Genomic DNA, 144,179 nt, shown 5'->3' with positions numbered 1-144,179 from the left:
GATATAACTAAGTCAACTTGGGCCTTATTGTTATCTCCATGTGCTATAATCGGGGATTGTTTAGGCATGCTCAAACTTGTGAAGCTAGGTGGAGTCGATGCTTGGTACCTGCATCAACCAAAACACAAAACACCTGTACAACACATATATCCATATATACATTTGAAAAATAACATTAGTAATCATAAAAGAAACCTCAAATAGAATCACTTGATCATAGGTTAGTACATCATAATCTTTTAGAAACATAATACTTTAACTCACATATAATCATTAACAAATCCTAAGCATAAACCCTAATATCATCATAAGTCCTCATGAGCATAAAACATCATAAACATCAAATGTCCTGAAACATAGAAATATCATGAATTGTCCATAAAAATGAATCAAATAAGTACATCCACACACATCCATCCAAAAGAGTGCCACACACACAAAGGTCAACCATGAGTCCAATAGAAGCAAAATAGGAAGAAACATGGAGGGGTATTTAGTGCAGTCATGGTAGGAAAGTCCTCAAATAAAATAGTTTGAACCATGTAGCAAGAGTTAACACAAGAGAAGCAATACAATGTGATGGAGGAAATGCAAAAATAGACTATATTATATTATGAAAATCAATTACAAACTATCAGCAACATGCGGGATTACAAGAATCGAAATGTTGGCCTAACTGCTTACATGCTCAAATACAATATCTGGGCTCGAGCAAGAATGCTAGACAACTCCAGACCTACTAATATTTAGATTTATCTTCTATGTTTTAATGACTGAGTTATAAATGCTTAATTATATTGATTTATATGATCAAGAATGATCTGCGTCGACCCAAGATGAAGCAAATATCAAAGAACAAGATGTAACGTGTAAAACAAGGTTGGCCTCCACCAAACAGATCCTTCTAAAAAATCCATAGAATGAAGTGCAGACCTAAGGGAAGGTCAGCCACAAGCCAAGGAACATTGGAAACAATGAATTGAAGCTCTGCAAGCTATGGAAACGATCCACGAGATTCGCCAAAAGCAAATAGGTCCAAGTGGTTCTGGTGCTCCAAGCTAGAAAATTGTTTCATATTTCGAAAGTGATAACTTGACGGAAAAAGATCCAAACATCCTATAGATGTAGGATAAGGTAGATGAACATGTCCACAAACAAAATCTAGCTTCGCAAGATTCGATGATCAAATGTAAAGAAATGGAAAAAGAAATGTTGAAACTGCAAAACGGGAAACAAACTGAAAAAAAAAAAAAAAATGGTTGATGCAAGATTGCCATAAATCAGAGATTCTCCCACATCAGACATCCAGGGTTGTTGAAAAAGTGAGGCCCTCACTTTGTTGGGGTCAAAGGAAAACCAAGACGGTCTACCTCCACCTGAGAAATCCATGATGAATCTTCAACTGGTCTTTCTTTCCATTTCACAAGATACTCTCTGTACTAGTTGCTTCGGGTGCTATGCCCAATCCTAATATCCAAAATCTCTTCAATTTGGTCTAGCTCCCTTTGAAGTATCTACTTCTCCAATTCTACTACACTATCTTCATTGAATTCTGCCTCATGATACTGATGTAGGTCTACAATGTTGAATATAGGTGAAATTTCCAAAGTGTCAGGTAACTCCACTTCATATGCATTTTTAGAACTGAATTTCTTCAAGATCTTACAAGGTCCAAACTTCCTCATCTCAACTTGTTGTAGGTTCCAACTAGAAATCTCTCTTTTCTCAAATACACCATCACTTCATCACCAACTACGAATTTATTATGTCTCCTTTTCTCATCTGCTTTCTTCTTATACTTGTTGTTTGTGTCCTCATAATAATGTTTAACCAGAGTATGCACAGTCTTCATATGGTCTGCAAGTGCTTCCGCTTCTACACTCATTTTATCTTCATTACTAATATCCCTCAACTTTGATATGCCTCTATGATGTGCTCTGATAACAATCTCAAAAGATGTTCTTCTGGTACTCCCGTTCACTGAATTATTGTAAGTGAACTCTGCTTGTGCAAGGATCAAGTCCCAAATTCCGGTTTTCTCTCCAACTAAACATCTCAACAAATTTCCCAAACTCCTATTCACTACCTTTGTCTATACATCAGTTTGTGGGTGAAAAGTAGAAATGAATTTCAAGTTTGTCTTCATCTTCTTCCAAAGTGTTCTCCAAAAATATCCAACAAACTTAGTGTCTCTGTTTGAAACTATTCTCTTAGGTAATCCATGTAATCTCACCACCTCCTTAAAAATAGGTCTACTATATGCACTGCATCTTTTATCATCTTACAAGGTATGAAATGTGTCATCTTTGAGAACCTATCTACCACCACAAATATAGAATCATTTCCTCTTCGTGTCTTAGAAAATCCAAGTATAAAATTCATGCTTATGTTCTCCCAAGGTCTCTCTGGAACTGTCAAAGGCTTATACAATGCAACATTCTGACTACTACCATTTCCAAGTTGACAAATCCTACAGCTTTGAACAAATTTCTTGACATCCTTATTAATCTAAGGCCAAAAGTAATTCTCACTAATCAATGCCACTGCCTTGTCAACACCAAAGTGTTCAACTAATCCTCCACTATGCTTCTCCTTTATTAGATTCTCTCTCATAGAACTCCTAGGTATACACAATTGAACTCCTCTGAACAATATTTCATCTTGAAAGAAATAATCTAACCACTTACTTTTGTCCACCATAACCTATTCCTTACAAGCTTTCCAAGGTTCTACAAAATTCGGGTCTTCCTCATACAAGTTCTTCAATTCCTCAAAACCTAATACCTCCACTCTCATATCTATCAACAGATTCCTCCTTCTACTCAATGCATCAACAACTCTATTTGGCTTTCCACTTCTATTCTTCAAAACAAAGGTATAACTCTGCAATAACTCTACCCATCTCATGTGTCTCTGATTCAACTTACTCTGACTGTTCAAATATTTTAAAGCTTGATGATCAGTATACAACACAAACTCCTTAGGCAACAAATAATGTCTCCATTTATTTAATTCTTGAATGATGGCATAAAACTCCTTATCATACAAAAAAAATCTCCTCCTTGCATCATTCAACTTCTCACTAAAATAAGCTACCAGTCTTCCTTCCTGACTTAACACTGCTCCAATCACATTCCCACTTGCATCACAGTCCACTTGAACTACTTTTCTCAAATTCGGTAAAGCTAGCATAGGCTGCTCTGTTACCTTCCGCTTTAGCAATTCAAAACTTCTATTGGATCCGGTTGTCTACTTGAAATCATTCCTATCTCCTCTCATTTCTTCTATCATAGGGCTACAAACTGAACTAAAATTTCTAATAAACTTCTGGTAGAAACTAGCCAATCCATGAAATGATCTTACCTCTCTAATGCTTTCTGATATAGGCCATACAACAATTTCTCTTAATTTCTCAAGATCCATCTTCAATCCATCCGCAGATATCACAAATCCCAAATAAACTAATTCTTCCTTCATGAAACTGCACTTCTTAATGTTTATCAATAACTTCTCTTCTCTCAACCTCTGCAAAACTTGTCTCAAATGCAACATATGTTCTTCCTTTGTCTTATTGAAAATCAAGATGTCATCCAAATGCACAATCACAAACTTACCCAAGAATTTCTTCAATACCTCATTCATCAATCTCATGAAAGTACTTGGTGCATTAGTCAGTCTAAAAGGCATTGCCAATCATTCATACAGTCCTTCATTTGTCTTGAATGTTGTCTTCCATTCATCTCCTTCTCTGATTATGATCTGATGGTTTCCACTCTTCAAGTCTATCTTTGTGTAGTATCTAGCTCAACTTAAACAATCCATTATGCCATCCATCCTAGGTAAGGGAAATCTATAATTCACTGCGATCTTGTTTATTGCTCTAGAGTCAGTACACATTCTCCATTCTCCATTCTTTTTAGGTGCTAACACTATTGGCACTGCACAAGGGCTCAATCTTTCCCTGATCAAACCTTTCCTCAACAAATCTTGCACTTGTCTATTTATCTCCTCATTATTTGTTGGTATCATCCAATGTGCTACTTTATTAGGCAAACTAGCTTCATGAATCAAGTCCATGCAATGATTGATACTCCTCATAGGGGGTAATCCATCAGGTACATTATCTGAAATGATGTCTCCATACTCTTTCAGCAACTCCTTTATTTCTTTTGGTTGTTCTCCTTCATGTCATGGATTGTCAGTCTTCTTAGGAACTAAGGTAAAACATGCAATCTCATGTCTCATCCCATCCAAGAATTTCCTTCCATCTGATAGGACCTTTGAATTTGTCTTGCAAAAAAAATTTGTCGCCTCGTAAAACTTGTTAATCTCTAGCTAAATCAAGTCTCTGTTATACCTTTTTATGGCTTAGGGTTTAGGGTTCATCTTCATTTGTCAAGCTTTTGTCTGGAATCCCTGAGTATGTTCTAATTTGTCGTTACCTTTTTGGGCTTTTAAAATGACTTTATATCATCAACTCATTGGCAGGACCATGTTATGTCCCTAGGTCCTTTGTTATGTACCCTAGTCCCTTTTAAATTTTTTTTTTTCCTGTCTTTGTTCCTGACTTAGGTTTCCTGCAGTCGAGCCCTTTGCATATTATAACCTGAGTATTTTATGTTCTCCGCTAATTGTCCCTGCAATGTCGTGAAGACCTTTGTTGACTATCCCATTCATTGTGGAATCGCAGAGAGCTGTCATCTGTCCCAGATCTATGATGTGTCACAAACATGGTGGCCGAAGCAAATGATAAAAAGGTTTTTAATATTTTATTTTGTCAAAGGTCAGTGGGAATGAGTTAAAACTCAGCCAACTAAACGGTAAATCTTTTTGCACGTGCTGAAAATGGACGGAGATGTTTTAAAAGTTGATCAAAAGGTGCTCGAGCATTAGTGGCCTAAGCTAAATAGTCACCAAGGTGGATAGATTAAATATTGCCCTGATCATACGGTCCTCACGATCCCATGATCAGAAAGTGTTAGGGCGTTAACCACCATGACATCACGGGATGATGCCACATGTCCTCGTTGAAAGGTCATAGCTGAAGGTGGGGCCACAGGGATCAGTTGTAAGGTAGATTGATGCGGAGTTTTCTTACTGAATGAAAATGGCATCTTATGCCAGCACAGATGTCAATGTCAGATTGACTAATAAAGTCTGTTCAATTCACCAGCATGGAGGAAGATCTACGGTGAAGATTCAAACTCATTTCAAAAAATATTTAGAGTCGTTTCATTGCTTGCACGAGTAGTAATGGCAGACGAGACGTAGGTCTGCCAACACAGGGATATTAAAAGTGCAATTCTGCCCATTTCCAATTACCAAAGACTTTCAAACAAGAGTGGAGAGTGTTTTAAGAGCTACAGGAGATTGTTGCAAGCTATTGAAACCCATAATTAGGGTTTGCGGTGTGAAAAAATTATAAGTCTAAGACATAGTTTTCTCTAGTGAATTTCAAATTTCTGAGCATAGGGATTATTTTCAATTTATAGGGAAAGTGTTTTGATATTGAACTAGGTTGGGGAATTTGAAGTAGAATTATAAAATCCTAGTTATATAATAGTAGCTGCAAGATTTCAAAAAGCCTTAGATCCCTACATAATTTAAATCAGGAACCCTAGGTTTTCATAATGGCACCCCAAAGACCACACTCTGGTAATATTGAATATCAAAGGAGGAATCTATATGACTTATTAGATCAATTGAAGTCATCAACAAATGATAAGTACCAAGGGCAGAGGTTTGCACATGGACGGACCCTAGGTGAGGGTTTTGTCGACAAAGCTTGCAAGATATCAGATGCAAGGGTGCCTATGTTAGGGCTAAACATGTTCAAGTTATGGTTCGGTCAAAGAAATTTACCAACCCCATTTTCACACACATGACAATATTATTTGGGGAAGTTATTTTTACTTGTTGTATTCATGGATGTGGATTTATTGAAAGCAGTGGCAGATAAGTATGACCCAATCTCAAGAGTTGTGAGGGGAAGAAAAGGAGAAGTTTTGTTGAGCATCTGGAGGGAGGAATTTTAGGATTTTTTTTACTTATATGAACCTTCTGCATCCCTGGAACCTATTGGTTTGGAGCAACTGAAGAAAGAATATGAGAAGACAGGGTATTTAATCAAAGAAAGATTGCTCCCATATCATTTGGCTAAGGCGACAAATACCCAGTATTATATTGTCCCAATTGTTGAAGAGCCTTTTCCAGTTGATGCCTTTGCACATTATTTCAGGGCCACCTTTTTCACACTATGTCAGATTTTAGGTTTCCACCCAGGCACAATAATCACAAAAGCATATATGCACATGGGGATTTAGATTCAACACCCCCAATTTGTAGTGATTTATGACTTTTATCCATACCTTCCAGATAAGATACATGAGGGGTTGCTATAGATTAAAAAGGGTGACATTAGTACCTCATTCTATTGGTATTCCATGCTTATAAACATGATCTTGTACAAAAATGCAGATTTCTTTGCAAAAGAAATGGAGTTGAGAAGGGTGGTGGATGGAGAAAAAATGCCAGTACACGTTTTGAGCATGGATATGTCATGGGACAGAAAGGATGCAAGCTATATAAGATTTGAAAATTGCTTTGCATCCAGGCTTAGGGCTCGGTTGATAATAAATCCACCAAGGATTCCAGTAGAATTGCATGATTTTTTGAGGCCAATGGAAAGGAAGCCAGAATTGAAACTTGAGCATAATTGGGGGGATATAATTCCCTATTCTGTGAGCACAATTATAAGAGTGTATGGTTTTCATGGACAACCACATATATTACCTTTGAATGTTCCTCTTAGATTAGGATTTAAAGAAGTTATGTGGCAATTGGGTTGCATACATGAAGATGAGATGACAAAGAGAGGTAAAGGCACCTTTTTCCATGATTACATTATAGTCCCATATTTTTTTATTCTTAAAGGAGGATGGGTCCATTTTGAAAAGGTTCTTTCTCCTTATTGCTTGAGAGTCAGCACAAAGAGGCACAGTGGCCTAGAGGGTTTTTATGCAATGTTTAGAAAAAGAATCAAAGGAACCCAACTGCCTCATTATTTTGATTTTCTGGAAGACTTCATCAGGAATGAATTTGATTTGGATAAAAAAGAGGTCAGAAAAGAAATATGGGTGGCTTATATGAAGTTGCTTGATAAAGTCCATAGATTGGATCCAAAGTATAATCCGTTGATAAAATTCAGACCATTTTATAAGAAAATGGATTATTTGATGGGAAATTTTGATGAAGTTATGTATGACTTAATGGATGAGTTGGAGCAATTGGAAATAACAAGCGACCAAGAAATGAGAGAAGAATCTCAAAAATTGGTTGCCCAACAAAGACCAATGTCAAAGCCTGCACAACAAAAGCCCCAGTACAAAGATCAACATCACCAAAAGAAGGGGAATCAGAGGAGGTGAGACCTATTCACATGCCTTTAAGAGGAAGGGTTATTTATAGAAGAGTAAGAGATGAAAGTGATAGTGAAAAGGAACAAGAGATAAAAAGGAAGGGGAAGAGGATAATGGAACAAGAAAAACCCCTTGAACCTCATCATGGGCCTCTTAAGGGGGTAGTGATTATAGATGTTGAATCTCCACCTGAAAGAAGCCTTTCACCTCTTCCTTCACCTCCTCCGTCTAAGAGGCAGAAAATTGACAAGCCTGAAGAACAACCTGCACAAGAACCAGAGGAGGAAAATGTGATCATTCTTACTAATGAAGAGTTGCAGGTTGGAATTCCATCTCCACCAAGGTCATTATATTGGGACCTTACTCCACTAGACATACAAGGAATAACAGTTTCAGATACACAGAAAGAGGCATGTGACAAATTCCTGGAAGATGAGACATTTGTTCACATCCAAACATTTTTACAGTTGGTTTGGACAACTAAAGTTGAAGAGTATAAAAGTCAATGTGCTAAGAAGAAGGACCAAAATCCTGATAGAAGTGATAAGGAAATTGAAGAAGAGGTTAAAAGTGAAATGATGAAAGAGTTTAAGGCAATCACTCCTACAAAGGGAAGAAGAATTGTTGACCAAGCAGGGGTATCGATCCTTCCAGAATGGGACATTGTAGATGTTGTAGCTTTTGATGCAATAAGGAAATCTCAGTAGCCTTTGTATAATTCAAAGGAACAAGTTAGATTGGCATTGCAAGGGTCTACATACAACCAAGAATATGCCACATTGGCAATATGGTTATTAACTAAAGGGGATAGAAAGCCTGACATAGCAAACATAAACCCCAATTTGAGGGGAAGTCTGATTATAAAAAGAGCTTCAGAGACTTTGGTGGTGGAAGCAACTGACCTAACAGTAAATGTGGCAAGGTTGTCACAAGAAACAACTAAGAGGGAAAAGGCAGATAGAGAGGAATACCAAAGAAAATATGAACATGTATTTGCATATACAGAAAAGTTCAACAGAAGAATACTGAATTAGAAACTACAGTTCAATTATTGCAGCAAAGGAAATTAAAATCCCCTTATGATTTGCCCTCAACATCTATAATACCTCCAACCACCCCCACCGAGTCAACTTCTAAGTTTCCAGTTGGAATTGGACCCTCTATTTTCATATTGGAACCAATTATTGAGGAGCCTACATATTCAGTTGACCCGACCAAGGCTCAAATGCTTGAGAAAATAAAGGAATTGGAGCATCACATAAAAGACATAGAGGAAAGAGTTGTCTCTGAAAAGAAGGAGATAGTGAATATAGTTTTGAGTTATTTAAATGAGAATATTGATAGTAGGTTACACAGTATTCATTCATTATATTCTTTATTGTTTGAAGCCATAAAGAATTTTGATAGGGATCAAGAGGTAGCTGCGCCATTATTTGGTAAGTGGGTGCATAGAGCCAATGAACTAAAAATGATGTTCATGGCTTCCAAGTTTCATGTTGATAAACCTTAAGCACTTCAACCAACTTATTTGTTGGTAAAGTCATTGCAAGAATTTCATACTCTTCCAGAGAATCTAGAGAAGAAAATCAAAGAATTGATGAAAGGTTTTAATGAACTGCAAGACACGTTGTTGTTTGGGATTGCGGAAGAGATTGGAGATGTTAAACAATTGTAGTCATGGAAGGAGTAGGCATATAAGGTAATTAATTCTCAAGTAGAATTAATATGTGATATCCTTGATACAGAGATGCTTGAGGATAGTATGGATAAGATCATCAGTATATGCACATGTTTTGAAACTTTTGAGAGGGAAGCCAACCAAATAGCCATTAAATATACTCCATATAGGATGAAGGCAGATGAGGTTATGAATTTTGAATGCCCATCAGAAGAGGAGTATAATAATTAGGTGAAAATGTACTTAAATGAAGAGTAAGGTAAAAATAAACAGTTAGCTACCTACCGTCAGGAATAACTACTTGGTTCCTAGTTTTGGCATTTTGCAGCGGTTATTACCTCGAGAAGTGAATCCAAAGCATCATGAGCCAGCACTAATATCATCTACGATAGTTTCTAAGAAGGCCAAGCATAAAGATTATTTCCAGAGACAACTAGGATATTTTTGCCACTAAGAAATTTTGTTTTAACAAGAATCACAAGCGGTCCAATCAGCTTGTGACATGTATTTTCTCAGGCCTGACGCTTGTTGTCTCCCTTGTTTTATAAAAGGAAATTCAGAGCCATATAGATGGATCTTTTTCTGGTTTCTATAATATTTGGTTCCAAAGAGAGTCCCAGTAAAGAGTCATAGGTGAAGTTTAGGGAATTTTGTTAAATCTAATACAGAGCAAATAGATAGATAGTTCGGTGTCAAATTCTGTGAAGTTGTTGAATCCTTGCAATGTATATTGTTTTTTGGCAGAGATAGTAATTGAATTTAAAAGCACAAAAGTCAGATCTATTTCTCTCCAATGTACAATTCTATTTTGAATGAAATAAATCAAGGGTTTCATTTCATTCAGCTCATTGTTGTGGTGTGTGTAGTTTCTATTTCATGCTTTAATCTAATGGATTAATTAAATGATTGAATATAATTACAGATTGATAGGACTTGTGCAGGGATTTCGATAAGAAGTTTTAGGTTTGGTTACAGATGAGATTTATTGTAAGGCAATAATATCTTAGATCTATATACTAGGGAAATATTTTGTCATATATCAATATGCACTTTGTGAATCCAATCTCCCAATGGAATAAGACATTGATCTAGGCTAAATACTGCTCTTATTATCAATATTTTGTCTGAGTCATCTTTGGCTTGATATTTTTGTTAAGTAACGAATATATTTTCATTTTTTATGTATGTTTGTTGTCATCTCATGCTCCAATTGGTTGAGGATCACTGTGGAATTAGCCATTCCTGCAACATTCTCCTTTTGTGTTGAGCCTTTTATATGAGATTATCTTCTTTGTTGTAGTTTTATTTGCAATTGTAGTGCAGAAGTTGTAAATTCACTAAGGGATCACCCTCTCAGGTTTTGCAGAGCCCAAAGTGCAAAAGGATTTGTCAAGATCCTTGTCAGTTGGTCCAAGTCCTGGAGATTATTGAGTACTAAAGTTGGCTCCTCCATAGATAATTGAAAGAGTAACTTGATTTCTACATAAGATTGCATAAATCCTTTTTGGAAACGAACACCATCCACCAAACAAATTCTAACACTTCTACAAACTTCAATTTTCAAAGGCTCCTCCAAGGGTAGAAGGGTCTGCTTCATCCCATTTGCAACAATAGTGTATATGTTCCTCCTCCCATAATGTATTTCCTATCTATAAAATTTCCAAGGTCTACCCAACAAGATATAACAAATATATATAGGCATAATATCACACAAAACTTCATCATGATAAGCTTCAATTTTCAATTTTACCACAAATTGTTCACTTACTAGTATCTTATGATCATCCTGAATCCATGCTCTATGGTAAGGCTTAGGGTGCTTCAATATTTACAAATTCAACTTATTCACCATCTCCTCCAAAACAAGATTATCTAAACTACCACTATCAATTATAACTTGACAACACTTACCAAATACTTTACATCTGGTCTTGAACAAATTCCTCCTTTGCAAGGGCTCTTCATCCTCTCCACTGTGACACAAAGCTCTCCTCATCATCAATAAATTTTCCATCTTCCAGCTGGTCTGGTATGGTCTTCTTCTAGAAATGCTACTCTCCCACTACTTTCTACCTTCCTACATTCAAAAGAACGATATCCTTCTCCTCCGCACTTAAAGCAGGTTCCTCTACACACTTTTTTATCTTGTCTTTTGTCTTCTTTTCCATAACCCTCATTATGGTAACCATCAGGTTTTCTTCTCTGGTAAAAATGTCTATCATCCTTCCGATAAGGACTACCATCTCTACTAACTTCCTTGTCTTTGTTCTGATCTATACAAGGTCCTCTTTCTATGGAACAACTTCTTGCTCCTTGAAATCTTCCACCTCTACCTCTTTTCTTCTACTCATTTCTTTTGTTCAACTTCTCCTTTGCTTTCAGGGCATATTGATAGGCTTCCTCAACACTCTACAACTTAATTAGACTGAGTTCATCTTGTGTAGACATTCACAACCCATTCAGGTACTTAGCAACTTATTCAATGTCATCATCAATATGTTCGGATCTAATATTCAACTTGTAGAATGCTTTGGTATACTCCTTCACACTAGACTCTTTCTGCTTCAGATTTTGTAACTTTCGAAATAGATTCCCTTGAAAATTGACAGGCATGAACTTTGATTTCAACTTGTTGACCATCCTCTCCTAAGATTTGATCTTCTATTTACCTCTTTTTTGTCTATCAACCTGCAAATGTTCCCACCAAAGAGATGCATGTCCTTTCAACTTAGTGCAAACATATCTTACCTCCCTATCTTTAGCAGTGCCTTCAAAATCAAAATACTTTTCCATCTCAGTGATCCAATCTAGCAATTCATCTGAATCAAGATTGCCATCATAATCTGGTGGGTTGAAATGTGGTCTCGTATTCGCTCTAGACAATGCTATTATAAACCTCTCTTCATCCAAATCATTCATCGATGGATTTTCTCCTTGTGCTCTAGTTACTTCTTCTTCCTCATATTCACTCACATCTTCAACGTGTCAACCTCTTCTTTAGGCCATTTCAATAGCTTCCAATCAGGCTTCAATTCCTCTCAATATTCCATCACAGCAGGGTCTGCATTTCTATGCACTCCACCAACTCTAACATCTCCTCTTTGCAACATCTTTACACCAGTCCTTTGCAACTACAAGCCAGATCCTCAATCCACCACCCCACAACAAAATATTTGAGGACTCTACAATCTCTGGAATGAAAACTCGCTTTGATACCACTTGGTGCAGTCACGATAGGAAAGTGCTCAAAGAGAACAGTCCAAACCGTGCAAAAAGAATTAACACAACAGAAGAAACATAATGTGGAGGCAATGGAAAATAGACTGTATTATATCATGAAAATCAATTATAAACTATCGACAACATGCAGGATTACAAGATTCGACACACTGGCCTGACTGCTTACATGCTCAAATACAATATTTGGGCTTGAGCGAGAATGCGAGCCAACTCTGCACCCCCTAACCTTCGGATTTACCTTCTATATTTTAATGACCAATTTCTAAATGCTTAATTATATTAATTTATATGATCAAGAATGATCTGTGTTGGCTCAAGATGAAGCAAATGTTGATGAACAAGATGTAACATGTAAAATAACAAGGTCGGCCTACGCCAAAGAGATCGTTCTAGAAAATCCATAGAATGAAGTGCGAACCTAAGGGAAGGTTGGCCACAGGCCAAGGAACATTAGAAATGACAAATTGAAGCTTCACAAGCTACGAAAATGATCTGTAAGATTTGCCAAAAGCGAATAGGTCCAATCAATTTTGGTGCTCCAAGCCAGAAACATGTCTCAGATTTTGGAAGCGATAACTTGACGAAAAAAGATCCAAATGTCCCAGAGACTTAGGATAAAGTAGATGAACATGTCCATGAACAAAATCTATCTTCACAAGATCCGGTGATCAAATGCAAAGAAACATAGAAATAAATGTTGAAACTGCAAAACAGGAAATAAACTGAAAAGAAAATATTTTGGTTGATGCCAGATTGCCATGAACCAGGGATGCTCCTGCATTAGTACTACATCCTCCCCCTATAACTAGGCTTACTCTTGGAAGCCTACAAACAAATAGGGGTACAACTCTTTCAATCTCAAAGCATCCTCCCATGTGGCTAAAGCCTCATCATTCAAGTCCTATTGGATCCTTGCCTTCTCAATGTTTTGACCCTTGAGGGTTAGCCTCCGATGTTGTGGAATGCATATGACCACCAAAGAAATTTGACTGTCATCAACCTAGAAAGCTTTTCAATCAATAGCATGGGTCACATCAGGAATATAATGTCTAACATAAAAACATGAAAAACATCGTGGATGTGAGATAGGCTTGGCAACAAAGCTAGACTATAGGCAACATGACCAATATTCTCCAAAATCTCAAAATTTTTAACAAACCAAGGTGCAAACTTAGAATTCTTTCCATAATGGATTTGACTCTTTTGTGGGTGCACCCTCAGAAACACACAATCACCGATTGAGAATTGGTGATCTACTCTATGAGCATATGCATACTTCTTCTGTCAATCTTGAGCTGCAACAAAATGCTCTTGAATGCAATCCACCTACTACTCCATATCTTGAAACATCTCAAGACACAAAAGAATTTGGTAATCTAGACAATCCCAACTCAAAGGAGTATGACATGAACAACCATACAAATCTTTCAATGGAGACATACCAATTGAACTATGGTACCCATTGTTATAAGAAAACTCAACTAGGTACACATAGTCCTCCCAACGAGACTGTTGATCCATAAAATACATGTGAAGCATATCCTCCAAAACTTGATTTACCCTCTTTGTTTACCCACTAGTCTCAGAGTAGTATGCCTAACTAAATTTCAACTAATCTAAAAAAAACATATTGAAGAGAAGTGATGAGCCTAAATAATGGCCCTATTTTGATAGATTTTTTATATAATACTTCTGCCTAGGTCCTATGATTAGATGACATTTGGATTATAATACTCTTTTAAGTTGATACCTTTTAAGTGTTTTTGAAACTGGTTTAACTTATACCTAAGGATGTCATATAATGATTTTAAATTATCTATCTATGCAAATATCTGAAAATAATTATAAATATGGTTTGCATTATATCATGTTAGCATTAGTATATACACATGTTTGTTGTGCATTAATATCATGATGTAGGGTCAGCAAAGGTGAAGTAAAGACAAATGGTGGTTCAAAAGATCATCAAATATATAACCGCAATGCAGACCCAGTCAGAGAAATGCAGTAATGATCGAAACCACTTGATCGATTCTTCAGTAGATTGATTTATGAAACATTTATAACTGTTCTTAGTGGAGCTTAGATCTAGGAGGCTAGTCATGCTATATTTTCTTAGCTGTAGGAAAGATGTTGCTCTGTTGTCCTACGCTAAATTCTTCTCTTGTTAATAAAACCTGTTCACCTATTCCGTAGGAATGTGGTCGATCAGTTAGAAGTTTGTTATAAGTTTTCCTATAAATAAAGGGATCTCTCTCCTCTCAGGGATAGCAGAGAACAACCATAGTATTTTGTAATACACAGTCTTTTGTTATTATTTATGTATTTTCTAGTAAAGATGAAATAAAGAGATCAATGTGACTTTGAATGATAAGTTAATTGTAATCTGAAGTTCTAAAGATACTCACTCAAGGGGGCCCACTTGGTGACTAATCCTTTGTATGTTCCAGTTAGTTTTATACTTCTGTAGTAGTTGTTTCTGCAATTGTCTGTTCTTGCAGCCATAGGAAACAGATCTTGTGTCCGTTCCTGCAACCACAATAGCAAAGTAGTTCTTGCTGCCCGCCAAAACTTTACCATTTAACAGTAGTTGTTTAAAGTAATTTCCAGTTGTAAGATTAAAGTATTAGTTCATTTGAGATTCTGTGTGCTTACTTTAAGAAGAATTCCCTTTCCTACAGTAATATAGGATGGTTTCAATATGAACTTGGTGCACATACAGTGCTGGCCCATTTCAAGTTTACGTCCCTGGTTGATAACTAAATGAGCCTTTTCCATAGGAAAAATTAGCTATTTAAGGATATTCAATCTCTGAATTGTGTTTTATTACCTAGTTACCATTCTAGTTGTGAGGACCAACAAGAAGTCCATAATGCAGAAGTGAAAATAGGATCCCAATCCAAAATAATCTTGCGGGGAATACCATGCAAGCATACAATGACCTCCATAAACACTTGAGCTACCAAGATCACAATATATGATGATCAAACTAGTGATAAATGTGCCACCTTGTTCAACCTATCCATAGTAACCATGATAGCATCATTTCGACACAAAGAGATCGATAATCCCACTATGAAATCCATCGATATGATGTCCCATTTCCATTCTAGAACAAGATTCAGGTGCAAAAGACTTACAAGATGTTGATGCTCCACCTTCACCCTCTAACACTCCAAACATCTAGAATTTGTAATGGCGTGCCTCTTCCCTGACCAATGATACAATTGACTAAGATTTGCATGCATCTTCTTGACACCATGATGTGTTGAATAGGGTGCATGATGGGCCTCCGATAAAATCAAAGTACGAAGATCCTCACTGGCCAAAACATAGATATGACCAAGATGTCTCAATAAACCATGTACCTCCAATGAATAACCTAAGAAATTGCCCTCCAAATCTCTCCCTAACTCTATCTCTACTTTCATCTCTTGATACCAAGTATCAATAGGAAGTTATCCAAGGATTCAACTCTGCAAATCAACTCCAAGAGTCAACACCAAAATATCATGACTCCTCCTACTGAGAGCATCTGCAACCACATTCTCCTTACTCTAAATATAGTGAACCTCAAAATCATACTGATAAAGGAACTCCATCCAATGACATTGCCTAGAATTGAGGTTTGGCTAAGTAAAAATATATTGCAGAATGTGATGATCACTATGCAAATCAAGCCAATGACCCCAAAAAAAGTGTCACCAATGCACATAAGCTTGAACGATAGTTGCTAAATCCAAATCATGGGTAGGGTAGTTCATCTTGTGATCCTTGATTTCACAAGACTCATAGGCAGTCACACATCCATCTTGCATAAGAACTGCCCCTAAACACTCTAAAGAAGCATCAGTACACACCACAAAGTCACCTGCTAGATTAAGTATTGCCAAAATAGGTGAACTGATCAAACACTACTTAAGAGCTTGAAAAGATACCTCACACTACTATGTCCAAAAAAAATGATTCCCTTTCCACTGAAGAGAAGTGATAGAATGAGCTATCCTCGAAAAACCATGAACAAAGCATCAATAATAACCTACCAATATTATGAAACTGCGAACCTTTGAGACTTTGGCTGGTTGGTGTAGGGCACCCCAGAAATATCTCAGATCCTTGAAGATCACTAGGTTATAGTAGGAGGTTAAAAGGATGTAATCATGGTGTTGATCCTTTGGATCCACCTAATAATGTTTTTGGTCCAACTTATAAGGCTAAGAGTCCCAAAGGTACCTTAAAAAAATCTTGGGTCTCATTAGACCAATAAGGCCTTAGAATAGGATGTCATAGGTGCTCTGATCTTGTTTTAGAGAATAAACAACTTTAGAATAGATCCTAAAACATGTTTGAATCTTGTAGGATGCAAATTGCCAAAAGTTGCAAAATGGGTGAACTATCCTGCATACTCTCTCAATATAAGTGATATTCATTTGAGGTCAGGGAAAACATTGGCTACTCCATCTCCTCCAGTCATAACAAAGTTACCAATAGAGGATACTACTCAAGAAAGCATACCTGATAAATCTGGAAACCTTGAATAGGTTCAGCAGTTTGAAACTTCAGATATACCTATAAGAACTCCCCCATTTCCTCAAAGATTGCAGGTAGAAGTATCTAGGCAGCAGGATGATATAGCTTTTGATCTTATTGATTAGCTAAAACATATATTTGTTAAAATCCCATTGTTTCAAGCTATTAAAGGCATTCCCATAAATGGAAAAGCTATTAAAGAGGCATGTCTGAAGAAACACGGGAGGAAGAAAAAAGATCCAAAAATAGTGCATGTAGTAGGACAGTTGGCTGACATTATGTTAGGAAAAAGTGTTGTCCCTAAATATTCTGACTCAGGTAGCCCTATTGTCAAGGTAGTTATTAATGGAACTCAAATAAAAAATGCCTTGATAGACTTAGGAGCAGCAATAAATGTGATGACTAAAGATGTCATGCAACAACTCAGCATTACTAGTCTCAAATCAACTCCAACGGTCCTGCAGCTTGTTGATAGCTACATTGTTCGGCCTGAAGGAATGGTTGAAGATTTGTTGTCACATTAGATTCTTGGGAATATCATGTTGATTTCATAATCCTCTCTCCCAAGGCAACATTAGGTGGATATCCAATTATTTTGGGAAGACCTTGGCTGGCAATAACTGATGCATATATAGGTTTCAGATCTAGAGATATGACAATTTCAGATGGTATTACTACCAAAACACTTGCACTCTATTCTCCATCACAACCACAAGTTGATCAAGAATGAGTAGTATGGCTAGACATAGGAGAAGAAGTAGAGGAAATTAATTATGTTCAACAACTAATGATGTTATCAAGGGACCCATTCATACCACTTCAAGAGGATGATACAATACTCTCTAACATCATAAGAAATCATTATGGAGTAGCTCAATAGTCATTGGGTATACCAGTAAGTCCTCTGCATACCCTTCTCCCATCTGCAATTTTTTTAAATTCTCCTGCAGCCACAGATATGTTTCACACATTCCTACCATAGGAGATTCAAACCTCTTGTCTATCTGAAATATCTAATGCAGAATCAGTAATTCAAATAGAAGTTGTTGCAGGGAGAAATATGAATATAAATAGTCAATTAGCAGCAGATCAAAGCTTCTCATTAACAGAATTACTCAAAGCCGAACAACAAGCTCTTCCATGGGACTATCAGGACATGAAAGGATTAAATTCTACATTGTGTACCCATAGATTTTATATCAAAGAAGATTTTAAACCAATTAGATAGCCTCAGCGAAGGATTAATCCTGCTTTCAAAGAAATAGTTAAAGAGGAACTACAAAAGTTGCTTCATGCAAGATTCATCTACCATTTTTTAGATTGTCAATGGGTTTCTCCTCTAGTTATAGCTCCAAATAAAGGAGGAAAATGGAGAGTTTGTGTGGACTATAGGGAGCTCAACATTGCTACCAAAAAGGATCACTTCCCACTTCCATTTATAGATCAAGTGTTAGACTCTCTAGAAGGTAAGCAATACTTTTCATTTTTGGATGGGTTTAGTGGTTATAATCAAATTAGAATAGCTCCACAAGATCAAGAAAAGACTACCTTTACCTACCCTTGGGGCACATATGCCTATTCAATCCTTCCTTTTGGTTTATGTAATGCTCTTGCAACCTTTCAAAGGGTTGTCCTTTGTATATTTTAAGACATATCCCATGATTGTATGGAAATCTACATGGACGACTTTACTACTTATGGAACTATATTTAAAGAGGCATTACAAAATCTGACCAAAGTATTGTAGCATTGTGAAGATCACAATTTATCCCTAAATAGTGAAAAATATTTTATGATGATGCAAGAAGATATAGTGTTGGGGCATCAAATCTCTCAATTAGGTATTCAAGTGGGTCCAACTAAAATAGAAGTAATACTTGATCTTCCTGCCCCTATTAAACAAAAGGATGTGAGAAGTTTTCTAGGCCATGTAGGGTACTATAGGAGATTTGTTAAGGACTTTAGTCAAAAAGCAGGGCCATTATATTCTTTATTGACAAAGGAAGTTGAGTTTGAATGGACAGTTGCATGTGAAAAATCATTTTCTCAGCTAAAAGAAGCCTTAACCCAAGCCCCTATGCTTAAAGGACCTGATTGGTCAATTCCTTTTCACATTCATAGAGATGCATCCGATTTTGCAATAGGAGCAGTTCTGGGGCAAAAGCAAGGAAATTTAGAAAATGCAATTTATTACATCAATAAAAATTTGCAAGGACCAGAACTGAATTACACTGTTATTGAAAAGGAGATGTTAGCTTTCATCTATGCCCTTAATAAGTTCAGACACTATATAACTAGATATCAAATATTTGAACATACTAATCATGCAGCCATCAAGTACCTCATGAACAAAAGCTCCATTACAGGTATATTGACAAGATGGTTATTATTAATGCAAGAATTTGATATTACTATCATTGATAAACTAGGCAAAGCAAATGTAGTGGTAGATTTTTTGTCAAGGATTCACACACCAGACAATAAGGAGGTCATTAATGATTCCTTTCCAGATGAGCATTTTTTTTCCATCATTTTACATAGTCCATGGTATATTGACATAGCCAACTACCTAGCAGCTAACAAGACACCCCCACATTTCTCACCCAAAGAGAAAAGACTGCTAGTAGAAAAGAGTTTCAACTTCTCATGGATAGCAGATTGCTTATTTTATATAGGACTAGATCAAGTTATGAGACATTGTGTAAGGGAAATGAGACATATAATATACCTCATGCCTATCATGATGAACCTTGTGGAGATCATTTTGCAGCCAAAAGAACAACTCTCAAGATATTAACTACAGGGTACTATTGGCCAACATTGCACAAGGATGTATTTAAATACACCAGGAAATGTGATAGATGTCAAAGAATGGGCAGACCAACTCGGTTTGATGAAATGCCTCTACACCCTCAGGTGGTTGTTACACCATTTGACAAATGGGGCCTAGACTTTGTTGGGCCAATTGATCCACCATCTAATGGTCGCTCCTACATTCTTGTTTGTACTGACTATGTTACTAAATGGGTAGAGGTCAAAGCCTTCAAGCATGCCAGAGACAATAAGCTGGCATAATTCTTATATGAAGAAATTTCTTCACTTGGTATGGAGTTCCTAGAGAAATAGTGACAAATCAAAGGGCACAGTTCACTTCCACTCTGATCACAACCCTAGTTAATGAATACAATGTCAGGCATAGGAAATCCACTCCTTATCATCCACAGGATAATGGCCAAGCAGAGATTACAAATAGGGAGCTTGAATCAATATTGACCAAAATAGTAGCACTCAGCAAAAAAGATTTGTCTAGCAAATTATTTGAAGTTGTATGGGCTTATAGAACCACCTGGAAAACTACAACAGGTTTTACACCATTTGAAATAGTATATGGGACAAAAGCAATGATGCTTATAAAGTTTGAACATAAAACTCTGAGAACAGCTATTTCCTTAGATATGACTCTGTCTGCAGCACAAGAAGAAAGGCTTCTGCAACTTAATGCGTTAGATGAGATAAGCAAGTCCGCCCTGCAGCATACTAAATCTGTTCAAAACCAGCACATAAAGTGACATGATCGCTATATCAAGGACAAATCATTCTAGCCAGGAGATTGGGCTCTACTCTATGATTCCAGGTATAAAGATAATTTGGAAAAATTACAGACGTGATGGTTAGGACCTTATGAAATTATTGAAACATTTTCTAATGGTGTTGTAATATTATCTACAATAGATCTTGTTAAGTTAAAAATTGTTAGTCAACGGTCATCGATTGCGCCTATACCAGAAACCTCTGAGCAAAATTGACTTCCTATGACAGTTTTCCACTGCCAAGCATGTCAAGATTCCTACAGCCACTGCTGACGGCTTTGTCGTCACCACTCCATCTTAATATCTTTGTTGCACGATCATAATAAATACTTCCACATCTGGCGGGAGTACTTGTCTGCATAATATAAATTTCATTCCATATTCACTCATTTCCTTCCTTTCACTCCATCCATTTCTGCATCATTTCCATGTATGGCGGCTCAAATATCTTCAAGTTGCAGCCATTCTTGCATGATGTCAGGTATGCTTGTGTGTATTTATTTTTGTTGCATGTATATAATTAAATCATATTAACTCTAATTATGATATTTTGCATACTGTCCTTTCTCGATCTTCCTCCGCATGTGTGGACACCTGTCAAGCCTTAGGTTGGGGGGGGGAGTACACTGATAATTACTCTAGTAGATAATTTTGATGTCCTCTCGGATTGCATTTTCTTTTTTCAAATTTCTAGTTTGAGGTGATATCTTGCATTCTACTTGTCTATTTGCTTAGAGTTATTTTTAGATTGCAAATAGCATCCGACCAATTAAAGGAACATTGAGTATGCTATAGTGTAGAACATCATGCAGAAATAGGGCAGATTTACGCCATTATAGAGTTGAAAGTGTTATTGTTGTAATGGGTGGTCCACCTATTCGCCATGAGCTGACAATCCATGAAGCTCTTCTTCAGGACTAGGATTGTGAACCAGTATTCAAGAATAGTGGATGGTTGGATTATTTCTTAAAGCTGATGGAGTTTAATGAAGAAATTGCAAGGGAATTTACCCGCACACTTTCAAATGGAGAAGCTCAGGTAAAAGGTTTGAGAGTGGTGGTTATAGAGGAACAGATAGCAGAGGTAACTGGGTTACCAACAAATGGGGAGAAGTACTTAGAGTCCAAGGATGTACGCAGTGCAAGAGCAGAATTTACATGTCCAGGAGTCCCCCCATTAGTAGTAGATAGAGAAGGAACTAGGCAAGAATCCCTTCCGCCTGAATGGAAAGCAGTAGCATTGTATGTTTTAAAATATTTAACCTGTGAAGGAAGGTTTTCATTTTTGCATTCTCATCACTTCAAGCTTCTAAATCATCTATGTCATGGAAGAAGGATGAATGTTCCAAGCCTATTGTACAACCTTCTTTCCATAAGTGCAATAGAGACCCAAAAAGGTAGGCCTCACTCTATTTCTCATCATTGCCTAATTAAGCTTTTATTTGAAAAATATTTGAGAGATGTTTCTCCAATGCTTTGGAATGAATTTGATGAAACTAGAATGTTTAGGGTAGAGAACATAGTTATAGAGGAGCCACTTCCATCTCAGGAATAAGAAAACTTTGAAGAACCTGGTTCCCCTCTTGAACCCTCATCCTCATTGATATCCTCATAACAAAATCTTCCTGTAGCAGAGGAACCCTTGCAAAAAGAAGTTACAGTAGGGGTTCCTTCTCAAGGTCTAAGAAAAACTAAGGCTGCCACATGAAAGGAAAAGGGAAAAGAAAAACAAGTTGATATAGAGCATAAGGAGAAGAAAAGTAAAAATTTACCCCCTCTCATGGCCAAGAAGAGAAAATTTGTAAAACCAAAAGTAACTTTTGAAGTAGTTGAAGAATTGGCTACAGGAAGTAGTCCTGCAGTCGAAAAAGGAAAATCTCAAAGAATTAGTGGTAGGCTTCGTAAAAAGTTTAAAAGCCAAGACAAACCCACAGAGCCAAATATTACAATCATGATTGACTCCCCAAAACAAGAACAACACAATTCACTCCATGATGATATCCCTCCTTATCCACCAAATGAACCTTAGAGAGAACATGAAGAAGAGGAAGAACTGCAAAATATTGAGGAAGAACAGGAATTACAGCTTCACAAAGAAGGGGAACTCCAGGATATTGAGTAGCCTCATAAGGAAGTAGGTTTTGAAAGACTGGACAACTTAGCATCTATTGTAGAGTAGGTTATTCAAGCAGGGGGCAAAGTAGAAAGGAAGAAACCTAAAGCACCTATTCATAGGCCACCTACTTCCCTTGCTAGTTATGCAGTAGGACTTGCTCTTTATGAGGATTGGGAACTTGAAAAGGTAGAAAATGATAATTGATTACCAGAAGAAAGTTATTGAGAAAAAGGATGAGGAAATAGCCCAGCTTAAAGCTAAGGTGGAAACAGTAGCCACCATGGTACCACAACTGATGCAATGTCGAGTTCCTCCTCGTGTTTACTCTCTATACACTTAAGAGAACAAAACATTAGTTTCCAAATGATGAGGATTGTTAGAGATTTAAGTCCCTCATTGCAAACACCAAAAGAATTTTACAGCACTTATCAGACATCTCCTACAGCAATAAAAAATCTACTCTATGAACTATATGTACATAACTATGTTGTTCCTGATGATGTTGATTGGAACCCTCTCCTTTACATTGGAGATATCCAATTGAGGGCTCTTATGTCATAGATGTAGAATGAAATATCAAGGGGAGAGCAGTTTCAGGTGCATCACAAGGAATAACTTGAGCTTTCATTTCCCTTAAGGGCTGAATCAAGGGAACCTAGGCGACTTTACTTTGATTGGCAGAAGATTGTATACGAGCTAGATTATGCAAAGGAAATCCTACCCTTAAGGGAAGAAGTGCATAAATAATATGAACAAATGGCTCCAAGGAAAGGATGAGGGGCAATAGGAAATGCAGTCCAGTGCTGGAATAGCCTAATAGATGAGTTGAAACAATCTGAGCCACACTCTGCACAAAATTACCATGCAACATTAAACAGAGCACCCAAGTATATGCACTTGGGAAGAACAAAGGGACGACATTGGCTACCTCTTAGTTTTTAGCCTCCAATCCTCCTATGGCCATTGATGGGATGCAAGGATAGTGATCAACCATAAAGTGAAGCAACAGAATGTACCAGGTGGTAGAGATTGGAGAAAATGAAAGGATTCTACTGGAGCTTATCTACAGGCAGTTTTGCATGGGTTACCCCAGGCAATTTTTGAATCAATGCCAGAATCCAAATTTTTCCTATTTCTAGAGGATCAGCAAGAAGTTAGGTTAGGGGGAGATGATGAGCCTAAATAATGGCTCTATTTTGATAGATTTTTGATATAATACTCATGCCTAGGTCTTATGATTAGATGACATTTGGATTATAATACTCTTTTAAGTTGATACCTTTTAAGTGTTTTTGAAACTGGTTTAACTTATACCTAAGGATGCCATATTATAATTTTAAATCATCTATCTATGCAAATATCTGAAAACAATTATAAATATGGTTTGCATTATATCATGTTACCACTAGTATATACACATGTTTGTTGTGCATTAATATCATGATGCAGGGTCAACTAAGGTGAAGTAAAGACAAATGGTGGTTCAAAAGATCATCAAATATATAACCGCAATGCAGACCCAGTCAGAGAAATGTAGTAATGATCAAAACCACTTGACTAGTTCTTCAGCATATTGATTTATGAAACATTTACAATTGTTCTTAGTGGAGCTTAGATCTAGGAGGCTAGTCATGCTATATTTTCTCCACTGCAGGACAGATGTTGTTTAGTTGTCTTGTACTGACTTCTTCTCTTGTTAATAAAACCTGTTCACCTATTCCGTAGGAATGTGGTTGATTAATTAGAAGTTTTTTATAAGTTTTCCTATAAATAAAGGGATCTCTCTCCTCTCAAGGATAGCAAAGAACAACCATAGTATTTTGTAATACACAGTCTTCTGTTATTATTTATGTATTTTTCAGTAAAGATGAAATAAAGAGATCAATGTGATTTTGAATGATTAGAAAATTGTAATCTGAAGTTTTGAAGATACTCACTCAAGGGGGCCCACTTGGTGACTAATCCTTTGTATGTTCCAGTTAGTTTTATACTTCTGTAGTAGTTGTTTCTGCAGTTGTCTGTTCCCGCAGCCATAGGAAATAGTTCATTTGTTTGTTCCTGCGGCCACATCAATAAAGTAGTTCCTGCTACATGCCAGGACTTTATCATTTAATAGTAGTTGTTTAAAGTAATTTCTAGTTGTAAGATTAAATTATTAGTTCATTTGAGATTCCATGTGTTTACTTTAAGAAGAATCCCCTTTCCTGCAGTAATATAGGATGGTTGCAATATGAACTTGATGCACATACAATGCTGGCCCATTTCAAGTTCACATCCATGGTTGATAACTAAATGAGCCTTTGCCATAGGAAAAGTTAGTTATTTAAAGATATTCAATCTTTGAATTGTGTTTTATTACCTAGTTACCATTCCAGTTATGATGACTAACAAGAAGTCCATAATGCAAAAGTGAAAATAGGATCCCAATCCAAAATAATCTTGTGGGGAATACCATGCAAGCATACAATGACCTCCATAAACACTTGAGCTACCAAGATCACAATATATGATGATCAAATGAGTGATAAATATGCCACCTTGTTCAACCTATCCATAGTAACCATGATAGCATCATTTCAACACAAAGAGATCGACAATCCCACTATGAAATCCATCGATATGATGTCCTATTTCCATTCTAGAACAAGATTCAGGTGCAAAAGACTTGCAGGATTATGATGCTCCACCTTCACCCTCTAACACTCCAACCATCTAGAAACAAAGTTTGTAATGTCATCCCTCATCCTTGACCAATGATACAATTTCCTGAGGTTTGCATGCATCTTCTTGACACCATGATGTGTTGAATAGGGTGCATGATGGGCCTCCGATAAAATCAAAGTACGAAGACCCTCACTGGCCAGAACATAGACATGACCAAGATGTCTCAATAAACCATGTACCTCCAATGAATAACCTCAGAACTTTCCCTCCAAATCTCTCCCTAACTCTATCTCTACTTTCACCTCCTGATACAAAGTATCAATAGGAAGTTATCCAAGGATCCAACTCTGCAAATCAACTCCAGGAGTCAACACCAAAATATCATGACTCCTCCTACTGAGATAATCTTCCACCACATTCTCCTTACTCTAAATATAGTGAGCCTCAAAATCATACGGATAAAGGAACTCCATCCAATGACATTGCCTAGCATTCACGTTTGGCTAAGTAAAAATATATTGCAGAATGTGATGATCACTATGCAACTCAAGCCAATGACCCCAAAAAAAGTGTCACCAATGCACATAAGCTTGAACAATAGATGCTAAATCCAAATCATGGGTAGGGTATTTCATCTTGTGATCCTTGATTTTGCAAGACTCATAGGCAATCACACATCCATCTTGCATGAGAACTACCCCTAAAGACTCAATAGAAGCATCAGTACACACCACAAAGTCACCTGCTAGACTAAGTATTGCCAAAATAGGTGAACTGGTCAAAAACTACTTAAGAGCTTGAAAAGATACCTCACACTACTATGTCCAAAAAATCTTCTTCCCTTTCCACTTAAGAGAAGTGATAGAATGAGCTATCCTCGAAAAACCCTGAACAAAGCATCGATAATAACCTACCAATATTATGAAACTGCGAACCTTTGAGACTTTGGTTGGTTGGTGCAGGGCACCCCAGACATATCTCAAAACCTTTAAGATCACTAGGTTATAGTAGGAGGTTAAAAGGATGTAATCATTGTGTTGATCCTTTGGATCCACCGAATAATGTTTTTGGTCGAACTTGTAAGGCTAAGAGTCCCAAACGTACCATAAAAAACCTTGGGTCTCATTAGACCAATAAGGCCTTAGAATACGATGTCATAGGTTCTCTGATGTTTTTTTAGTGAATGAATTACTTTAGAATAGATCCTAAAACATGTTTTAATCTTGTAGGATGCAAATTGCCAAAAGTTGCAAAATTGTCAAAATGTTCTCAATAACTTTTGTAATATTGCTCCGAGAAGTTGCATTTTGGTTTCCAACAGTCATAACATTAAAAAATGTGGTTATATTCATTGGAAATGGTCTATGTAAGCATGTGAATCCTTCATGTGAAGGTTAGAGAGATTGTATGACATTTTTGGTGGAAAAGTGAATGAAAAAGCACTGAATTTCTTGAGCAATTTTCTCTTTTCAGAGATAGTTCGGTTCGGTACGGATTGCCAGATCAAAAACCTAGGCCTGGAATGTTAGTAAATTTAATTATCTATCATCTCCCTTTGATTGGAGTTCACTTGGTGCCCAGAGCAGGGATTTTGATTGCATTCTGTTTAGACTGGTCTAGAAACCCTTAATTTCAGGCTTGGTGCAAAGAAGGAGCCCTAACTTGTCTTTTCTATAGTGAAGTCTCATGGCCACTTGGAAAATGAAATTTAGGGGAGTGTATAATAATACCCTAAAGGATCAGGACTGGAGGAGTTTGTTTGTTGCCTCAACCACCAAACCCTAGGCTAAATATCTCTATGTATTTAGCCTAAGCGATGATGCCATTGTGTGGACAGTCAACCAAATAAGAAAAGTGACCAGTTAGGTAGTGGATTCTATTCATTTGAAGTTAGGATAACACAACCAAAGTTCTATATTGGTTCTATACACCCATTCCTTGATACTTGCTTTGTTAACCAAGCCTAATTAGGCCTATTAGGTCTGTGAACATAGTAAGGGTTGGGGTATGCTGGAGTAGATTCAGTTCCTACACCTATGGGATATTTTGTAATCCCAAAAAGGGTATCCAAAATAGTGATTTTTTGCCTAGTCCTTTGGGATATTTGCAAGTTGTTACCCATAAACTGGTTAAGGAGACCTACTAGGATCCACTAGCCCAATAAGGGTTCATAGCCTTGTGGAAGTCTCAGAATCCAATTGGTGGTTTATTGTCCTTATATTAGGCATAAGTAAGCTATCCCAATCATCATATTGAGGATTTGTAGACTGGAGACCATATTTCCTAATTTTGGTCAAATTTAGGGAAAGTATCCTCAAAACCCAATTTTGGTTGAACTTGTATAAGGTTCCTAGAATCTAAGGGAGTAGTGTGGGGTGTGAAACACACTTAGGAGATTAGATCAAACATCTAAGAATCCATCAAATTACCTAGGAGTGAGTAATCAACCTTTGGGTGTCTAAACCAAGAAGTGGCCCATTGAGTATATTCTTGTTGTGTACTCTACATCATTGGTACTGGCTAATCCACAATAGCCTAACTCTTAGAGGGATCCGCTACAATACCCTCTCCTAAAATTACATGGCCCGAATATTTCACCTCTGTCTGGAAAACTCACACTTGGACAAGTTTCCATAAAGTTGATTATTGTGAAGTCATTGCAAAACTTGACGCAAGTGGTCCTCATGCTTCCTCAAATATATCAATATTTCATCAATAAAAAAAAGGAAAAATTGATCAAGATAGGTAGAGAACACCCCATTTATTAAACTCATAAAAATTGAAGGTGCATTAGTTAACTCGAATGGGACAACTGTGAACTCATAGTTTCCATAACGAGTATAGAAAGTAGTTTGATGAATGTCAACCTCATGAATGTGAAGTTGATGGTATCTTGATTTGAGGTTGATCTTAGAAAACACCTTGGCCCCTTTTAATTAATCAAAGAGCTCATAAATCCTTGACGACTGATACCGGTTCTTCACTGCCACCTTATTTAACTATTGGTAGTTGATACATAGGCGAAGGGAATCATCCTTCTTCTTCACAAAAATGACAGGTGCTCCCCATGGGGATACACTAGGACAAATGAAACCCATAGCCAACAACTCCTGTAACTGAAACTAAATCTCACTCAACTCTTGACTAATCATACAATAGGGTGCTCTAAAACTGGGTTCTACTGCAGGTACAACATCAATGCAGAAATCAATGTCACACTTAGGTGGCATGGCTATAATATCACTAGGAAAAACATCTGAAAACTCTCGAAGGATAGGGTGACTATCAAGAGAAACTTACCAACACTCGCCCTCATCAAGATCATTAACTGAGATTGCAAACAACTCACAACCCTGATGCATATACCACTTCAATTGCATGGATGAAATCATATGAAGGGATATGGGTCTCTGGACCCGTACCAACTCTATTCTCTTACCATAATCATCCAAACACTAAATTGTCTTACATCAATAATCAATGTAAGCCCAGTGCACATCCAAACAATCCATTCCCAATACTATGCCATAGGATCCCAAGGGAAGAATACAAAGGTCCAGACTCATTACACTTGGTACAAAACCAACTACAATCCTTTCCTGACTAACAACCACCACCATAGGAATTCTAATGGCCCTGATTATTCTTTTGCCTCTGATTTTGTTGTTGTCCACCCTTAGAGGGTGCACAGTGATTCTTGCAAGAACCTACCACTTGAGATTGATTACCTCTAGCAACTAATCTCAAGGGAGGGGCACTACCAATCTAAACACCTGTTTGGCCTCCAAAAACCATGACCATATTCTCCTCAACCAATCAAGCCTTCTCAACCACAAACTCCATGGTCTTGGACTCAAAGACTCAAACTCCACCACTAATGTGAGCATTGAGCCCCCTAACAAAATGCTAAACCAACATGGCCACATCATCTGTGATACTAGCATTCTGCTTAAGTTCAAAGAATCTATGCTCATTCACTTTTACACTTTTAGCAATATGGCCTATATAATGCTAAACCAACATGGCCTATACAATGCCTTGAAGATCTAATACACTTTTACACTCAAACATTAAGATTAATAGCAGATAACTCCTAATGAAAAATACAAAGGAAATTCTAATTAACCTTAGATCTTGCTATAATCTTGGTTATTCAACACTAATTCAACAATTAGGAACAAAACCTAATCTAAATCTACACCTAACAACAATAACTTAAAAGGATTTATCAATTTGAATGTTGTTGAACCAAATCTAGGAAGTGTCATAGATCAATGCCTAATCCTTGGGTGTGGAGTCAAATCTTAGATCTTGAATGCATTTTAATATAAAATTACTTCAAGTTAGTGGCCCCTTTGATACTAATGCTTGACATTAATGCAACCCATTATTCTATTAAAAAATCATACTTAGTGATCCTTATTATGTTCTTGAACCCACTATAATTTATATAAAGAATTTAATTCCTTCATTGAAGGAAGCCTATACACAAATCACACAACTACAAAAAATTTGCAATGATGAATCTGAATACCATAGGTATTATAAATTCATATGAAATTCAAGGATACAACATAGAGACAATTTATGCAATACTCTTATTATTTTCTCAAAACTAAGTGGCACTGCTACAAGAATTACACATTCATTTTCTACTGAAGAAATTCTAGCCCTAAGGTAAACATTATTCTATTCTACTTCTTAGAATCTAAATTCTAGAATCTATACAAGAGAGAAAGAAGAAGAATTAATACAAGGAGAAAAATCCCTAAAATAAATATGGAAATGAAAATTGGCCTCTTCATTTGCATTATATTTGCGGCTAGAATTTGGAATCCTTCTTTTTCTTCTTTCTTAATCTCTACCCTTGATTTTCTCTCTTTCTAGCTACAATTGAATTACTTTGTATTATGTAACACTTGTCATCTTGTTCTAAATTTTATTTGTAAGAAAATATTATTTTCTCTCCTATTTGCCTTCATTTTCCCTTTGTCTTTAATATGCCTCTGAATTTTGTGTACAACTGAACTTTTGTCTTTCTTTGTTTCACTTGCATTCCCATGGATACATTTTGACTTTGTGAGAAATATTTGTCTCACCATACTTTTACATTTAGGGAAACAAAATTTTCACCTCTTACTTGCCCTTTCAAATGACTTAACATCTTTAATGAAAATATTTTATGCTTGGTTAAATATTGTCTCTTATGTTGCATTTTACTTTCTTTGACTGGCTTTAAAATCTCTACTAACTTGGGTTATTACTTTGTCTCCTTTGTCAAGGTATTTTCACCAGAGTGAAAATAAAATGTCTTTAGTTGCATTTTCCCTTCATAATGCATATGTGAGGATATTTCACCTTCTTGTAAAAATATTTATTAGGTTGCAACATCATTATCTCTTTCCATATGTGAAACTAATTTTGACTTTTGATGAAAAGTATTTAATTAGATAATTTAACCTCTTCCAGATGTGTAAATATTACACTCATAGTGAAATATTCAACTAATGTGTCCCACCTATAGATCAACTCCATTTTCATTTAGTGCATGCTCCATAATTTGTATCATTTTAAATTCTAAATCCACATTTTGCACTAAGAATTATTTTAACTAATCACATGGGTAAACTCTTCTCTTGATGAGAAAATAATAAATTCGTGTAAAAGTAACATCTCTATTGTGTAATTTACCCATTCTACCTTCCATCCTTAATCATGTGAAATTCATCAAAATGAATGTACAAATCCACTTTATAAAGTTGCATTAATATCCCCCAAAAATACAACAACATACAACAACAAAAGCTTCTCATTTAGCACTGGTTAACCTTAACACAATTCACTCCCAGAGGAATCACCAAATTCGAACATATAACACCCACTAAGTTGAATTGCAAAAAAAAGCATGCCAAAGAGAACACAATGCATATGAAATATTTCTTATCCCATCAAACTACCTCTAATGCCTTCTTCACTTCATTCTTTGAAAATTCCAAATCTGTTGCTTAGATGTATGCCTATGCCCTTCTATATAAAGCATTGACATTTTAAGATTCAACTTTTAAGAACCTTCATATATATGAGTATTGCTTACTTATAGTCCTTCAATTTAAGCTACAAGAGCTGTTATTTAGAGACATCTTTACAATTGGTCAAGAGAAAGAAAAAAAACTTTGAAACGTAGTCATCACTTCTAGTGGGAGAGCTTCATAAGTGAACAACAATAGCATCATTCATACCAAATAGGTGTGCATAATGCACAAGTGGGTTCTTTGTTATGCTAAAATATTTTACATCATTTGAAAAATATGATTGATTTGATTCAAATGCTTTTCTAGGGACTCCTTGCTCTTTCTCTAAATGATATTTTGAGCATACATCCTTATAGCCAGTCATAATAGAATTATTTGCATAACACGCATGATCATGAAGTGACAAGAAAATCTTACTTAGGTTGCCATTTTGAGTATCACAGAGCTCTATACCTTCATCTATTTGTAGATTGAAATGCCTGCATGGAAGCCAAGTATGTGCTAGTGTAAAATTGTGTGTCTAATAGACAACTATTAAAACTTCTAGTATCTCAGCTAAAGTAGCCTCATGTTATTCAAAGTGGCACTCTAGTTTAGAATGATTTGACCCTTCTTCAAATATGTAGTGAATTGGCCCAACAAATTGTTGATTACAATATTGAAATAACTAAGACTTTTATCAAACTTGGTTTATGTTGATGGATGAGCACACAAATTCTCTTCAATTGTAACATATCATGAAAATAAGCTAGAATCAAAACACCCCATACTCATATCTGCAATCATCTTAGTCTGCCAAGTGCGCAGGTTAATAATTGAGTTTCGTATATGTGCACTTGTTGTAATAACTCACTTGACCAAATAAAGGTTAGAACACAAAACAAGATAAAAATAGAAATTATAGAACATGACTTCTCTTTTTTGAAATTAACCTCTCCAAATCTCCATTTCAAACTTTTGCATCATCACCCAGAAACTGTGTCAAAACCCCCATCAATCCAAGGCATGTCATGGATGTTGTTGTCCAGAACAATGGGAAAGAAGAGGCCAAATGCCACACCCAAATATTTTTTCCATCAAACAAATCTAGGGTTTGTCTCATTCATGTCATTAGAGATTTAGTAGGTTGGTGGGACACATAATAAATCCCATTGACTCAACGATGGAGCTTCCATCCTTTCCATCGATGAAGCCTTGATATATTGTTGGAGCGCTTATATGCTCCTAGTGATCCATATATACATCTTTCTTACTTCCCTTTGCAATATCATTAAAACAACTTATCATCGTTGGAATTTAAATATTTCCATTGATTCATCACTATGCTTTGTTACCACATTAATATTGAAAAAGTTCCCACCACTTATTTTCGAATATCATTTTGGATTAACATTAGAGATCAATGTGATTATATATCTAACTCATTTTAAAAATTTAAATGATTTCATCCCCCACTTTCAAATAATGTCACTCATGAGTGATTATGAAACCAATAAAATGCCAATGTATCCTTCTTTGTGACATTGATTATTAATTAAATCATGAAAGGATTAATCAATAAACCTTTTGAAATCAAGTTCAAATTGATCTTAAAAATCACGATGCATGTTGGCCCCCCTTGTGGACTCATCCTAGGAAATTTTCATTCTTGAACAACTGACCTCAAAATATCATCAAATTGATTCTGTATGTATTTGGCACCAAACCATTTAATGGGTTACTTTCAGATTTTGATTTTTTAACACCCTTTTTTTGGAGGCAAAAATTGGCCATGTGACATTTAGAATTACCTTGGAAAACTCATCAAACATGATCAGGAGACCTCATGACTGAACCAACACACTAACACATATAATAAGAATTGTTATTATTGTACGGTTTTGTATAAGTCATTTTGAGTTGCAAAATTTTAAAGGTCAAGTGTGGACTTTGGGGCTGATTTGATAGAATGCATATATCAAACCTATTCTAACCCTGAAAACTTTGGGCTTTGGAAAAATACCAAATCAAGTCATGGGGTCATGTCACTAAACATGTGAACTCATGACTATGAAGAGATTAATATTATCAAGGGGCACTTCTTAAATATACACAGGCTACAATATATTCACTGTCAAAGTGAGCAACTCATGTGTATTAGCAACGTGTAAACTGCAAAACCTTCTCAGAAGTCACAAACTAAGGACATCGAAAGCATATCAAAACTAATCACGTGGGGTTGTAACTTGGAAAATGCATTTACTTATGTCATGCAAGCATGAGGAACAAGCTATTTAGCATGGAAATCTACTGATTCCAAACTATGACCTTCCAAAGTAGGCTACTTAAGCATATTTGACAATGTGTATACAACAGATTTTTTCAGAACCCTTTAACTTAGTGCTCAGAAAACTTATCAAAACGGATTCTGGGAATTTAAGATTGAACAGACACACTTACTTATGTCATATGAGTAGGAACGTGAAGTGATTCTACATGAAATTCAATTGTCTTTAAGATACTACCCTTCAAAGTAGGCCATTCATGAAGATTTTGAAGGGGTGTTTTTGAGTGCTACAAGTAAAACGCACACCATGGGCACTTCAAGTTTTTTCCAAAATTTGAAGGTTACAACATGATCAACTAATTGAGATACAAATATATGAATCTTCTAAATCTTCCCTTGCAAAATACGAATTTGTGAGATGTTTTTAGGTGGAGCCGTGTTAACAACTGCATCGATCTTATTTGTATCAACTTCAATTCTATGATGAGAGACAATAAATCCTAAACATTTGTTGGCTTCAATGCTAAAAACATACTTAAGAGGATTCAAACTCATCTTATAGTGTCGAAGCATTTTGAACATAAGATGAAAATTCTTAATGTGATCTTGACAAGTTACAAATTTTTCCATGATGTCATCAACATAATCTTCTAGAATCTTGTGAATAAAGTCATGAAAGATAAGTCATTGCATGTTTATAGGTTGCTCTAGCATTCTTCAATCAAAACAACATGAATAAATAATAGAAATTACCCTAATAGATTGTAAAGGATGTCTTATATTGATCTTTTGGATTAATATGGATTTGATTGTAACTTGAGAAGCCATCCATGAAGGAAAGTAAGGCATGGCCTGCAATCGAATCAATAGTCATATCAATATTGGGAAAGGGAAAATAATCTTTAAGAGAAACCTTATTAAGATCATGGAAATTAATACAAACATGAATATGGTCATCAAGTTTACTAACAACAACAATATTCAATATCCAAGGTGAATAGTCAATAGGATGGATAAAATCAACTTTTAAAATCTTTCATATCTCATTCTTGACTAACAAAAAACCTTGTGGTTCATCTCTTGAATCTTTTATTTATCAAGCTTGGTGTCAAGACAAGGAAACAATATTATGAACTACCACATATTCATTAATACTAGACATGCCCTTATATGACCAGACAAAAATATCAAAAAAATGATGCAAGAGGTAAAGATGTGATTTAGACTCTTTCAAGGAAAGATATATTCCAATATTAATTGCTTTCTTAGAAGATTTAGGGTCTATGATAATGTCAGAAATATCCTCTTTAATTCGAGTACCACAATCTCCAGGAAGAGGTATAGATGTGTTTTCACTATCATGAGATAAAGAGTCCTCCTTATAGGCACCCATAAAGGATTCACCAATGTATGCTTGACTATTCACAAAATATGAGAATTGACGTTTATGGTGATAAGGGGGAAAATTAGAATAAACACCCCAAGAATTCCTCTAGAGCTTCATTTGAAGAGAAAACATCCAAAAAAACTTTACTAGAGTTTACAATGGTATTAATATATTTAGGATGATAATCTTAAGAGGAAGATGTTCGACAAAGATCATCTTGACATTCAAACATGTTTTTACCTTATGGGACATGGTGTAATATCTGAGTCCAATATTATGGTAACAAAGTTAGAGCTCTAAAGGAACTCAAATATCTTTCTCATCAAGTCCACAACCCCTACCTCCATAGCCATATTTAGAAATGAGATCATACATCGACCAATAGATGCAATGTAATTCTCTAGAGGTCGAGGAATTGGTGTAGAAAACATTATCAACATGATAAGTATCACACAACTTTATAGACGCATAATCATCCTTCTTGGTTGGAGAAAATGATATCTTTGAAATGTTCAAGTGGACTACATCTACTTCATATTCACCAATGTGATATTCAATAAAATTCAAAGTTTCCCAGTTGTCACCTAGATATGCATTTACTTTAGATGGGATGAATCAGAAGATGATTTATCTAGAGGTAAAGTAGAAGTTGACTGAGTAGAGGTAGACTCGGGACTTTCTATTTTAGAAGGATCCTCTTTGGGAGGATCCTGTTTCTTAGGAGATTCTTCTTTATGGACAAATTTCTCCTAAGTTTCCTTTTTAAGAGATACCAAAAAAGTAGATGTCAGGCATATTAGAGGATAGTGATGGAATGAAGTTCTAAAAGGTAGGTGTAACTAAAGTCTGACCAGCTACTTCCATTTGACATAAGTGAATAGCATCAGGGTCAGCCTTGATTGTAACTACTTGATTGTTAGCAACGAACTTAACAAAACCATGGAGGGTAGATGAAACTACTCTTATAGCATGCAACCAAGGTCTTCCCAAAAGGATATTATAAGGTAAAGGCCCTAGCATAACAACATTGGAATAGTAACTTGTCCAATCTTTAAAGGCAAAATAACAATGCCTAGAGAAGTTTTACTAGTGTTACCAAAACCATGAATGAATAAAGATGCACCAATAGAATTTGAATCCAACTTCATTTTAGGCAATACATCTAGAAGTTGTAGACATTGAGAGTTGAACCAATATCAACAAGAGTTTGCCTAATACCAACACTATCAACATAAATGATTATCATTAATGGATCTTCCCAATTCATTACTTTCGAAGGTGGGAGTTCATGTAAATAGAATGTAATATTCGAAGCAATTGCATGAATATGATCCATCAATGTAGTCACATCTACAAGACTATTGGAAGAGGTCAATAAAATCTTTTGAAGAGCCTCTTGAAGCATACCTTTATAAACCAAAGCAATTCTAGATAAATCCTATAGTTAGATCTTGGATAGACTAACATGAAGTTTCTCAATAAGATCGTAATCACTAGGTTGCTTAATCATGGGTTTGGGAGCTTGAGGAAGATCTGGTTGAGAAGGTGGTAAAGAAGTGTTAAACTGATCAACATTTTTCTTATTTCTTCTTGTGTTATGCATATGAGAAATATAGTTGTATGAAGTGTTTTTAGATTGAGTAAAATTTGTGAACAAGTCAGGAGAGTTACTTTCGAATAGCTTACTACAAATAGACTTAACTTTATTATGAGAAGGACTAGCTTCCATAATGTAAATGTCTAATCTCTTAGGCCTTTCAGGGGAGACATAGACAAAGATAATATTCACAAAATTTTCATCCTTCAAGGAAGTAGAGTCTAGATGTAAGTTACTCTTAATGTACTTGCGATCAAGAGGAGACACCTCTAAGAAGTCATCCAGGACATCATCCAACATATTGAAGTCATCCTTCGAGAATACCTTATCTAATGCATCAAAATATTAAGGAAGAGATGCGACATAAGGCATTCATGTCAGGTTCACCAAAATGTAGAGGAGGGGATTTGCTACTCTCAAGATGACAAGATATCAATGAGAAAATGACCCAACACTACCTCACTTTACTAGCCCTCTAGTGAGCTAGGAGGATTACTTATAAAGGAGAGGAATCTAATTAATTGAGCTATGCCTATGAACAAAAAATGTTGAATAACAGGAATATACAAAGTGAGAAATATTTTGACTATAGAAATGAGAATTTGAAAATGTAAACTTGTTACCTTGAAACTGGGAAAGCCTCGGCCCCACAAGCTAGGGCATTGCGGCGATGCCTATGCACTGTGTTATAGTTTGTACACATAGAAAACAAAAAACCTTAGAGAAGCAACCTACGAGGTTCTCCACACTCGTTAGACCTATTCACCACTTACACATATAGAGATAAGAAAAATGTTGGGGGACTATATAGGGTCCTGCCTCATTTAAGCCCCAGTTTCAATGCTCCCCCCTTTGTGGACAACCAAATAGATAGACTGGATAAAAAGATAATAGATTGTGTAATAAAAACAAACCCTGCTTAATGGAGGAAAACCGCTATTACTAGAGATAAAATGATAAATGATTAAATGAAAATAGATGATAAATTCATTTAGAGATTTGATAAAATAAGATTGTATTATAATATAATAGATACAAGAGATAAGAGAGATAGGAGAGTGCCACACCAAAAAGACCCCCCTCTTGAGATGATAGTGTGATTACACTTAAGAGAAGAGTTCGTTGTTGTGATATCATGTGTAGATTTTGGCAAAGCTACGCTATGAATGTGAGAGCAACCAATCCAAGAGCGTGATTGCGATAAATGAGAGAGAAAAGATGGGTTTATTGCTCATAAGAAGCAAAAATAGCCATTTTGAGCGTTCTCAAGTGAACCTGGACATGCATCAAAATAAGCCTAATCCGGAATATACATGTTTGAATTTGGAATATTTTCTAGACATTTGTGTGCCACACATATGCCTATACATCATGCTTCCATTTGACGAAATTAATTCCAAATTTGGACTAGGGGTTGCAAACACTTTACCTTATAAATCCATGATGTTAGAATGATAAAATCTTGATCATAATTTTTTTCATAAATGCATTGGGCTCAATGCGAAAGTGTCATAAATACACCAGGTGCAATTTGCAACACTGCATAATTAAAAAAATAAATTAATATTTATTTAATTAGTGGGATAGGATAAAGATAAATTAAATAAATAAATAATTGTTTGTTTAATTAAGGGTATTAGGATGAAAATAGGATTAATTAAATAAATAATAAATATATATCTAATTAATGGGTTAAGGTAGGGCAAAATTAGGTGTGGCTAGGTAGAGGACAATTTTAGGCGTTTACCTCAACCATTTAGAGAGGGTTCAAGAAAACCTTAAATAACTGAAATGGAGTCTCCGTCCACTTCCAATCTTTTACGATCCAAGGAAGCAACCATCTTGATATTTTTAAAATTGATCAGAGCTTGCACTTTATTAAAATTGATTTTAGCTTGCATTTCATTATTCAATTTGTTGCCTAATTAAAAAGGGTCTCCTTTGATTACAAAACCGAGGTGAAATGTATTGCAACACTAGAACTAGCCTAGCTTGAATTACTTGTCACCACACCTTCAAAGTCAAATTTATAAAAGCCTTATTTCTAGGTGGGATCTAAGGTATACCAATATGATTACAAGTTTTAATGTCTACCCAATTAATTGTGGGATTTAATTGTAATTTTTAATATTAATGAAAAAATAAAAAATAACTTATTTCTTTTATACAATTTTTTTTTTTAATCTAGTTATAACTTAACTTAAAACGGGGAGAAAAGAAAATATAATTAAAACATATTTTATTTATCATTAATGGAAACCCTAAACCCAAACAAAAATAACTATCCAACTTCTAGTTTGAGGTTTCAAACCTACATTAAAGGGAGATTCTTTCCTCTTCCTCTTCCATTTGACCTTGCAACTTGTTGGTGATTTCAAATGAGATTGGAGAAGCATTTTGTAGCTGCTTTAAGGTGAGGATATTGGTAGGTGACTCTTTAATATTAGCTTTAAGGTTTCTATATAAAAAATAAGAATATTTGAAGGATGTTTAGAATGTATCCTTAAGGGCCAAATGTTTGTAGGGACATTCATTGCACTATAGGAGCATCCCAGGGATGACCTCCTTCAAGAGTGGTGTTTAATGGGATGGTGGGAGGATGTTTTGTCCTTGTCTCTTCATTCTTGTGATGCCCTCTCCCTTGGTATGTCGATTTTATGTTGGGACTTGTTGATGTGGTTTGTAGTCACATACAATATAGATAAAATTAGCAAAGAACTTCATCTCTCTTGAAAGAAAATTAAATTCTAAAATAGAATTCAATCATCTCAAGGCTTTGAATGTTAGGTCTTGATTGTGCAATTTTTTTACTTAGGCCTTGATATGTAAGCAAGGTTAGATTACGAAGATAATGATTATTGACAAATTTTACCTTAATTAGTGTTCAATGATCTTTAATCTAGTTATATTGTGTATTTTAGAACACTTTTTTATCATTGGATTTATGATTTGTGATACTTTAATTTTTTTTATAAAATTTTAAGGATTTTAAACCTTTAAAGAAATGAAAAAAAAAGATAGGGTTAGAGAGAAAAGGACTAGAGACTCTAAGTTTACAGTGATTTTGTATGAAGATACTTCAAAAGTGTAAAATAATATGATTTACTAGTTTGTTTTTCACCAAAATCATTCATAGATGCACACTGATGGTACAAATCCTCAAAGGAAAACTTACTTCTCCAAGAAATGTTACAAGTGCATATGAATCCAACACAACACTTGATATTTCATAGAAAAGTAATAAGTGAATAGTTAGATTTGCATTCAAAATGACCTTCATTTGACATCCATATTACAATCTTTGCAATCACAATCAAGCAATCTCATTGTCTAGACTACATGATATCATGAAAGAAATAATAATTGACAATTCTCCAACTACATGCCCCACAATAATCAACAATCTCCAGTCTTAGATTAGTTTCCCAAGGACATTTTAGATCACTTAGACACTTTCTACACAAGTTTAATAGTTAGCTCTCTTGGAGCTATGATCTATTTTTGTCCTTTTCTTTTAAAAGAGGTATTATTGGACTATTTATAGAACATATCTCTTAACATATTAGTTAAGAAGAATCAACAATTAGGATTCATCACTAGTAATCGATGGTGAAAATTTGAAAATAACACATGAATGACATCAACAATTTGACAAGTGGCACTTTGAATATCCCAAACATACTACTTCTTTAATAAGCTATGCAAAATGGACAAATAATTAAAATTCTAGTTGGCTGCAATTTATAATTACTTGCAAAAATAATAATTTAACTTTATCAACTATCTCAATCTTTGTTAAATAAAACTAGTAAAATGTAATCTACAACTTTTGTTTTAAATTTGTGAAGACATTAATGTTTTTGGTATTTTAAAAGATGTTTACTCATGTTTTAATCATTCATATGAAATCTAAAAAATAAATTATTTAATTGAAGATCAAAATTTCACAAAATTGATGTTTATTCAGATTTTAAACATTCACAAATAATTTTTTTTATTTTAGCATATTTTTTCACATGATAGTGTTTCAATCTTTTAGATCATTTTGAATTTTAAAATTTTGTTATAAAATGAAGGAGATATTGCTATTTTACTAATCCTATTAAAAAATGTTCTATTAGAAATGTCATGTTAAAAAAATATTTTGTTGGAAATGTCATGTATCTTGTTGGAAAATTGTGGGAATTTTGGATCCAATTACACATTTGCAGGGATTTTGGTCCAACTGCATATTTGTGAGGATTTTGAGTCCAACTTCACATTTGTAGGGATTTTCAATTGAATTTGAAATTTTCAAGTGAGCATTTTGAAAAGTACAATCGAAGTTGTAGTTAAAGTTGAACTTTCCATAAGTAATAACTTGCACATTTCAAATAACTTTGACAAACTCTAAAAGGAAAATTGGGGTTTTTTTAATGCTCTTTCCATCCATGATGGAATTTTCGTTATCCAACTTCAAATGATTTTGCAAAAAAATTCCAACTGAACATTAGCGAGAAAATTTAAGTGAAGTAGACCTTTGAGGCATTTCCAAAGAAACATAGACTTATTTGTTGATGTAACTGTACTTTGTGATGAAATTTTGATCATTGAGCTAATTAAATTTGAGACCTAAGGACCTCGACGAGATTGCTCAATATTGTAGGGTAACCTAAACCTAAGCAAAAGAGGGTGCCATTGTTTTCACATTGAGGTAATTAAATTTGAGACCTAAGGACCTTGGCGAGAACCTAAACCTAAGCAAAATGTGGCATGTCGTGTAGACTACACAATAAAACCCTAGGGATATATCCTTGGGAACATTAGAGCTTAGTTGCATTCCCTTATTTGTATCATACATGCATTATATCCCAAAAACTCATAATTGACCTTAAGTAATCATTACTTGTCTCATTTGCCATATTTCTTTTTTTTAAATTAAAAAAAAAAGATTTTAAATTTTTTTGTTATATATATTTATTTATTTTGCTTATTTTTATACTCATAAAAGAATTAAGATTAAATTGTTTTTATTTTTTAGGTTTAACTTTCAATTAATTAATATTAAATTAAAATTTTAAATGTAAAAAAATTGGAGTATTTGATATCGAACAATTGTTATAGGATTAGTAAAATAGCAATATCTCCTTCATTTTATAACAAAATTTTAAAATTCAAAATGATCTAAAAGATTGAAACACATTGAACAAAACCAAAAAATCATGTGAAAAAATGTGCTAAAATAAAAAAAAATTATTTGTGAATGTTTAAAATCTGAATAAACATCATTTTTGTGAAATTTGATTGTCAATTAAATAATTTATTTTTGGGATTTAATGTGAATGATTAAAACATGAGTAAACATCTTTTAAAATACCAAAAACATTAATCTCTTCACAAATTTAAAACAAAAGTTGCAGATTACATTTTACTAGGGGAAGAGTACCAATAGCTGAAATAGTTCCAATAACCGTCACCTTAATACCATGTTGACCCCCCAAAACATTTAAAAAAAATTGTCAATACATAAATAAAAAAATACCAGTAAATATTTATTTTAACACCAATATATGGTCACAAATGAATTAGTAGTTGAAATAAAAAATGAAAAAAATAAACAACTACTGATACATTTCCTATTTTAATACAAAACAACTTGCACAAATAATAAACATTTTTTTTTTTTTTTACTTAATGTTTACATTTGTCACTTTATGCAAGTGGCTTAAAAGTACAAATGTACTCCAGTTACAATTACATATGCACAACTATTGGTGCATTACATGACATAAAAACAATCAATTTTAGACTTCTTAGACACTCAAGTGTACATTCTTCCAAATATCACTTCACAACTTCATGCATTAAATGGATCTGCATTTGCAACAACTAGTGTAAGGTTCCCCAATATCCAAGAATTTGCATAAAATCAAATTAAAAAAACCAAGTTTCATTCAAAGCATGGAAGAAAATTGAACAATTCAAAGCAATGGAGGACTGCATATTTAATATGACATGACCGACTGTTTCCCACAAAAATTCAAATTTGAGAATAGCTAGCTACCACAATCGAATGCATTGCTGGTGCAGGAGCACCCTTCTAAGGTCTTCCCCCATTTGATTTTTGTTGGAATTTTGCTTCTTTAAGAAGCCATGTAAATATAATAAGAGCCAAGAGCTCATTGGTCTTGTTTAGGTCCTAAATTAGGTCCTAGGTTCACAAGTCTAGGTTGAGTTTTCTTATGGAGTAGAGGGTATGTGTGCCATTGATGAGTTTGGGGTCCTTTTAGCATGGTTGTGTCCATAGGATAGCCCAATGTAGGCCCAAAAGTCAAGAAAAGCAACATTGCAAAAGTTGCTCAAAAGTTGCAAAAAGTTGCATGACAACTTTTCAAAGTTGTCATGCAACTTTTCCACCTAATAGGTAATAACCTTAGCTTGGCGTGGAGAACCCTAAATTTGGCACACAAATCGAGGCAAAGACATTATATATTGTTGCAAACCCTAAAATGAGGGGTTGGATGTCATATTGTACAGCCCAATGGAAAAGACCTTGACTGTGACTGTGTTTTTGTTGCCAGTCGACACAAATGGAGCATTAACAGATTGACAATGGATTTTTTTGCAAACTAAACGGTGTTGAGAGTCTTGCATTGTGTTTATACTTTCATTTTGAGCACTTAGGTTAGGTTTATTGTGCAGGTTTTGTGTGTTTTGTAAATATTTTGTGAAGTTACTCTTTCATTGTCCAGTTTTGGACTATTTTGTGTAAATGGGTTAACAACTCCTATCCCCATTGTGGAAACACCATGAAACCATGGGGAATAGGAGTGCAGACCCTGTATAGTACCTCAGAGGAATCAAGGCCCCTAAAGATGCAGGAAAGCCTTTCAAAAACCCACTCCTAGGCGAGACTGGACTGTGCCCAACTAGGAAGGGTTGAGGTTGCAAAGGTCCATGAAAGCAAGGTAGGAAAAGGAAGGAGGCACCCTTTGGAGGAGTTGTAGAGGGGTGTGTGGAGCACCATTGGTGAGAAGGAGGAGCTTCCACCAATCCAGATAAGGTGGTAAAGATAGCAAACCATCACTGTGACCCTGGCAAGCCTAAAAACCCTCATAAAAAAACCCTCAAAAACCCCTAAATTCACCTAAGGCAGTGTACGGACACTTGGAGGCCCAAAACTAGGAAAATCTTTGAGCCTTTGCCAAATCAATAGCAGTCCCTTTGGGAAGTTTCACAAGTGTGAGCATTGTTTGCAAGAGGGATCCCTAAAAGTCGGGAATGGAGGCATAATTGGGCACATTCCTTGTAGCCCTATTTTGTAGGAAAGAAGCAAAATAGTGAGATCGGTAACAAATAGGAAGGTCAAAACCTCTTGGGGGCACATGAATGGATGGAAAACTATGTCATAGACCTATCTTATCCTTGCTAGGACCTAAGAAGGTTTAGGAGAAGCTAAACCCTTATTAGCCTATGTGAGGGTTTTGAAGCTTGTGAGTAGGTGTGACCGTGGAAGAAGTATCACAGGTTGTTGGTTGGTGGATTGGGCAAGGTTAGGGGATTCCTCAAGCAAGGGAAGTCCTAGAGGCCCTAGGGTGTGGTTGGAACACCTGGTGATCCAAGGAAAGGATCAAGGAGTATAGACTAGGCTAGTCTATCCCATATCCAGGCCCATCAGATTGGTATCAGAGCCAGTTAAAGATTTGGTGGACCGTGCATGTCTCTATATTATGGTGAATCAGTAGGGGAGAACATAATGGTCACTAATGCAGAGCTGGCTAGGGAGGTAGAAGAACAAAAGGAGAAAAATAGACTCCTTGAAGATGCTATGAGTGAGATAAGGAACAAGCTGCAAGAAGTGGTTGATCAGAGAGCACAAGAACTCTGGGGTGCGGAAACTAGTGACAGAGGCAAGAAAGCTATTGATCTTGATGACATCATACCTGAACCAGACCCCTTAATCAATGAAGAACCTTTTGTAAAGGCCATCAAGGCTTTGAATACAAAAGCTTTTGAAGGATTGCCACATTTCAGTGGAAAGATGGACATTGACACCGTCATGGAATGGATTGAGGGTATGGAGAACCACTTTGAGTGTGAAGGTGTGACATAAGCTCGGAAGGTTAAGGTTGCCAAATCAAGACTAAGGGGAGCAGCCTTGACATGGTGGAAGTACTTGCAAGAGGAGAGAGTTAGCATGGGAAAGCTACCTATTGCAAACTAGAAGGCCATGGTGAGTAAGATCAAGGAGAACTACTTGCCAGAGGATTATGAAGTCCAACTTCATAAGAAGAGACATGGAATGAAGCAGAAAGACCTTGATGTGACCTCCTACACAGAGGAGTTTCAAAAGCTTTGTCTAAGATCCAAAGTCCAAGAAGAGTAATCTATCAAGGTGGCTAGGTATCTAAGTGGCCTAAAGTGGAACATCCAGGAGGAGATAAGCCTATGGACTCCTACCACTGTCCAAAAGTGTCATCAGCTTGCTGCCAAGGTGGAAGAGAGGAACAAGAGGAAGGGAGACTCCAACAATAGGGGTAGAGGCAGAGGTAGAGATCAAATGAATCACCGAGGTGGTTACCAAAGCAAGGCAAGTGAGCAAAGGAATCAAGGAGAGTCCAAGTTGACTGAGCATAACAATGAAACCACTCTTAGAGGAGGCCATTCTCAAGGAAGAGGTACACAAGGGGCCCAAATAGGAGCAGAGGTACCGGCAGGGGTAATTCCTACTTTGCAACCATGAAATGCTACAATTGTGGTCAATTGGGACACCCGGCCTATAGATGCCTTGACAAGCCTACCTCACCAAATAGTGGAAAGAGGGTTTCTTATGCCCATGAAGACACATCAAGATCAGAGATTGGAGAAAATTTGATGTTCAATAGAGTCTTGATAAGACAGTCGATTAAGGATGAACCTAAGCATAGGAGAGCATTGTTTAAGGTGAGATGCAAAATCTTTGGTAAGGTTTGCAAGGTGATAGTTGATTCAGGGTCAACTGATAACATCATATTAGATGAGGCAGCCAAGAAGTTGAAACTCACAAAGATACCCCACACTAGCCCTTACAAGGTGACATGGTTGAATCAAGGACAGAGTGTGCTTGTCAATGAACGGACTTGGGTAGAGTTCTATGTTGGAGGATACAAGGATAAGATCCTTTGTGATGTGTTACCCATGGATGATTGTCATCTGCTACTAGGTAGACCCTAGCAATTTGATAGGAAGATGATATATGATGGAGAGGAGAACTCCATTTCCTTCAAGAAGGACAGTAGAACCTATAAGATTCAGTCTTTGACAGAGAATGATGAGGGAACCTCAAGAACACCTAGTGTCTTACTTAATACTGGTAAAGAGTTATTACACCTGCTACATAAAGAGGAGACAGTGGGATGTGCCATCTTTGTGAAGCCAAAGGAGGAGGAAGATAAGTTGTAGACAGAGGTACCTAAGGAGGTAAAACAAATGTTGCAAGAGTATAAAGATATAGTGAGTGATGGAGCACCTGCAACACTTCCACCAAGAAGGTCTATAAGCCATCAAATATACTTTGTTCCCGGTGCATCCCTACCCAATAAAGCACCATATAAGCTCACTCCTGATCAAAACAAGGAGGCGGCAAGGCAAGTGTAGGAGTTGTTGGATCAAGGACTGATTAAAAAGAGCATCAGCCCATGTGCAGTCTCGGTAGTACTAGCAACAAAGAATGGAGGAAAGTAGAGACTTTGTACTGATTCAAGGGCAATCAATAGGATCACCATAAGGTACAGATTTCCTATTCCTAGAATAGAGGATTTGATGGACTTTTTAGGAGGTGCCATGTATTTTACTAAGTTGGACCTTAAAAGTGGTTATCATCAAATTAGAATTAAGGAGGGTGATAAGTGGAAGACCACTTTTAAGACCACAGAAGGGTTGTATGAATGGCTTGTGATGCAATTTGGACTTACCAATGCCCCAAGCACCTTCATGAGGTTGATGAATGAGGTGTTGAAGGACTTCATAGGTAGATTTGTGGTGGTGTACTTAGATGACATACTCATCTATAGCAAAACCAAAGAGGAGCACCTAGAACATTTGAGGTTAGTCCTAGAGAGGTTGCATGAAGAGAAGTTGGCAATCAACTTAGAGAAGTGTGACTTTTTGAAGCAAGAGTTAGTTTACTTGGGGTTTGTGGTGTCTAAGGGAACCTTAAAGATGGATCCAAGCAAAGTGGAGGCAATCTTGAATTGGCCTGCCCCTAAAACAGGGACTGAAGTTAGGAGTTTCCATGGTTTAGCCCAATTCTATAGAAAGTTTATGAGGAACTTCAGTGGCATATGTGCACCAGTACTTGACACCATAAAAGGAGGCCTTAAAACTAAGTTCAAATGGACTGAACAAGCTGATGAAGCATTCCAATTATTGAAGCAAGAAGTAGCCACAAAACCCATCCTACTCTTACCTACTTTTGACAAGCTATTCGCATTGGAATGTGATGCAAGTGGAATTGTAGTAGGGGGTGTATTGAGTCAAGAGGGAAGGCCTGTAGCATTTTTCAGTGAGAAGCTTAATGAGGCAAAGAAGAGGTATTCAACATATGATCTAGAGTTGTATGCACTAGTTCAGTCTCTCAAGAAGTGGAGGCATTACCTACTCCCAAAGGAATTTGTGGTGTTCACAGATAACTAGGCTTTGAGTTACATCAACACTCAAGAGAATCTTAGCAATAGACATTTGAAGTGGATGGAGTACCTCCAATCCTTTACCTTTAGCATCAAGCATAAAAAGGGGCAGCTTAACAAGGTGGTAGATGCTTTAAGCCAGAAGTTGTTGACTGTCCAAGAATTACAATTGCGGAGCATAGGGATAGAAGGTTTCAAGGATCTCTATGAAGAAGATGAGGACTTCTCATCAGCCTACAAGGTCTGCAAGGAGTTTGAGAATCATTTTCATGGTGAGTATGTAGATTACACTCTTCAAAATGGTCTCTTGTTCAAAGGCAATTAGTTATGTGTGCCTAGAGGATCCATGAGAGAAAATCTCATACAACAGAAACACAATGGTAGTCTAAGCGGACACTTTGGAATCAATAAAACTTTGGATCTAGTACAGAGGTACTACTATTGGCCTAGGTTACTAAGGGATGTGAGAAGGTATGTGGAGCAATGTGGTGTGTGTCAAAGGGCAAAAGGAGGTTCAAGTAATGCAGGCCTCTATCAACCATTACCGGTCCCAAATAGGCCTTGGGAGTGTGTGAGCATGGACTTTGTGGTAGGACTCCCCAAGACAAAGACAGGTATGGATAGCATCTATGTGGTGGTAGACAAATTTTCTAAGATGAGCCATTTTATTCCATGTAGAACTACTCATGATGCTAGTTATATTGCACATCTCTTCTTTAAGGAGATTGTAAGGATTCATGGACTCCCATTAAGTATTGTTTCAGATAGGGATAGCAAGTTCATGGGCCATTTTTGGCAAACCTTATGGAGAAGACTAGGGACTAATTTATCATTCAGCTCAGCTTACCATCCACAAACTGATGGTCAAACTAAAGTCATTAACATGGTGTTAAGCAACTTGTTGAGGTGTCTAACCAAGGAGTATGGGCAGACTTGGGATCTAGTTATTCCACAAGCTGAGTATGCCTACAATGACAGTGTAAATAGGACCACTGGAAGGAGTCCTTTTGAGGTTGTCTATGGCAGACATCCAAGAGGGGTGTGTGAACTAAGAGAACTTGGTGCCATGGAGATGAAGAGTGGGAAAGAAAAGGACTTCACTCAAACCATCAAGGAAGTCCAAGAACAGGTCAAGAGAGCCATCCTAGAGTCTACTCAAAAATTGAAAGCTAAAGTGGATGAAAAAAGGAGAGAGGTTCAGTTCAAAGTGGGTGACTATGTGATGGTCCATTTAAGCAAAGCTAGAATGCAAAGCGGCAAGCCTACTAAGCTACAAATGAAGAGGGTATGACCTTGTAGAATTCTATCCAAATATGGTGAGAACGCCTACAAGGTGGATCTTCCTTCAGATTTGGCTATATCACCAGTCTTCAATGTTGCTGATCTGATATTATATAAAGGTGAAATAGTAGGGCAAACTGAAAATCAAGCCAAGGTGTTGTAGGACTTGGATATGAATACCTTACCTCAAGTGAAGCAGCCCATAGCAGAGGAGATATTGGAGTCAAGGGTGAAGAAGTCTACTAGACACCAGGTCTACATGGAACACTTGGTGAAATGGGCAGGTCAACCTGAGTCTGAAGCCACTTGGGTTGAAGAGGGTAGGTTCAAGAAACTTGGTATTCACCCAGCTCTCATCTCTCCCCTAGTTCCTTAATTCTATGTAGAGGGGGAGTATGGTGTAGGAGCACCCTTCTAAGGTGTTCCTCCATTTGATTTTTGTTGGAATTTTTCTTCTTTAAGAAGCCATGTAAATATAATAAGAGCCAAGAGCTCATTGGTCTTGTTTAGGTCCTAGTTTAGGTCCTAGGTTCACAAGTCTAGGTTGAGTTTTCTTGTGGAGTAGAGGGTATGTGTGCCATTGATGAGTTTGGGGTCCTTTTCGCATGGTTGTGTCCATAGGATAGCCCAATGTAGGCCCAAAAGTCAAGAAAAACAACATTGCAAAAGTTGCTCAAAAGTTACAAAAAGTTGCATGACAACTTTTCAAAGTTGTCATGCAACTTTTCCACCTAATAGGTAATAACCTTAGCTTGGCGTGGAGAACCCTAACCTTGGCACACAAACTAAGGCAAAGACATTATATATTGTTGCAAACCCTAAAATGAGGGGTTGGATGTCAGATTGTATGACCCAAGGGAAAAGACCTTGACTGTGACTGTGTTTTTGTTGCCAATCGGCACAAATGGAGCATTAAAAGATTGACAATGGATTGTTTTACAAACTAAATGGTGTTGAGAGTCTTGAATTGTGTTTATACTTTCATTTTGAGCACTTAGGTTAGGTTTATTATGCAGGTTTTGTGTGTTTTGTAAATATTTTGTGAAGTTACTCTTTCATTGTCCAGTTTTGGACTGTTTTGTGTAAATGGGTTGACAACTCCTATCCCCATTGTGGAAACACCATGAAACCATGGGGAATAGGAGTGCAGACCCTGTACAGTACCTCAGAGGAAGCAGGGCCCCTGAAGATGCAGGAAAGCCTTTCAAAAACCCACTCCTAGGCGAGACTGGACTGTGCCCGGCTAGGAAGGGTTGAGGTTGCAGAGGTCCATGAGAGAAAGGTAGGACAAGGAAGGAGGCACCCTTTAGAGAAGTTGTAGAGGGGTGTGTGGAGAACCATTGGTGAGAAGGAGGAGCTTCCACCAATCCAGATAAGGTGGTAAATACAACAAACCATCACTGTGACCTTGGCAGGCCTAAAAACCCTCAAAAACCCCTAAATTCACCTAGGGCAGTGTACGGACACTTGGAGACCCAAAACTAGGAAAATCTTTGAGCCTTTGCCAAATGAATAGCATTCCCTTTGGGAAGTTTCACAATTTTGAGCATCGTTTGCAAGAGGGAGCCCTAAAAGTCCGGAATGGAGGCCTAATTGGGCACATTCCTTGTAGCCCTATTTTGTAGGAAAGAAGCAAAATAGTGAGATCCGTAACAAATAGGAAGATCAAAACCTCTTGGGGGCACATGAATGGATGGAAAAATATGTCAAAGGCTTGTCCTATCCTTGCTAGGACCTAAGAAGGTGTAGGAGGAGCTAAACCCTTATTAGCCTATGTGAGGGTTTTGAAGCTTGTGAGTAGGTGTGACCGTGGAAGAAGTATCACAGGTTGTTGGTGGGTGGATTGGGCAAGGTCAGGGTATTCCTCAAGCAAGGTAAGTCTTAGAGGCCCTAGGGTGTGGTTGGAACACCTGGTGATCCAAGGAAAGGATCAAGGAGCATAGACTAGGCTAGTCTATCCCATATCCATTCCCATCAATTGCACATTCAAATTATATTATAAGACATAATTTTTTGTGTCACTTTCACTACAATCCAATTCATTGCATATTCCTGAGCTCTGCAAATACCCTCTGCAAATTCCTTACTCAAGGGTGCACATTCAGGTTGGTACACACAAAATAACTAAATTCCCTCTGTGCAATCAACGTTAAATGCTATAAATCTTTCAATTGAAATTATAATGTTTTCAATAAACCAACATTTCTTTCAATGTAGTCACTATAAATAATATTAACAATCATATTGGATGTCCAGTGATGGTTTACCTCCTTCATAGCTACATTATGCTTTGTCTATTGATGATTTCTTTGTATGCGGTTTACAGTTTCATTTCAATGATCTCTTATAGTTTAATAATGCCAAAATCCTCACAGAGAATGGCAAAACAATTGAATATCTCTTCATTTTCTTTGAAACCCCTTCATTCTTTATCATTTCATTTTATGGGTGCGTTGTTAAATGGCGTCTCTCTGTTTATAATGCTAAAATCATTACAAAGAATGCAAAAAAAAATGATTATTGTTCATAATTTTTCGAAACCCCTTCATTATTTATTATTACAATAATGTGTATGCCTGATACTATTACTTACAATGACTATATACTGGCTACACACACACACACCAGGCCAGGGAACTTTTATTATAATATTTAAAATGGGTGGTCAAAAATATGTTGAACACCCATAACAGCCTTCCCGCGAACACGTTATGGGTCCACGTTGCATGAACTCTCGCTATCTTTTTTGCCCTAAAAACTTAGGGAAATAAAAAAAAATTGTGGCATTTTCATTGTTTGCTCTGCCTTCAATTTGTTAATATACTCACTGTAAATAATATTATTAGGCATACCATATATTACTTCCAATAAATTTCATATGAGAAATACAACAACATCATTCAACCATTTACTCATTTGAGAAATGAATCTGCATCTTAATACTATATCAACAATATCCACTTTTTAATCACATCACAGTTACATCTTCCACTCATGCATCTCGTGCTTCTAGTTTCTCTCCTTGTTATATAATGTTTCAAGTTCTATACCTGTGTGTGTGTGTGTGTGTGTGTATATATACACACACACACACACAACACCATTTTTTTTTGTTGAAACATGTTCGATGATGTAATTGTTCACTATCTAATAGAATATCAGCAATATCCAATTTTCAATCACATCACAGTTACATACTGAACTCCTGCATGGCTTTTTTGAGTTCTCTAACTATATGGTTATTGTCTATATTATCATGCATACAAAAATAGAAACACGGTACCATTTTATTTTGTTCAAAGATGTTCAATGATGAGTTACAGAAATAGATTTGTTTTTCATCATTTATCTCAATGGCATTGAGGGTTTCATTTCAATGATCTGTCTCTGTATATATATTTATATAAACACATAGTTCATTTTATCATGGGTACCTTATCATTGCAGGTTCAATGAACATAATGGCACGAGGTAGAAAGGGAAACAAGTCCGTTAGACGTCAAACAGTTAGAGTCACTCATGGGGTGCACTTCCCTGATGAAGATAGTTTTGTCCAAAATGAAGACCCAGTTACTCCTACTGTAGATGACCATTCACCTAACAATGCAACTGATGTGGAAACTACTATTGTACATGAACATCCTACTGTAGATTGTAATTCTATTCCAGAAACACCACAAGTACAAGTGGCCTCAAAGGTTCCCAAACCAAAATGGAGCATATCTGACATGAAAGAAGCAATATCATGCATAGAAGACAAGCACATGTCTCTTAGAGGCACATCAATCAAGTATGGTATCCCCATTGCCTCTTTGAGGGCATGGCTGATGGGAACCACAACCACGACTGTGAGGGGTCCACGCACCATTTTTTCGGTAGAGGAGGAGGATGAAGTTGTCCAATGGTGCAAAGACATGGTTGAAATTGGTCACGGTCTCCAAATTAGTCAAATTCAATCAATTGTTGCCCAAATTACCAAGAATAGGCCTAATCCATTCAAAAATGGGATGTCAGGGAGGTCATGGTGGGAAGGTTTTAGATGAAGGTACCCTGATCTGACAATGAGAACAACATAAGGAGTGGACTTCGATAGGGCTATTATGCTTCAACCTTCTATTATTGCCTCTTTCTATGAAAACTTGGAGGTAATGTACAACCTCAATCACTATGGTAGCAGTCAGATTTGGAATTGTGATGAGACTGGTGTGCAAGCTGGGAGGAATTGTGGAATGAGAGTGATAGCCAAATTGGGCCAGAGGTGTGTACTGCACCTGATTTTGAAGAGTAGAGAGTGGATCACTATTTTGGCATGTGTTAGTGCATGTGGTTTCAGCATTCCTGGATTTTATTTGTTCAAATCTAAGAGGCATATCCAAAACTACATTGCAAACTGCGAGCCAAGAACATGCATGGCAGTCCAAGAACATGCATGGATGACAAAGGAGTTGTTCTTAAATTGGTTGGAACATTTTGCACGTTCAGTCCCTGGTGGAGTTTCACTCTCACGTAGGGCCCTACTAATCTTCGACGGTCATGGTAGCCATGTAGCCTTCAAGACAATTGAAGAAGCAAGGCAGATAGGTATAGATTTGGTAACCCTTCCGGCTCATACAAGCCACAAACTGCAACCACTTGATGTCTGTGTATTTTTACCTTTCAAGAATTATTTCAAACAACAGAGGAGTATATGGATGTCAAAGTTCTCACAAATTGAAATTGGAAGGGAAGAGTTGGCAACTCTTGCAAGCAAGGCCTTTGCCCAAGCATTGACATCAGCTAATATAATCAGTGGCTTTCGTAGGACAGGGATTTGGCCACTTAACCAAAACACATTACAGAATGATATGAGACCAAGTGAGGCATTTGAGGTTGTGGTTGATATACAACCAGCCGTTGGAACAAAACATGATGCCACTTCAAGGGATGAAAAACTAGAGTATATGGCAGTGGAAGCTTGCTTGTGGTTGGCTAGTTTTAATGAGGAAGACATTCAAGATTTTGTAGAGTGCCATAGCGGAACACAAGCAATGGTTGAGGGTACAAGTTTGACACCACAAACTACCAAAGGAAGTCTGCCCCCACAAACCAACCAGCCAAATGAGGGTTTGAAAAGTATATCAGCAGGCATGTCTTTGCCAACACAAGCTGACATACCAGAGTGGACTCAAGAAGCAGCCAGCTGTGATGATGTAACCCTTTCCATGCTAAGTCTTCCAGAAATTGATCCAGCATATGTGATACATTACCTCACCAATGTAGTCAACTAGGAGTAGCAAGATGGTGTTGATTGTGAAGATGAAGTTCACATAAGTGAAGACGAACCTGAGTTTGTGCCATGCACACAAGAGGATGGGTAGCAAGTGCCAAGGCAAATCAGTAGATTCTTAAGACTTCCAGTGCATAGAATGAATCAATCTTCAGGTAGAGGTAGGAAAGGGGTGATACGTCTTCATAGCCAGTCACAGATCTTGACATATGATGAGTACATTCAAAGGGAAAAAGATAAAGAGGCTAAAAGGAAAATAGATGAGGAATTGGCAGAACAAAAGAAAGAATAGATGAGATAGAGGAAGACACAACGTGAAGTAGAAGCGATAGAAAAGGAGGCTATGAGGATGGAAAAACAAGCTAAAAAATTGCAGGATTCCCAAGACAAGTTCATTCGAAGACAAGACAAGGCAAAGAAAGATACAGAAGCAAAGCTTGAGAAGGAGAGGATGAAAGTTGAAAAGGCAACCAAGTGTGCAAAGAGGATGAAAGATGTGGCCACAGTCACAGATGCTCTACCCATCTGACACCCAATTCTCATGGAAATGATGAACCTCGTGTCCCCAGCCTTTGCAGTTATTAATACTATGCAAGTTGGGACTACACTTGGATCCTCAGACACCATGCAACTTACTTCAGGTGTAAACCAGACATTCCTTTCTGAAATAGAAAGTTGCTTACAAACCCCTCCTGACCAAGAAAACAATGTTGTTGGGCCAAACCCTAGTAGGTCACAGTCCGTTGGGGTTGGATTTGTGACACCTCCTCCATTTAATACCCATATGGAGAATTGATCGAGTCTATGATGAATTATATTTTGTGAGCCCTCCGAAGAGCAGATTTTTAGTTTCGATATAACTATGATGTGATTATAGAATGGCATACTGCCATATTTTGTAATATTTTCAGAACTCCGTTGTTTTCAGATATCTCAGATGGATATTCCAATGAATTGATGGTGTTGTTGTAAATCTCATATGTTTGTTTTTTGTGATGTGATATTTCTCATATATCAGTTGAACTAATCTCATATATTTCTCACTATCAAAAAAGGCCACATAAGTGTTCAAATTTCTCACTATAAAAAAGGCCATATCAATGGCATCTGATTATTCAGATGCCATTTATATGTCCTCTTTTGATAGTGAGAAATTTGAACACTTATAAGTATTCAAATTGCAGTCATCATATATAAATTGCAGTGTCTAATATGCCTACTATGTCATTGCATCGAAATGATAAAAGGAAGTGTCCTATTTGTAAAAAGGCACCAGACAAAGAACTATTTTCTACTGCCTTACAAGATATCTTGTTAGCTGCCAAGTTTTCCTTGTTGGTAGTATCTAACAAAATATCTTTTAAGGCACTATAAAACAATTCTTTGTCTGATTTTTTTCTCAAATAGGGCACTTCCTGTTGGGACTGATTAAAATTGAATCAAGTTTAGAGGCCCATTTCAAAATTTTGCCCTTCATGTCAGAAAAGTACCCGAATGAGTCAGTTTGAGTGGCCTAGTTAGCAAGGGGGTAAAATGGAACCGGTTGATTTTCAGAGGGTAAGGCTCGGGATTCATGTCCCATACCTTTCATTTGGCCTATTTAGTGTGTTGCAACTCTCAGAACTCAATTTGGATAAGTTTGTGAGGTACCCAGTTTGAGGGGGTGAGCCGGAAGTGCATTTTAGGCACAAATGCATATTTTATTGAGTAGCATACTTTGAGCGATTACATCTTTTGCCCTGTTGATCATCATGAAAAAATTCAAAATGGATTCAATTGTATGCATTAATGTGATTCACCCTGCAAAATTTCAGATCTTGACGAATCCATTTGCTTAGTTTTCAAAGCTCAATCCGTTTGTAGTTTGTGATGTTTGCACAAGTGTAAAAATGTCCTGTTGAGCGTCATGTCAGAATGTTTGTTTCGGGCTAATGTTGGTATAAATGGTGAGCTACATTTCAAATTTCAAGCTTTTATCAATCCGTTTGATCGGTTTTCAAAAGGACTCATTTTGCCATCAAATTCAGTTATCCACACTTCCAGTGTTAGATTAGTTAATGTAGCCGTTTTGGTGAGCGCGCCGTTTGCATCCTGTCAGTCGGGTGATCGAACTGAGATTTAAAAGATTTAATATGTACTTAAAGGTACCTATTTTCCAAATTTGAGAGCCTACGGAGGTCATTTGATATTTTTGAGAAAGGCATCATGTGTTGCCAGAACATTGACTTCATCAGGTCCGCAGTGTCAACAAAGCCAGTTGGCCATTTTCGGAAATTAATATCTCTTCGCTCGGGACTCCTCTTGAGAAACCGTTTGGTAGATGTCATCCTTGTATATCAAAGTACATGCCTGTCAGATGGCGAGCTCCAGAAAGGTGTTTTGACAGGTTTGAAAATTACGTCTTTGTGATTAAATGCGAAAATTGTGGCGTAATTGCCTGAAGGATGTAAAATGCAATTTTATGATACGAAAATGGTGCCGATCGATTCTGGAGGTGTGTTTGAGGTCCGCGAAGCATTCCAGAGGTCAGTTGCATGAAAACAAAAAAAAATTTAGTCGGACCCACTTTGGGGCCCGACCTGGCTCATGCCCGCGCATTAATTTTGTGACAGAATGTTTTCATTTCATGGCATTTCAACCCCTAGACATAATCGAGGAAGTGATTAATGATATTGGCTTATTCAAGGTTGAATGTTCTACATTGGCATATCAAAGCTTTCAAACTTTTTTTAAAAGGAAAAAACAAAACTTATGCAATGGCTGGCAAGAGCCAAATTCTACAACTTTGCCAATTTCCCCCTTTTGCTGTGCGTGGATTTTCGAGTGGTGCAGAGCATGTTGAAGAGGGAATAAAATCATACAAATGAAATAGATAGCATCCTCCCATGCTCGTGTGGTGATGGAGAAGGGGCAGTAGAAGGTGCTGGGCATGAAGTTAAAGAAGGGGACAACAAACAAAATGCCCATTCTCCTTGCTGTACATGGTCTCCCCAATTCTCCTTGCTGTGAGTGGTTTGTAAAAAAAATAGCAGCAGCTTCATTGCCAAGTATAAATGGCAACCCAGCGTGGAACATGGATTTGAAAAAAGTTGCAGAAACTTTCAAGTATATCGTAGTTGGTCTCTGAAATGAAGGAGCATATAAAACTTTAGCAAACAGCAGCAATCCTTCTAGGCAGTGTGGCATGGTTTAAGAATATATGTTTCCATTTACAATTAGCTCCCCCTCCCATGTGACTGGTGAAAGGGGCAATTTGAAATGGTAAAATGCATTGGCAGGTGTTTATGCCAAGCCTTTTTATCCTCCTTGTTGTGTGTGGCATGGAGGTGTATGCCCAAGCTCCACATTGTCTACCCACGTGGTATTGGAAAGGGATGATATCTACAGTTTTATAACTCCTCCAGCAGCCTCCTCCTCTCGTTCTCTCCCTCTGTGTGAGTTACACAGCAGTAAAAGCACTAAGCAAATGCATTTGGCAGGTGTAAAGTAAAATCCATGACCTTTGCTGGTAGTCTCCTCCTGCTTGTTGTGCCTGGCAAATGAAAAATGTAAGGAAAGCTTCAGCCAATGCACACTATTAGGTGTAAATCTTAAAACTCATGCCTTCTACCAGTTCTCCTTGTTCTTCATAGAGGGGGAAATTAATAAATCTTTCAGTAAAACATCATTCCTAGCCATGAAAACACTCAGAGAAAGCTTAAAAAAATGCAGTCCCAGGCTAACACATTATCCCACATTGACTAGGAAAGGGACGTTTTTGATGTTTATATGCAAAAACGCACAGTAATATAATGTCTAAGCCATAAAGGCTTTTGACACAAGGTGCCCATGGGCGCCCAAGGCGGTCCCACACGTGAGCATGCTTCCCAAGGCGATGGAGGAGTTGACTGGATGAAGACCAAGTGGACCCCACGTAGGCACGCTTCTGGATGCAAACAGGTGAAATTTTGCAGACGAAGGCCGGGTTAACGAGCGAGCAAGTTCGAGAGAGATCAACGGCTCGCGCTATTTTGCGAAGGGAGATGCACGTAGTTTAAACCCCGCAAAATAGCGAAAGTGAACGAGAGCCGTCCATGTGGCACACAGGTGGCGGGTACAGTCAGCGGTCCAGCAGGCGGGTCCCGGTGAAGTGGCACCCAGTGGCGATGACGTGGCATACAAGCAAGCAGCCCAGTGGCGATGACGTGGCTGACAAGTGGCAAAAGATGAGGTGTCATCCCAGGTGGCGCCCAGTAGACCCCATCAGCCAATCAGACCCCGCCACGTGGCAAGGCGTCAGAGCACATATGGAGGCAAAAATCAAATTTTAAATGAATAAATGATATAGTTTAAACTATAGAGAAATTTGAAAAATTTAAATGATGGGTCCATGTTGAGGATTAATTCGCCCAGGGCTCAATTTTTGGCCAAAGTATAAAGTGTTATATGTTTTCGGAAAGCTCTCGGAGTGAGGAATCCGACTATGAAGTTAATTTTGGCAAATGTGGGATATTTTAGATGCAGTTTTCACGGGAACAAAATTCAATTAGAGAAGGGACACTTGGCAATTCAGTTGCAGATTTGTTTTTCTTCCCTCATCTTTTTATTCCCCATTCTTCTCAGTGGTAGGGGTTCCAAAAATTTGGAGAATGGCTCCATTTTTTCATGGCTTCCAATTCTGAGTATTCTTCCAAATTGTACAGAGAAGGGTTATCCTTTCAGTAATGGAGTTCGATTCTTTGCTATAGGTGTTCTTAGCTGCAGGTTCTTATGTATGTAAGGCATGCACAAATTCACACAGAAGTTGTCTCTGGATTTGTATTTTCATTATATTCAGATCAGATCCTCAAGGAGGATGAGATTTGTTATCTCAAGGAGGTAATTGTGATTGTCTGCATGGATTCTTCAAGGAAGAATTTAAATTCTGTAATAAATCATGAATAATGGAATATAGTGTCTGGATTTGATATTTTTTGTGAGTGAGTTGAGTAATGCATTTATGCAAGGTATTAAATGCATGAATATTTAATCATGAAGATGGATTTGCAGTATAAGGTTTCATTTATAGTTTGATGTGTGACTCTGTTGCCCTTGGATAAGGCACTGATCTTACAAGTTTGGGGATGTCTTTCATAACAACATTTTAAAAGATAAATCTATTTTCCCTTCATGTTTAGGGGTGTTTCTGTTCCATTCTTTCCAAGCTCTGTTTCATCCTATTGTTTGTATAGATCTAGCCAATCTGTAATGTTTCCTAATATGTTGAGCTTGTGAAATGATCTATCTGCTTAATGTTGATGCAGTTATGTGTCTGTAATTGTTGTATTTAGTGCATCAAAAGGGTGTCCCCCCCTAGGTCTAGTAGAACCTGAAGTGCAGGAAGATCAATTAGGGTCCTATGTTATGTTGTCCAAGCCCTGATGTGTTTTGTAGACTGAAATTGGCCATTTCATAGAAAGATTTGCAGGTGCTCTTGGGTTATCACTTTTGGTGAACAACACTTCCTTTTGATCAATATGAACTAAGTGTGTTTCTTGCATTAATATGAACTAAGTGAGGAATTTAAACAAATTGAAACACAAACAATTCAAAAATTGAAACATAAACAATTCACAAATTGAAACATAAACAAATCAGAAATTGCATTGTCTACTAGATCATTGCGAAAGTAAAGGTCCAACAAAGAGAAGATTGAAACATATGAACTAAGTGAGGAATTTAAACAAATTGAAACACAAACTGTAGACACCTAAAATTGTCCAGTCTAATTAAATAAATATCTTTATTTATTTAATTATTTAAGCCTAATTCATTTATCCTCTTTTAGCCTTATTTCTCATTTAAATAAATACATTTATTTATTTAAATTATCTTTTTCTTAAATTAAATAAATATCTTATTTATTTAATTGATCCCACTTCTTCTATTAATTAAATAAATATTTATTTATTAATTAATTCATTAACCTTTTCTACCCATGACACATGTCATTCATCTCTTAATTCCTACACTACCTGCCCCTTTCATTATTTTAATCTCTCGAGTGGGCATATCATTCCTATCTTGGGGCAACTTTGTATCAGTTCATCGTATCTTCTTTGAAACAACGCGACAAGCTGCATTGTCTCAAAGAGGGGCAAAATGTAAACACCTAAAATTATCATGTCTAATTAAATAAATATCTTTATTTATTTAATTATCTTAAGCCTAATTCTTCTATTAATTAAATAAATCTTTATTTATTTAATTAATTCATTTATCCTCTTCTAGCCTTATTTCTCATTTAAATAAATACATTTATTTATTTAAATTATCCTTTTCCTAAATTAAATAAATACTTTATTTATTTAATTGATCTCACTTCTTCTATTAATTAAATAAATCTTTATTTATTAATTAATTCATTAACCTTTTCTACCCATGACACATGCCATTCATCTCTTAATTCCTACACTACCTACCCCTTTCATTATTTTATTATTTTCTTTACCTACCCTCTAATCATAGCCGACCTCTTTTACACCTCTTATCCCTCCATTTCTTATAGTGTCTTCTAAATAAGGAGATGCTTCCTTCATTATCAACCCTAATCTAACTATGCATCCTAACTAACTCACTATGCATTCAACCCCGACTACGCTTTGCACTTTCATATGCGATCCTACTTGCAACCATATTTTCGTTCTTTGTTGAGCTCTTGTGCACACAAAATCCGAGAGCAAATATATCAAGCAAGATCAATAGAGATAGGAAGAATGGAGATTCAAACCCTATTGGACATGTGATGGTATAATCTTTGTGATTTCATTTGATTTACATTGTCTTAGGTAATCTTCATATGTTATGGTGGATCTTTGTTGTTGTTAGGCTAGGGTTTTGTGGTTAAATTCATTTAGTCTTTCAACATTGTTTTATCCATTTTTACCATATACATTTTGGCACGCCCCATGGGATATGAATTTTTGTTAGATCTGTGTTTTTTGCAGATTTTTCTAACCCTATATTGTTGTTTTCTAAAACAATTTGGAGAATAACCTTGTGCAGCTAGGGTTTTGAACACAAAATCAAGATCTTGAAGAGATTTGATCATATCTCACAAACGGCTTGGAAATTTTGCACCAAATTTTTTGTGCAGGTTGAAGAAAGTATCAGAAGCTCTCAATCTAAAATTCAAAGTTTTTGGAGCATATTTTCATTTTCTATGAATTTTTTATGATTTTTCATACAAAATTAATTTTGAGAGCAAAAGAGAGAATTTTTCGGATTTTCTTACATTTTTAGAAATATCTCATAATTATACACAAGATCTATTCTTTGTGATTTTAATTTTGATGCAAAATATTTCCTAAAAAATCAGATCTTTAAAAATTAGGGTTTTTCCTTATTTTGATCAGATCTCACAAACGGCTACGAATTTGGCATCAAAGTATTTTTGTAGGTCAGGAAAAGTATCAAAAAGATTCGGTAAAAATTTCAGATTTTTTGGATCAAATTTGCATTTTATATGAATTTTTTATGAGTTTTCATAAAAAAATAATTTTGAGAGCAAATTAACGAATTTTTCGGATTTTTTTACATTTTTGGAAATCTATCAGAATTATATACAGGATCTGTTCTTTGTGATTTTAAATTTGATGCAAAATCATTCCTCAAAAATCAGATCTTTAAAAATTAGGGTTTTGCATTATTTCACTCATATCTCACAAACTGCTTGGATTTGTTGCAGAAATTTTTTTTTATGCAGGTTTGGAAGACTATCAGGACTCTCCAGTAAAAATTTCAAATTTTTTGGATCGATTTTGCATTTTATATGAATTTTTTATGATTTATCATAAAAAATTAATTTTTGGAGCAAATTAGCAAATTTTTTGGATTTTCTTACATTTCTGGAAATCTCTTAAAATTTTACAGGTGGTCTTTTTTTATGATGAATCAGATCTTTGAATTGGTCAACAAAATGCATTGTTGAAGGCCCCTATTTCACAAAGTCTTTTGGATCTAAAATTTACCTAACTTGTGTGCTTGCAGGAAGGGGTGATCATTTGAAACAATCCAAACTACTAAAAAATCTTTGTTGCAGGACCTTGACAAGGATTTTCTTTTGATCTTTATTGTGTGCCTTGTTTTCATAGATTATCAAACACTTCAATTGGTGCACTAAAATTGAACCATTGTCTTTTGTGTCTTGAGCAATAAGCTCTTTTTGTTTCATCTTTAGAGGGTCTGTCTCCCCATGTGGTCATTAGGACTACTAGTGAGGAGAGAATGACCCAAGTGGTAGCAAAAGAAAAGCCATCTTCTTCCAAACCACTATAAACAATTGTATTCATGGTGAAAACTATGGAAAACGTGTGTTGATTAGTTCATACCGACACTATGCCTCCCCATAAACCCGTTTGATCAAATTTATTTGATCAGTTGTACGGCGTAACCCGTATCGGTTGGGAGCCTTTTGTATTTACAGAGCTGAAAGTGTCGCATGTATGGCCACACGAGCGGATGCCCGTACTAGCACCTTTTTGTTTTAAAAGCCAAAATCCTTCTAGTTGTTGGGGTAGGAGGTCGGACCTCTGGTAGCAACCCACACACATATGGTTCTTAGTAGAGATACAAAGTTCGCCACAGGGAGTTTTCGTGGGGACTGATGCTTGGCTGCCCCGAGAAGTGAGTGCCGAGGGTGGATCCAATGGGGTCAAGCATCTAAGTATCCGCTCTGAATAGCGTAGCTTTGGGGGAAGCTCCATGTGGGATCAACAACTATTGTCTTGGCCAACCATAAGAATTGTGCTTGTCTTATTTTGAACAATCAAACATTCAAGACCAAACAACAAAACATTGTGTCTTTTGTGTCTTCAAGTGTATGCAAAATTTTTTTTTACATCAAACAACACACTTTTCTTTGAGTCATTTTTGAGTCTAAACACTTGCAAACATTGAGTCCTTATCAACATTGTGTCCTCTTGTCACGAAAAACAGTCAAACATTCAGATTTGGTCACAACAAACAACTTCACAAATTGGAAAAATTTACAGTCCAACAAACAAGAGCAATCAGTTTCAGATTTCTTGAGCTTCCTAAGCTATCTCTTTAGGTTTTCATCTAGCATTCAACCTATCTTTGGGTCTCACAAAGTCCATCATTGCTTTAGACCTTACATTACATTCATATTTGTCTAAACTTGAGTCAAAAGGTCACTTGCTTGTCCTCATCATACTTTGTCAACACACTACATACAACAACATTTTGCTAAGTGGTCCCTCATCAAGGTCTATCACCTTTGGGTCTCATTTGGTCTTACTTAGAGTCAAGGTCAACTTACCTCATCAAGAGAAACTATCCTCTCTTTGGAAGTCACACCTACTCTACTACATGCATACTTGGTCTTACATTTTGGACATTGCAAGTAAACCTCAAATTCATTTACATTCCATCCAACTCTTGGTCTTCCATACTCTTTTCCATTCTCATCTAGTCTCACACATCTTGGTCAATACCTAGTTCATGGTTGAAACCCGTTTCCAAAAATCTAGGAGAGAAGCTAAAGAGGCTCAAGAGTCCGCAAACATGAGTTCTTATGATTATGACAATGATATCTTTTTCAATTCTGATCATACTACATTACCTAACATGGATGCCTATAGAAACATTCCAAATGTTGAGAACATGGACACTACAAACAATAATGATACACACAATGACAATATGGACAACATTTCAATACATTCAGCAGAAGTGGAAGACTCCATTATGGATCCCCATTTCAATAGATTGGTTGAGGAAATAATAAAGAGAGATAGACAATATTTCTTACAAGTGATGGCACATAGTGGAGCCAAGATCCCTCATGATTTTGACATGTCTCAAATAATGGAACATAGACCTTTGCAACAAACTCACTCCCACATGGATCAAAGGAGGCCTAATAGTGGAGGCAATAGAGGAACACATCTTGTACTTGAATCACCATCATCTTTGTTTCAAAAACCAGAGGTCCCACATACACATGGTCAAGCATATGATACTCACCTTCGCAAACCATTATGGAAGTCTTATGTAGAAAAATATACTCAATCACATACCAATGCTAAGGATCAACCACCAAAGCAATTAGATATCTAAAGGCATGCTCAAAATTTGGACACAAGGAAACCCTATGTCAAATTTGGGGGCAACACACTAGAACAAACTCATGACATGCCTATAGAGTATGGTATACATGGACAAAGCAGATATTTCGTTCCTCAACAGGACTCTATACCAAGTGGTCCATATACGCAGCATCATTATAGACCTCCTCCATATGAACATGTGTATGATCAATATCATCCATATATGCAACATTCTCCTCCTCCAATTGGTGCCTCAAGCATGGGGTATGGTCCAAGAAGTCGATCTCCACCTAAGAACAATTTGGAGCAACAAATCAGGGACTTACAAAAGAAAATGGAGGACATAAATACACCGAAGCCAACATACACAATGAGAGACATATGTCCTTATCCATTTGACAAGAGCATTCCAATGCCTCCTTTTCCTACACACTTTGTGACACCTAAGTTTGATAAGTATAGAGGAAAAGGGGATCCTAAGGCACACATAAGACAGTTTTTCATAGCTTGCATTGAGGTAGCTTCAGAAGAGACATATTTGATGAGATTATTCCCACAAAGCCTAGGTGATCAAGCTATGGAATGGTTCTCCCAACTTCCACTTGGTATTAAGTCATGGGGTGACTTAGCAGAGGCATTTATTCAACATTTCTCCTACAACATAGAGACAGACATATCAGTCACTACTTTGTGTAACACCAAGCAAAAATATGGAGAGTCTTTTTCATCATTTTTACAAAGATGGAGGAATCTAGCTAGCAGATGCTCTTGTGAAATTTCACAAAAACAAATGGTAGAGATGTTCACCCAAAATGTTAACAAAGACATTGTCTATGATCTAAGGAAAGCTTGTTTGTCCACCTTCAAGGACGTCATTGAAAAAGGCTAAGCGACAGAAAAGGTCCTAATTGAACAAGGAGTCATTAAGATATTCAAGGAAAACAAAGATGACTTTAAAGGAAAAGATAAGCCAAGATTTTGGAATAAAAACAAGAACACAGTCAATGATGGTGTTGTTGATGCCAATACAGTGTGACCCAAAATCATTTTTTCGGGATCAAGCTCTACAAACAATCAAGTGAATACTCAAACAACTTCTAGATCACGAAGGAAGTACACCCCATTGGGAGAACCACTTGAGTCCGTTTTCAAAAAGCTAGTGGCAAACAAGATAATAACAATTCCAGATTTGCCTCCATATGAACCAAAGGTTAAACCAAATTGGTGGAATGATGATGAGTATTGTGAATTTCATAAGAGCAAGGGTCATAAAACAGGAAATTGTCATCAACTGAAGAACATCATACAAGATCTCATTGATATAGGTGACATTGAGATTGAAGGACACTCATCCTCAAGAACATGAGATGTTTAAGGAACCATTCCCAAAACATGACAAAGGAAAAGCTAAAGCCACAAATGACCAAACCAACTATACAAGAGCATCCTATAACTATGATTCAACTATCAATCACATTTCAATGGATAATTATGTCTCTACTATTATCATCAAGGAAAAAACCCCTGAGAATTCTACCTAGAGACCCAAGATCGTTCTGAAAGGAATTGGATCTTCTTCCGAACCTACCTCTGAATGTCATGTTACAACTCGTAGAGGTAAATTCACTTTGCAAGGTGCTCCAGCCAAAAACACTGCTTCCTCATCAACCAAGCCTGAGTATGACCTTGTAAAACAGTTAGGGAAGACACCCGCGCTCATCTCCATCCTTGAGCTCCTACGCATATCCCCCGCACATAAAGCCATTCTTGATAAAATCTTGAGAGAAACTGTTGTTCCTACTGATCTGAACATGGACTAGTTTCAAGCCATGGTGGGATACCTTTCTATTCCACACTCCCTTACATTCACAGAAGCCGATGACGCCTCCGTAAGTCAGCCACATAATGCACCTTTACACATTGAAGCCTTCATACACAAACATCTAATAAAACGAGCCCTGATAGATGGAGGACCAGGTCTAAACATTTGTACATTGAGCACTATAAAACAATTGGGATATTCTGATAAAGCTATGAATTCTACAAACAAAATTACCATCAAGGCATATGATGATGAAGAGTGTTCATCCAAAGGCACAGTCACCTTACCTCTTAGGGTTGGACAAGTTACGAAGGATGTGGTTTGTCAAGTCCTAGACCTGGATTTCACATACAATATATTACTAGGACGTCCATGGATTCATGAGATGAGCACAGTACCATCTACATATCATCGATGTATCAAGTTTCCACACAATGGAGTTGAAATGACCATCAAAGCAGATCTAAATCCATTCATATATTGCAACAATCTGTGAACTAGATCAGAAATAACAATCCTAGTCAATAGAGAAGCAATTCCATCATCAACATATGTGGATCCAGAATCATTGAAAGCTTCTGCATCAAAACAAGCAGAGCACAAAGAAAATTTCAAGTTTAAAGATATGGGATGTGGTGAGTATATCTTTCATGTTGATCAACTCCCACTATCTGCTAAGGTATTTAGTCAACAGGAACAGTCTACAAACAATTTGCAATGCCAAGGAATTGGGTGTGAACCACCTAGTGGTTTGGCTACTAAGTCTAAATGCAAATCTCCTCTAGTGGTGCAAGCAACTCTTGATATCAATAGTCCTAAGAGTGTTTCCAGCGAAGAATCTATTGAGTGTATCGCCAACCCTCTTGAGAGCTCACATAGCTTTACCATTTCATCCATTCATTCCATTTCCACTCCACTTCCAGACTTGGATCAACAAGAATCAGAAAAGCCCTTACTCATTGGGGATCAAGAATCAAGCTTTGAAAAGAAAAATCTAAATGTCAAAAATAAAGAAAAGTCCTTTAGTCCAAATCAAAATCAAAAGCTATTGGACTCTGCAAAAATAAAATTCAAGGATAAAACTCCTATGAAGCAAAAAGAACAAGGGTTGATCTCCCCTAATATCAAAATAACTGGGGGCAAAAGTTCTACAATTTTAAGTCAAAAATCACACTTGTTGATCCTAAGTCTTGATCATGCTATCCCACTTTCACTTCTTTTCACAATCATAAGCCTTCATCACTCATCTACTTATTCCACACATCCTTTCCCTTCTGGTGATACATCATGGACCTTTAATGGAGCTTCCTCAAGGGACTTTGTTATCAGGGATGCCCAAACTTCTTCAGGTGACACGCATACGGCCCTACATAGTCCACACACTAGTAATTCTATCTCAGTTCCTTCATCAAGGAAGACAGTCACTCAAGCTACACATAATTTAGATAAGGAACATTGCAGCTACAATCACAAGGTAAAGCCTCACACATTTGAGGTGGGTGACTCAGTTCTCAAAGAAAATCCTAAAAATCAACAAGACAGAGAGAAGAAGGGCAAGTTCGAAACAAACTGGCTTGGTCCTTACATCATTACAACAACTTATGGATTCGATGCATATCCACTTTCAACTCCAGATGGCGAACCTTTGGAGAATCCTATCAACAACATGCACCTTTGTAGGTTTTGCACATAGCTCTTCAGAGTATCTCAATTCAAAAATACAAAAAAATCAAAAAAATATATCAAAATAAAAAATAAAAAATTTATTGAAAAATAGAAAAATATTTCGTCCAACGGTGAAAACCACTTCGGTGGCGCCCTGGGCAAGCACCATGGTGAAAATTGGGTCACCGACACCTTGCGTAGAGACATTGCTCCTCCCTCCTTCAGGATTCCATTTCATCCTTTCACTTTGCACACACTCACAACCTATCCATTCATAATAAACTTACCCATTCCCATCATGGCTTGTTATTGATCTACCTAAGATTGGTTCACCATTCATAATAATTCTTCCTTTTCACAACCTTTCCATTCATAATAAATCAGCTCCTATCTGTGGCTAAGGAAAATCCTACGTCTAGTGATGGGTGTGGAACTAAGAGCATCACATGTTTGGAGGAGTATAGTTTCTTCCAATTTTCTTCAGTCTATCTGTGCACAATCCACAATAAAGTTTCGTCTTCTCCACAATAAAGTATTAGTTTCATGGATTCAGTCAGTTTCAGAGGAGACAGCAACAATGGGCTTCAACAAATCAAATCTTTCAATAGACTCAGACAACATTATGGTTCAATGCGATCTATCCTTTTGTGAAAGTAAACATTGTGACCACAATCAAATAGACTTATACAAGTGACAAGAGACACTAAACTTGAGGACTACAGTGGATGTTGGTGTCGTGTCTTAGTTTTATTTTGATTTTATCTTTTGGTGACATGTCTTTTAGCTTTTCTAGGATGTCTCTGACTAGAGATTCTATCTCTAGGATGTCTTTGACTAGAAAGGCGAGGATGGGGTATCGTCACCTATTTTTCTTTATTGTCTATGGATTGTCTCTTAGTAATGCTATGACTTGTCCAAGGATATGAGGACGTTGTGAGTCTAGTATGAACTGGGGCATTCCTTGTTTGTGACTATCTCATCTCCATGCAAACGGGTACAATGACTTTCTGGGTCGAACATATGCCTCAATTGTCATAACCTATCTTGCCATAATAAAGCTCAATGATGATAACGCACAAGAAGCTCTTCCACTTCCATATCTTCTATCTTCCATCCCCCTTTCTTGATTGACCTCCACCGTCCTTCTTGAGTCCGTGTAGCCTGCTATCACACAAATGAGTATAATGACACACCAAAAACATTTACATTTCATGTAGCTGCACCTACATTACCACATATTAAGCATTTCATACATACATATAGGTATCACAATTGCATCACATCCTGCACACAACACATATTAGCAATCATACATTTTCATCATGTAAATAGTCATTTGCATCATCATATTCATCTACATTTCATACATTCACATTTGTATTGGCATAACATATTAAAAACATAAAAGAACAAAAATATTGCATTTCATTATGTACATATTTGCATCCATATCATAACCATCACATAGAAACATACATCATGAAACATATAGAAGCATCACATAGGTACACATGCATATAGTTTTCGCAAAGATGAATCATCTCATATATATAATCATAAGTGTCATGATACAATGATATCAAAATCATATGGCTACAATCACCTGAAGGTGTCTACATCATCATACAAAATGGTACAAAACTGATACGTAGGGAGCCCTCTAAGGCTATGATGTCTCCCTCCCTCGGATCCAACTCTAAATGTCATCTCTCAGCAAGTGCAGTCAGCAAACCCATGTTCGACCAAAACTCAGACACATACAGAATATATCTCAGACCCATAACCTCAATAGCAGCTTAGTCCTCGAATGTCAGCTCTGGTCGCAAACTCTGAGTCGAAGGGAACCTCTCCTGTGACTCCAGCATAGGTAGATCCTCCTGCAGTCAAACAAATCAATCATGTCAGTCATAGTGGCATTCCCTGTTCATCACAAAATGCTGCTCTTTATCCTAGTGCTTATATTTATCATATGGTGCTCTATCCTAGTTGCACTCCCTGTTTATCACAAAGTGCTGCTCATATTTTGCACTCCCTGTTCATCGCAAAGTGTTGCTCATATTTGCACTCCCTGTTCATCACAAAGTGCTACTCATATTAGTACTCCCTGTTCATCACAAAGTACTATGTCTTGGTACTCACTGTTCATCACAAAGTGCCTCGATCTATCCTAGTCTTTCCTAGAGGACCTGCTTGAGTGTATCCTCTTAGCAGCTTATCCAATCGACGACGTATGTTTATCACATAACTGTTGATTCAGCCTTGAAGACATAAACGCGCCTAGCCTACCCAGACGCGCCTTGACGTTTTTACCTTGCTTGACATTTTTTTTTCTAGACATACCTAATGTGCATTTATTGCACTACCTAGAATGCATTAATGACAACAATTAATGTGACAAAGTACAAGGAGGTTGTGGTACTTACTGGCTCTCCTGCATCTGCTGGCCTCTGAAATCGACGAACGCGATCAAATCTGTGCACCAATGCCATCGCTACTGACTGTTGCTGCTCTATTATCTCTTTGCACTCTGATCTCTTGGATGTGTGGATGACAATGAGGATCTATTCCCTTGTGGTCTATCTTATAGACTACCCTAGCCTTAGCCCTAGCCCAAGTCAGTCTTCTTTATCCCGTGACTCTATCACTCTATCCGGTCAGTCCATTCTAGCCTTTATTTCTTATCGAGAGATTGTCTGTGATCTTTTCAGTGGTTTTCATCCAATCTCTTGAGGGGGCATATCATTCCCATCTTGGGGAAACTTTGTATCAATTCATATTATTTTCTTTGAAACAATGCAACAAGTTGCATTGTCTCAAAGAGGGGCAAAATGTAGACACCTAAAATTGTCTAGTCTAATTAAATAAATATCTTTATTTATTTAATTATTTAAGCCTAATTCTTCTATTAATTAAATAAATCTTTATTTATTTAATTAATTAATTTATCCTCTTCTAGCCTTATTTCTCATTTAAATAAATACATTCATTTATTTAAATTATCCTTTTATTAAATTAAATAAATATCTTATTTATTTAATTGATCCCACTTCTTCTATTAATTAAATAAATCTTTATTTATTAATTAATTCATTAACCTTTTCTACCTATGACACATGTCATTCATCTCTTAATTCCTACACTACCTACCCCTTTCATTATTTTATTATTTTCTTTACCTACCCTCTAATCATAGCCAACCTCTTTTACACCTCTCAATCTTATCCCTCCATTTCTTATAGTGTCTTCTATATAAGGAGATGCTTCTTTCATTATCAACCCTAATCTAACTATGCGTCCTAACTAACTCACTATGCATTCAGCCCCGACTACACTTTGCACTTTCATATGCGATCCTACTTGCAACCACATTTCCGTTCTTTGTTGAGCTCTTGTGCACATAAAATCCGAGAGCAAATATATCAAGCAAGATCAATGGAGATAGGAAGAATTTAGATTCAAACCCTATTGGACATGTGATGGTATAATCTTTATGATTTCATTTGATTTACATTGTCTTAGGTAATCTTCATATGTTATGGTGGATCTTTGTTGTTGTTAGGCTAGGGTTTTGTGGTTGAATTCATTTAGTCTTTCAACATTGTTAATCCATTTTCACCACAAACACAAACAATTCACAAATTGAAACATAAACAATTCACAAATTGAAACATAAACAAATCAGAAATTGCATTGTCTACTAGATCATTGCGAAAGTACAGGTCCAACAAAGAGAAGATTGAAACTTATGAACTAAGCGAGAAATTTAAACAAATCGAAACACAAACAATTCAGAAATTGAAACATAAACAATTCACAAATTGAAACGTAAACAAATCATAAATTGCATTGTCTACTACATCATTGCCAAAGTAAAGTCATATCAACTTTACCTGAGAGGAATGCTTGTTGTCTTCGACATAGTGACTCCTAGATCATTGCCTACCATAACAATCACAACAAAATTCAAAACAAACTAAAGTGTGTTAAGAAACACATTTAATAGGAAATGCATAGCTATCTAAGATATCTACACAAATTAATATAAAATGTAAACATTAAAGGCATAATCTCCAAAGAATTGAAGTGTGTTAATAAACACATTTACATTGATATGATGATCTTCCACAAGTATGGTTCTTCCCTCGATGCTCTAGCGTGCCTGTAAAAAATAGTAATAATTGAGGGTAGCGTAACGTTGTAACAACAAATCATCCATACATTATTGAATGCAGAACAACTTTTTGACCGTCTTTAACATTTGACAACATGCATACAATCTTTACATATTCATACATACATATTCAAATACATAAGTACATACGTATACATATCCACCTACATACATATGCACATGTACATAGAATTGCACATATGCACATATACATACATACATGTTGCAAACAAATAGTTACATAAGGAATGTGCAAAGGGAATTTGCAGAACTCAGAAATATGCAATGAATTGGATTGTAATGAAAGTGACATGGAAAATTGTCTTAAAATATAATTCGAATGTGCAATGCATTCAATTGTGGTAGCTAGCTTTTTTCAAATTTGAATTTTTGTGGGAAACAGTCATTCATGTCATATTGAATATGCAGTCCTCCATTGATTCGAATTGTTCAGTTTTCTTCTACACACACACACACATGTATATGTGTGAGTGTGTGTGTGTGTGTGTGTGTGTGTGTGTGTGTGTGTACAATAACCATATATGTATGTGTGTGTGTGTGGACAATAAACATATAGGTACATTGAACTTTGAGAGAGCATTGAAATGAAACTGTAAACTGCATACAAAGAAATCGTCAATATACAAAGCATAATGCAACTACGAAGGAGCATAAACCATCATTGGACATCCAATATGGTTGTTAATATTATTTACAATGACTATATTGAAAGAAATGTTGGTTTACTGAAAAATAGTATAATTTAAATTGAAAGATTTAAACATTTAACATTGACTGTAGAAGGAATTTAGTTATTCAGTGTGTACCAATTTGAATGACTGCCCTTGAATGAGGAAACTGTTGTTGATTACAACAAGTTATGTGGCTATATGGTTATTGTCCATATACATATAAAAATATATATAGACAATAACCATATAGCTAGAGAACTCGAAACAACCATCGTTACAGAATATATTATGCTATTGTGTGTGTTTCTTCATGTATACATGTATACATATACATATATATGTATATGTACATACAGGTACAAATGTATATATATACATATACATATATATGTATATGTGTGTATATCTATGTATGTGTATACATAGATATGGACAATAACCATATAGGCATATAACTTGAAACTGTATATAACAAGGAGACAAACTAAAAGTATGAGATGCAGGAGTAAAATATGTACCTGTGATGTGGTTGAAAACTGGATATTGTTGATATTCTATTAGATAGTGAACAATTCCATCATTGAACATCTTTCAACAAAATAAAAATGCTACCGTGTGTGCTTGTATAAATATATATACAGAGACAAATCATTGAAATGAAACCCTCAATGCCATTGAGATAAATGATGAAAAACAAATCTATTTCTGTAACTCATCATTGAACATCTTTGAACAAAATAAAATGGTATTAAGATGCAGATATTGTATTAAGATGCAGATTCATTTGTCAAATGACTAATGATATTATTATCAACAAATTGAAGGTAGATAATATTATTTACTGTGATTAACAAATTGAAGACAGAGCAAACAATGAAAATGCCACAAAAAATCTTCATTTTCCTAAGTTTTTAGGGCAAAAAGGATAGCGGGAGTTCATGCCATGTGTGTGTGAGAAGGTTGTTATATGTCGACAATAACACACACACGCACACACATATATGTGTATATATGTATATATGTAATGATAAATAATGAAGGGGTTTCGAATAATTATGAACAATAATCAATCTTTTTTGCATTCTTTGTAATGATTTTGACATTATAAACATAGAGACATCATTTAACATCGCACCCATAAAATGAAATGATAAATAATGAAGGGGTTTCGAACAATTATGAACAATAATCAATTTTTTTTGGATTCATTGTAATGATTTCGACATTATAAACAGAGAGACACCATTTAACAATGCACCCATTAACCGCATATTGTTATATATCGACAATCTCACACACACACACACACACACACACACACACACACACACACAGACACATGTATATATGTAATGATAAATAATGAAGGGGTTTCAAATAATTATGAACAATAATCAATCTTTTTTGCATTCTCTATAATGATTTTGGTATTATAAACAGAGAGACACCATTTAACAGTGCACCTATAAAATGAAATGATAAATAATGAAGGGGTTTCAAACAATTATGAACAATAATCAATCTTTTTTGCATTCTCTATAATGATTTTGGTATTATAAACAGAGAGACACCATTTAACAGTGCACCTATAAAATGAAATGATAAATAATGAAGGGGTTTCAAACAATTATGAACAATAATCAATTATTTTCGCATTCATTGTAATGATTTCAACATTATAAATAGAGAGACTATATTTAACAACGCACCCATAAAATGAAATGGTAAATAATGAAGGGGTTTCGAACAATTATGAGCAATAATCAATTTTTTCTGCATTCACTGTAATGATTTCGACATTATAAATAGAGAGACACCATTTAACAACGCACCCATAAAAAGAAATGATAAATAATGAAGGGGTTTCGAACAATTATGAACAATAATCAATTATTTTCGCATTCACTGTAATGATTATGACATTATAAACAAAGAGACTCTATTTAACAGCGCACCCATAAAATGAAATGAAAAATAACGAAGAGGTTTCGAACAAGTATGAACAATAATCAATTTTTTTTGCATTCACTATAATGATTTCAACATTATTAATAGAGAGACACCATTTAACATCGCACCCATAAAAAGAAATGATAAATAATGAAGGGGTTTCGAACAATTATGAACAATAATCAATTATTTTCGCCTTCACTGTAATGATTTCAGCATTATAAACAGAGAGACACCATTTAACAACGCACCCATAAAATCAAATGATAAATAATGAAGGGGTTTTGAACAATTATGAACAATAATCAATTTTTTTTGCATTCACTATGATGATTTCGGTATTATAAATAGAGAGACACCATTTAACAACGCACCCATAAAAAGAAATGATAAATAATGAAGGGGTTTCGAACAATAATCAATTTTTTTTGCATTCACTGTAATGATTTCGGCATTATAAACAAAGAGACACCATTTAATAGCGCACCCATAAAAAGAAATGATAAGTAATGAAGGGGTTTTGATCAATTATGAACAATAATCAATTTTTTTTCGCATTCACTGTAATGATTTTGGCATTATAAACATAAAGACACCATTTAACAACACACCCATAAAATGAAATGATAAATAATGAAGGGGTTTTGAAGAAAATGAAGAGATAATCAATTGTTTTGCCATTCCCTATGAGGATTTCAACATTATAAACAGAGAAACACCATTTAACAGTGCAACCAAAAAATGAAATGAAAAATAATGAAGGGATTTCGAAGTAAACGAAGAAATATTCAATGTTTTGCCATTCTGTGTCAGGATTTCGACATTATTAAACTATAACAAAGCATTGAAATGAAACCCTAAACCGCATACGAAGAAATCATCAATAGACAAAGCATAATGCAGCTACGAAGGAGCAAAACCATCATTGGACATCCAATATGCAAGGAGGAAGAGTGCGAGCATTACGTGGGAGCAAGCCGACGACATGGTTGCAGAGGAGGTTGCGGAGGAGGCCGATGACATGGTTGCGGAGGACGCCGACGACATGGTTGTAGAGGAGGCTGACGACGGAGAAAGAACTGAAGAAAAAGATGTCATTTCCCTAAGTTTTTAGGGCAAAAAAGATAGCGACTGAAGGAAATGCCACAAAAAATCTTCATTTCCCTAAGTTTTTAGGACAAAAAAGATAGCGGGAGTTCGTGCCACGTGGGGCCATCATACCTACGCGGGAAGGGGGTTATGGGTGGTCAACATGTTTTTTGACCACCCATTTAAAACATTTTTATATTCCTCATATTTTTAATTATATGCATAACATAAATTTTTTAGGTTAATTATTTTTTATAAAAAGGTGAAAAACATATTACTTTTTAGGTATTTTATAAATGGATATTGACCTTTCGCTGTGCGGGTATTGGCGTAAAAGAGGTCAAGTATCAGGGGGCACTTTGAAATGGCCACTTTTTGACCTTTCGAGGCATAACGACCCGTAGAGATTGGATTGTTACTACCCAAAAGCCAAATCAATAGGTTTAAGCAGTTAAGTCGCATACGAAAACAACCAAAAAAAATAATTCAAAATTCGATGTACCGTTTAGGATCTGTGGGTGCGCAAAGTTAGCTATAACGACGACTGGTGCTCTTCCCCTAGTTTTATTTAACAAAGATGGAGATACTTGATAAAGTTAAATTATTATTTTTGAAAGTAATTATAAATTGCAGCTAACTGGAATTTTAATTATTTGTCCATTTTGCATAGCTTATTAAAGAAGTAATATGTTTGGGATATTCAAAGTGCCACTTGTCAAATTGTTGATGTCATTCATGTGTTATTTTCAAATTTTCACCATCATTGGTTGGTTCCATTTTGTGGACTAGTTTTTGAAACTAGATTATCTTGACATTTACAAAAGCGCTCATCCTTTAGCTGACATTTTTCCTTTGTTTGAATATAGCGTGTGAAAATGTGCTACATCCTTTTCAAGGAAAATTCGAGGCACTGTTTGATTATTTTTAATCTTCCATTTGATCTTCAAGGTTATAGGGCAGAAAAAAAATGTCTTCTCAGAGCAACGAGACTCTCAGCACTGTTAGTTATTGTTGCTTTCTCTTCAGTCTTATTTTTCAATTATGCTGTCATGCTGTAGTGTTGCTGGATTAATTCTGAATTTTGAGTTCATAAATGAATCATGATTTATTTTCAGGAGAAAAAATTGCAGAGATTGCGGCATCGCCTAGAAGTTTCTTTTGATAGCACAAGAACTGATCATCAGGTAATCTTTTGAAATTGTCTGCCTAGCATGAGATTCAATATTATGCAACATCTCATAACCATTTTGAATGGGTGACAACTCAAATTACATGTTTGGTCTCTTGTATTAAAGTTTGAACTTGATAAACAGAAACTGATATGCCAAAGTGTTTAAGAAATTTCAGTTAGGATTTTTGTTGTAATGGTCTTCTCAACTTCTTTTCAATTTGCTAAAAGAAATGTTTGCAAAACTATCATTTTAATTCTCCCGATTTGTATGTGGAATCTTTCTCATGCTCTCTTCTTTATTTTAAGCAGTCATGTTTCCTTTCTGTAAGTTTTATTTCATGGGCATCACATTTTCTCAAATTCTAATATGCTATGAGGTTTTTTTCACAGTAGATGTAGCTTATAATGAAGAATAATCTTGCGTTTGAATTATCTTATAATTATGACTTATTTGTTTAAAATACAAAAGGATCTAAATAATTCCTTGTGAGGTCAAATTTTCAAGTTAAGAAGATGGATTATAACAACAGTGTAGCTATATGTTGGTACCGTGTTGATTTTTATTCACGACGCGTCTTGTTTGCTTATGATGAAAGGAAGATTAAGATAAGGAATGATTTCCTAAAAATAATTCCTTTGTTTCTGATTCACAAGACACAAATTGAATCCCAGCTGATGGAAAATGAAATGGAAAGTAGAGTAAGAGAGCATTTTTGCTTTCCTTTCCAATGCGTCCAAAATTTGTAATGTTCTGTAAGGTGTTTGGGTTGACATTTGAAGGTGTTGACAAGTAAGATGCATACGGTACAGGAAGTGAAATTCAAATCGTCCCTTTGAATTTAAGTCAAAAATTTCCCACATACTTGGAAAAATTCCTAGTGTTTCATTCTTGAATCTATAAAGGGCAAGTGCTTTTATTTGGGATAAAGGATCCGGGGCTATTGTAGGTGCAGAATTATTGTTAATACTCTGTGAGACAAATGTATTACACTAGTACTCCCCAAATGCTGTGAATCTCCAACCCTGTTTTCCCACAATTTACTATCTCCTTATTGAATCTGTGACTGGAAATGATGCTAGGTTTAGGTTGAGGATGTATGCTGATGCTGCAGGGGTTAAACCTTCTGGTTATGTGCTTCCAACATTTGAAGCACTTATCTGGTTCTCTGAACTTGATGCTGTTAATTCAAGTTTTTACTTTTTATTTTTTATTTTTGATGGAAGGTTTTAAACAAATCCAGATTTGTGTAGCTACCCAATATGGGAGCACAATCCATAGGCTGAACCTCTTCAGCTAAGAGTCAAGGATTGAGGGGTGTCCATTCCACCAAATTTGTCCAGGGCACCATCCTAGCCTCATCCCTTATGATGTTGGAGCTTTGCACTCTTGATTTCTGGTGGACTCATTTAGAACCATTCAACTTGCTGACAATAAAATGAAGACAAAGTATTTCGGATTTTGCCACTTGGTGACAAGAAAATGAAGAAACCGAGGGAGGCAAAATTGCTCTTGTTCCTAATGAAGTGGATATTTGTGAAAATGAAAGTGGTTCCTCTCCTTGGGAAAAGGGATGGTTTTGATCCTATCTAAGTGAATCTTGATGCTCCCACAGGCTGCTCTGGATCTTTCTGATTGTCAATAGTCCTCCGTTTAGGTGCCATCCAGCGATGAAATGCTAAATTCTGGGTGGCAGCCGGCAGGTGAAATTGCTTCCTCTTTTTTTATAAGCATATGTTGCATTGTACCTTTTATTTGCCAAATTGCACTTTAATAGGATAAGTTAGCCTTCTGGAGCTATACAAACATGCAATTTGGCCCATTATAGCAAAAATCTTTCTCATGGTAGGTACTTCCCAATTGGCCTAATGGTGGAGAACTTCTACTCTTGAAAAAGAGATCACAAGTTCAAATCCTGTAGGGTGTAGGGTATGTACGCCTCATTTGTAGCACAATTAGGTGCCTCTTGCATGGAGTACGTGGTAGTCCCATATACTCTAAGCCATTTGTAGACCCAAAAACAGATCACCTGGTATTGTGGACTATAAAAGGATCCATTTCCATGTCCATTTCCCTCATCAATAAATTGGCAAACCAAAAGACAGATTTTTTCAAAATATCCACATTTAATATGGAATCCAAAAATCACAGAAAAAACTATAAAAAAACTTGGAAAAGTGACAAAAGTTCTATTTTTTTCTCCAATTTAAAGGCAATGTAATTGCATTGACGTAGGGATAGCAAAGAGAAATGAGAACTTACAACATAAATTTTTGAATATATATTTTTTCATTAATTTTCAGATTCCCAATTACATTACACAATGCATAGTGATATAGTATGATAGTTCATTACTATATGATAACATACTGCAAGTACATAGTTCAGCTTTGAAGTACAAAATAACACAAAAGAACAAAAAATGTACTGAGCCAATGTCTCTCGCTGCTGCAGTATGCTATACTAGAGTGTGGCATGTTGATTTTAAGTAATCAGATTAGCAATATAGAATGGAAAATCAGAATGCAAAGTAAATCATACACATAACACACATGTACCCTGGGAAAACCTCCCTCTTGGAGGAAAAACTCAGCAACCAAAGATCTAGATTAGGCAATAACCAATTGAGTTTACAATGAGCTTCAACACATGAAGCTGTCAGCAAATATGTACAGAACCCTAGGGCAGATAGCAATCATAAACTTATCTGCAATACAACTGTTGCTGTGGCAAGGAGGATGGCAGATTGAGGTTGCTGTCTACAAGAATGATCTGCTGTCACAAGGATGATGTTTCGCTGACCCTCAGATGATGTTCGCTGCCCCCTTTAGACCAGTTCATAGTCCTTCAAGGGAGTTCACTGTGCCTTGATAAGGTTCGCTGTCCTCTAAATGTAATTCGCTAACCTCTAAGTATAATTCGCTGATCACAGAGAAGATAGGGATTGTATTTCCTGAATGTGTGTATGAATAATGATTGATGCCTTGTATTTATAGGCGACTTAGCCCTTTAACTTTCCCAAGTCGGCTTGCAAGAATATTATGCCAAGAGTTTTACACGTTACAATTATATAGGTCAAGGTCTAATTACAAGCTACATATTTGATAGGTCTTGCCCCATAACAATTACATAATACATAAGTTGAACGCCCAAATAGGGCCTGCCCTATTATTATAAGTTACAATGGGGCCCAGCCCAATTACATGAATAACTTAAACTAGAATCTGATCTTAGCTACATATTTCAACACTCCCTCTTAGCTAGAGAGGATTCTATGAATAATCAAGTCACATAGAGTTTTACACATTACAATTATATAGGTCAAGAATATTATGCCAAGAATTCTTGGCATAATCAAGAATATTATGCCAAGAGTTTTACACGTTACAATTATATAGGTCAAGGTCTAATTACAAGCTACATATTTGATAGGTCTTGCCCCATAACAATTACATAATACATAAGTTGAACGCCCAAATAGGGCCTGCCCTATTATTATAAGTTATAATGGGGCCCAACCCAATTACATGAATAACTTAAACTAGAATCCGATCTTAGCTACATATTTCAACACTCCCTCTTAGCTAGAGAGGATTCTATGAATAATCAAGTCACATAGAGTTTTACACGTTACAATTATATAGGTCAAGAATATTATGCCAAGAATTCTTGGCATAATCAAGAATATTATGCCAAGAGTTTTACACGTTACAATTATATAGGTCAAGGTCTAATTACAAGCTACATATTTGATAGGTCTTGCCCCATAACAATTACATAATACATAAGTTGAATGCCCAAATAGGGCCTGCCCTATTATTATAAGTTACAATGGGGCCCAACCCAATTACATGAATAACTTAAACTAGAATCCGATCTTAGCTACATATTTCAACACTCCCTCTTAGCTAGAGAGGATTCTATGAATAATCAAGTCACATAGAGGCTACCACCATGGCTACTCCCATGGATGAAACACATGATACGTTCACCATAGCTACTCCCAGAGGGTGAACGAACCCATCATGAAATTTCTTCCATGATACCCACCATACCTACTCGTAGAGGGCGGGACCACCATGCCTACTCGCAGAGGGTGGAATTTCTTCAATGATACCCACCATACCTACTCGCAGAGGGTGGGTCCACCATGCCTACTCGCAGAGGGTGGAACGAGGGCTCTAACCTCAGACTTCTCCTAGAGAAGAATGCAACACCACCATGCCTACTCGCAGAGGGTGGCTCCACCATACCTATTCGCAGAGGGTGGAACGAGGACTTTCACCTCAAACTTCTCCCATAGAAGAATGCATTAACCAAAGAATGCAGCTTCCTTTGAAGCTGAAAGAAACAGGCTCCCTCTGAGCCTAACAAGCTCCCTCTGAAGCTGAAACATCATGCTCCTTCTGAATGTTATAGCCTTCTTTTTCTGAGAAAACATCTTCAGCCACCAACTTAGTCTCATGGCAGCAAGCTGCATCTCCATTCTTCAGCCTGCGTGACTCCCACAGGATGTATCAAGCTCATCCACCCTAGAATGCAATCTCCGTCCTAAAAGCATTCTAAGGGAAATATTAATGCTGGAATCATACATGGTTCGCTATAGCATGAATTAATAACTATATGAAGAAATTCAAGAACATTATTCAACCATGGAAAATACTTATCTCTTTATAGGCTGGTCCACCAACGTTCTTCCTACTCTCACTCAGTATTGGAATTTCCAACCATACCGAAGCATCTAGTGATGATGGCTGTGTGGCCTTCGGCCGTCGCCATCACACATCGCCTATCTTCAGCGACAATCATATTTACACTCAAGGATCGCTCAAAGCTGAGAAGCTTTCCAAAGATCATAGAGTTCAGTTCCACGAATCACTAAAGAAGGGTAAACCTTAAGGCCATCAGCCCTAGAGGAAGGACTCTCAAGGAACTCTGTGAGGCTCGTCATATTTCGCTCCATATCAACTTTTGGCAAGTCGGGCATATGTACAACCACCTTGAAGCCAACATCTTTAGCCAAGCAAAAGACAATCAGTTACTGCAGCTACAATGTGACCTTTGAAGGTGTCATGGGCAACATCCTCATAAGTGCTCTAAGATGGACTCTCCTTTCGCCATCTTGATGTGAAGTTGCATGCTCCATCCAACCTATCTTCAACTATGAGACTGTGCATCATCTTGAAGAAGTGATAAGAGCAAAAAGAAGATAAATAATTAGAGTCAATCTGATTACACCTAATTCAAACCAAGCTCTGATACCATGTTGATTTTAAGTAATCAGATTAGCAATATAGAATTGAAAATCAGAATGCAAAGTAAATCATACACATAACACACATGTACCTTGGGAAAACCTCCCTTTTGGAGGAAAAACCCAGCAACCAAAGATCTAGATTAGGCAATAACCAATTGAGTTTACAATGAGCTTCAACACATGAAGCTGTCAGCAAATATGCACAGAACCCTAGGGCAGATAGCGATCATAAACTTATCTGCAATACAACTGTTGTTGTGGCAAGGAGGATGGCAGATTGAGGTTGTTGTCTACAAGATTGATCTGCTGTCACAAGGATGATGTTTCGCTGACCCTCAGATGATGTTCGCTGCCCCCTTTAGACCAGTTCGCAGTCCTTCAAGGGAGTTCGCTGTGCCTTGATAAGGTTCGCTGTCCTCTAAATGTAATTCACTAACCTCTGTGTATAATTCACTGATCACAAAGATGATAGGGATTGTATTTCCTGAATGTGTGTATGAATAATGATTGATGCCTTGTATTTATAGGCGACTTAGCCCTTTAACTTTCCCAAGTCAGCTTGCAAGAATATTGTGCCAAGAGTTTTACACGTTACAATTATATAGGTCAAGGTCTAATTACAAGCTACATATTTGATAGGTCTTGCCCCATAACAATTACATAATACATAAGTTGAACGCCCAAATAGGGCCTTCCCTATTATTATAAGTTACAATGGGGCCCAGCCCAATTACATGAATAACTTAAACTAGAATCCGATCTTAGCTACATATTTCAACATGGCAGGTCTTGATGATGAAGCTCAAGGGGTCAAACTCAGCTTCTCCCAAGAGATTAAAATATTTCTCATAAAAAACTTCCTCCTCATCATTTTCAATCCATTCAATACTTGCATTGATTTTGTCAAGGTCTGTCAAGTTCAATCAGCTGATCTTGCTTGGTACTACCTGATATTGCCAAATTGAGGTCATACATTAGCAGTCTACACGAAATAAGCTCTACAAAATAGAAATCAACTTTTGGAAATGAATGAAAACAACAATTATAATTTTTAAGTAATTACCAATTGCAGTTTAAGGTGGAGGTTGTGGTGAACAAACACCAAATCATTCATGCATTGTTGCATCAAATGATTGTGTTTCTTGGAATGTGTGTTCAAACACACTCTGAAAATGTTCACAACTGAATGAATTGCATGATTGGCTTAAAAGATGTATTGCCATCCATTGAAGGTTTTTGGTGTGTATGCCTAAAAAATCCTACCACTGTGCTGAAAAGCACAAATTTTAGTCCAGGTTTGATCATCTACAATTTAGTCAATACTTCATATCCATAATAATCTCATGAACAATATAGAGAAATTTTCAAACATTTTTGGATTCTATCCGGTTGGAACGTGGCCCTGCCTTTTATTGAAGCCTTACTAGAGAAAGAAATCCTGGTTTGTATATAGGCAACTCTCCCATAGCTTCATGTAGCTTATTAGAGTGTGAATAAGTCCCTCCATGCATGTGAATAGGCCCTTGGTGACCTCCACATCATCTCAATAGTAGGTGCTATAGAACAATGATGGATTGAAAAAGGATCCAACAACATGGAGGGGGAATCCATTTGTTGATCCCATTTGTTATCGATTATCTGCCACAATGGCATCTATTTGTCCTATTAATCTCCGTTCTAGTTTTGATCACCTCCTTGTCTCTATCCATGACCTTATAAAAATAGCCCAAGAGGGATTTCTCCTCATTGACTAGTCTCGAAAATCTTACTAGAGGCTTTAACAATTGGACAGCCTACTCTACCTCATCCCAAAAACTTGTAGGAAAAATGTAGTTTGCCATAGTTCAGCCATCCATTTGACTGGCAAAACTACATTCCAACCACGCTTTCAAAATGAACATTCATTTTAAATTCACTTTCTTGTTGGCAAAGAGTATGCAATGCAATGATGTGAGTAGTGAACCTCATCACCCTTGGCTAAAACAGTTACTTGCACTCTATGAAGGTGTGCATCATTCTCGACACCCTCATGTGATTGTAAATGAACTTTGTTATTGTGTGGGCCTTCTATAAAATCTCCTTAACCCATTCATGTTTTCTATTGTTCTTTATAGTCAAATCAAGATAGTGTGCCATGCATTGGCTCCAAAATAGAGTGGTATCCTTTTCCTTTAGAAGTTTCTCAATAGCAACAATAGTAGTGGCATTATCTATAATAATTTGGACCACATTTTGTGGCCATATGTCAATGATCACCCGATCAAGCAACTTCAATAAAACCTTTCTAGATTTGACCCTATCCAACTCATCAACAAATTTTAGAAAGATAGTGCCAATGTCGGATGAGACAAAGAAGTTGATAGGATTAGGGCTCTTTCTATCCATACACCCATCTAACATGTCAACGCATCCAATATTTGTTCACTCTTGATAGTGTTGTCAAACATTAGTCATGTTAAGTTTTACATCCTTCAGATAATTGATCTTCAAATCTTCATATGATAGGTCTTTGAATCTAAGACTTACAATTGTAATGACATCCCCCATATCTTGTTGATATGGAGACCTAGAATATTGAATGTCAGGCTAGAAAAATACTAGAAATCCCTAATGGCCTTCTTTGCCTAATCATAAACATTCTTCCTCCATCTTGTACTCTCAAAAGTAAGTTTCAATCTTTGTTAGTGTTTAAATTTGTTTATTGCTAGACAACACAAAATGGAACAACACATATAATAGAACCATTGTTCAAATTATAAGGTGAAGCTCCCCGAGATTGACTAAACCTAAAACCTAAAGTTATATACAGATTTACACTTACTCAAACTATACAAGTTTATAAATGGAGATTTTGTATAAATGTATATTGCTAACTGACTATGCTTTTGCCCTAGATGCAAGTGCCAAACTATCAATAGTCAAGATTTGCAATGAGATTTTCAGATCCAAGGAGAGTAAACTAATTCAAGCACAAAGACAACTTCCTGCTAGTTGATATAGAGACCAGTATTCAATTGTGACAGCTTTTAAAGGAAAAAACATAGATGAATGTTGATTATTGGCTGAATCAAAGACCAATAAATCTACATCAATGATAATGAGTTAGATGAATGAACACCTCACAGTTTCATGAAATAAATAGTTAAAGTGAATACAACGCTAAAATTTGGAAAGACAGATTTTGCGAATATGAAGCTTAACCAAAAATAGTCTTTTGTCAATTTAATTAATGAAATTGCAAACTTTCTGTTATTACACAATTACTTTTGTTGAACAATGGCTTCTGTAGCATGGGCACGAGTTCTACCAACACTCAATAAGTTTCACAAAAGTACAGCAACTTGGCTAACAATGTTTGTAGCATAAGTCTAACATTAATTATCATTTCAAATTATGTGCTCAGTGCACTTATTTATAAGCTTTCAGAGGCAACTTTGGGGATCAAATAATAATATAATAATCTTTTAAAGCCCAGCATTGTTTGCAAATAGGAAACAAACACCTCAAATAGCCTAAAATCAATTCATTCTTGCTTTAAATCTGCTTTAAGAAACAACTTCTCCCTTTATTTCTTAAGGAGGTTGATGCTTTCATCTTAAATTGTGTATATGTTCCTCCCAGTTGTCTGAAAAAAGCAACTAATTTATTTCCTTAATATGATTTAAAAAATAACATATAAATCTATTTTAAATTAGTTTTCCTATGTGCTTTTTGGTAGTTGATTTTTGCAATTTTCCCAACCTAAAGCTACTTTTTTTTCAATGACAATTGACATTTTGTCTGCTGTCCGTTGAGTCAATAATGCCTCTTTATCTAAAATAATTTGGGCAGCTTTTGTATGTTATAATATTCCTTTTTTAATTCTGTAATGGAAGATTCAGATGTGAGAAAAGAAAATGAAGATGATATGAATTTGGTTATACTATTTTCACATTCTATCAAGTAGTATAGCTAACTCTTTGTCTTATTTTATAGGAGGGACTAAAGGAACTGTGGCATGCCGCTTTCCCAGGGCTAGAATTTAGTGGGTTGATTTCTGAACAATGGAAGGAAATGGGATGGCAGGGAACAGATCCTTCTACTGATTTCAGGTATTTGTTTGTAGAGGTACATCTTTTGGATGGAATCGATCTTTTTTGTTTGGAAAATTAAAAAAAACCTTTAAATTATATATCAAAGTTCAAATCTTGTTTTCATTTTGTCAATTTCACAATCACATGATTGATTTACTGCATCATGATTTGTATTCAACTGGTCATGTTTACCATATTTTGGCATCTATCTTGCAGGGGTGGTGGCCTCATATCCCTAGAGAACTTAGTATTCTTATCAAAGACATATCCTGTATGTCTCCGAATTCTCTATTTTCTAAATTGTATATTAGTTTGTGTTTTCTTTACTATGCTTTTAGAATTAAATGTTGTTTGAGGCACTGTCCTTACTACCATCTATAGTATGATGGTCGGTGATAATATTATCAGTGACGATATCCATGGTAATGATATCAATCTTTTGTGGTAGCTTATTTGACTTAAGATCCCGGGATTTCAAGGTCCACAATATTAAACAAAGTCTTCTGAAAAAAACTGCAATTTTTTGTATCACAAATTGTATTGAGTTTTGCTCCCAAAAGACTTGTTTAACTTATTGATCTTGATGTTCTTGTTGATGGTATCTTTGATGATGATTTTTTCGTGATACCCTCTTTTTTGATGATGTTGTGTTCCATTAAATCCTTGTCCCACCTACTAGGTTGTCTTAGTGTAATGTCCCCTTCTCCGCAGTGATTAGTTCATTTGGCCGTTAGCCTATTTCGGAGGCCCGTAGGCTAGTCGGGAGCATAAATTAGGGTTTCCTATTTTCTAGGAGGATTCTTTGGTGTTTTAAAGGGTTATATGTGGGAGTTTGACAGTTTGGATTCTGGAATCCTTCTGGGTTTTCAGAGAGCTTCAAGATGGTTCGACATGCATCTGCATCGGATGACTTTTTTCAAACTTACTATTTTTAGTAAGTGTGACGACTGCTCAGAATGTGGTTAAAATCACTTTGGAAACACTTACTATTTTTAGCAGTATGCTATTTTTAGTAAGTACTATTTTTAGCAGGATGTTAGCAGGCCTGTTCAGATGGCTATTTTTGGTAGGTCAGTTTGAGCAGTTGGTCTTTTAGCTTTTTTTGGTGCTATTCTTGGCAAGGATTCTGCAGCTCAGCTCAATGGCTATTTCGGGTAGTATTATTTTGGCAGGATCCTGTATTCACTCAGATGGCTATTTTTAGCAGTTCAGTTCAGAGCCCCAACTCAGTTCAGTATTGGTGATTTCAAGCACTTCAGTCTCCGACTCAATTTGACAATAATCAGTATTTGAGGAGAAGGTATTTTTAATATATTAATACCTTAGGTATGAGGTATTAATATTTGATTATTTTATGAATGGACGACTTAGGAAGGGAGAAAATATTAATTTTATCCTAAGTCTATTTGGGCGAAATTTGCATATGACTTCAAGGGGGTCGTCATGGTGTTAATAATTAAAGTATAACTCAAGGCAAATGGGGTGATTTTCTAAGTATATTGCCTTAGTAATATTTTTTATTTGGAAGTCATAGTTGGGCGCCCACTTTACACTTTATTTTATGACACTTATATTTATTAAAAAGGGCAATTTTCGGTGAATGTGAATTGGGTGAACTTGTGCAATGAAATGAAATGAAATGCAATGCCAAATGTGGATGAAATGGAATGACATTTGGTTTGGGCGTATTTGGAGTGCATTTGAATTTGAATTTGGCTTGCAAAAAGTTATAAGTGACTTGGGCTCTCATTTTGGCATCTCAGACAATTTACACTGTTATGCTGTCGGATTGACTCCAGACAATTTTCGAGGTTGAATACCTCCTAGGGCTCTTGACAGACTTCGAGTGTGAGATATCACTCCTAGCTGTGATTGGATCTTCTGAATGTGTGGTTCGATTTTAGTGTGCATTTTCAGATTTTCAATGTGGTGTGGATTCCAGTGTTGCTGGTTTTTGGTGTGGCTGTAGCACGTTTTAGTTCATAACTCTCAGTTCGTGTGTCAGATCCTTCTGGGTAGTGGCTTGTTCTCTTCCTATGCCACAGGTGATCAAGTCTGTAAGTTTGTAGAGCTTAATGTTGAGTATTTAATTTTTAAATGCAAATCGTACTTCTTTCCTAGCCGTACCATGCTGGGCTGCCTGGGAATGCGTGCATAAATTCATTTGGGGGTTTTGGGTGCAGTTTGTTGGTTCTAATCTCATCGCCTGTCTTTTATCTCTCATTTGCATCCATTTGGGGGTCATTTTGTTGAGTGTGAATAGAGTTACAAGCATTTTTGTGAGTTTCTAAGCTGCTGGTTTGTGTGTTTTCGGTGCATGGGTTGCATATCAAAATTTGAAAAATTGTTAGTTTGTAATGTTTCCTTGTGTGGAGTTGGTTTTAGAGTGTGTGGGTTCTTTGGAGTGTGTTTAGAGATAATTTGAGTATGTGGGGAGTGATTTAGAAGTGTTAGTGAGGATTTTAATGTTGCTGGTCTGTATTTCCAGCCTGTTGTTCATTCATATCAGATTTAGTTTTTTGGGGTTGATGCTGGTTTTCAGGTGTGTGAGTCTATGGGTGTGGTGTGAAGAGTCTTGGTAATAAGTTGCAGCTGTTAGTTTGGGTTTTGGCATTTGAATATCCATGATGAATCATATTGTAATGCTTGTTAGTAGTACTAGCAACAATTTATTTGAACTCTCTTAGTCCCATTGCATAAGTGGAAGAGGTTGGCCTTGCCGCCTAGTTTGGATAATGATTCTAGTAATTTTGTAATCCATGTTTGTATTGTAAAGTTGATTAGTAGTAGTAACAACTATATACTTGGATTGTTGTTCTTTGGCCCATTGAATAAGTGGAAGAGGATGGCTTGTCGCCTTCTTATTTTTTGTAATTATGTCCTCCCGCTGAAGAAGCGGTTGAGTTGATTGTAATCTCATTTTCAGTCCTCCCGTTGAATAAGCGGTGGAGTTGATTGCTATTTCATTTCTAGTCCTTTCGTTGCGTAAGCGGTAGAGTGATTGTTCTTCAGTTTCTTGCATCATCCTTGGTTGGTTTACTGTCAAGTGATTTTTAAAATTTTCCATGTCCCGCTGAAAAGTGGAAGAGGCTGGCTTGCCGCCCAAGCATTGTATTATTTCCAGTTATTTGAAGCTAACGATCCCCTCAACACCGTATGCTCTCACCTTCACATATTGGGCACTTGGTGATCAGAAAGTGGAAGGGTTACAATTTCAGCATTATTGTATCTTCATTTTCTAACCTTAACAGGTTCTTGTTGTGATTGTAATTGGAAATAAATTGAAAAAATTGTTGGGATATTACACCTAGCAAGATTTCTTCCACCCACATATATGCATTTTTTAAAAGAATATCTTGATCCTTTGGAAATCCTAAACTGGCATTCCACTTCCCTCTCTTTAAATTTCCCAATGTGACATTTTGTTCATTACCATCTAGATATTTCGTAAGGATCTTCTAGTTATTTATACTTAGACGTCCTAGATAAAATTCACATCTCAAATAGGCATCTTATAACTATCTATTTATATGTCCTACCACAATGTACTCCTTAATAAGCCTTGCTTAAATGTCATACATCTTCACAGCTTGTTGCCCTGGCTATGATCTCTCGACTTTTTCAGCTATCCTAGTAGGACATCTTTAACCTTCATAACTTTTTCAGCTTGGTGCATGCCATTATAAGATGCCCTTTTTGTGGTCATCACAATCTTTTATTAAGAAAATTTCTCATCCCTTTTCCATGCTTAATTTTGAGCTTGTTACTTGTCAAATTCTTAAGTTCCTATTTTTGACTTGTGTCTTAAAAATTTAGTCATTCTCAAAGTTGTAATTTGAGTTGGCCTTTGTTGTGACCATTGTTTATCTTCTTTCCTTTCTTTGTGTTTGATCACTAATCTTTTCAAAACACAAGATATGGAATACCATTGCAAATTAGCAATGATAATTTGTGGTTATATTTCCTGGGTTGAAAAGCAGAAATGGTGATTTGGAGATGTTTCTGCTTGGTCAAAAAATGACAATGACAACCTTGCAAAGTGTCAGTTTGAAAATACATCTGCAAGTCTGGGAGCTATGATCATATTGCAAAATGTTTTCATGGAAACAAGTTTTTGTAGTTTCATAAATTGATGTATATGAAATTTCTTAATAGAATTTTGCTAGTAATAGAGAACATTTTGGCGTGACAGTGAAGAGTTCTTCATATGTTCATTTTCCTGCCACATGTTTACATAAAAAGAGAAAATATATTAAAGTTGCTATTATAAAGTGCCAATTTAAATAATATAAATTATTTATTTCTAGTACATATCTAATTAGTAATTAATTGATTAATTAAGCAATTTATTTATCCACTGTTAAAATAATTAATAAATGAGGATGAGGCAAAATTGGATTTGTTATTGATTAGTTTTATCAATATGCTACTTTGAATGGATAAATTTAAGGAAACAGACTTTTTATATCTATAAATATAAATGTCTTGATCCTATTGCTTATTTCCCATAATCACTCTTTTGTTCATAAATCTCTTGAGATAAATGGAGGGATGCAAAGGAAGATTTTAGAAGCATTGAAAACAAGGCAAGTGAAGTTTATGGTCATTGTGGCTGACAGAAATAGAGATTGAGCCTCCACATCATCAAGTTGATCTTAATTATTATGTTTCAGTCCCCATTAGCTAAATTGAAAATTGGAACTTCGAAATTGTGTGTGGAAGTGGAATAATGACTTGGAAGTGACACTATTCTTGTGAAAAAATAGAGACATCGCTCTTGATAGTTCAAATCAAGCAGAGGTGGGAATAATGAAAGTTCACTTTCAATTTAATTCTCTCTCCACATTGGGTGCATGGTAGAGGAGGCCATTACATCATATTCTTGCTTTGTCAGGATTGTCAAAAATATGGCATGAGGTATTCATCAAGCAGATGACAGCCTCTCTGTCAGATATTTTTGAAGGCATTTGTGAAACAGCCATTTGAAGGACATAGCAGACCTATACCATTGTGGACTATTTTTTATCACTCTACATATCTATTTGTTGCTGTTAGTTGCTCAAGACAAGAAGAAATGGGCCACATATGTGTGGAGAGTTTGGATTTCCACGTAACCAAGCAGAAGATGGAACCAAAGGATGAGCTGCTCTTGAAGATACATGGTGGCATGTGAAGTGCAGTGGCTTTTGAAAGACGGCAATGCCTTACAAAGAGGGTGACCTATTGTATTGGGAGAAAACTGCTTCACACTTTGTGTGTAATAGAGGGATAGCACCTTAAATAGAAGAATGATGCCATATGGTGGACAACAAACTGATAGGCAAACATAAATAGTCAACAAGTGAATTGAAGGCTATTTATGAAATTACCTAGCTGTTGGTTGAAAATTTTGTACACTCGGGGAAATATACAAAATTGTGGTTTCAACCACAGCACACGAGTAAAAACTCTCCTAATTAAGGGAAGGCTCCCCCTATCTAACAAAAACTGAAATAAAAACAAGATGGGACAGCAGTCTTCCTTCTTTCTTCAAGAAAGACAATATCCTTTTCTCTTCACAGAAAAGGATAGCGATTGAACATGAATAGCAGTAACCACTTTCAAGTAAAATGAGAGAAAGGAAATGAAGTTTCCTGAAAGCGCAAAGACTTCCATCACTTCCTTCGGGACGGGACAGCAATATCAAGCTCAAAGACTTGACTATTAGAAGTCCTATTTACCCTTTGCTATACTAAATTTTACAACGAATAAAAGACAACAACTCAAAGACTGGAATAATTTATTCTTTCAACACAAAGACAAGAACTAATGCAAGCTCAAAGACTTGCTGCTATTTCTCATCAAACAATAATTTTTCCCTCAAGAATAGACGCAAGCTCAAAGACTTGCTGCTCCTTCTAGAGATTTCCTATTTTAATTAATCTTCTCTACTTGTAGCTTAAAGACTTCAAATTAGATTGGACTAAGCTCCTTTAGAAACACTTTGCATAGAATAAATAAAAAGAGTCAAACTCAAACTTGTAGCTCAAAGACTCAAAACTTGAGTAATCCTTCTTTATTATTCTTCAAAACCTTCAATTCACATACATAAGCTCAAAGACTTCTTGCTGTAAATTTGGCAGAGTTTTTGCTTGCTTTCCCAAAAGATAAAGATTACAAAGGACCCTCTCTTCTATTTATAGGAGAGGAGCCTTGAGAAAAAGGTGGGAGGATCCTAACTAACTTGAGAAATTTCCTCAACCACCAAGACCTATTCAACAACTAATTATGACTTCATTAACTAACTAATACTTATTCCAACTACAGTCCTAATCGGACACAACTTGTAGTTGCCTTACAAGTAATTACAAAAGTGCAAGTAAGGAGTTAACTTGCAATTACAAAAATGCAAGTGATGACAACTTGCAATTACAAAAATTCAAGTGATGACAACTTGCAATTACAAAAATGCAAGTGATGACAACTTGCAATTACAAAAATGTTTTTACTAATAAACTTGCCGAAAGGGAAACTACAATTATGAAATTATAATTTTAAAATTTTACAACAAGTGTTAAAAACACTTAAGTTGCACCTCTTGAAGATATGAACAATTCGAACTTCTGAATAACTTTCTGCAATTCATCAGGATCTGGTTCATGAGTGTTCATAGCCACCACCCTAGTCTTTACAACAACATCATGGCATTGGCATAGCATGGAGTTGCCCTTTTCCAATGCGGACCGGATTTCCTGCAACTCAGTTTGATACTTAATCAATATTTGAATGGAAGCGACTGAGAATTGCTCACTTCTCCATTCATCATGAATCTTGAGTTGCAGATCTGCAATAACTTCTTCCTCGGGCAGCAACTCATCATTTTGATTTAAAATGTCGCAGGATGCCTTTTTACAACGAGAGGTAACATCTTGAAAGACTGCTTCACGCAACTTTAAGGTCTCATCAATTTCTTCAATGAGTGACTTGAGAACAAGAGATTTGTTCTCCAGAAGTTCCTCATATTCAATGTACATGACTCTGGAAGGAATTACGTTGTGCACCTGAAGAACGCCCAACTGATGTTGAGGCATCTTTCGCCAAGAAACTAAATTTCTCTCAACCTTATCCAAATTGAGTTTGAAAGCACCCAAGATTTGATTTAACTTATCTTCAATGGTTTTCGATTTAACCATTGTTTCAAATACCTGTCTTATGACTTGTGAACATAAGTCATGCAATTGATCAACCCAGGTGTCTAAGGCTTGAACCTTTTGGGCGGCTCTCTCGATACCTTGGATTGGTTCACTGGCCTTGGAAGAAACAAGCACTTGGCCTTCTCCATTTGAAGGTAGAGTAATACTTTGGATGGCTACCATGAGTCTTTGATTCTCTACTTCCAATTGATCTTTCTTGGTCAAAACCTCATCATACCGTTGTACCAATGTAGCCACTGTTTGTTGAGCATCATGTTTGACAACCTCATGAGTCTGCTTACCCAGTTGCACTTTGGTGATCCGATAATCAGCTGCTTGCATTTCTTCAACTGGTTTATCTGATATTGGTTTAGCGATTTCTACCACTCTCATCCGATTTTCATCAATGATCACCCTCAAAATTGTCTTTGCCCTCTTAATAGCTTTAGGTTTTGATTGTTTCAACTATTGGTAGTCAAAGGCATTAGGTGAGATCACCTGCTTCTTCCTCTTTGTAGTGAAAGAATTGAGCCATGGAGGTAAAGCCATTAACTCTAATTCTGGGATAGAGGGAGAAGCAGTTTCTGTTTGAACAATTGTGGTGATCTCGGGAGAAGTGTCCGTCTGGATAGCCACCATAGTCTGCTGAGTGACGACAGGATGTGATGAAGATGTCATGAACTCATCAAAACAGGTCATAGAAGTATCAATATCAGACACAGGTACATATGAAGGATCATTTGAAAAGATATTCAACAAATTTTCCTGAGAACGACCTTAAGATGGTTCTGCTGCTGAAAGTGGAAGGACATTCTACGGAGATTCTGAAATTGAAGGGGCAGATTGAGAACTCACATCTATCACAGGAGGAAACATGGGTACCTCAATAGGAAGTGAAGAAAGAGAATTATGTGGGGACTCTGTAGAAAGCGACTGGGGATTTAATCCTCGTACTAGAAGAGAATGCACCTTCTTTATTGTCTAGTTGAATTTCAGACTTCCGCCCAAGAGGACCTGTAGAATCATCTTCTTTCCTAACCTTAATCTTAATGAGCTTGACACCATTGTTCTTAAGCCAGATATTGGTATTGGCAAGAACTGACTGAAATCTATCCAAGATAGAAGTGCCTTCCTTATGGGACCAGTGGATAGAAGGAAGTGCAGCCTCATCAGCATTCTGGTTGACAAACTCAAGATCAAGAATGTTGCCATCATCAATCATCCCTTGTGGCACGTTCATGAGGTTTAGATCCACAATCTGTTCTGTAGTGAGTCGACAATAATCCATCTTGCGAATCTCCTTTCGGTACGGAGATCAACCCAGATATCTTCTATCCGATGTACATGGATGAAGGTCTTCTTGATCTTCTCCTTCATGCCTCAGTAATCGAAATCAGCTCTAGGTTTGAATCTTTTGAGTCTAATTTCCTGCAACTCGGTCTCCATAGCCCTGGCCTTGATTGAAGTCATTAGAGAATATTGACCAATCTTCAATGGGTTGTTGGAAGAAATACCCATGCCAACCTTGTGCTTAACTGACTGATGTGTATGCATAGCAATGATTTGCCTTCCCAATTCCATGAGAATAATCTTATCTATTGGGTATCGTGGGAGCATGTAAGGCTGCCCGCCATAGCATCCAACTCTCATGTACGTAAAAGTTGGAAATTGGAGAAACAAACAACCATATTCTTTCACCTTTTCCCATGCTTCATCTGAGACTCTTTTGTTCTTCAGGTTCTTGTCAAATTGACACAGGTAATGACCAAAGAAAGCGTCTTGAACCCTTCTGAAATGAGACCTACTTGATCTTAGAGGCAACTGATCATAGTATTCTCAAACCGGTACAAGCATATGGTCACCCTTGGTGGAAAGACCTGGAAATGTCTAAGTGACGCAGCAATATACACGAGATATGAATTCATGTAGAAGGTGAAAGTAGTAGAGACGACTGCAAGTTGTTCACACAAAGCATCACTGATGATCTCACCCCAACAGATGTGCTGAGACTGCCTTATTAACATAATAAATTGGTAAATCCAAGGTTCAAAAACATTGGAATGTTCCAATCCCATCATACGACTCAGAAGAGTAATAGTATCACCGATCTCATTCTTGAAATCAAATCGATATAACTTTGCCCATCTGGTAAGCACAGTGTGAGGTTCATGAATCCATTTGTTGATATGACGCTTACAGTCTTTCTCCCTTTTGGCAAAGTATTCAGTTGCACTTTGCTTGGAGATCTCTATATAAATGGTTTCAGAAGGTATTTTGAAAACCCTCTCTATAGCTTCTGCATCCAGGCGAATGATCACTTCTCTATCATCATTTTTAATAACTCGTGTCTCTTTATCAAAATGATGGGCACATGCTAGAACAAATTCCGGTTCTAGGGCAGCAACTGGAAAGGATGCGGCATGATGGATATGGCTGTCCAACAACCGTTGCATATCCCCCTCCTTCGAATCTTCAATCTTTTGTATGAATTCAGACATGTCAACATGCCCTATCTCGGTATCCTTGATATGATCAAGGGAGGAGGAAACCTGTGACTGCGGAACTTCATTTTGGTATTTATCATACCTATATTTCATCTTTTTTGGAGTGGGAGATGATGGTACATCTGTCATCTGGAAACAACTGGGAATGCTGCAATGTAAATCCAAGAGTATCAAGGCAACATCAAAGTCAGTACCTTCAGACATTTTCATTCCTCCAAATGGGAAAGTTCAACTTTCGTACTTTGGCTTTGTGAGAGGAAATATAAGAGGTGGAAAAATAAGCTTTTGACTTATTTCGGGTTTTGAAACATGTTTTGCAAGTACACAAGAGGGAAGTACAAATGTGTAATCGGGTTTCCAAATTCCGAATGCAATTATACTTGCAAAACACGAAGCATGAATAAATGGAAGGAGAATGAATTTTCAGTTTGGAAGTTGGGAAGAACACATTTGCAATTGGTTTTCTAAATCCAAATGCAAACTTATTTACAAACTGAAAATTGAAGGAATGGATGAAAAAATAGTATTTAGGCAAGTAGGAAATGGCGAGGATGATAAGTACGGATGAGGGAATTGGAAACGGATAGGTAAAAATGAATTTCAAGAAGATCACTTGGAACTTTATCATGCCAAAATGGAAAGAACTTTCAACTTGCAATCCGGATTTCAAAACCCGAAATTGGGAAGAACTTGATTTTTTCGTCATTGAAACTTGATTTTTGGACTAAAGAAGGTTAAGTCTTTGTCCAAAAAGGGAAGAACACATCTTGAGGTAGAACTTTTCACACTTGCAAATTTCTTTGCAAATTGGGAAGAGCACATCTTTCTTATTTTGAAACTTGATTTTTTTTTTTGGACCAAAGAAGGTTAAGTCTTTGTTCAAAAAGGGGAAGAACACAAATTTTCCTCTTACTTGCAATCGGGTTTCTAAAACCCGAATGCAAGTAAAGAAGGAGAATTACAAAGGGGAAGAACAACTTTACTTTACAAATTTCTTTGTAAAATGGGGAATTTCCTCTCATAAACCCGTTATGAACATGAACAAAACTAAAACTAAACAAGAAAATGCAAGGAAAGAAATACAAAAATAAAAATTACCTTGCAAGGTTGAGAAGAAATCCAAACTTGGAGAATCAACCCAACATGGAAGATGATGCCCTTTAAATAGAATTTACACAATGGGAAAAACTTAGCCATGCATTGTGACAAAAGCAAAACCGATTTGCTATAAAAATGCCATGTAAAAATGCCAAGGAAGTAGTTCGAAACTGATTTCATTCATCATTAAATACAAGACAAAGCAAAAACGATTTAGGATTGAAAGCATACCTTATAGGCGAAGAATGCATTTTTTGCAAAAAACGTGACTGGTTTTTAGTGCCTTTTTGCAAATCCGAAACCAAAAATGCCCATAAAATGGTTTGATAAATGCTTAGAATCCAACGCATTTATGGTTGAGTTAAAAACGCCTTAGAAATAGATGGATTGAAACCCCAAAACCATGGCAAATCGCATAAATGCATGATTAAGAAAAAACGCTTTGAAGAAGACAAATGGTGAAAAAATGGTTTAATGAATGCGTGGAAAATGGGTTTGAATCCTTCAAAGTTGCAGCAAATCCACACTTGGAAGGAATCCCTACATTTCCTCCAAAAAATTCGAACCCAAATCAGCTTGCAATGGCATGGAAGAATTTCGGGTTTTGAAAACAAAACAACAAGTTTTATAAAATGTTCATATTTTTGCCTCAAGGCAAATTTCGGGTTTTAGAAAAGAAATTACAAGTTAAATTACTTGTAATAGGGAAATAGAATTCCCTTTACAAGTGATTTCACTTAAAACATGTAAAGGGGTTTTAAAATCCCATTTACAAGTTTTATTTTAACTTTATAAAAATAACTTTAAGTTACAAAGACATGTAAAGGGGTTTTAAAATCCCATTTACATGTTTTATTTTAACTTAAAGTCAAACTACTGGTAATGGGGGTTTTAAAACCCTCATTACAAGTTTTATAAAAACTTGCAGTTGGATAAAAATTCCCATACAAGCCAAAAAGCTTCAAGGGGGTTTTGAAAAACAAATTACCAGTTACTGGTAATTATTGAAAAATTCCCCTACATTGAAGCAAAAACATAGCAAACGGACTCGAAACGTGACGAAATTCGAAATGTAGCTTGGGGATAGATCAACGATCGATCCAGTCCAAGGATGGGGTGAATTTTTGCCTCGGGAAGCATGCCATAGAGTAAAATTTTTCATTTTTTAACAAAAATTTCTATATGATAGTCCAATTTTTGAAATAAAAAATTGAGGACAACAATAGCCAGATATCAGACAGCTTGGACAAAGTGGCTCTGTTTAAGGGAGAATTGTTACAATACTACACACCATATGTCCATTGGGTTGACACCTTTGAAAGCCTTATATGGCTATGATGCCATAGCATTTGTGGAAATAGTAGAGTACCATGGACAAAAGATCTAGTTAAGCAAAGCCAAGAAACTTAGAAAGTCTAGGATCACCCAAAGAGAACTTACAAAGAGCAAAAAATAAACAAAAATATTGACTAATTAACATCAAATTGAGAGAAAATTTGAAGTAGGGGATATTGTTTTCTTGAGGCTACAATCTTATAGGCAATCTTCACTAAAAAGGAGTAAAGTAGAGAAATTGAAACCAAGGTTCTATCGCCCTTATAGAATCGAAGGATGAGTTGGTGAGGTTGCATACAGATTGGAATTACCCAAAAATAGTAAGATTCAAAATGTATTTTGTGTCTCTTGTTTAAAAAAGAGCTTTAGGAAGTCAACTCATTCCTTCATTAGAGCTATCCTCATTGGCTGATGAAGGAAGTTGATCTTAATTCTTGAGGCCATTATAAATTTTAGAGAAAGGAAACTAGAAATAAAACAACGAAATATCTAATTTGATTGAAAAATCTTCCTAAAGGAGATGCTACATGGGAAAGTGAGGAAATTCTTCAACATCCTAATTTACAAATGCTTGAGGACGAGCAACTTTGGGAAGAGTGAACTATAATGCTCTCCTTAATTTTATATTAAGGGGGGCATCCTTTTCCGTGCCATATGTTGGATTTTTCTAATTTCCTACAGATTTCTATCATTCATTAAGATGTTTTATGAAGGAAAAAATAGTTTAAACCAAATCATGGGCAGTGCCTATTTTTATGAGACAAAAGTTAATTAAAAATTAATTTTTTTCTTAAAGGAAAATGAAGGGTGATTTCCTTCAGAAGATAGGATATAAAAGAAGTAAACCAAGTAGAATGGAAGGCATCATTGACATCTTTATATATTTGATTTTTTTTCCAGTGGAATAGAGATTGTTTTCTAACAGCTTGAGGATGAAACCCCTCTAGGCCTGAAAATTAAAGGATGAAAGCCCTTTCTTTTCCTTGCAGAGTTGATGGATGAAAACCCTTGACTCAAGAAGATTGGAAGTTATTTTCAAAACACATTTAGTATGTTAAACTTCTGCAAACTTCAACTAATTAAATAATTCTATAAGAGCAAATATTTGACATAATTCTAAGCTGATTTTTAAGTGTCCAAAACAACAAAAATCAAATTTAACAGCAATCATTAAGTTAGTATTAAAATCAGAAAATTCTTATTGATAATTGACTCTGCAAATTTTACTGTGAGATAGATTTTATTATATTTAAGGAAAATAAGAAAAAAATAGAAAAGAGAGATTACAAATGGTACCAAAGCTGGATCTTGCTAACCTGTGAAAGAGAAGTTAACTCTGTGTTAGAATTTGTTGTCATTGATGTCAAAGGAAGTCAAACAATAAATGATGTCATAAGATCGTTGGGGAAGGTTTTTGTTGATGTTGGTTGGCAGCCTTGCTTTAAGGCAAATAATTAACTAATATCTTGGGTCAACTATAATGTCCCCACTTTGAAACAGGATTTAATAATAAATAATAATAATAAAATTAAAATACAAAAGAATAAAAATAACATTTAAATTAAAATACAAAATTAAATATAATTAAAATTTAATCAAAAGGTATGAAATGAAAAGTTGTGACTCCCTCGAACATGAGATATAAAAGGGAGAAGATAACCTCATTTGAGAGGGGAAAGGGAGTAGAAAAGAAAGAAGGAAGCATGTGAATCAAGAAAGAGTTAATGGAAGAAGGAATGGGAAGTAAATAAGGAAGTGACTCTTCCAAAGGAGCGCATAAATTATGAAAGGTTGTGACTCTTTCAAAGGGTGGTGATTGTGAAAGGTTGTGACTCTTTCGAGGGGTGGTGATTGTGGAAGGTTGTGACTCTTTTGAATGGTAGGCATGATGAAGGGGTGCGACTTCTCCCTCACAATGGAAGATATAAAGGGAAGAAGGTCTCATTTGAGGAGGGGGAAAAAAGAAGAAACATCAGATCTCAGGCATCTAGCACAGAGGACATTAACCCTTGTGATTTGGTATGAATAGATGAAAACAATATAATAATATGCACTTATTATATCCATGTACTTCATATCTTTGCAAACATTCTCTATGTATATCGATAATAAAGATAATGCTGCTTAATGTTTGTGTATTGTGATGCATAATTTGTATGTTATTGATGTCTCCAATTGTGGTGGAGGGATAATGGACACAATAGGGGGAATAGTGAAAGATTCCTCACTAGGTATGGTGCTTTGTAAAGATGGTTAAGGACCATTGGTTAAGTACCATGAGGCCACCTCATGATGATGGTTAAGGACCACCGGTTAAGGACCACATGAGGCCAAGGAGGATAAGGTCCTAACCTTGGGCCTAGGGCTGAGTCAAGGGAACCCTATTGCAATCTTCCCTCCAAACCCTATAGGGGTTAGTTGTTGAGGTAGACAAGTAAGGGGATCCTCAATCATAAGGGGGGAGAAGATAAGCATGATGGAGGGGAACGGTGTATAGGCTCCGCTAGGTATGCCACCTCATGAGCATGGTTAAGGTCCACATGAGGTCAAGAGGGACAGGGTTTCCGTTGTTGGGCCTAGGGCTGAAGATATTTAGGGCACCTCATCATGACCATCCTATCTCCATCCTCATTATGGTTGAGCCTATGAGATCATTTGGATTTATGTGCAATAAGTGTGTTTCTTGTTTAACCCTAGAGATGGATATATTATATGTATTATGTCTACATTATTATCTAACTTGGTTGCAAGTTTCCAAGACAGACTAACTTGATTCTATTCTTAGGTAAAGATGATCTCTCTAACTAAGTTATGTTCCTTGCTTCATTTGGATTTTGTTAATTCGAGGCAAACTACAAGGTAATCACAAATGGTATCATAGCATGATCCTGCCAGCCTGTAGGGTAAAGATAAATTAATGGATGCATTTTAGTCAAGGAGAAGGAATCTAACAATATGTGTATTTGTGTGTATGCTCTGTGTTTGCATATATCCATGTGTATACTTTGTGTTTTTACGTGTATGCTTCGTGTTTGGTTCATACTTGATGTGTTTCTAGCATGTCTATTTCATGAATATATGTAATTATTGTAAAAATATTCCTATCATCATGAGATTTCTATTTTTGGTTGATCTAGAATATGAGAATAACTAGAGTGAACCAAAAAAACATATGACATTGCTTGAGGAGAAACAATTTTGGGAAGGGTGGACTGTAATGTCCCTACTTTGAAATAGGGTTTAATAATAAATAATAATAATAAAATTAAAATACAAAAGAATAAAAATAACATTTAAATCAAAATATAAAATTAAATATACTTAAAATTTAACTAAGTTAATGAATGGTCAAAAGGCATGAAATGAAAAGTTGTGACTCCCTCGAACATGAGATATAAAAAGGATAAGAGAACCTCATTTGAGAGGGGAGAGGGAGGAGAAAAGAAAGAAGCATGTGAATCAAGGAAGAGTCAATGGAAGGAGGAAGAAATGGGAAGTAAATAAGGAAGTGACTCTTTCGAAGGGTAGGCATGTTGAAGGGGTGTGACTTCTCCCTCACAATGGAAGATATAAAGGGAATAAGGTCTCCTTTAAGGAGGGGGAAAAAAAAGAAGAAGCAACATCAGATCTCAGGCATCCAACATGGAGGACATTAACCCTTATGATTTGGTATGAATAGATGAAAACTATAATGTCCCCACTTTGAAATAAAATTCAATAATAAATGATAATAATAAAATTAAAATATTTAAAATTAAATTAAAATATAAAATAAAATAATTAAATATAATTAAATATGATTAATTAAAAATTAATTAAGTTAATGAAAAGTCAAAAGAAATGAAAGGAAAGGTTGTGACTCCCTCAACAATGAGATATAAAAGGGAGAAGAGAACCTCATTTGAGAGGGGGAATAATTTGGAAATGAGAAGTGCAGATCTGATTATGAGAGGTTGTGTCCCTTTCAAAGGGCATAAATAATGAAGAGTTGCACTCTATCAAAGGGAATGGTGAAAGGGTGTGTCTCTTGCCAAAGGGCATACATGATGAAGAGGTGTGACCTCTCCCTCACATTGAGAGATATAAAGGAAAGGAATCAAAAGCATCTAGTAATAGCACCATGGATCAGATCAGATCAGAATTGTTATTAAGTTATAGGCAGTAACATCCTTGTTCTTGGTGGTATGCATGGGGATGTGTTTAATAAGTATCCTTAATATTAAATATATGAAGCCCAATAATGTTCTTATGCAGAATTAATAGTAATACTAATATGGACTGCAATATGTATGATAGTCATACTTAATTTCATATACGTATGCAGAATACATAAGAAATATATATACTTATAGTCTAAATCGTGTTATTACTTTCCGTATTTAAGAAGATGGGATTGAGATGTTCCAAAGAGGGGCAGTCTAAATCCAAGCAATAGGTTAAGTCCCAAGATAGGGTGACGATCAGCGACCAATAAACCTTGAGGGTATAGACCCAAGATAGGTAAGGGCTTGGATTTGTAAACTTTGAGGGAACCTATTGTAGTTGGTCTCTAAGCGCTTTGGTAACATATGTAAACCCTTCTCCCTTAAAACTGAAGTAGTAGCAGGGTTTGATATCTATATTAAGAACTATGAATAATGAAATTAATCAGCTAATGAGGAAAATAGACAAGCACTTGTTAATAACTTATTGAAGAAAATCTATCAATTTTAGTATATTTAAATAGATCAGGTAGGGGACATTACAAAAACAATATAATAATATGCACTTATAATATCCATGCACTTCATATCTTTGCAAACATTCTCTTTTTATATTGATAATAAAGATAATGCTGCATAATGTTTGTGTATTGTGATGCATAATTTATATGTTATTGATGTCTCCACTTGTGGTGGAGGGACAAGGGACACAATAGGGGGAATGGTGAAAGATTCCTCACTAGGTATGGCACCATGTAAAGATGGTTAAGGACCACTGGTTAAGCACCATGAGGCCACCTCATGATGATGGTTAAGGACCATCAGTTAAGGACCATCGGTTAAGGACCACATGAGGCCATGGAGGATAAGGTCCTAACCTTGGGCCTAAGGTTGAATTAAGGGCACTCTATTGCAATCTTCCCTCCAAACGCTATAGGGGTTAGTTATTGAGGTAGACAAGAAAGGGGATCTTCAATCATAAGGGGAGAGAAGAATAGCATGATTGAGGGGAACGGTGTAAAGGCTCTGCTAGGTATGCCACCTCATAGGGCATGGTTAAGGACCACATGAGGCCAAGAGGAATAGGGTTTCCGCTCTTGGTCCTAGGGCTTGAGATATTTAGGGCACCTCGTCATGACCATCCTATTTCCATCCTTGTTATGGTTGAGCCTATGAGATCATTTGGATTTATGTTGTAATATGCTGGATAATTTTTTTTGTTTTTAGCACAATAAGAATTACAAACAAACACGTAACCCATTAAGGTTAGAAAATATAATCTCAATGCTTGCTGAAATTGTAACCCTTCCACTTTTTGATCACCAAGTGCCCAATGTGGGAAGGTGAGAGCATACTGTGATAAGGGATTCGTTAGCTCACCGATCTGCTGGAAATTATAAAGCAAGTACAATGTTGGGCGGCAAGCCAACCCCTTCCACTTTTCAGCGGGATGAAGAACAAGAACTTGGCAATAAACCAGCCAAGGGAACAAAAGCATAACTAGAACCAAATCACTCTACCGCTTATGCAGTGGGAGGACTTATGCATAAAAATTATCACTCAACCGCATATTTCAGCGGGAGGACAATACCACTCAACCACTTATTCAGTGGGAGGACAAAAGCACAAAGAAATTACAATCACTAAGGCGGCCCAGCCAGTCTCTTCCACTTATGCAGTGGGGATTACAATGAGCACTTCAAGTTCAATAAGAGGTTAGTACTACTAGCCAATGATACAAGATGATTACGATGAAGTACTACAACATTCAATCATAGACTAACACTGATTTCAGGCTAAAACATAAAAAACAACAATTCTAATATAAATACCAGCATCTCCAGAATTGGGCCAGCAACATAAAAATGCACATAACTCTTCCGAATCAGCTCCAAAATGTTCATGAACTTAGGCGAACAACTGCTATGACCATGGTGAGCTAACCAAGAGCTCAAACGAGCACCAAAATCACCACACACAAGTGGCAAGCAACCCAAGGCACTCCAGAAAAGGTACGACTAGCTGCAAATTTTGATTTGCTCTTAAAAAATCCACTCAACACCAAATCCAACACCCTTCTAGAGGAATGATCGCCTCTCCAGTACGCTTCCGATGAGCCTCTACCCAAAAGAAACAGACACTCAGGCAGAGAGTTATGAATAGAAATCTGTTTCAGCCACTCCAAATCAGCAACATAGAAAACTCACCAAAACTCTAAAACTGAAAATCCTCACACCAAAAACAACTCTCAATCACACCCACCAGCTAGGTACTGTATTGCAAGTATGAAACTGTGCTAGCTAGGAAGCCTCAACTCCGAAGCTCAGTTTTGCTCTCCATTTCGGCAACATAACAATGCAAATTCTTTAGATGGCCCAAATGAGAGCCCAAGGCTCTTATTTATAACTTTTTTGCTCCCTAAATTCAAATGCAAATGCGCCCAAATATATCCAAATTACATGTCACTTCATTATTTCCCCCAAAGGTGCCCAAATACATTTGAAAAATATAAAATAAGTCCCTCAAGGATGGTGTCCCCTTCTCTTAGGCAAGTTCAAACTTTTGCCTAGGATAATAACTTGCAAACAAGAAATTGAGTGATGCTCATAAAATAATTCGATTTCTCTTATGCCATTGACTTAGGAAAAATTGATAAAATCACTTGAATAAAATACTTCTATTTCCCAAAGTTGTCAAGAATAATATAATTAAATTTTAACCGTAGAATGTAGTGTTAATATTTAATAAATCATCCTGCAAGCCAAATACTGCTCAAAACCCAAATGAATTGAGGACTGAAGTGCTTAACCATCCACCTGACTGAACTGAATCTTTGAACTGCCCTACTATAAATAGAATCACTTGAACTGATACTTACTAAAAATAGTAAGTCAAGCAATATAGCTCCGAAAAACATCATCTTCGCACCCAGTGACAGAACATGGAAAACTTAGTAAGATAGCACCACCTAAACAGTCAATCCTTGACTTACTAAAAATAGTAAGTTCATGCTGCACCAATGTTTGAAACCCTAATTCTTCATTCCACATAGCCTTCGGGTCCCTGAGATAGGCCAATGGACCACTGAAAGTACATCATTGAGAAGGGGACATTACAGTCCGGCCTCCCCAAAATTGCTTGTCCTCAAGCAACTGTAAGGCTAGATGCAGTAAAATCTCCTCTTTTTCCCATGTAGCATCCTCATTTATTGTAAGTCTCATTGACTTACAATATGATTTAGACTACAATCCAGAAGAAATGAACTGCAATGATAGCATCTACAAATGCTTGATGACAGTTCCGGTTAAGCACAGTTGTCTGCTCTACAACACCAATCTCACCTCAACACTTCACTGAATGATAAATCTCTTATTCGTACATTCACCTCTCTGATAATGCAGACACAACACGGACACCAAAACTAAGTGAATAACTCACCTATATATACAACAAGGTCGGCTAAACCCTCAACCCTCAACTCACAATTACAAAAATTACATTACACGATACAAAGATCGATCACAGAACCAATATAATGATTTACATTACATAGCATGGACCTAATTCAAATTTCCAACAATCTCATCCACCAGAGATCACGTCAAGGTCAACCGCAATAGGCTACAACATCAGAAATACCGCATAACATGAAAATCAATACTGGTTGACAAAAACCACCAAAAACTCGCACAATGATCAATGCGGATTGCCAAGACAAATAGGACACGACTAGGAAACACCAGCAAGCACGTTAGAATCATCACCAACAACTGCACCAACACCACTTATCAAATCTTCATCGATCAACATCGAGAAGCTCAAGAACACAAACAATCAACAACTGTCACGAAGAAAGATAACTTGCGGAGCACCAAATCACGAACCATCTGAAATGAAGATACACAAGATCACCCCAAACAATATACCAAAACCTCAGCACAAGATCTGATCACACCGAAATATACCGGAGGAAATACTAGATTCTGCAAAACAGTGATCAGCATAACCAAACTACAAGACCGGATCAGAAGATCTTCCCAAACTCATCGGAATAAACCATAGGAATATGTTGACATCAATGACAACAACATATCCTAGTAGCAACAATGAACAACCATATCCAACAACTCCAACAATCTCCCCCTTTGGCGTTGATGGCAACATATGAATGTGAAAAACAGTCAATGCAAAGAAAGAAGATATCACCAGCAAACTCCCCCTAAGATCAAGATAGATAATGCAGTTTTTCACATGATCTCTCTCCCTCTTTGACAACAATGCCAATGATCTCCAAAACAAAAAATCAAACTCTCCCAAAACAGAAACATAAATCTCTCTCCCCCTGGGATAGGCAACCAAAACAACGGACTACTCCAGCAGAGGAGCAACACCAACGCACCAATCCGGATAAAAGAATAAGGCTCTGAAATTCACCGGATTGATGCAACTCAATGCATCTAGTTCTCGTCAGGAGGGGTGGATACCCCTAACTTGTCTCTCAAACAAATAAATGTATCTGCAGGCACAGACTTAGTGAAAATATTAGCAATTTGTTCCTTTGTAGATACATATTCGAGCTTCACTTCTCTTCACTGACTTGCTCTCTCAAGTAATCGTATTTGATTGATATATGCTTAGTCTTTGAATGTTACACCGGATTCTTTGACATGTTTATAGCACTAGAATTGTCACAGTAAATGACAGTAGGCTCATCATGAATAATTCTGATATCTTTCAACATTTGCTTCATCCAAACTATCTGAGTGCAAGCAGCAATGTACTCAGTTTCAGCAGTAGATAAGGATACCGAATCTTGTTTCTTACATGCGCAAGAGACCAACTTTTTTCCCCAAAATAATGCTCCACCGGTAGTACTCTTCCGGTCATCAACATCACCAGCCCAATCTGCATTAGTGTAGGCACACAACATGAAATCATCATTCTTTGGATACCATAAACCATAATCTACAGTCCCCTTTAGATATCTGAATATCCTCTTAATAGTAGTGACTTGACTCTCCTTCGGATCAGCTTGATATCTAGCAACCATACACGCAACATGCATAATGTCAGGTCTAGTTTGAGTAAGATATAGCAGTCCACCAACCATAGATTTGTACAAACTCTGATTAGCTTTCAGAGATTCATCATTTTTGGACAATTTACAACCAGTCACCATAGGAGTTGCAACTGGTTTGGAATCATCTAGTCCAAACTTCTTCAACAGTTCCTTCACATATTTAGTTTGAGATATAAAGATACCTTTTCTTGTCTGTGTAATTTGCAAACCTAAGAAAAACTTCATCTCACCAATCATAGGCATTTCAAATTCTTTCTGCATATCACCGACAAACTTCATACTCATATCATCATCACCACCAAAGATAATGTCATCAACAAAGACTTCAACAATCAGAATGTTATCATTTTCAATCTTAAAGTATAGATTACTGTCAGCAACACCTTTAGTAAATCCCAATTTCAACAAGTATTTGTCTAATCTAGCATACCAGGCTCTAGGAGCTTGTTTCATTCCATAAAGTGCTTTCTTCAACTTACATACCATGTCTCTATCATCCGACAGTGAAAATCCATCAGGTTGCTCAATGTAAACTTCTTCCTCTAGATCACCATTCAAAAATGCAGATTTGACATCCATCTGATATACCTTGAAATCTTTATAAGCAGCATAAGCAAGTAATAGTCTAACAGCTTCAATTCTGGCAACCGGAGCAAAAGTTTCTTAGTAATCAATTCCTTCTTGTTGTGAATATCCTTTGAAGACCAGTCTAGTTTTATTTCTGACTACTTCACCAACTTCATTCAATTTGTTCCTAAAAACCCATTTAGTACCAATGACATTTTTTATCCTTAGGTCTAGGCACAAGTTTCCAAGTGTTATTCTTTTCAATCTAATCTAACTCTTCTTCCATGGCTCTTATCCAGTTTTCATCTTTACAGGCTTCAACAACATCTTTAGGTTCAATTTTAGAATCAAACATACTTCTTCCGTAGCTAACCTTCTTCTAGTCATCACACCCTTATTCTTATCACCAATAATCTAATTCTCAAAATGATTCAATTTAACATACCTTGGAGTCTTTTGTTTGTTCTGATCCTCAGGTTCCTGCACATTATCACCACCAGTAGCAGCATCCGGATTAACAGTCTCTACCGGATCATTCTGCTTAGGCTCTTTAGGCTGAATAGGAGCTAAGACAACATGTTGACCATCATCATATGCTTTGATCTCCTTCCCAAGTTCCTCATCCACCTTCACATTTGCACTGTCAACTATCTTTCTCAGTCTCTTATTATAGCACAGGTAGGCTTTGCTCTTTGTAGAATATCCCAAAAAGATACCTTCATCACTTCTAGCATCAAACTTTCCAATATCCTCATCTCTCTTGATATAACATTTGCTACCAAAAAATTTGAAATATTTCATAGTGGGAACATGAACAAACCAAAGCTCATAAGGGGTCTTACCGGTATCACCTTTGATATGAACTCTATTGAATGTATAAACTGCAATGCTAATAGCTTCTCTCTAGTAGACCTTCAGAACATTTTGTGAGATTTTGCCAAGATCAAGAGCTCAATGAAAAGTACAAAATAGAGAGACAAAATATAGGACAAGAATAAACTGTATTCTCATCAATAGATAAATGATCAATTGTTACATATAAAGAATATGAGTTTGCTTATATAGGCAAGGCTATATGGATATGTGAGCACACAAACATTACATGTGGCTCAATAAGAAACAAGGGTAGGTAGGGATAAGTAGGGGTATGTAGGAGAAACAATATAATATTCCACATGAGGTGGATCACCTATCGAATGTGAAATGTAACAACAAGATAAGACCACAAAAGGTGGAAATTCTCCTACACACTATCCCAATCTGGCACAAACACCCAAGTGTCTCATACCCAAACTACTATGAAATGCATTATCCTAAGTAAACTTAAGTAAGGTGTAATAACATCCAACATGAATAAATAATTACACCAACACATTTCCTTCAATCAACATAGTTCTTGCAGCATCCAAAACAGTACGGTTCTTTCTCTCAACAACTCCATTCTGCTGTGGGGTTCTAGGAGTAGATAGCTGTCTTCTGATTCGATGCATCTCACAGAAACAAAATTCACCGGAACAAAATTCTCACATCTATCAGATCTCAAACATTTCAGCTTCAATCCGGACTTAGTTTCAACTTTAGCTTTGAATATCTTAAATTTCTCAAATGCTTCTGATTTTTCCTTCAAAAAGACAACCCACATCATCTTGGAATAATCATCAATTAGCAGCATAAAGTATCTATCGCCCTGCACGCTTCTAACATTTGTAGGTCCACACAGGTCAGTATGCACAAGATCCAGCAATCCATTAGATGTATACCGTTTATTCTTGAAAGAAATCCTTGTTTGCTTACCCAACTGACATTCCTTACATACTGGATTAACATGTTTAACAATCTTAGGCAGATCTCTAACAACTTGTGTAGAACTGATTTTAATCAATGAATCAAAGTTTACATGACACATTCTTCTATGCCACAACCAACTCTCATCTATCTTAGCAATCAAACAACTTTTCTCACCAGCATTCAAATGAAAAATGTTACCTTCAGTCTTAGTTCCGGATGCAATCTCTATACCGGAGGCATTCAAGATCTTGCATTTAGCGTCCTTGAGTTGTAGATCATAACCCTTATCAACCATTTGTCCAACACTTAAAAGATTATGCTTCAAACCTTCAACATACAAGACATCATCAGTGTTATGCTTACCATCAAAAGAAATAGAACCTCTCCCATAGATTACACAGGCTTTGTCATTTCCAATTCTAACTATTCTACCATCATACCTTTCCATGCTTACAAATTTGCTTTTATCACCGGTCATATGATGTGAACAACCACTGTCAATCACCCATTCACCCTTTTCTTCTACCTTAGCAGCCAAAGCTTTCTCCTCAGCAGAAGAGCTAGTGGAATCAACAGGTATAGGTTTATCTTCTTTAATAGCAATAAACACAACTTCATCTCCTTATGATTCATCATCTGTAACACCTTCATTTGCAACATGATAACAGTTCTTCTGGTTCCTAAACTTCCAGTTAGACTTATAAGGCTTATCATACTTCTCATGCTTCTCATATCTATCATTCCTATCATGCTTATCAAACTTATCATGTCTATCATACTTAGCCATTCTCTGTGAACATCTAGAAGCAAAATGTCCTATCTAATTACAAGAAAAACATTTCAAGGGCAACTTTCCATCATACTTATCGACACCTTTAGGCAATCTTCGGGCAATCAATGCTTCAAGCTCATCAAACTCTCTTTCTTGCTCTACTATTTCTCGTCTTTCTCTTTCATAGATGGATATCCTGCACTCATCAGAATCATATTTCTTCTTACCGGATATAGATGCTGATGCTCTAAATGTTGTCTTAGACTTTCCATGTGATTCTCCAAATTCACTCAGCTCAAATGCAGCAAGTTTTCCAACCAACATATCTCTTGTTATTGTAGTCACATTCCAGATCTCATCAATAGCGACAACCTTATGTTTATAAGTAGGAGCCAAAGATCTTAGCACCTTAGCAACAATCTCATCTTCCTCAATATTTCCACCGGCACACCTGATACCAAGGACAAGTTCATTCACCTTAGCCTTGTATGAATGTATGTTCTCATCATCTCCCATCTTCAATGTCTCATACTTTCCTTTCAAACTTTGCAACTTAGCAACTTTCACTTGACTGTCACCTTCATACAGGATCTCAAGCTTCTCCTAGATCTCATGTGCGGTCTGAAGTCCCATTACATTTGTCATTTCAGAATCAGTCAGGGCACTAATCAATGTTTCCTTCGCTCTGATGTTATATTCTGCTTCCTTAACCTCATCAGGAGTGGATGGTCCATTTTGAGGAACAACATAGACATTCTTAGTAATCTTCCAGTAATCCTCTCCAAGACATTTCAAGTGCACCTCCATTCGGATCTTCCATACAGTATAGTTACTTCCATCAAACCTCAGACTGTCCTTCTTGAAAAGAATACCTTGAGCTGCCATCCCGGATCTCCTCAAGCGATTAAGCTTCTACCGAAGGATCTAGATCTGATACCAATTGCTTGTCAAAATTAAACTCCAAAACAATAACTGATAAACTGCAGCAATGAACAGATAAGCAAATTAACAGCACAACAGACAACACCAAGATTTTTGACGTGGAAAATCCGGTTAAGGGAAAAACCACGATGGGAACCTACCCACAGTAAGATGATACTCTGCAGTAGTATGTGGAAATATTACAATGGGGAATGCACATGCATTCAGGCACACTGCCTAGATCTCATTGCTCAAAAGATATTTGCCCGAAAGGCTACAACCCTCAGGGAAGTCTCACTGACTTACAATATGATTTGGACTACAATCTGAAAGAAATGAACTGCAATGACAGCATCTACAAATGCCTAGTGACAGTTCCGTTTAAGCACAATTGTCTGCTTTGCAACACCAATCTCACCTCAACACTTCACTGAATGATAAATCTCTTGTTCGCACATTCACCTCTCTCTGATAATGCAGATACAACACCGACACCAAAACTAAGTGAATAGCTCACCTATATATTCAATTCATCAACCTTGATAACAAGGTCGGCTAAACCCTCAACCCTCAACTCACAATTACAAAAATTACATACACGATACAAAGATCGATCATCAGACCAATATAATGATTTACATTACATAGCATGGACCTAATTCAAATTTCCAAATGATCTCATCCACCGGAAATCACGCCAAGATCAACTGCAACATGCTACATCATCAGAAATACTGCATAACACAGAAATCAATACCGGTTGACAAAAAACACCAAAAATTCGCACAACGATCAATGCAGATCGCCAAGACCAATTGGACACGACTAGGAAACACCAACAAGCACGTTAGAATCATCACCAACAGTTGCACCAACACAACTTATCAAATCTTCATCGATCAACATCTAGAAGCTCAAGAACACAACCAATCAACAATTGTCACGAAGAAAGATAACTTGCAGAGCACCAAATCACAAACCATCTGAAAGGAAGACACACAAGATCATCCCAAACAATATCCGAAAACCTTAGCACAAGATCTAATCACACCAAATATACCAGAGGAAATACCAGATTCTGCAAAACAGTGATCAACATAAACAAATTACAAGACCGGATCAGAAGATCTTCCCAAACTCACCGGAATAAACCACAGGAATATGTTGATATCAATGACAACAACATATCCTAGCAGCAGCAATGAACAACCATATCCAACAACTCCAACAAAGACAAGATACAAGGCAGCTAAATAGATGCATTTTCCTTGAAGCTAATTTGATGCCCAAGAGGGAATGATTTTGAATAATGATAGGCAAGAAAGAGAGAACTTCATGAATCCATATAGATGAGCGAACTTCATGAACTCACCCAGGGCAGTGGACTTCAAGATTCATGATACAACAACGAACTTCGAACTTCACCTTCAAGCATATAAGAGCGAATTTCATGTGCAAGAGATCAAGAGCGATTTTGCAATATTGTTTATAAGAACATTGCTTTGAGCTGATTCAATGCTTGGGAAAAGTGATTCTGGAGTCAAAGTGATAATGAAAGGTGAGATTTAGGACTAACTTCATGCACAAGGCAAGTAGAGTGACTTCATGAGTTGGCCAAATGGAGCGACTTCATGAGTTGGCCAAATGGAGCGAACTTCATGTCTTGAGCATGAAGAGCGTACTTCATCTTCAAACCTATGGGAGCGTACTTCATGTGCTAGTCAAGGAGAGCGGATTTCATAAGCTTGCTAAGTGGAGCGAAATTTTTTACTTCATGAATTCCTAAGTGGAAGCGAATTTCTTTCATATGCCCAAGGAAGATGTGTGAGTCTTTATCTTGAAAAGATCCGATTTTGAGTTGAAAGCAAACGTCATGTGCTTGGAGATGAGAGCGAACTTCATGCGGTAGCTGATTGGAGTGAACTTCATGAGTTGGAAGATTGGAGCGAACTTCATGACTTGGAGATTTGAAGCAAACTTCATGAGTTGAGAGAGGCAAGCGAACTTAATAAGCAAGGTGATTGAAACAAACCTCATGTGCATACCATTTAGAGCGATCTTCATCTTCAAAGCTACATGAGTGAATCTCAACTTCATGTTCAAACCTACATGAGCAAATCTCAACTTCATGAATTAACATACATAAGCGAATTGAACTTCATAAACTCACCTACATGAGCGAACTTCGTGATTGGAGGGAGATGAACGAATTTTCCTTAAGAGCTTTGTTTGAGTGTATGTATAAGTGTAAGGATTAAATCAATGAAACAACAAAAGGATTGAAGGGAAGTTCATTTGAAATTCATTTCATCTCCAAGACCTCAAGAACTTCATGTCAAACTTCACAAAATGGAGGAGATGAGTGAGCTTCAGGAATTGAGCTACACCAAGAAACTTCAAAAATGAAAACACATGAGTGAATTTTACAAATTGAGCTTCAAGAGTGAATTTCAAGTGAGTGAACTTTACTTCATGTGTTCCTATTTGAAGGCGAAGGTGCAAGATTGGTTACATGACTACTACCTTAAACTGATGTGAAGTTTGGAAAGAGTCATTTTGGGTTAAAACTCATATAATGAAGGAGAGTAAGTTCAAAGACAAGGACAACTTCATGAAAATCAAGAGTGGAGTAAACTTCAAGACCCCCCTTTTACGAGCAAAAACCAACTTCAAGTGTCCCTTCATGAGGGCGAATTCTCTTAATATGCTCTTATTAAACTTATATATCAAGTGTATTTGATACTTGCTTGTTTTTTTTGCAGGAGATGAAGAAAGAAATAAGGAGATCACACAAGAAGCATTCACTTATACAAAGACTTGATCTACAACATCAACGACATGAAGGGAGTCACAAGAGAAGAAATTCTGAAGGAGAGAGACAATGGTGACATCAGGAGTTCATCAACACGTCAAAACCAAGATCTATACCTTACACTTTCATGATTGAAGCATTCAAGAGGATACTTTCAGAAGAGTTAATCAAAGTTAGAAGATCATCATCATCATCACTGAAGTTGGATAATGTTGAAGTATCAAGAAATATTCCTTCATGATGATCTATCAAGCCGACAAAGTGCAAGTTAAAGGTGGAATCCTAGTCATCATCCGAGTCACTACCTCCACTAATCAGAGAAGTTCTAGATCAACACGTCCTGATTCAATGTATCTGACTCACCCGAGATGGCACAAACTTCGAGGCACCTACCCTTGTTATCTATTGGTCATGCCAAAGTGTTGTAATTATTTCATTGGCGAGAATTAAGTTTGTTGTAACAAACCCTAATTAGGGTTTTCATTGTAAAATCTTGGCCATTGATTTCGAATTGATCGGAGCCATTGAATTGTAATGAGCTCTTATTATAAAGCTTAAGCTCCTCATTTTGTAAAGGCGAATAATGCTAGAATAGTGAATAATTAGCAAATAGATAGTTTTAGAAGAATAGCAATTAGAATAGAAGTTAGATTAGGAGAAGGCAAAGATTGTTGCCAAACCTTGTTGTAAAAAACAATTGATTTCATTGAAGTTATGGTGAATTCAGTTTGTTGCTTCAACAACTTGCATGGTCTTTACTTCTCAATTTACTTTCATGTTGATTAGATTGAATGGAAGAATTTGTTGAATGCATTTGTGTGGAATCCGTTTAGTCCATACCACTAGTCTCTTGCTGATTGTAAGTGTGCCTTGCGTGGTCAACTGGAGTGATTTGAGCTTAAATTCAAATTGTTGTGTCCATTGTTTATGCGTTAACTTGAATGGTGAGCAATGTTTGATGATAATGATTTGAACATCTTTGAAACGTCCTTAGAAGATTGCACCGAGCTTGTGTCATATTGTTCAGTTTGATGGTGAGACCTCGCTCGGTAGGATTCCATCTAATCATTTATCCATCTTCTTACATTCTAGGCCTTAGAATAGACTTTCTCAACCCTTCACCTTTTGCCCTTTTTTCAATAAAGAGTTAGTTTAGGATCAAAAACATCACAAGATCACAACATCAGATGATCTAAGTTCCAGTGATTCAAGCATTCAACAATTCAATGTAAGTCCCCTTGTGATACCAGCAATCACATCAACCAATTGTGCTTATCCAAACGTAGTGACCCTACATTCATGAACCTTGGAGTCTTCTCAACTGATCCTTAAGCTAATCTTCAACATTTGAGAGATTTTATTCAAGAGAGGATAAGATACTTTAGGATATTTTATTTTGTGTTTGCATGTGCCTAAAAAACACATCAACATGTCCCTCATGAGGGTAGGTTGGTTTTGCTGAGGGAAAGGTGGAGTAATTCCATCCCAAAATAGGTAAGCACTAAGAGGTAGCATGGACAGGTGTTCCTAAAACCCTTAGGGATTCCAAGAGGTGGTATGGACGGGTGTCCCTGAAGCCCTTGGGCCTATTTGTGGAGGTGGTTTCCTAGTGCCCCAACAAGTAATTCCCCATCCTCTACTAGTGTTAATAATTAGGAAAGGAGTAAGAATTGGGAGCTAAAGTATGGTATTTATCACTTGTATTATGATTATCAATTGTTCCTTAGTATTGATAATATTTATGGCATCATGATGTATAATGGTGTATGTTTATTACTGGGAAACATGCAGCCTCCTAGTAGGGAACATTACAAACGGCTATATTAAAAATGACTCCAATCTGCCATAAAATCCAATGCCACTTCCATATAGGTGTGGCCCATTTCCTTGTGCCAATGCTTGTGAACTCCTTCCATACAGCTTGTATGCTTCTGAAAAGTGGGTGGCTAGAGTATACAAATAAAATAATATACTTGCTGACCTTCAATTTCTTGATCTCAATTAAATTGACCAGTGTTTGCTACACAAACGTTTTCAATAAACTTTTACCTACAACATAATCCTAGAATGGAAATTTCTTTTACTCATTCAATACACCTATGAATCCTATGTGAATCCTCATGTAGATTGGCTAGGAGGGTTTTTATCCCCAAAACCAATTTTGTCATAGGGTTTCCATCCTAAGCTAAAGGTGAATAATTGCTCACTTCTCCAAACTGGGGTTTGTAAAATAAAAAATGCCATGAATGAATTTTCCTTTTCAATACTCCTTTTTATACACCTTTTCCAAATATAAAAAAATATTATTTTCCATAAGCTTTTAATTTCCTGCCTAAAGTGGCCTTTTAGTTCAACTTTACTTTTGGGCCTAGAAATAAGACACTTTTATGACTCCTAACAACCCCTTTTAAATATTTAATTATAAGTTTTCTAATTTTCCGCTTTACAACTTAAATATTTGATTATTTAATTATTTAATTATTTTCCGCCATAGCATCCAAAGTTATGGAAAATATTATATGAATTCTAACCACACTATCAAAACCTTTAAGTGCATAAGATATCCATCTATATGAAAGTTGGCACTCTCTCAAGATGATGGAATTCTCCAAGAAGTGTGGAGTGCTTCTAGAATGTTGGATCTTCACATGAAAATTACCATTGTATTCATCTTGGCTCTAGGAACTCTCTACCATTGTCAAAATGTCTTTCCAATAATGCTAAAGTTCTCCAAGAAAGTGTTGGGGTATTGTCATTGATGTCAAAGGAAATGTCTAAGGACATCATTTTACTACTTAAGGAGGGTCAATGCAGAAGTTTTATGCTCAGCAACATTAAATAAAAAATAGGAAATCAAATTAATTTACTTTATTTTGGGTCGACCCTCTCTACTTTGGCACCCAATTTAATTTTTTTTTTAAAGTGCCTTAAATAAATGAATTCACATTTATTGTGTGGGTCGACCCTAGATATTTGTGCACCCCTCCTTGCAATTGAAATTTCAAATAAATGTTTTTTCAAAAATGGCCAACCCCCTTTTTGGGTTTGAGAGCCCATATATGGGGAAGGATTTTTAAATTAAATAAAAAGCTTTATTCCTGCATTGGCCGACCTAGAAACAAGAGGCACATTGGTTGGTGAAGAGGTGCATTTGTTGGTATATGTAAGAGACCATTTTGAGCTTATTCATCAAGCAATTCATTGAGACCATTTTGAGCTTATTTCATCAAGCAATTCATTGAACATTATTCCTATTCATAGCAGATCTAGAGCAGACCTTGGAAGCAGATCTAAGGTGAATATTAGAGCAGACTTGAAGGTGAATTATTGCAGACCTAAGAACAGAATTTAAGGGTGAATTATTGCAAATCTATGAGCAAAAAACATTGAAGATTACAAGCAGATTTCAAGAAGCTTTTTGAACAGATTTGTGGAGGATAAGATCTGATATAAGAAGAAGATCAAGCACTTGTGAATTTTTTCTTTTGGAGGTTGGTGCCTTGTTTTCAAAGAGATTGGTGTCTCTTGTTGAGTTGGTGCTTAGTTGTGGGGATTGGTGTCTCCAATGGGTTGGTGCCTACGAATCATCTAAAGGGGATTGGCGTCTCTTGTGGGTTGGTGCTTACAAAGATTGTAAGAAGTTTCTAATACAAAAGCAATACTTTTTTGTGGTTTTCACTTGCAAGGGTTTCCATGTAAATTTTGTATTCTTCTCGTGTTTCTATTTGCTTGATTTTGCATTTGTGGTTGATTAAGTTTTGAAGTATTGCTACTATGATGGATTAAGTTTTCAAAAGTAAAAGTTTGTTATTATATTGATTCATCACCCCCCCTCAGTATAATCATGTGCTCTTTAATTGGTATCAGAGTTGGTTCCTTCAGGTATACCCTAACTGCTTGGAGGCAAATCTATAAAAGCACTAATGGTCGAGAAAGAGCACAGATTCTCATCAAACAAGGTACCATTCTTTGATGAGACAAATTAGGCCTTTTGGAGCATAAGGATGGAAACCTACTTGAATGCCCTAGCGTATAACATTTGGCAATTGGTGGTAAATGGCTACACAACCTCGTCAAATCCCCCAATAGATCAAGACGAGAAGAAAGAAAGTGAGAACAATGGGAAAGCCAAGCATGCAATTTTGTGTGGATTATCCAAATCTGAGTTTGTGAAGATTATGCATTGAAAATCAGCTAAGGACATGTGGGATAAGTTGAAGAAAATCTATGAAGGAGATAATATAGTGAAAAAGGCAAAGCTTCAAACTCATCGAAGACAATTCGAAAGCCTTAAGATGAAAGAAGAAGAGAATATAGCCTCTTATATGCTTTGTGTTGAATATATTGTGAACACAATCAGAGGACTTGGTGAAGAAGTTGATGAAGTCGTAATTGTTCAAAAGGTACTAAGGTCTTTCCTTTTTAAGATATGATTCCAAAGTTTTAGCAATTGAAGAAATGAAAGATCTAGACACATTGACGAAGGATACGTTGCATGGAATCCTAAAAGATCCCTGATGGATCTCTTTTGCTGATCTGCTGTAATTTTTATTATTTTAAATTGATTTTTCCCGTTTATTAATATTTTCTTTCAGAAATAGACAGAAGTTGCAGAAGGGTTGGATTCTTTTTGTGTTTTGATGATTTTTCAACAAGTAATAAATGAAGTACAAGTACATGAACAAAGTACTGAAAATGAAGTTCATATATAGCCAAAACAAATTCAATTCAAGGCAGATTTCTGAATATAAAATCAAATATTTGACCAGATTTAGATTTCCAATAATTTTAGGAAGATTACAATCAAGAATGAACCCAACCTGGATGCTGAAAGAGTAATATAACCAGGAATGAAGCTGCGGCAAGATTTCAGCTCTCCAAGTGCTGCACGTGGGAAGGAAAGTGGCTGCCAGGTACAACTGTAAGACTGCCAAGTACACCCAATTGGATAGAAACCCCCAAACCCCACGCTGAACTCTGTCAGAATCACTGAAACCTCTAGAAAGTGTGTCGTGCAATCTCCAAGATGCTAATAACTGCAAGCAAATCCAAACCACTGTATTGGGGGCTATGTCCCAAACAGGCAAGGCATTGGGGTTGGCATCCTAGATGCTGAAAAGCTCTTCCAGAGCCAAAATCTCAAATCCAAGATGTAAAATGTGTAGAAGATACCCAAGAATCAGGTCTCAACTTCCTTATAACACCTTCCCACTTAGCTCGAACCCTAAAAGTGACTCAATGTGGTGTTTAGGGTTAAAATGTTATATTTTTCATTTTAAGTTGCCAAGTGCATAGAAAACGACCTTTTTTTCAAATATAAAGAAATCCGTTCACCAAAAGGATTTGAGTCAAGAGAGAAATATTTAGAAAAGTCCAAGACCTTTCCAACGAGCTATTACACCAAGGGATACGCATCCGGATGAGGCCAAAAACCCCTTATTACTTCAAAATGGCTATAAACATAGCCTTATTTAAATAATAAATGCTAACTTAGGAAATATTAAAAATATAACCCAAATAGTTGCAAAATGCTCAAATGACACCACAAACCAGAAAGTCAACCTGCCACTTGTCTGTGACTGAAGTCGGAAATCAAGGATCCACTAGCAATCTCATCCCTAAAATCTAGGGATGCTCCTAGAAACTAGGAAACAAACCCAAATCCTCTGAAACTGAACCCAAGGAATAATCTCAAGGAGACCCAACCCTGGGTATGGTCATAACCTCCTAAATAGTAGGGATATCCTCCATAAACGTAGGAGCTGCCTCTTAAAAATAAGGAACTGCTCCAAACTGATCAACTACTGCCAGAACACCAAGTCCCAAACACTGTATAACCACACTGAGTCTCTATCCATCATTGTCAGCCTACAAGACCCCATAATAAGCTGACTCACATGTCTCTGCTAGACAGAGCTAAAGAGGGGACATGACAAATCCTTACCACCTATGAAATGAGGATTGAAGACAAGCCATCAAAAAGAGAGGCAACCTTTAAAGCATCAAGGGAAAGAACAAGGTATCTGAACCAAGTGACAATTCATGGAATGAAACAGATGAAGAAGATCACTTTATGAGAAAGCTAAAGAAAGGATTTGGGAAATATCAAGGTAAGTTACAATTCAAATGCTTTAACTGTGGTAAAATAGGACATTTTGATTCCAGATGTCCACAGGATAAGAATGAAAGTGTTGAATGGTTGAATGGTTCAGAATATTGAGAGGAGGGGGGGGGGTGGTGAATCAGTATTCCCACAGCATTAAAAACTTTCCTCAGATTTTAATCTTAACAATTAATCTCATCAACATGAAACAACAAATGTAAAATAAATGAAAAACATAATCACAAGATGGACACCAGATTATTATACGTGGAAAACCCAAATGGGAAAAACCACAAAGAGGGTTAACTCTTAGGATAATATAACTAGTTATATGGTGTTTACAAAAGGGTGGCTCACTGCCTGATTACAATATGGCTCACTGTCGGAATACAACATGGCTCACTGACAGAATACAACACGGCTCACTACCGGAATGCTCACTGCAATAGAAATAAGTGAACTGAAGAAAATTGCATCTCCGAATGCACGAGGTCAGTTCCAAGATAAGCTCAGTTATCAAACAACAACTTACAGCAGATTTGGTGAGGGATCATTGCAACACTTTCTCCAATCTGTCCACAGCTGTTTGCAGCAGATCCGGTAAGGGATTACTGCAACTCTGTCTTCAATCTGTTAATCCAACTACCTGTAACAGATCCGGTAAGGGATTACTGCAACACTATAACTGCACTCGCACTTTTCACACTTACACACACCTTCGATCTTACACATACATCATACTCCACTATTGACACCGCACACTGCTCGCATACACTTTGTTTCTTTACTGCTCACACATCCCACATACACTTTCTCTCTCTCCTCTTGTATATTTCGCATACCACTACTTTGTGGCTCTTATACACTTGTGTACCTCCCATATCATATACACATATATATCGGTAAGCACATACACCAAGATAATATGTCAACCAAACACAAAAGGTTTATATGATAATGCATTGCTCGGATCAACATACTACTCAAATATGCCTTGACCAAAATAGGGTAACAAAGTCGGCCTTTATTGATCTTCTACATGCTTCCTTCTTAATTACCAGAACAAAACAAAGGTCTGTTGGACCCATAGACACGGACCCATAAACACAAATTCCAAGCATAATTGTTTCCATTTTCAAGATACGATTGGCACAAATTCCAGAGAATAGAGTTCATAGATCATATTGCATTACCAATGTCTGGATAGCAATTCAACTATTACACCTAATACCAAGACCTGATACAAACCATGATTATCAAAACACTAGATTTCAGAGCAAAGGGTCTTTCGGAAAATACTCCTGTAAACCATACATACCTTGCCGCTCAATATCCTACATACATACTAATCTTCCACTGCTGCTCAACATCACATACATAACCGACTTCCACTTCTGCTCAACATTCTACATACATACTTGACTTCCACTGCTACTCAACATTCTACATCCGGTCTATTGACGTGTTTTTTATGACTACGTCTAACACAAAATAAAGTTGCCTAATGGCCACTTCACTCTCTCTTGATCAAAGTACGATTGTATGCTAAGTTTGCCATGAGTTCAAACAATCAACTCCAAGGTTCCTTTTTGCAATGGACGTGACTCAGTTGGCGGATGTGATTGCTGGTAATCCAAGGGGACTTACATTTGAATCATTCTTTCATTCCTTTGTTGTGGCTGGAACTTCATCATCGAATATGGCAAATTTGCGATGCTTCTGCTTCAAATGAACTAAAATGAACTGAAAATAAAGGGGAAAGGTATTAGAAGGATCTAAATCTACTCCTAAAGGCAATGATATCAATAGATAGTGCTCTAGTGGACAAATTCCAAATAAACCAGGCTCTGCTTAGCCAAGATTAACTACAACTCTGCAAGAATCGATGCAATCTTATGAGGATGTTGAAGGATTTTCACATTGAGAAAGTGCATTTGAATACTCAACACGAAACAATCCAAATGACTATTCACAATCGAACTTAGCATAAATTTGGGGGTTCAGGCTAACTTTGCACTACATCTTATAATCAACAAGATGCAAAAAGTATGAACCATGGAAATTCATCAAACACCATTACATTTTTCATAGAAATCAAAGCACTTTATTTAACAACTAAGAAAATTAAATTCTACTCTAAGTGAGGAAGGTGAAACCATGTAAGTTTTGAAAAATAACTTAAGCGAACACACTGTTATTATCTCAAAAACTTAATGCAACAATTTCATACAAATCTCCCTCCCTTACAAATGAGGGGGGTAACCCCTTTATATAGGCCTCAAACCATGAGGACATGCAAACCCTAATTGGGGTTTCACCCCAAAAGATTCCCCACACTTGATGCAACAAGGTGGGAATCAACAATTAATGCCCATGAAACCCATATACAATTACTTCAAACATGCCCAAAATGGCATCCATTTGTGCATTAAATGCACCATTATCTACTAAATTTTCTTATCATGCAATGAATATTCCTCCATGCACAAATCACCCCATCATGCCATACATGTACCATCATCTCCACATGTGACGGCTGCATGCAAAAGGAATTTGCCATAATGCCTTAAATGTGACAGCTGCATGCGAAAGATGCTCCATTAATTCTTCATGCATTGACCCTGCTGCCACTTGGCGAGAAACCCTTGGAGAGAGAAAATCCCTGGAGAGAGAAAACTTTATCTGGGAAGAATTTTCCTGAGATTTTGAATTTCCCTTGCTTAGGGGAAGATTTTTCATCAATTTTGCACATTTCCTATTTTTTAGGTAAATTTTCAAATTAGGGTTCTGTTGTGACCTTTTTCACACATCGCCCCATTGCAAATGGGGACCCTCCCTTTTTCCTGCTTTCTAGGGTTTTTGTTAGTGTCCCGTGGCCTTTCGCTTTAGTTTTGCCAAGTGTGTCAGTTTTGAACGGTTTGAGTCCCAAAGATTGAAAGTCAGTTTGTGCAAGCCAAGTGATAACAAAGTCCAGACACCGTCAAAGTGCCTAGAAAAGACAAAGGACGAAGAACGCAATTGATTGGAACGAATTTGGACAACTTTCTATTTTTAGAAAGTTTGATTTTTGACTTTTTCCTATTTTTTAGGAAGTTTCGTTTTTGACATTTTTAGCCCAATCCTCGGTATGGCTATTTTTAGAAAGTTTTCCCTATTTTTTAGGGGTGTTTGCTTTTTGCTTTTTCAGAATGGGGACCTAGGGTTTGCACTGGTGGCACTGGCATGCATCGAAAGCTATCGAAAATTTTCAAGTTTTGACCCAAAAAGCTTAGTTCCTATATTTTAGGGGGTCATGGCACATTCAAAGGATAATCAGCTCGAAAATCATCTAAGTCTGGAAATTTGCATATGTCATCCTGATTTGGCCTGAAATTTGACCAAGTCTGAAATTTTGAAAGATCTCCTAAAAACTAGAATTTGCATTATAAGTCCTAGAGATCTAAGACCACTCTCAAACATCCGGACAATATATATGAAATATAACTTGAAGTATAAGAAAGAGAAAAGACATATTGAAATGCCACTTATACTTAAATGTTATATTTCATATATAGACATAACAAACTTGGTGTCAAGAATTGTTCCATCCTCAGAGTGCACACTTCAAAGTCCGCCTTGGAGGTAGTCTTCAAAGTCCGTCCTGTGGAGAGGGATGAAAAGTCTGCCATGTAGAGAGGGATGAAAAGCCCGCCCTGTGGAGAGGAATGAAAAGTCCGCCCTATGGAGAGAGCTAGAAAGTCCACCTTGATCAAGCTCTCCAAAGTCCACCTTAGGATGAATAGAATAGTTCCTTGCCTTGTGTCATGAAGCTCAAAGTCCGCCCAAGCATGATGATGGAGATGCCTAAAAGTCCGCCCTAGGAGGAAGGCATATGAAGTGAACAAGAAAAAGTCCGCCCAAGTTGTGGTCTTCAAAAGTCCACCCTATGGATGAAGTGAAAGGTGCTCAAGATCAGAAAAGTCTGCCTTGGTGATGGTCATAAACTCTGCCTAGGAAGATGGTTTCAAAGTGAACAAAGTCCGCCCAAGCAAAGTGGTGTGTGAGCATAACAAAGTCCGCCTTGTGAGATGATAGCAAGTGAGATTAAGTTCCACAAACTCCGCTCTACTTGGTGATCTCTTGAAACTCCGCCCTACTTGGTGATCTCTTCAAACTCCGCCATGATTGGAGATGCTCAAAAGTCCGCTTTGGAGGACATGCAAGATGATTTCAAAGTGAACAAAGTCCGCCCAAGCAAAGTGGTGTGTGAGCATAACAAAGTCTACCTTGTGAGATGATAGAAAGTGAGATTAAGTTCCACAAACTCCACCCTACTTGGTGATCTCTTCAAACTCCGCCCATGAAAGAGGTCTAAGGAGGCAAGAAAGTCCGCCTTAGGGTGGGAAGATAGCAAGTGGCATGAAGCTCACAAAGTTCGCCATCATGGAAGATAGAAAGTCCGCCTTGAAGGAGTTAAGGTGTGAAGAAACTAGCAAAGTCCGCTTTGGAGGACATGCAAGATGATTTCAAAGTGAAGGGAAATGAATAAAGTCCGCCCTATTTTGCACCCAAGTTGGAGAAAGTCCGCCTTGGTGATGATCATAAACTCCGCCCAAGCAAGTGTTATAAGTCTCAAACTCCGCCTAGAAGATGGTTTCAAAGCAACACTTAAACTCCGCCCTTGGTGATACTTCAAAAGTCTGCCTTGAAAAGTATGATGTATAACGTCCGCCCTATGCTACATGGCTCTTATCCTTCATATTGATGGAAGAAAGCCCAACATTGCAGCAAGTTAGAAACATGACCAACAAAGTCTGCCTTGAGGGAAATGTGAAAAAGTTAAGACATGAAGTGCACATAAACATAAGGAAAGTTCCCACTCTATAAAACTCCGACTTTGCCTTGCAACACAATGAGAAACAAACTTCATGAAGTTCGCCTAAGTCAAAGGTGAAGCCAAAAATACTGGCTAAGTATTAAGGAAAGGAGAATATTCCTTGGTGATGTCATCCAAATCTTCATAAGATTCGAACTAAGTTCCAAATTAGAAAGTTTTAAAAAGAGATATTTGAAGATCAAATATGAAGTGGAAAATCAAATTAGAAAGTTGTAAAATGAAGGATTCGAACTTAAGGAAGATGACATTGCAACTCAAAATCAAATTGGAAACTTTCTCAAGGTTGAAATTGAATTAGAAACATGAATTGGAAAAGATCTGCGTGTTTCTAATTGCAAATTCAAACTTCATTACAAATACCTTCTTCACTTCTTCATTCTCACACATAAGGTTCGAACTTTCTGAGCAAGTTATGAGTAATATCGAGAGTTATCTTGCAGGTTGAGAGTTATTTCAAAGAAGATTTTGCAGATGGGAGGTGTTGCAGGGTGATCTCTTGCAGATTGAGTGAACTTTTGAAGGAGTTTTAATTTTTCAACCTCATTCTTATCAAGTATCTGCAGATTTTGGAGTCCAATCAACTAGTAGAAGGCAAAACTTTCAAATTTTCTGAGTTTTGTTCCTTATATATATTCTCATTTCTGTCAAAGGTGAAGTTGATTGGTGGGCAGACTTATCAATTTTCTCAATTTTTCTGAGTGTATTGGGGGTGTCTTTATTGGGTTTATCCAAAATTTTGATAAGAGGATCATTTTGGATTTAACGTTCTTTCTTTCAAGCATGACCTTCTAAGTATTCGCAGCTTGTTTCAAAGCCAAAAGTGTTGGGAAACTGGAAGATCAAAGCATTCAGCCATCTAACCTTTGAAACTTTGCACTAAAAGATAGATTTCTAACTTAATTTCCTTTGGTTTTGTAGGTCACAGATGGTAGTAGAAGCGGGATCATCTTAGAGATCACAGCTGGAGTTTCAAGCCAAACGGAGGATTGAGGACAAGTTCACGAGCAAGGTTCATCTGAGCGTGAAGATAGCCAAAATTTGGCTAAGTATGGGAAATGTTTCACAAAGAAGATTCCAATTTCCTCAATTATGATGAAGGCATGGAGAAATTCTTCTCCAATTTTCAGGGTATCAAGGAGGGCATGATCACAGCGAATGTCTGAACAACTTGATCCTATCATTTCATATTTGCAAGGGGTTATCTAGAGCTTTCACCCTCCTCTCGCGCAACATATATTGGGGCCATGAAGAAGCAAGCATAGAGTCGTCAACAAGAAATTATTCTAAGAAATTCAACAATTTTCCTTCCGAGCTTCATGGGCCTGCCAATCATTTCTCCTGAACTAGGCAGAGATCCTGAACCAGTACTATAGCCAAACTTGAATTGCAACAACGAGCAAGAAAACATCATCACAAAATTATACAGCTTAGCTTGGAGTGTAAAAAGAAATTATCCTGACTGGTGTCGAATGTGCTTTATCCTTGAAGAGGAGGAAGCAATTGCTGATCGCATTGAAGCACAGATTCAAGGAAGAGATCAACATCCATTGCCGCCCCAAGGAGTTGATCCATCTCCCATACCTGCTCTTGCACCGCCTCAGCAAGATTAGGAGTGACTCACGCTGCGGTGGCGCCTCGTCATCTTTCGACTAATCAGATTGTTCCAAGTCAACATGCCTAGATTCAATGAACCTGATTTATCCGAAAAGGAAACTAGACACATACTTTAGTGAGAATGGCAATTGTGCCACATGTAATGTTCTCATTCATTCAAACTGATAGAGTTTTGGGAAACCCTAACTAGGGTTTATAACTTTCAATTTGGGCCCTTGATCACTGTTTGATCTCGGTTGTTCATTTATTTTTTGAAAACTATATAAGGCTACCTCCTCTCATTTGGAGTGTGTGAGGTTTTTGATATATTGTTGCGTGAAGGTCATATTTTCAAATAATATATTGCATGTGCACTTTCTCTTAAGGCTTTGTAATCTCTGTTGTTTGAGTGATTAGCATGGTTTCAATTTTCTCAACACTTGAGTTAAAGTTAATTTAGATTTTCTTTCATGTTGTTAGAATTGAATGAAGGATTTGATAAGTGTTAATTGACGGTGTATCTTTGCTCATACTTTTGGTGAATGGATGATTTCCATTTTGCTATGCAAAGTTAGGCTGAGCCTATCCTCTATGCATGCCAACATTTTGATCATAAGCACAATCCGTTGAAGATTGCACCTGCTTTGTGTAGTTGTCCTCAGTGTGGCGAAGCAAAGTGTGGTTCCCCGAGAGCACCTAGTTAATACCGTCTCCAGAATTCGTAGGATTAGATCAGCTTTCTGAAACCCTATCCCTTTTTCCCTTTTTGAAAGTCTAAATCTCGAAAAAAAAAAGAAAAAAGAGAGAGCCTGAAATTGATAAATCTATCTAAGTCCAGAAGTTTGAAAGACACTTGTTAACGTAAGTCCCCCTTGAGATTTTCAGTATACACTACCCAAGTAGCTATTTCATTAAAGTCGCTTGTTCACACATATAGACCTTAGAATCAATAGTGATTTTTCAGGAGAGGATAGAATACCGTCAGGTATCTTATTCTAATGTTTGGTAGATGATAAAACAGACACCAAGAGGTTCTGGGGTCCAGGAGAGCAAGAATTATCTCACAAATCCAAATCTATCATCATTTTGAAATTCAGATGATTTTTGATGCCTGAAAATGGATTTTTCAAAATTTTTCTCGGGGGGAAATTTCTTGTTCAGTTCATCCTTGATTCCTTCCTTGCCTTAGAAATTTTATCTTCAATTCATCCTTGGGTGTGATTTCTTCCTTGCTTGGAATTCCGTCTTGAAGGAAGGAATTTCCAACATAGTCAATTTTTCACTTTTCCTAGAATTCTGTCCTGAAGGAAGGAATTTCCATCACTTAGCCAAATTTTTATCATTCTTGGAATTCTGTCTTGAAGGAAGGAATTTCCAACAGAACACCAAATTTTCACCTTTCTTGGAATTTTGTCGCAAAGGAAGGAATTTCCATCACTTCTAACTTTTCTACCAAATTTTTATCATTCCTGGAATTCTATCTTGAAGGAAGGAATTTCCAACAGAACACCAAATTTTCACCTTTCCTGGAATTTTGTCGCAAAGGAAGGAATTTCCATCACTTCTAACTTTTCCACAACATCCTTGCTTGAGTGCTAGCACAAACCTGGGCGCCAATTTGCCATAGAGGAGGAATCTTGAAATTTTCAACTTTTCTATGGCATTGTGGTTTTAGCACCTTTCTTCTTCCTTGGGCACCAAATCACCATGGAGGAGGAATTTTGCATTTTTTTGATTTTCCATGATATGCTTGTTTTAGCGCCCTTGACCCTCCTTGGGCGCCAGTTTCACTTGGCCAAGGAATTTCATATTTTTGAAGTTTTCCATAGCTACCCCTATTTGGCACCCTACTTGCTCCTTGGGCGCTATTTTCATACTGTCAAGGAATTTTCACATTTTTTCATTTTCCATGGGAACCTCAACTTGGTGCCCTTTACACCTTCTTGGGCGTTGATATGCTTGGATGGAGGAAATTTCCACAATTTGAATTTTCCATGGTGTCTTGAATTTGGCGCCCAACCTCTGACTTGGGCACCATTTCTCCTTGATTAAGGAATTTGACTCGTTCCCCTCCAAACTTGGTCTATTTTGAACATTTTCGGATCAGGATGCCATATCTGAAATTAAGGAGCTTTTCTTGCCAGACTTAGAATATTTTCATACTTTCCACTTTTGGAATGGATGTCCATACTTAGCCATTTTTCGTTTAGAAGCCTGCCTTTTCAAATTTTCCATATTTAGAAATATTCAAGAATGCTCAGTCTTTAGTGTCTGCCTGTGAAAAACCGGCCAAAAAATAGACTTTCCCAAAATAGTAAGTGTTTCAAATTGTTGGGATTAGGGCGAAACGGGTCAAGAAAGTACTTACTAAAAATAGAAACTGCTAAAAATAGTAAATTTGATTTTTTGTGAAATTAGACCAATCCGGGAGGTAGTGAAATCCCTAAAAAATAGGAACTTTTTAAAAATAGAAAGTTGCTCAGAATTCGCTCAAATTTCATGTGCAGGTTTCTTAAAGAGCTCTGATTCCAATGCAACACTCAGTTTTTCCAAAACCCTAAAGGAAAGGCCTCAAATTCAAGTCTAAAGGTCAAAACCCTAAAACAGACGAAACAGGCTCCAGACTTAGCCAAATTTGCTCAAACGGGCTACAGACTTGATCAAATCGACCCCCAAACACCTGCAAATTGAGGAGATTGATGAGACTGCCGCAAAGAGACCCAATAAACAAAAGCCAAAAGACCAAGAGGGCCTAAAAAGTAGGGGTCCCCATTTGCAATGGGGCGATGTGTGAAAATGTCACAACACGGTCCTAACCGAATAAAAGAGTTTGACATCAATGACAACATTCACACAAATCTAACAGAAAGTAGTGAGGATGAAGAGGACCTCTACATAAAGAAAGCAAGAAAACATCATCAAAAGAAGAGCCACAAGGAAGGTCAATATGAAAAGAAAAAGAACTCTCGCAAATACAAAAAAAGTCTTTATTCGAGAAAAGTGATAGCTCATAAGAGGGAAACAGTGAAGAAAGTTCAAGCAATGATGGAGAAGAAATACTCTTCATGGAAATGAAAGTAAAGGATTATAAAGACGAAGAGAAAGAAGAAAAGAAGGCATGCAATGAAGATGAAGAGGAAGTAGATCTTGAGGGAGAACTCCATTATGCTTATGGAGAAAACGAGAAGCTTAAGAAAAGAATTTTGAAACAAAAGGTACAAATTCAAGAGGTTAGTGAAGCTCGAGAAAAACTAAAAAGGAATCTTGAAAAGTTACATAAAATGATTGTAGATAAGAAAGTTCAATTAGAAAAGGCAAAATGGATTGAGGAGGTTATAAGAGATCAACTTAAGGCAAAGGAATCCGGTTTTGAAAAATTGGACCTTGAAATTGTCTCCTTATTAAAGGAATCAAAGAAATTTGTTGAATAATTGAATTGAAGCTTGAAGTTTGACAAAAGTATCGAAATATTGGATGGTATCATCAATTTGCAAAGGTAATTGTTTATCAAGACTAGTCTTGGTTATGTTGAAGATCAAAAGAAGACAAAGGAGGCTACAAGTTCTAAGCCTATGGATCCACCACAAAAGGTAAATGAAGAAAAGCTAAAATGCTACATCAAGGCTTTGAAGAATTCCACCAAAAGGGATGACAACAAAAAGGAGGAGATCAAGGAGGAGAATAAAGTCCTACAAAAGAACAGTCCACCTCCAAGGCAAACAAAGACAACTTCAAAAGGCCCTTTTGTTGAAGACAACCACATATATTGAGGTTCCAACATTCCTTTCATGACTATTGTTTTCATCCAATCATTTTGGTCACAAAGCAATAGATTAAAGAATTCGTACAAGGGATAATCTTGTTTTCACCAAAAGGAATTTAATTCATTTGCTCCTCTAATAGATCATAACATTATATGCTACAAGAACAACAATTTTGGGCACACAACATGTTTTTGCAAAACTATTTTTGTTGAACTCCAAGACAAAACAAGGAGGATGTTCATGAGAGAAAGAAGAATTAATCAACTGAGGTTTGGAAGAAGCAGGAGCAAGGAAAGAAAGAAAAATCCATGTTTGTTCAAATAGCTCTACACACATGAAACAAATGAGATAAATGGTATGTTGATAGCAGTTGTTCAAGACACATGATAGGTGACAAGAGTAAATTTCTTACTCTTGAACAAGTGAATGAAGGGACAGTGAAATTTGGAGACAACACGAAGGCAAATATAAAAGGAAAAGGGACTCTTAGTCAAGACAATGGAAAAAAAACTGAGAATGTCCTATATGTTAAAGGGTTGAAGCATAATCTCCTCAGTGTGAGTCAATTGTGTGACCAAGGGTGCACTCTCACATTTCATCCTAGAGGATGTGACATCAAGAAGGATGGGAAATTTATAGCAGATGCATATAGAACATCTAATAATCCCTAAATCCTCAATGAAATCAGAAGCCAAAAATGTAACATGGGGCCGAGAGCTGGTTATGGCACAGGAGAATAGGGCACCTAAACTTTGACAATCTTGTCAAGTTCAATCGTAAGGAAGCCGTGAGAACCATGCCAAGAATTTCAAAGCCTGCAAACATCACTTGTAAGCAATGTCAACTTGGGAAGTGTTGTGTTGTAAACACACACACCCCATTGCAAATGGGGACCCCCTCTTTTTGCTTGGTAGCTTAGTGTTTTTTTCGCTTTGTCTAGCTTTAGTTTGGCAATGATTTCATAGTCTCTAGCCTTAGAATGAGAAGGGTTTTGTTTGTCAAGTCTAGAATGGGTAGGTCAAGATTTGGAATTGAGTGCAAAATCCTAAGGAAGATGTGCTTGATAAAACATGGAATTTAAGTTTGTCAAGGAAAAGTATTAAGGAAAAATGATGAAAAATCCAAAATCAAGAAGAGGAAAATTCCTTGTCAAGGTTAGAGTTCCGACCTTGACAAGAAAGAACATAAGGGAAGATTTTAAGAATAACTTCAAAATCCTTGGATAAATTGAGATTTCATTTTAAATCCAAGATTAAATTGATTTTCCCTTTCACAAGCCATGTCTGGGTTGCATTACAATTGAAAAATCCACAAGGAGGTCGATTTTCCACTCAAAAATCCATGTTTGAAATGTGGAAATCCAAAATTGAAATGTAAAATACATGCTTGAAATGAGGAATTCCTAAGTTGAGATTTAAAATCTTAAGTTGAAATATGGAACTCCTAAAATGAGAAATCCAAGGATGAAACATGGAAAATCCCTATCAAGATTGAATTCCCCCCCGGATTTTATGAAAAATCCTTGTCAATGCCTCATATCCGCTTGGAATTCTATGCTCATCTTGCAAACTCGCTCACTAGTCCCTCTCTAACTTGGATATGCCCTCACTTGTCATTGAACACCTTCAAAATGCGCTCACCAATCCTTGACCATCATGAGTTTGCACCACAAAATCCTTGAACACATGAGATTCGCGCCCAAGAGTCCTTATTAACATGAGATTCGCGCCCAAGAGTCCTTATTAACATGAGATTCGCGCCCAAGAGTCCTTATCAACATGAGAATGCACCCACCAGTCCTTGTCCAACTTGGGAATCTGCTACAAAATCCTTGGTTAGGAGTGAATGTGCTTAGAAATCCATGGATTGGTCTAATTTGCACTCACAAGTCCTTGGTCAGCCTTGACATGCGCCACATAGTCCTTGTCCACCCCTTAAATGCACTCAGCAGTCCTTGTACAAGTCGAATTTGGGTTGGACAGTCCTTGTCAAGGTCAGATTTGTGCTGGACAGTCCTTGACCACCCTCTAAACCCACTTGGGAATCCACATCAAGGTAAAAAATCCACCATGTATAAATAAGTGAGGGTTTTTTGGCAAAAGGGGATGAATAGGGCTGACCTAACATGAAAGAAGGCCGACTTGATTTGACATTAAAAAAATCCCTTCAAAACATGTTAAGCAAGTGAAAATCAGATGCAATGGGGCCGACTTGAGGCTGAGATCAATTTGAAGGTTGAGAAATGAAAGGTAAATTCAAACCCAGCTGACCCCATGTCAAGAGTAGGAAATAGCTACATTGAATGGATATAAAGCAAGAGCAAAGAATCCTTATTCACACAATCCCAGATCAGAACCATTCATAAGAAGAGCAAGTGAATACCATGAGAAGAAAATGTTGCAGTGAATTCCAAAGAGGAAGAAGGAATTTCAGATGAGTGGGGTAAGTTCAAGTGCCTAAAATCAGACTTCAAGCAAGTGATTGAGGGTTAAAGCGATAGTGGAGGTTGAGAGGAGAAGATTTCTGGAGAAGGGTTTGCAAATTTACATACAGATATGATTAAAGTTTCCTTTCAACTTAGGCAATGTTGAGTTCTTGACCCTCATTTCCAGAAAATTCCAAGGTTTGACAAAGTTGTTTCCTGATTTAAGAAGGTTTTGTGAAACAAATTTGGTGAAATTATCAATGTTACTGTAAGGTGCAGTTGGTATCACAATTGTTGAACAATGATTATCATGAATTTTCTTTTAGAGTTCTTCAAAATAAATTAAGAATGCAAGGTTGAACTTTCATTTGATTATCATAATCTCCTTGCATTTTACTAACCTAGGATGGCACAAGAAACTTCTTTTCTCTTGTAGGAGTGATTACATGGAGTGGTGGGGAATGATACAAGTTACAACTATAACTCGAAGAAGACAAGATAAATACATCAAGGAAGATGATGGAAACGAATGGAGTAGGATGAAAGAACTCAACAAGGCAAAGGAAGACAAGAACAACATGTTCAAGAAGATCACAAAGAAGGATTTCTCTATGATGGGAGGCTCTACAATGACAACGAGATCAAGGTCAAGGGTATCAATGAAGAAGAACACTCCAAGGAGCATGCAAGCCGAGGACATTGCAAGCAGATAGTTTTAGAAGAGTTATTTAAAGCTAGAAACTCATTTGGTGGAGATTGCCTTGAATGAAGAAGGATGATGTTGATAATGAAGAGATACTGCTAGAGATGCAAGGACTTCTCTGTGATGAAGGGATGCAAAGACTTCTTTGTGATGAAGGATGAAAGTTTACAACAAATGCAAGCTAAGGTGGCACCTACTCACCTCAACCAATCAAATAATGACAAGGCAGCATGTCCGGATTCATTGAACCTGACTCATCAACAAGTTGGCATGTGGAATTATATTTAATGAGATATTACAACTCATTTTTCTCATTGGTTCTTTCCCTAAAAGGATGTGCATTTAAGGACTTGTAATTTCTCATTGGAGGATATTAAATGTAAAGAGGTGGTACTTGTAACTACCTCCACTTAGGGTTTCATTGAATTATCTTGTCCATCGATTCAAAATCAATCTGGGCCATTCATTTTGTAATTCAAAGTCTATATAAGGCTTGACCTTTTCATTTGTGAAGTTTAATAGTTAATAGTAGGAGCAGGAGGAGGAGGAGATCAAAAATTGTTGCCAAGACTATTTTGAAATAAATACATAATTTTCATTGAAGATCTTGTTGATCTCTGTGTGTTGTTTCAACATTTTGAGTGGTTTCTATTTCTCAAGTTTAAGTTAAAGTTCATTAATTGTACAGGAGAAATGTGAAGATATTTGATGAATTCCTTGGTTCATACCATTTGTAGTTTGTTGATTGCAAATTGCAGTGTATGGTTAGTCTGAAACTAATTTTGGCAATAGTTCAATTGTGGATATTCATTTGGATCATGCCAACATTGGGTATTTGGATGGATGTTTGTAATATGAAAATATATCACTACCTTATAAGATTGCACTCTTTCTATGGCATTGTGAGCTATCTTTGGTTAAGTAGAAAGTAGTTCCACAAGGAATTTGCCTATCTAAGCACTATCCATTATAATTATTGTCCTTAGGTGTTTAGCTTAGATTCTCTAACCTTATCCTTGTTATCTTTTATTTGAAGTTTAAGTCAGTTTAGTATTCAAGTTCTAGTTGGTTTGTAGAAGTGAAAAGTGTAGGTCCCTTTGTGGGAACAACAAATCACATCATTTCATTGAGTCTATCCATTGCATTGTCTAGATATAACATTTGTAAACCTTGGGGTTGCCTTAATTGATCACATTTTAAAGCATTTGAGGTTTCCTTGTTCAAGAGAGGATAGAATACTTGATATTTTATTTTGTGTTGGAGAGTGTCACAAAACACGCATCAACAGGAAGCAGACTAGAGTGAGTTTTAAATCAAAGGAACACTATGCATCAAATCGTTGGAGCCTATACGTACAATTCTTTGTGGTCCAACCAAAACAAGAAGCGTGCAAGGAGAAAGGTATTTAATGTTATTAATTGATGACTACTCTAGAATGACTTGGGTCACATTTTTAAAAGAAAAATCTGAAGCCCTTGACAAGTGTAAGGCATTCAAAGTCTTAGTGGAGAACGAATCAGGTTTGGAGACCAAATGTCTTAGATCAAATAGAGGAGGAAAATTCACCTCAAATGAAATTGAGGTTTGGAGACCAAATGTCTTATTAGATCAAATAGAGGAGGATAATTCACCTCAAATGAAATTGAAGGCTTTTATGACAAGCATGGGATAAAAAGACAATTTTCAATGGCAAGAACTCCACAACAAAATGAGGGGTGTGGAAAGAACGAACAAAACAGTCCAAGAAATGGCTAGAGCCATGCTAAATGAGTCAAAGTTATCTAAAACTTTTTGGAGAGATGTGGTTAACATAGTAATCTACATTTTGAATTGTCCTCAGATCAGAGCTCAGTAAATGATAGAAAAACACCATATGAGTTATGGAAAGGTAGGTCTGCAACAATGAAGTATTTCAAGGTATTTGGAAGCACATGTTATATAAGGAGAGATGAAGAAGATCTAGGAAAATTTGATTCTAAAGCTAATGAAGGAATATACCTTAGCAGCTCCACAAAAAGTAAAGCGTTCAAATGCTATAACAAGAGGCCGCACTAGGTTGTTGATAGGGTAAATGCTAAAGTTGATGAAGGAAGACACTATGAAGAAGTTCAAGAAGATGTTCCTCAAAATGAGGAAGATTGCAAAGAAGAGGAAATAGAGGAAGAAACTGAGAAAGAGACAATGAGGAAAGGGACTCAAAGACACCACCAAGATCACTATTCAAGACCCCAGTCAAATTTACCCAGAAGACTTTATCATTGGGGACAAAGATACAGAGATTTAGACAACGAGGAGATTTACTAGCACGTCTAAACATGCAAATCTGTGCTTGCTCTCGAAAATAGAACCAAAGGAATTTATAGAATCAAGTGAAGACAAGCATTGGATAAATGCCAGCGAAGAGGAATTTAATCAAATCGAGAAGAATGAAACTTGGGAACTTTTCCCAAGACCTAAGGACAAGATTGCCATTGGCACTAAATGGGTTTTTAGAAATAAATTGAATGAGGATGGCCAAGTCGTAAGGAACAAATCAAGGCTTGTATGCAAAGGATATGCTGAAGTTGAAGGAATCAATTTTGAAGAAACCTTTGCCCATGTTTCCCATATGGAGGCAATAAGGATGTTTTTAGCCCTTGCCAATTTTAAGAACTTCAAAGTCTACTAAATGGATATGAAAACAACCTTCCGAAATGGAAACTTGGAGGAAGAAGTTTATGTTGAACAACCGGAACGATTTCTCCTATCAGAGAATGAGGACTATGTTTGCAGGCTATATAAGGCACTTTATGGACTAAAACAAGTCCCTAGGGCTTGGTACTCAAGTCTACACAGGTACCTTAAAGAGCAAGGCTTCAAAAGGGGAATTGCGGATAGAAATCTTTATGTCAAGAATGAAGGAGATAATTTGTTGATTGTTGTAGTTTATGTGGATGATATTATTTTTGGAGGTAGTAGTGACAAGATGTGCCAAGAATTTGCCACAAATATGAAGGAGTTCGAAATGACAATGCTTGGTGAGTTGTCCTTCTTCCTTGGGTTGAAAATTTCCAAATTAGATAGAGGAATATTTATTTCACAATCCAAGTATATGAAGGAGATGTTGAAGAAATTCAGGATGGAAGACTGCAATCTAGTGAGCACTCCCATTTTTACAAGATGCAAATTAAGGATGATGAATCTTCTGAGGCCAACCAAACTCTATACAGGTACATGATTGGAAGTTTATTATATGATAGTTATAAGACTTGACATTATGCAAGCATTAGGATTGGTGGCACACTTTCAGGCAACACCAAAGGAAACTCATGTGCAAGTGGTCAAAAGAATATTCAAATATCTAAAGGGCACTATGGATTTTGGGTTGTGGTATCCGACAGGTGAAGATTTCACCCTTACAACATATATGGATGCGGATTGGGTCAGCAGTGTTGATGATAGAAAAAACACTAGTGGGGGAGCATTTTTCCTTGGTAACAATCTTGTATCTTGGTTGAGTAAGAAATAAGCTTCATTTTCTTTATCTACAATAGAGGTGGAATATATTGCAGCCGCAGCTTGTTGCACACAGGTTCTATGGATGAAACAGATTTTGGAGGATGTTAAGGTTGAGTATGAGCATCCCATCTACATATTTTGTGACAATACAAGCGCAATCAACATGTCGAAGAATCCAACTATGCACTTAGGGACAAAGCACATTCCAATTAAATATCATTTCTTAAGAGAGCAGGTGGTTGATCAACAAGTGAAGTTCGAGTACATCACTACGAAGGAACAAATTACGGACATTTTCATGAAGCCCCTTCCAAAAGAGACCTTTGAGTAATCGAGGGGGAAATTGGGAGTGATATCACTCTCATCCAGTCACTAAGTTCTTTAGGAGAAGCTATTCATTATCTTATCTTTTGACCCTAGAAAACCTTTGTCATTGATCATTGATGTCAAATGGGGAGGAGTAGAGTAAGGGGGAGCATTTCTTTTAGCAGGAGATGCATGATTTTGTTGCATTAACAATTTATTTCTTTATAGGGTTGCCATCAATGACATTTGGGAGATTGTTAGAATTTGTTGTCATTGATGTCAAAGGAAGTCAAAGAATAAGTGGTGTCATTAAGATCATTGAGGATGGAGTTTGTTGATGTTGGTTGGCAACCTTGCATGAAGGGAAATAATTAAATAATATTTTGGGCCAACCTCCCAGTCTTTGGTTCTTGTCTTGGAGAATAAAAAATAAATTAAAATATATTTTTAGGCCTCTTTGCCTAGGTCGACCCTTGGTTGTTTGGCACCTTCTTTTGGAGATTATTTACTGTCAATAAATGTTGATGTTATGGACCAACCCCTCTTTATGTGGAGCCCATGTTAAGGTTTTTAAAAATAAAAATAAAAATATATTTTTGCTTGTCTCTTGTTGGGTTGGTGCTCAGTGTTTGGGATTGGTGTCTTCAGTGGGTTGGTGCCTATGAATCATCAACAAGGGATTGTTGTCTCTTGTGAGTTGATCTGTACGAAAATTTGTAAGAAGGTTTTATGCAAGCAATATTTTGCTATGGTTTTCTCTCACAAGGGTTTCCATGTAAATTGTGTGTTCGTTTTGTGTTTCTTATTGCTCGATCTTGCATGTGTGTTAATGCTATGGATGATAAAGTTTTGAAATACTACTGCTGTGGTTGATTAAGTTTTGAAAAAGTAAACAATTATTGCTATACCGATTCACCCCCTTTCTCTCAATATAACTAAGTGATCTTCACTATGATGCAAAAAATAATCAATCCATATAAGTGACAAAAAAAGTGAATATGGTAAATAGAGAGAGACAAACACCTTTGGAGATATTTTTTTCAGATAAATTTGAAAAGAAAATTGATACAATACTACATGTTGGGTCAAATGCTTCAAATAATAAATTGCATAAGGACTGGGAAAGCCAATGAAGTCCAATAAATTGCTAAAGCAATGCCCGATTTCTAGCAATCCAACATAATATGTAGTGCACGAATTTGGACAGGTTAGTGCACTGGAAAACATTCTTGTTAATTCTGGCAATGCTTTAGGTCTAGGAGGAAATTTAATTGTCACTTCAATTGATGTAGTATTATAATTATCAATTCTTAAAGGCGATGTGATGATTCATTCTCTTTTTAATTTTTCTTCCATTTTGAATTTCATCAATTTATATTAAATAAAGAGATTGTGAAACTGGAAGTAAGATATGGTGCATTTAGGATTGTAATTGTATGCAAATAAATAATAATACGATGATTAGTCATTAAATAGTTAAATTCTTGGTTTCTGAATGTTCAATACATGTCTCTGCCCCTGCCTGCCTCTGATCCTTCCACTATTAAGTTCTCTGAAGATTTTCAGATGTTCCAAGGATGTTTTCCCTGCATCCCCATGTTTTAAAAACTTCGTGCAAAATTAAAATGTTATGTTCTTATCCTTGAGAACTATAACTTTCAATTTGTTTGTTCTTGCCTCAGAGGTTTTGGTTTTGGATTCTCTCAAAATGATTTGAGAACATTGAATCCTGCATATGTTAATGTGATGTGTCTCCAACTTATAAAGATATCGAATAAACAGGCATATAGGGCTATTGTTGTTGATATGTTTAGTCTTAGAATCTTTAGTTCTCGTTATAATTTTTTGATTTAACTGCATAGTATGGTTTAGAGTTTTAAGTGCATAGTTTATGGTTTTAAGTTTTAACTTAATGTTTCATGATTCTAAGTTTGAACTGCTCAGTTAATGGTTTTCAGCTCTACCTGCCAGCATTTCTTCTATGTTGAATATTATATATAGAACAATGAAGGTAGAATAATTTTTCATTGGAATCCTCAAACACGACATAAAATTCTCTACAATCATATTTTGCAGAGATCATTTCAGCGTCTGCTTCAAAAGCAGGCAGGTGATAGATCTGCATGGGAATACCCATTTGCTATAGCTGGTGTAAACATAACATTCATGCTTATTCAAATGCTAGATCTTCAATCTGGTGTGTATTCTTCTTGATCAACTGCATTTCCTTCGTGGTAATATTTGAATAAACAAGCATGAATGTCTCGTTACTTTTGTGTAATGCTTATATATTGATTCCGATTGATATGTTCTGAATTTGCTTCTAAAATGTTATTTTCAGTGTTCCACGGAAACGCGTTTCGCCCCCCCCCCAAGCCCAAGTCACCCCGTCCCAGAAACCCGTCCCCGAAACTTTTTCCCTTTGTCCCCCGTCCTCGAAGCCTGTCCCCCTGTCTCCCCGTCCCCAACGGCCGTGGAACAATGGACTTATTTTTAAGATTTGTATCTTTGAGACCCATTGCCATATGATGGTGTTTGTGGTCTATTGCAACGTTAAATGTCAGCATACAGTAGTAGCCATGTCACATATCATCTTTTATGAACGTTGTATTATTATTTTGAATTCTACAAGACTCGTCCCAACCGGATTAACAGATCTATATCATTTGCAGCAAGGCCTAGTACTACAGCAGGATTAGTATTCTTGAAGATTCTATCAGGTCTGTCTTCAAAAAAATCTACATTGGATTGTTATGCAGTTATTTTTAAGTAGCGAGATTGTACTTAAGCAGACGACTTTACTGACATAGCCGCCACAGTATAACAGAATATTAGAGTAGTTGTGTTTGGTATACATGGAATATGCTCTAGTTTTAAGTTGAAATTGTTTCAGTGACATCGTGCTGTTATAGGTGACTGGAAATTTGACAAACTCTGCAACTTAAGATCAACATTTGATTGATTAATTTGTACTTGCAGGAGATGAGTGGGCATTTGATTTGCTTTACTGTGTTGCATTTGAAGTGATGGATGCAAAATGGCTTGCGACGCGTGCTTCTTACATGGACTTCAATGTAAAAATGGATTTCCATTCCCATAATAGATTTTTTGTTGGTTGGCATTCAGTTGATTTTGTTAATCAGATAGATATCTCATTTGATCTACCATGATACTATTTTGCATACCTAATATGCAAACCACATTACCTTCCAGGTTGTTTTGAAGTCCACTCGTGCTCAGCTAGAAAGAGAGTTGCTTATGGAGGAAATTACCTGTATAGAGGACATGCCATCATATGGCTTACTTTGCCAATAGAAGTCATAATTTCAACTATATTACAGACTATGGTGATTGACCACCCTATTAAAATCTAACATACAACTGTTCTTTTACCCAGCAGCTAAATGAAAAATTGACATGAGGAAACCCTCCGAAGAGTATGGTGCAGGGTGTTAATATGGATTTTGCCAATGCTCTTTATTGAATATTTTTTCAGTTAGATAATCCTGATTTTTTTCTGGATAGATCTGTGCTTTCACCTGCTAATATATCCCACTAACTAGTTCCAAGATCCAGCTAAGATTGCTTAAAATCTTTAATCTTTTCTTGTTTTAAACCCTTGTTTATAGAGTGAAGTCTCGCGAATTGAATTTGAGTAACAGAAATTATTCCATAGTTAATCGTGCAACTTTGTCATACAGATTGGAAACATTTTCCTGTTGGGTTTAATTGCCAAACAGAAAGTTTACTTCAATAAACAACTTCAATTTGGACACGCCTCTCTTCTCCTATTGGTTGCTTACTAATGGATAACAACGTTCTACTATATAGTTTGTATGCTGCAAATTAGGGAAGAAAGAGAAAATACTTGCCCAATGTTCTATTTGATGCTTAATATAATTAGTGCATTTGCTACGGAATTATTTATATATCACATCATTAAATCAGTTGACTTTTATCTGCCTGTACCATAAAATTAAGAGGCAACATGGTACGAAATACCCTTTTGGACCAGCACAAAGCACATTTTAACAGGGTATTAGCCAACCTGATATTGCTCTTTTATGGTAATAATGGATAAATTAGAGGACATTAGTAGAAAGGTTCTACTAAATCACATATGATGATAGATAAATAGATAATGTTTTTTTCTTAGATAGTTCTTCACCTTTATTGTTGTGATCCTCTCCTTCGACTTAAAAAAAGACTTTAGCTCCCACTTCTTTTAAGTTAATGCCAAGTACCAGTGATGTTTAAAATATTACAGTACAATAGATCACAGTCCAATGAGGAATGCATCCAAAAAAATGGAAGCCCAAACACAAACCCCTGCTGTAGGGAAAATATATATTGACATAGATTAAGGGTCTGGGCGGTTAAGAGTAAGCCATGTGTTATGTTAGTAACACATTACGACATGTAGCAAACAAGATAACCCTTGCAGTAGCCTGTGGAGGTTTTGTGGTGGCAAAGCCACATGCAGTGCTTTTATGACAATCATGTATTGGAAGAATTGATGGCCTTTTACAATAGGCTATGAAATAAAATGATTCTAATTACATCCACAAGACCAAGTTGTCTATAGAACCACCGATTGCATTGGGGACTTCATCTATTTAAAGATTCGTAGGATTGGTGGCCTATTTTAGATTTCTGCTCCTTCAATGAACCCCTTTCATTGTATGAAGTGTTTTTCATAAGTACATTTTTCTTTTTAATGAATATTTCTACTCTATATTTTTATTTACAATATTAAATTTTTTTTTAGGGTGGTATAAATGCACACCGTCAAAGTCTTAAAGGGAAGAGTCCAAAACAAAGATGAATAGAGAATAAAGTACGCTTTTAAGATTATATCTTAGAGCATTTATGTAGATAATAGATCTTTCCATTTTAGGTGAATTTAATTACAAAATATGTGCAATCACTATTTTTTTTTGATATTTTAGTTTTGCTTTAATTTCATTTTCATATAAATCTGGATTTTGGCTTGTAATGGATCTCTTGTTTTTTTGTAGGCCTACTTTTGAAAGCATGTAACATTGTCCCTCAAAGTTTTGTTGGATTCTTTTAGAAAATATTTTTAAAGTGAAAAAAAGGAGAGTTTCAATTGAATGGCACAAAGTGTTATAAAACTAATTTTATAATAAAATTTAAAAGAAAAATGTATGAGTTCCATTAAAAGAAAGATTGAATATTCATCTAAGTATCATACAAATAAAGTTTAAATTGAAGAGACTTTAGTATATAAAAGTTTTTAAAATAGAAATTTGAGTACAAAAACCTTCAACGACATTAAATTTAGAAAATGAGCTGTTAGAAAGAGTGTTTGAAATTTGAATAAATGAGCGTAAATATGTAAGCCACAAGCTTTGTGTTTTGAATGACTCATAATATATATTTGAAATTCTATATAGAAGATGAAGATATGATGAGATCTAGGGGCAAAAGAAAAAGCAAGAATTAGAAAGCTAAGATACTAATTCTATAATTCTAAAATCTTTTTTTTTTTCTTAAATGCTTATATTTCATTTTCAGGGAAGAGTGTAGGATTGTGCAATCCTTGCCATAATATTGATCATTCTATAATTATGAAATGTTGCACACACTTGGATAATATAATGAAAGATTTTGATTGGTTTCAAAAGTTTACATGAGATTGAATATGAAGGATATTTGCAACAAAAATTGTGAAAGGTGTTGCAAATGGAAGTCAAAGCACTCGTGATCTTGGGGGATCCAAACTTCCTATTAAAACTCATGAAGGTCATATATTGAATTATCAAGAGACTTTTTTGTCCAAACAAATACAATTTAATCACAACAATGTGCATTATATTATCATCCTATTGATTTTTTGTTGTTAGTTTAGTGCCTTTGCTACTTGGTTTCAATCTTAATGTTGTCAAAATCTTTTGTTAGTCTTCATTTAAAGCTTCTTCTTTTTTGATGGGTTTTCTTGTCAAGTCTTTATTGGTCTTTGCACAGGGGTTTGGGCCTTTTCCAAGACTCGCATTTACCATCTAACCAAAAAAAGTGTTTTTGTGGATAACATTGATAGTCAATATTAAGCAAAACATTATTTATGAGGGTGTGTTTAAATAAATAATAATTGATTAGTAACATACAAGCGTAATATAGGTTTAGATATTTTGGCTTGGCATTCCTTTGCTCCTACTGTGCTCATAAATGAGCCTTCTATTAAAGAATCTCCCTTCCTTCTCATTGTTTTGAGGAAATAGAAGGTAATATTCCTAGAAATTTGTACAAAGACGGAAGAAAGGTCTTCCCAATATTTTCTTACAATCTCATACTAGAGTGAAGGTTGTGTGATTGAATAGTGTTGGTTTTGGCATTGTCTAGTTTGAATGCCTAAGATCCTTGTTTCTTTTTGGTTGTTGTGCTTGGCCATTGGGTTGTAATTAGGCCTCTATTTTGTTTTGATGGTTTATTTGGTTTGTCCCATATTTTATGGTACTCATTCTAGTTGCATGTTGGCTACTTTGTTGTATAAGGGTTTGGGGCCTTTCAAAACTCGCTTTTATTAATATAAAAAAACATAGAAGTGTCAAATTATGTCTATTAATTCTAAATATAAAATAATAAATACACTAAATATATAATATATATAAGAGTTGAATGGCAAGCCGTACAATGTTAATGAGCATAAGCCACAATTTAATCTCAACACTCAATGCTCTCCCTTAAGATTGACCTAGGGAGTCACATGTTACATTAACTCAACACATCCTCTGTTTGTTCACATTATCTTGTCTTTTGTTGATGTTCACACTAGGCTACCTAGGCTTACTTAGGTGATGTGAGACATAATTAGTAGTTCATTACTTGTGATCGTTGGGGAAATTAGTCATATGCACGTTTCTTGTCATGAATTGTGCACATGATTGCCATATGTTAGATTCTTGCTACATAAAATAGAGTTCACTTTCATATGTCAAGTTAAATATTGTAGT

At 36.5% G+C, this 144,179-nt stretch overlaps 1 protein-coding gene across 3 annotated transcripts; it reads left to right on the top strand.

Annotated features, from left to right (window-relative positions):
• Positions 1-76,032: 76,032 nt before the first annotated feature.
• On the top strand, positions 76,033-140,980 carry LOC131060775 (uncharacterized). Of its 3 annotated transcripts, none has more exons than XM_057994165.2 (8): positions 76,033-76,187; positions 76,303-76,371; positions 85,589-85,704; positions 85,903-85,957; positions 139,282-139,402; positions 139,878-139,925; positions 140,185-140,279; positions 140,419-140,980. In XM_057994165.2, exons 1-8 carry the CDS (start codon positions 76,155-76,157, stop codon positions 140,518-140,520), a joined length of 639 nt encoding a protein of 212 aa, XP_057850148.1. In that variant the 5' UTR covers positions 76,033-76,154; the 3' UTR covers positions 140,521-140,980. The 3 variants fall into 3 exon arrangements, with proteins under 3 accessions (XP_057850148.1, XP_057850147.1, XP_057850145.1); XM_057994162.2 differs by having other exon boundaries at positions 76,043-76,191; positions 76,306-76,371; XM_057994164.2 differs by lacking the exon at positions 139,878-139,925 and having other exon boundaries at positions 76,041-76,191; positions 76,306-76,371.
• Positions 140,981-144,179: the final 3,199 nt, after the last annotated feature.

This window comes from Cryptomeria japonica, chromosome 10 (genome assembly GCF_030272615.1).
Source record: "Cryptomeria japonica chromosome 10, Sugi_1.0, whole genome shotgun sequence".
Lineage (NCBI taxonomy): Eukaryota > Viridiplantae > Streptophyta > Pinopsida > Cupressales > Cupressaceae > Cryptomeria > Cryptomeria japonica.
The sequence above is the reverse complement of the archived record's forward strand: the minus strand, read 5'-3'. Positions and strand labels throughout refer to the sequence as shown.

Bases quoted from the DNA above. Each gene is read 5' to 3' on its own strand.
- LOC131060775 (XM_057994162.2), top strand. From the start codon at position 76,063: ATGTGCTACATCCTTTTCAAGGAAAATTCGAGGCACTGTTTGATTATT. The intron at 85,705-85,902 runs GTATTTGTTTGT...TCTATCTTGCAG, and splicing joins GATCCTTCTACTGATTTCAG to GGGTGGTGGCCTCATATCCC. The intron at 140,280-140,418 runs GTAAAAATGGAT...ATTACCTTCCAG, and splicing joins CTTCTTACATGGACTTCAAT to GTTGTTTTGAAGTCCACTCG.